Source organism: Phyllostomus discolor, chromosome 13 (genome assembly GCF_004126475.2).
Source record: "Phyllostomus discolor isolate MPI-MPIP mPhyDis1 chromosome 13, mPhyDis1.pri.v3, whole genome shotgun sequence".
Lineage (NCBI taxonomy): Eukaryota > Metazoa > Chordata > Mammalia > Chiroptera > Phyllostomidae > Phyllostomus > Phyllostomus discolor.
Window position 1 is genome coordinate 44,421,675 of NC_040915.2, and position 138,008 is coordinate 44,559,682.

The following is a 138,008-nucleotide window of genomic DNA, read 5'->3' on the forward strand; positions in this document are numbered from 1 at the left end:
CCAAGGCTGTGTGTTCGATCCCCGGTCAGGGCACCTACAAGAATCAGCCAATGAATGCATCAGTAAGAGGAACAACAAATTGATGTTTCTCTCTCTCCCCAAATTCAATAAATTAAAAAAAAATAGCAGTGATCTATTAAAAAATTTTTAAATAAAATTTACAAGGTACAGCCATTTTGAAAGAGTTTGTCAGTTTCTCATCAAGCTCAACAGACACTCACATGAGACCCAGCATCCACCCGAAAGCGAAAGCGCATGCCTGCACGGAGACTGGCACACGAGCACTCACAGCGGCTCCGAACAGCCATCTGCACCCAGGACGCGTGGGCATCGCCCGGCGAGCCGACAGAGCAAACTGTGGCCGCCGCGGGCAGCAGGAGAGAGCACTAGCCCCTGGTCCGGGCAGCACCACCGACGAGGCTCAAACACGGGCCGGGCAGCAGCAGCTGGACAAAGAGCGCCCGGCGCACGACGCCATCAACACAAAGGAGAAGCCATGCAGACGCGCCCGCAGTGAGAGAGGGCAGGCAGGGCGGCTCCGGGGGACCCTGCCGAGGCGCCGAAAACATCCCGTCTCCTGACGGCCGAGGTCACGTGCAAAACTGCCTTACCCACGCAGAGGTGTCAAACCTCTACAGCTGCACATTCTACAAGGGGAATTCTGCTGTTTACACATTAAACCCCAGCAGCACGGACTTAGACTTCAGCAGGGCGGCAGCGAGCGCCAGAGCTGGGGAGGCCGTGGGGGAGCGGCTCCCTTATCTGCTGCTGGCGGGAACAGTTTTTTTTTTTGGTGGCAGCGCGGCTGGCATGCGGCTCACACACCACACCACCGCCCACTGCGAGTGTACAGCTCAAGGTCACAGGGCGCGCCGGCGTCACCACGGTCCATCCGAGAACATTCCACCACCTCACAGAGACAGGCGGCGCCCCTCAGGCCCCACCTCCGGCCGCTGAGCGGCTACCGGGCCACTGTCTGTCCGTGCGTGTGTGTGTGTGTGTGTGTGTGTGCGCGCCCGGGCAGGGCGCCTCGTGTCACTGGAATCACAGAACATCGGGGGCTTTCCCACTTGGCGTGCCCCAGGTTCACCCACGTTGTAGCGAGCGTCCCACCCTTCCTGAGGCTGAATCACTGGTTCGTCCCACGGACGCATCGCGTTTTGTTTGGTTCTCCAGCCGCGGACGGGCGTTCGGGCCGCTCCCCCTTTGGCCCCCGTGAACGACGCTGCCGCGAACCCTCGCGCACAAGATTTCGTGCGGACTCGAGCGTTCGTCTCTCCCGGGGAAACACCTGGAGGTGCAGCCGCCGGCCGCGTGGCCCCTCCGTCTCACCCTTTAAGGACCTGCCGGCCGGTGGCCCACACGCCGGCGGCCCCGGCTCCCACCCGCGACGCAGGGGGGCCCGTCTCCCCACGCCCTCGCCTGCACTCGCCACACGCAGGCTGGCGTGAGGCAGTACCTCCGTGCTTTCTTCTCTCCTTTTTAAAGGTCTGACTCACTCATTCTTAGAGAGAGGGAAGGGGGAGAGGAGGAGGGAGAAGCACGGATAAGCATCGGGACGGCTCACTGCCTTCGGGCCGGCCCCCACGGCTCTGGTGTTCGCCTCCCTGGCCACTCGTGGCGCGCAACATCCAGTCTCGAGTTCGTGGCCGCCTTGTGTCTCTGGAGAAGCGTCTGCTCAAGACCTTTGCCAGTGTGATTGGGTTGTTTGCCTTTTCGCTTTGAGTTGTACGGTTCTTTCCACGTTCCAGATACTCATCATTAGATACACGATTTGCAAGTGTTTCTCTCCCATTCTGGGGGCTGTCTTTTCTAATTGGCACAATTTCTGAAAACCAGCCTGGCAACACACATCAAAGATTTCAGTGTAAATACCCCTTGATCTTCCAGTTCTTACAGGTTGACTTTAAGAACTCATCCTCAGAAAATAGCTGAAGTAGAATGAGAAGCGCTATAGACAAGAACGCTCATTAAAGCACTATTTAAACGGAACCGCGAGCCTCGCCTTATCCCATATATGACAATGAACTCCACGTGGATCACAGTCCTGCCCGTAACAGCCAGAATTATAAAACTTCTTGGAAAAAAAAAATAGGAAAAAGTCTTAGAGACCTTGGGTAAAGACTTCTTAAATAAGACACAAGTTTTATGGCTATAAAAACCCCACAGATACAATGTATTTCCTCAAAATTAAAAACTTTTGCCTTGGCTGGCATAGCTCAGTGGATTCAGCATGGGCCTGTGAATCAGAGAGGGTCGCTGGTTCAATTCCCAGTCAGGGCCCATGCCTGGGTTGCAGGCCAGGCCCCCAGTGTGGGGCACGTGAGAGGCAACCCGCACACTGATGTTTCTATCCCTCTCTTTCTCCTTCCCTTCCCCCTCTCTAAAAATAAATTCTTTAAAAGAATAAACAACAACAACAAAGACTGTCTTAAAAAAAATAAAACAACTTTTGCTCTTTGCCCTGGCTGGTGTGGCTCAGTGGATTGAGTGCCCAATTGGGAATCGAACCAAAGGGTTGTCAGTTCGATTCCCAGTCGTGCACATGCCTGGGTTGCAGGCCAGGTCCCCAGTTGGGGGTGTGTGAGAGGCAACCACACACTGATGTTTCTCTCCCTCTCTTTCTCCCTTCCTTCCTCTCTCTTTAAAATAATTAAAATCTTAAAAAATATAAAAATAAACATTTTTGCTCTTCAAAAGACAACTGAAAATGATAGCGCAGGCCTATTTTTACCTAAACAGGCACAGAAAACAGTAAAAGGGACACAGCAACAAAACTATCGGGTATATAATTCCACAAACAGCATTCCAGATGACTTGCTCTTCCCTCTCTTTCGATCTTTCTGCAACGACCGACCCCCCATTTCTATACAATGGGGAGGAGGGTGGTCGGGGACCTGCGAGAAACTATGCCCATTTTGAGAAAGGGAAAGTGAATTTCCCTTTTTAATTAAAAGTAGCGTTAGTTACCCATACTTAAAAGTAATATTCGGTCACCCAGGGGACACCCTTTACCATGTTGATTTGGAGTTACTTTTTTATTTGCCACATTCCGGAAATAAGAACACCCTATAATTTTAAGGGTTTAGTGTCTTTGCCCATTCATGTGATTCACAGACAATTTCCATCATACATACAAGTTAATCTCACCAACAAACTTCAGTAATGCAATCAGACGAGTAACAGCTTAAGATTATTGTGTGAGCAGCTTGTACATACGGCATTATCTCACTACTACATGGAGCTTAACTTGGTTTTATAGCAGCAAATAAAAACGAATCAAGACAGATAACAGAGGTCTGTGCACTTGATTCGGAGGGGAGCCTCTAAGCCCTCACTAAGTGAATTACTCTCATTTCACACTCAATTGAACAAGTTACGCAAACTGCCAGAAACTGAGAGGCACCGGACAAGAACGGGGGGAGAGAGGCAAACACTGGGGTGGGGGGGGGGGGGGGCGGCGGCCAACCCCAGGGTGGGGGACACTCGGCAAAGACTCGGAGACCCGGCTCATCAGGCAGCCCGAGACCACTGCTCCGAAGAGCAGGCGCGGCCCAACGGTGGGAGACGGCCCAGAGGCTGCCGTGCTGACACGACGCGCCAATGTTCAGAAACAGGGAAACGGGTGTCCAAATCACCAGCAGTTCTACTCCCGCCAGCGTGTTCGAGAGGCGGTGAAGGGTGGTGAGGGAGAGTCCCCTTCCCGCCAGCGACGGCCAAGTCCAGAAGAGATGTGCCCAACAAAACGAGCACGGGCGACGTGGGAAACTGGCTGAGGGCGAAAGACGCTGTGTTCCTGAAGAGGGGGGCAAACAAATAGGGCACTTTGGCAAACACGTTTTAATTGCTCCACAACCTCCACGCCACAGAACTGCCTGAGGAGCATCGCGAGGTCCTTGTGGACCCCTCGGACCACACGCTGCGCCATGTGGGCGGTTCCCACGGCGGACGGACTCTGAGTAAGGACTCCCTGCGGTTAAGGTCACGTTGCACCGCCAGCCCGCCATCCGCCACGTGCCTACGCTCTCCTCCTGCCTTTACAGCTCCATCTTTGAGAAAAAGCGCTTCGCCTTGGCTGTCAGGGGCCAGGGTCTCTAAAAAAAAATTTTTCTTTTTCCATTTCATGTCTCCTGAGCGCTGCAAATGCCCTTCGGTCACCACACCTGCACCCGCAGCGCCGTCCGCCCGGGTCTGCCCTCAGCCCCCTGAGCTGCCTCCGCGGCCACGGGAGTCCCTGCGGTCCTCCCCCGGGGGCTGGGTTCCCACGAGGGCAGCCGGCGGGACAGGTGCGACCACACGAACGTGAAACTGAGCAGGGGCAGAGGCGAGATGCTGCGGCCCGGGTCGCACCGGAAAGAACCCGCTCGCGAGTTCCCGTCCCCGTCTGCCGTCCGGCCGGGGGCGCTCCCCGCTCTAAGGGTGAACTCTGCAGCGTGAGAGCCTCACACACACACACACACACACACACACACACGACAGGGGCAGACGCCAGGCCAGGAGGCCAGCAGGCACGTCGGCCCGACAGCAGGTGGGGCACCTGGCCAGAGCAGGTGGTCTCCTGTACTGGGCGGGCGGGCGGGCGCCAAGTAAGGCTGAGGGCACGGGCGCGCAGCTTGACTCCGGCGGGCTCCGCGCCAGGAGGCCACGATGGCCGCCGCCCAGCTGGGGGCCAGCAGTGGCCTGGGATGCCCACTGACCTGGGGACAGCTGTCTATTCTGGAGCGGTTAACTCATGGCCGCAGAAGCTGCTGAGCTCGGAGGACAAAGGAAAGCAGGCTCTCCCCTCCGGCCTCCCCCGGGAACACGGCTGCGGTGCAAGAGGAACGGCCAGTTTCGGAGCCCAGAGCGGCTCAAACCAACCACTGGTGCGCCACCCGAAACAATGACAGCTTTGTGAGGAGGCCGCGCCAGCCCCAGAGCGCCAGCTGAGAAACCTGCCCCCCTCCCCCCACTCCTAACCCCCGGCCCCCGTGACTTTGAGACATCACACTAAACATAGAGGGTTACCCACACGAGAACTACCATCAGCCAACCCCGGCGGGGCCAGCTGCCCTCCAGACACGACGCACCGTGGGGCCAGCTGCTCTGCGGACCCGAAGCTCCTTCCCAGGGGCCGGGCTGCAGGACACACCTGAGCCTCACTGGTCGATTCCCAGTGATCTGAGCCAACAAGAACAAGGGCTGAAACTCGAAGTTCTTCTGCGGCGCTGCTGGGTCCACTTTCTCGTCACTTTGGGAAGGCAGCTCACCCAAGGCCTCAGCTAGAGCCACCACGCCGGGGGGAGGGGGGGCGCTCCCAGCTTTACAGACGCCTCGAGGCTGTTCCCCAGGGCCCTCTGGGGCGAGAAATAGAGACACTCTCTCCGTGGGAAGAACTGGGTGGGTGGGCGCCAGCAGACAGCAGCATCTCACATACACCCCGCCCTGCTCGCTCCACCCCCGTTTTAGAAATCAGGGCGATCGCCTCAAAGCAAACACGCCCACAGCTCCCAGAAGCTGTCGGCAAGAGCAGAAACAGAGATGAGCAAATGCAGTTATCCGGCAAAAGGCAGCCAGCTGCACAGGGGCCAGGCGGCCGGGCCGTGCTCAGCAGGTCCCGGGATGCTGCTGGGAGCAACATCTGGAGGGGCCTGGGAGGCGCAGGTGAGTTCCAGCACCACCTGCCTGCCGGCTCCCAGGAGCTGCGCAAGGACAGTGCCAAGGACGAGCCAGAGGGTAAGCTGATGGCTGGGCTCCTTGCTTCCCATGAGAAGGCCTGCTTCCCACGGAACGACACCTTCAGCCAAGGTTTCCCGTGGGGGAAAAAAACCCATGAATTCCAAGGCTAACAGGAAGTGGAGTCTAGTCTGATGAAGGGGTGGCCAGCCTGAGAGACAGCCAGGAGGCCAGGGCGGGCTGGGCGGGGCTCGGACAGGGGGCCCTCGGTAAGGTTATCCCGGGAGGCAGCCACACCTCTCCGCAGGGCCGGGGAGGCAGGCGACCCGACCCAGCCTTTACAGCCTAACCACACCCCCCACAGCCAAGCCAGCTGATGCGCGGGACGCTTGATGAAGCCGGAGACCAGCATCTCCCTCCGGGCTCCATGGGACAGAAGTATTTCAACTGGTTTCCAGAGCGCTGGGCTAGCTCTTCCCTCCCGGAACCGAGGCAACCTACGGGAACTCCCACCTGCACGCTGCCCCTCATCACGCGCGAGCTCGCCACGGCTGTGCACGCCCACGGCCGGGGAATCTCCGTGCGGCCCCACCCCCAGAACAACAAAAAGCTGAGGGAGCCCACCTGCGCACAGCCCTGCCAAGCCCCGGCCTCCCAGGTGCGTGTGTCGCAAGCTTGGAGCTCAGTCTGGGCGTGTCCCCTGCCCCTCTGCAGGCCACAGGGACACACCAGCCCCTGCAGGGAGCTGTCCCATCAGCAGCCTGGGGCACACAGCTGTGGACCTGCCCCCTGCCTTCCCCGCACACACCCTGTGAAGGGGAGTGGGGGGCTGTGACAAGGCAGGTGGGGCCTGGCGTGGCCAACTGCCCCCCCCACCCTTTCAAGAGTCCTGCTGGAAGGCTCCTGGGGCCAAGGGTGATTTCTGCCAGGAAGAAGGAAGAGGCACAGGGACGTTTTCCGAGAAAGTAGCCAACCTAGGGCGTGAGAACAGAGGTGAATGGAACGGCGCCCCAGAAACACCTTCAAGTTACCCCCAAATACCGCGAGATATCCTCAGCAACCAGCAGGGCGGGATTAAATAAGTAGCAATACATCCACTCGATGAAATACTGTTCGGTCCCTAAAAATATTGCTGACAAATACTTGGGAGCTTGGAAAGGTGTTCACAATCTATTAAATGGGGAAAGAAAACACTCATCGTGCCAGGGGGAAAAAAAAAGAAAGAAAAGAAAAACAAACAACCCACAAGGTCTGGAAGGATAAACACGAGGGAGTTGACGGTGGTTATCGCTGGGTGTTAGAATTTTTACTTTTTCCTGGAAGGAGGCCTGGAAACACAGTCGAATTCCAAAGAGTCAGCCCCGCGCTCAGGAGAAGAACTCCCCAGCTTCCCAGGGAGCACGTCCCGGCAGAGAAACACGGCCGGCGGCTCCGACGCACCCCCACGCCCCGCAGTCGGGCCTGGCGGGAGTGCCGGCGGTGAGGGCAGCGCCCTCGCAGGTCGGATCGGCGCGGACGCACTCCCGGGAGCGCTGCAGAAAGGGCAGGAACCGTGCGAAGGCGGCGGCAGAAGCCACACACCTGTGCCAGCGCGTGTTGGGGGCGGGTTCTCCAGCCAGCCCGCCCCACCTTCCTTCGCCTCCGCAGGCGCATGCGCGCGTGCACACCTGTGCTGGGGCAGCGAGGACCGAGGCCCGCGACCTGAGGCCCGACGCGCAGGTTAGGAGCCTCCGGCCAGAGCCAGGGGAGAGGCCTCCGCGGTCGAACTTACGGTCAGAATTTTGTTTCAGTTGTAACCCAATCAACCGTCTGAGGTCAAATGACCATCCCTTCCCTTCACCCCACAGTCGCTCCACGGGGCAGCCCCGCCCCGGCCAAGCGAGGGGTGAGGTTATAAGGGCCGCCAGTCCAAAATGGGGTGCAGCGCTGAGAGTAACCTGCAGTCCGAGAATTTCACAAAAGGGATAACCAACCCTCCACTTCCAAGACAAGATGATTTATTTCTTCACTTAACACGGACTGGTTGCCTCCCACCCGCACCCGACCCTCCGGTGTACGGGGCGACACGCCGCTCAACTGAACCACCCGCCAGGGCAGGGCAAGACGACTCAAACAACCGCCAGGTTCCGCATAGCTCGGAGCACCTGTCCACTAGGAGCTTGCCTGCTTCTGGGGTTTACAGGGCAGACAGTCTTGGGTTTTATATCTAGGAAATCACGGTCCTGTGGCTTTAAACAGAGCCCGGGGCAGAGGGTGGACACAGGAGCGAGAGCACCTGGAAAGACCTTCCTTGCACCCGCGGCAGAGCGCGCCCCGTGCTCCTTTATCTCTTCGGCTAAGACTCACCGCTGAACTAAACCCGACCTAGATTAAACTCGTTTCCCCAGGACACCTAATGCCTGAACTCAGACAGTAAATTAGAGACTGAACCAAAACTTAAGAGTTCACACACAAATTCAGATTTCTTCCAATTTTTCAAACATGCCAGATCGTGTAAGAAGCTGGGCCCACAATCCCAAGTACAAGAATCACCTGGAGCCGAGTGGCGGCCGGTCACTGTAGGCCAGGAAAACACAAACACTCTCTAGTTTGCCACAGACCCCACTGCTCCCTACTGCCCTTCCTTCACGGAGACCAAGTCAGTTTCAGTTTAGGCTTGCCTAGTTTTCATAACAAAGAAACCTTTCTCTGTAACCCTGACTTTATCAAAAGGCAGAAAATAAAAGGGAGCAAAGGTCCTCTTAGCCTTATACACAGACAGCCCACTTCATCTCCTGGCCCCGGTGGGCATTTGAGTTTGTGACCCCCTGACAATGTGGAGAAGGAGAAAGGCCTTAAGAAGATCACCTTGCAGAGGGCAATTCAGCGACCCAGGGGGCAGGCTGGCAAAGCAACTCCTGAGCTGATGTTAATCTAGGGACATGCTCGGGGCAGGTCACTGTGCCAACCTCTCTCATGTACTGTGCACGGCGGAGATGGCGGATAGGAAATCACGGCATTTCCAGGCACTGATGTACTTAAGATTTTTAAGATCACGTGGTCCTGTGCTTCTCAGGTCGGATTCCCCAAAATTAATGCTGAAAACCTGAACCGCTTTTGAATGCTTTTTAAAATAACTGCTTTACTGAAACGTAATTTACACACCATGAAATTCACCCTTTAAAAGTTGGTTGTTCATTGGTTGTCCTGGCCGGTATAGGCTCAGTTGGTTGGAGTGTCAACCCATAAACCAAAGGGTCGCAGGTTCGATCCCGGGTCAGGGCACAAGCCTAGGTTGTGGGTTCAGTCCCTGGAAGGAGCACACACGGGGGGCAACCAATGGGTGTTTCTCTCCCTCCCTTCTCCTCTCTCTAAATCAGGGAGCATGTCGTTGGGTGAGGACTGAGAAAGAGGCAGGGGGAATGAGGGAATGAATGAATACGTGAATGCCTGCATAAGTACATGAATAATACGAGTGTCCACTGGTTTTGGTATATTCGGGGCCATGCTGCTACCACCACTCCCCAGCCTCAGAGCACTGCTATCGCTCCCTCGAACCCCACGGCCACCGGCAGGGCCGGCCGCTCCCCTTCCCCTGGCAGCCACCGCTCCGCCTTCTGCTCCGTGGGTTTGCCGATCCGGACACTCCACACGGGCGGGCGGGGAACCCTGGCTCCCCGGCTGCTCTCGCTGGGCAGCACCGCGCTGTCACGGTTGCACCGTCCCTGCTGTGGCGCGGGCCAGCCCTTCATCCAGGGGCGGTTTCCAGTATGTTCTTCAAGTGTCCCCCTGCCCACGATAAGGCCACAGTGGCCATCCTTCAGACAAAGCCGACCCCCCCTCCCCATTTTCCGGACGCGAGATCACAGCGGGGATGCGAGAGCAGAGAGGGGCGCCCCGCCGTCTTCCAACTAAACATCAGCCCGGGGGCTCGTCAACAGTAAAACAATGTCACTCCTCTCATTTTTTTTGAAGATTATTTTCTATGAAAATATGTTGTCTATTTTTTTTTAAATGCTTTCACAAATATTTTAAATTTCCCTCTGTTGTCAGTTCTAACACAGCAAATATCAACAGATGCCACGCACAGAACGGGAGCCGCCAGGGGCTCTGGGTACCCAGGTGTGTGAAGGGGTCCCGAGGCCCCGAGGTGCGAGCGCTGCCGGTTCAAAGCCGGACGCAGACACCAGCGCTCTCCGGAACAGAACAACCCTCTTTCCAGACCTTGGACACCTTTCCGGAGCCACCAGAAGAGCCCCTGTCCACTGCCTCCTTCTAGAAGATGGTCCGATGACGCAGCAGGACAGCCGGGTCTGGAGGAGCCTCTCCCGGGCGTTCAAGACCCAGCAACGCTCCCCCACCACAACCAGCCTGAGCCGAGTAAAAATACCACCCGGGACATCCGACACTGTCTATTTCCCCAGGAAAAAACACTACTTTCCGAGAGCCAGCCCCTCGGGAGGCACAGCCGAGGCTGGGGAGGCCAGACGGGGCAGCAGGGGCAGGGGAGTCCAGGCGCCTGGGTCAGCCAGGGCCCAGTGGAGGGCTGCTCTGGGAGCAGGGAGGGCAGACTGGGTCACCATGGCGTACCCCTCCCCCCACTGACCGCCCCCTCGCAGGGGAGCTGCCCCGCCCACAGCTCCAGCCCTGGGGGCAACCCCTCCGCCAACCCCCGCAGCCAAGTTCAGTGTGCGCCCTTCATCATCTGCACCCTTCCTGCCGCTGGCAGTAACCCCACCCCACGGGCTCACGCAAGAGGGTCCCTGCTCCACGCGGCCGAGAGGGCTGTGCCCGAAACGCCTGTCTGCGGTCTGAACTCTGAGTACGGACGGAAGGCGGCCTGCACCTCCCGAGCTGCTCGCTGCCTGGGCTGCGCGCGCTGCGCCCAAGGAGTCCGGCGGTTCCGGGGGTGGGAGCTCTCGCTGAATGGCCCCCCAGCCCTTGTGTGAGTTCTCGCAGTATTTCCCCAATGTGAACGCAAACTACATCTACCAGTCAGGTAAGCTACATCCGGACTATAAGACGCACCCCCTTCCCCCCAAATTTGGGAGGTGTGCCTTATAGTCCAGAAAACTCGGCAGTTCTGGATCACCCACCCTGCGCCCGGCACCCCAGGCTCCGGGGCGGCTGCCGGAACCCCTGTCGGCCAGGTCGACCCCATGACATGAGGCAGGGTCAGCGAGGTCGTGGGTTCACCGGGGACCCTCGTGTTCACTCCCTTCGGGTTTACCGGGGCGACTGGCAGTCAGGCTGAGCCTCGAAGGAAGAGGGGTGGGGGTCACCAGTGGGGCCGGCAGCCCTGAAGGGCACGGAGCCGCCCCAAAGGCCCTCGTTCCCCGTCTCGGACCCGTGCCTGCGGCGAGGGGCAGAAGGGGCACCCCCACGCCCCTCCTAACAAAGCTGCAACTTCGGGGAGCAGGTCAGGGAGACGACGCTTCTGCTCTGGTCGCTGCCGTGGGCAGGCTGCCGGCCTCTCGGTGACAGGGCACACTCACCTGTGAGCGCGGGTCTGCTCCGCTTTTCTATAAACGTGAAGGACAGGAACACCGCCGTCACCCGCCCGAGAGCGGGGCTGGAGAAGTGCACGCGGGGACGCGCAGAGAACCGAGCGCAAGGCAGAGGCTCCGCTAGTCCACAGGCGCCCGGCAAGTGAGCTCCCGCCAGCCCCGCCCCTGGCCTCCTTCCCAGGCTCTGCCCAAGCTCACCGCCCTTCCTCGCCCATCCTCACCTGGTCCTCAGGACGCCCACTAGCCAGCCGGCCTCTACGTGAGAGGAAATTTGGTCCCGGACCACTGAAGGGGAGAGGATGGGTGACGAGGGGCTTCCTGCAGGGGAACCTGCTTCGTGACTTTCGGCAGGTGACACGGGGAGGGGAGCTGCAGGTGCAGTCCCGCTGTCAGGGACACTGTCCACACCGACACCTGCTGTGCCCGCCCTGGGCGCTGCCGCACACCTGGTTCGCCGTCTCCACCACAGCCCTCGTGGACCGTCCCGCACGGGCAGCTGGTCCGTCCCCAGGTCTGTGAGCCCCCTGGGGGCTGAGCCTCTGTCCCCGCCCCGGCAGCCCTCACGCGGGCCCAACCCTGAGCCTGCACGCTGCTCGATGACCACTGACCACAGACTGCAGACAGCCCAGGAGGGGCAGAGCTGCCAGGCTCCAGCACGGTCGCCGAGGACGGACTCAGTCATCGGTGTGACCGGTGCACACCAGCCACCAGGCCCAGCGTCGGAAAGTCGCTCCCTGCAGAGCTTACAGTGTGACGGGCACGGCACACTGACCCATAATCCCCGCCACGCCCTGCGTCCGGCAGGGACCCCACCTCGGGCCAAGAACAGACGGTGACCACACAGGCCATGCTCACTCGAGGTCACAGTCTAGACACTTGTATCCCAAGGCCCACACTGAAAGGTCTCCTCAGATCTCCACTCGGCAGCAGTCCCTGTGCAGAAAGCTACCGCTCCTCTCTGGGGACACACAGGGACCCCACCCCCCTCGCCAGGCGTCCACACCGAGGCTCCCCAAGGAGGAGCTGCGTGGAAAGGTAGAGAAACGAAAGCAAAACCGACCACAAAAAGCCATGCACCAGAGGCGCTCCAAGTCCGTGTGCGTGATTTGTGTGCATGGCACTCCTCACGATGCCAAGAGGGCCAGAACCATGAGTTACGTCTCGGAGCACACGGCTCCTCTGTGGAGCCGCAGAGAGCACAGGCAGCCCACCCTAAGCACCACACGCAGGGCAGCTACTGGAAGGCCCCACTCGAAGACCCCGGTCGGATCCACTGTTTCCTTCGGGTCCCACGGGGGAAACTTGGGCTCCTACCCAACGTCGGCTGAAGGAGGACGCGGCATCAGATTCCACCTGTAAAGCCTCCTCCGGCCTCCAATGTGCCGGGTACCCGACACATTCCAAGCCAGTCCCGGTCCGTCCCGATGCTCACCCTGCCGGCCAGCGCACCCCCCCCATCTGCAGCGGCCGACAGGAAGGCCGAGACGGGCAGCTTCCGTCCCCTCGGGGAGAAGCAGCTTTCCCTGCAAAACGTCCCAACCGCTGAGCACTACGATGTCCGACATAGTCAAGGTGTCTCACTCCAGGGCTGTCTGCCATCAGGGTGGGGGCACACGGGTTTCAGGGAAGCTACGGGAAGCCGGGGTCCCATCAGCAATGTCATTTACCCACGTGGGCACTGGGCACTCGCAGAGTCCCCGTTCCTCACAACCCCCCGTGTCCCCACCCAAGGTCGGCCTCGCCAAAGACCCTGGAGGACGCCGGGACTTTGCAAGTTCAGGGACAGAGCATAATCCCTGGCTCACTTCACGGGACCAGGGGGAAATAACCACAGCACTTAGTTCCTCCCCCAAAGAGCTGTTGAACCTCATCTGGAAACAGCTGGAAGGCAGCAGTTTACAGGAAACCAAATTAAAAAAAAAAAAAAAAAAGCACAGTGTGTACCAAAGAGAGTGAGGCAGCTAGAGCGAGGAGGCCAGGGGACACAGAGGAAGTTGGTCAGAAAGCGCCCAGGCCAGAGACGGCCCGACAGAAGAGCAGGCCCAGCTGGCCCCCCTCCAGGCCAGGGAGGCGGGGAAAACCCAGGATTCGGCTGTGGAGGCTCTGGCCCCGGTGGGGGGGCGGGCGGGAAGTGGGCAGTCTGACCGCCTCTGGGGTCAGGTTGTCTTCCCTGGCCGCCCCCACCTGGACCCGCCTTCTCCTGAAAGCCAGCTAGTGACCACATTGGGGTGGCTGAGGGACCATGCCGGGGTGGCTGCGGCCACAAACTCCCCTCTGCTCTCCTGCTGCTTTGTGTGTGCCAGAGGCTACAGCCCAGGCAGCTGGCTTTGAGTCACTCCTCTGCACCCAGGTTCCACACTGCCAACTCGGCTTGGGGGGCCATCCGAGCCGGCCCCACACCAGACACTGAGGCAGGCAGCCATCAGAGACCTGTGGCAGTAGGACTGCTGTGGGAAAGCTGGGGAACCTGCAAGGTGGGAGGTGTTAAAAGCAAGGTAAGCCTCCAACCAAACTAGGGATGCATTTTGCAATCAAGAAAGTTAATTAAGCAATGGCCTGCTGCCAAATATTTCTGAAAGAAGTGGCGGGGGAGGGGGGGTACCATTACTAAAATTCCTTGGTGTTATTTAACAATAAGCCTGTAGGTCATCCAAACTGAGGGCAAAGGGAAGACTGGCTGATTTTTTCCCCTTTGGCAGAGCTTAGCTGAGAGTTTTCTAGCCCATACCTCCTGCGACTCGGCATCCATCCCCTTCCTATACACAAAGTTTGCATTAGAGCAAGTAAGAGGATTAAGTGCTTTCAGTAAGACACGTTCCTGCCGCTCCTGCCGCTCGCCCCCAGTTGGGTGAGAAAGGGCCACCTCCCCCGGCAGTATTCGCTCCAGTCCACTGGCCCGACCCCAGCGGAGGCGCTCACGACCTGAGCCGGAGGGAGCACTGCAGTCCCTACACCACTGGTCTGAAAAAACCAGAACGTCTTCAGGGCTGGGTGCCAGCTCCAACTGGCAAGACCAGAGGAGCCGAGCCGAGCAGGACCTGCGGCCCGGGAAGGGGGTGGGGAGGCAGCCAGTGGCAAACAAGCCATCGGGGAACGCTCGGGGAGGAAACGGGAGGGCGGGGGCACTTCACGAACACAACAAAGGGACAGACTGATTAATCATTTATTCCAGAGGAGGAAAATGTCACCCGGGGCCCAGGATCCAGTGTTTTAACTTCAGGTAAATGTGTAATGTTTTAACTTGGACGTACTCCAGGCTCACGGTTCTCCCCTGCCACACACAAAAAGGTGTGTGTGTGGGGGGGGGGAGTGTTCCCACTTTCGTCTTGACACTTTTCTGGAGTCTCCCAGGAAGCACCCTGCGCTGCCTGCAGAGCAGACCTGAGACGGCCCCAGCCAGTCCAGGTATAAATCGATAACCCCACTCAGCAGAGGACCCCCCCCACCCCCCGCGCCCTGTGCCCTGTGCGGGCAGGGCTCCCCTGCACTGCAGCCGTGCAAGGAAGGGCTGCCGCCGCCGAGGCAGAAGTTACCTGCGCCAGACGCCTAACACCTGCACTGGGGGCGCAAAGAGTGCCACGGGAGGGCCAGGCGTTTCAGGGGCAGAGGAAAGAGACCTGTGCCCAGAGCCAGGCCCACACGTCAGGATGGTGTCTGGGAAGCCTGCCCTCAACACTGACACCTCCATATAATGTTTCCCGGCCCATCAGAGAGCCCTCCGGCGCGCCAGGAGGACAGGCTGCGCCTCCCACAGCAGGGCTCCGGCAGTCTTGCTCGGAGACGCCCAGGCCCCCTCCCAAGCTGGGGGAGGGCTCCCCAGTAAGGGGGATGTCCCTCTGCTGGGACGACAAGAACAGTAGCTAACATGTCCGAGTGTGTAACCGTGAGCCGGCACTGGGGTAAGCACTGTACCTGTCTCGCTCGGTCTCCATAACAGCCAGTGCAGTGGAGCCTACTGTCAGCCCCCTCTTAGAGAGAGGGGAAGGGTGGGAAAGAGAGAGAGAGAGAGAGAGAAACATCCATCGGCTACCTCTCCTACGACCCCTACAGGGATGGAACCACAACCCAGGCACGTGCCTGACCTGGGACAGAACCAGGACCTTTCGCTCTGCGGGACGCCGTCCAACCCTCGGCGCCACACGGGTCAGGGCTGTCATCCCCTCTTTATAAAGGAGGAAACAATCTCCGAGACTTTGCGCAACCGTTCAAGACTGGAACCTGCACTTAACCACCGCTGGACCGGGAGTCTTAACCCCCTGGCTGCTGGAAACACACAAAGCGTCTTGGGGAAGGGCTGGCTCGAGTCGAGTGACACCAGGTGCAGCCTGTCTTTACACCTCCTTCCAGTGCAAAATCGGTGGCCTGGGGACACTGGAGGGGAGCGCCTGGATGGGGAACTGTAAGGCGGAAGAACCCACGCACTGCTGAGAGGGGAAGAGGCCAGGCCCCCATTAACCCTCCCAAAGGGGCAAGACCCAAAGGGAATGTGTGAAGTCAAGGGCCCCCCCACCCTTGTTTTGTCAAAGGGAGCGCGGCTCCGCAGGTGGGGCCGGCGGGGGTGGGGGTGGGGGGTCTCCAGGTCCTCTACCTATAAGCCAGGGTCATGCACTCGAAGAGCTTGGTGAGCGAGGCGTCGATGGACAGGTGGCAGGAGCTGGTCTTCCCGAAGCTGTAGGTCTGGCACGTCTGCTTGTTGACCGTGTCGAAATCGTAGCCCTTCTTGGGCGGGTGCTCGCGGTGCGGCGACGACACCATGAAGTGGCCGCTGTGGATGATCTGCTGGCGGCGCGGAGGCTCCTCGCGGCCCGGCCCGGCCCAGGGCGGCGGCGGAGCGGCGCTCGCGTGGGCCCGGGCCGGGTTGGCGGCGCCGGAGGCGGGCGGCGGGGACGGCTCATCAGTGTCGGAGTCGTCGTCGTCCTCGGGCACCGGGGGTTTGAGCAGCACCGGGCGGCTCTGGCCGCTAGGCCGACGCGGGGAGCACATGAAGACGTCGGCGGCCATGGGAGCGCCCGGACGGGGGCATCCCCCGGGGTCCGGGGCGACGCGGGCGAGCGAGGCAGAGGGGACGCCGGCCCGGCCCGCGCGGGGACTGCCCGCGAGTGCGCCGCCGGGCGTGAAGGGGAGGGCGCGGGCCGGCGTGACGTCACGGGCGCGTCTCGGCCAATCGGCTGCCCGCGTCGGCCTCTTAAAGGCGCAGGGGAGTCTTTTCGTCTCGAGGCGGACAAAAAGAAAAAAAAAAAAGGGAGCTGGGCCACGCCCCAAGCCCCGCCCCTCGTCGCCCCGACCCCCTCCGGGCTACCCTGGTGCCCTGGGAAGAGGTGGCCTGGTAGTGCCGCTCGTCAGTGACGTGGCCTTAGGAAGGCGTTGGCCGAGCGGGCCGCGCCTCCCAGCCCCGCGCTCGGGAGAATCGCCCGGAGGCCTCGCCGCGGGCGGGGCGGGCCCTCCACGTGGTGGGTGGGGGTGGGGCTCGGGCTCCGTCCCCCAGCGAGGCTCCGCTTTCCCCTGTAGGGCCCGGAACTGTTGTAACAGCTCAACGCGAAGCTGCTGGGCACTGTGGTGGTTCCCATTGTGCTGGTGAGAAGACGGAGTCGCTGAATACCGCAGGAATCCCTCTAACGAGAACATCCCGCTGAGCCCTGGCTCGTGTAGCTCAGTGGATTGGGCGCGGGCTGCAAACCGAAGGGTGACTGGTTCGATTCCCAGTCAGGGCACATGCCTGGGCTGCGGGCGGGCTCCGGTCACATATTGATGTTTTTCTTCCTGTCTCTCTCCTTCCCTTCCCTTCCTCTCTCTCTAAAAATAAATAAATGAAATCTTAAAAAAAATACAGAGGCGGCAAGTGGCTCTGCTAAGTCAAGGCATTTTCCTGGGGTATCACAGCAGTGGCAGAGGCGTCCCTGCGCCTTGTGAAGATCTTAACCTTTGGAGGGCAAGCCAGGCCCTGAACCATTCCAGAAGGGGAAATTCTGAGCCATGGGTTTTTTTTTTTCTATCAATTGGGGAACAATTCCTCTGTCCCAGAGAGCTGTGACTGTTTAAAAATGACCACAGAGTGTTTAGCGCAGCACCCAGCACAGCATGAGTGCAAGTAAGTGTAGCACAGGGTGAATCAGCCAGAGGTTCTTAAACAATGCCAATTACTCAACCACTTCTGACCTACAGAAGCGGCAATTTCCTATGGTTCAACCTAATAATGAACGCTTCTAGGAAGCCGTCATGGTTTCAGGAACTCAAAACCAGCCTGGGATGGGGGCAGAGTGGGGAGGGTCGGGTGGCAAGGCATCAAGGGGTCCAGTGAGGCCCCCAGGCCCAGAGCACCCAGGCCGGTCCCAGCAGGGCCTCGGGAGCCCTCCCCAGAAGCACCCTGAGCTCCATTTGGGAGGCAGTTTCACTTCCAGATTTGGGTGGAGGCTGATCACCCTGCCCCACCCTCCTCCCAAAGGGGCGGGTGTTGGGGGATGGAAGGGAGGAAGGGCTCACCCAATGGGCAGCAGTCGGTCCTTTCCCAGATGGCTCTAGGAGGGGGAGGTCGCCAGGGACCGCCAGCTTCCAGGGTGAGTTTGAGATGCCCCTCCCCCTGGCCCGAACCACCACTTCCACCTCCGGCTGAGAATATCTGGACGTCCAGCCGCTCCATTGCCTTCCTTCAGCTGAATGTTTTTCTTCTTGATAAACTTGAATGCCCAGCTACATTTGACCCAGCAATTCCACTTCTAGAATTTTATTCTAACCATACATGTACAAGGATGATGATTGTAGTACCATCTGTCAAGCACACACAGAAACAATGTAATGTCTAACAAGAGGGAAGTTATTGGGTGTATTCTGGCCTGAAATATAGTGGAACACTACACATTAAATGATGCGAATGTATATTTACTGACATGCAAGGAACTCCATGATGTCTTGTCGGGTGGAAAAACAACTTTTAGAAACTTATCAGTAACTTGGTATCAATTTCAAAAATAAGTAAATTCATATATTAATGGGTATATATCACAAAGTGTACCAGGTTAACTAATGCCAGTTATCTCGTTATCTCTGGATGAGGTGGTTTTCATTTTTCCTCTGTATTTTCTAACTTCCAAAAGAAACAATTGTTACTTGTACACTTTTTTTTTTGGAGTGGATTCTATTTCTGTTTGGTTTCTTAACACAAAAGGCATCCATGAAGGAGGATGTATACTTTTTTTTTAATTAAACAATATAAACATCAGTTTCCCGGAAGGAGATAACCACTTAAGGCTGATGTTACCACTGGAGCTCTACGGGCCGGTTTGGTGTGCGCTCACGCTGTGTGCGATCCTCACTCTTTGTCCGTCCCCAGAGGGTGCATTCCAGAAGCAACGAGACGAGGAAAACCACAGTTAAAAAGGCAGGAAGCAGAGGGTCCCCAAGAGTGAGGTCTAGAGGGGGCTCCAAGCTCACAATAAGGGGCTCCAAGGGGTCTCAGGGTGGTTTTCAGGAAAATGGAAAATGCTTGCAGGGCGTTCAGGCCGAGACCCTCACCTCGCTTCCTGCTGAGTGGTGGGCAGCGCCGGCAGACCCCCAGAGCCCCGGGGAGCTGAGAACTCGGGGAAGGACCCACACCCCGCAAGCCACAAGTACCCAGAGAGCCAGCTCCTTGCCCCAAGTCAGAAGTATTGTAATCGCCCCCTCGTAATGGAATCGGCAGTCAAGCAAGCAGAGATTCCTGAGCACAAAGTATTACAGACCAGCAAGCGTCAGCAAACAGGCAAAGTAAGCCAGGGCTCTGGAAGAAAGCTACCTGGGAGCTGACGAGGACAGGGGGAAAGTTAACAGAACAAACAGAAGACTTTTAAAGTAACAAATAACCTTACAAAGAATACAGAAGGTTCTGCATGCAGTAAGCAAAACCCATTATGGAAAAGAAGCAAGTGGGGGTCTTGGAAAAGAAGCATAGATACACCATTATGAATAGAAAGGAAGAGCCGAGTTGAATAGCAGAATGAATGCGGCCGGAAAACACAGTAGTGAGTGAAAGGATTCATCTGAGTGTTTGTCCCAGAAAACTGCCAACAGGACAAGGGAAGATAAGTGACATGGAGGATGTATTCAAAAGGTCCAACGTTTGCCAAACAGTTCCAGAAAGGAAGAGGAAAGTGAGAGAGACAGAGGAGAAAACAGAGAGAGGAAATAATGAAAGCAGCAATAAAAGAAAACTTCCCAATGCTAAAAACACAAGCCTTTGATAAGCCTCAGTACAGACAGTGCTGTGATAACAAACCACACCCAAATCTCAATGGCTTAAACGCACAAAGGTGTGCTCTGGTTCCAGCTACCTGTCTATTGGCAGTAGACAGCTTGACCTGTCCACGACAGGTTGGCAGTGGAATCTGCTGGTTGTAGTCACTCCAAGACTCAGGCCAACAGAGCAGCCACCTCTGCAAATGTCGCCCGTGGCCGTCGCAGGGGACAGAGAGAGCTCCACAGGACCCTGCCTTGTTAATGAAATGGTTTGGCCCAGAAGGCACATGTACTCACCCATTATTGGCCAGAACTAATCACAAGGCCACTTTCAACCACAAGGGAGCCAGGAAGTACACTCTGATCACAAGACCGGAAAACAGACAGCCACAAATATGTGGTGATCGGCACTGATGGCTGGTGACAACTGTCCCTTTGGATTGCAAAGGTCCCCAGAAATGGAACGCCATGAATGACCCTCAAGAGCATCATGCTACGTAAAAGAAGCCACATATTGTTTGGTGCCATTTATATGACATCTGGAAAAGGCAAAATGATAGGGACAGACACCAGATCAGTGTCTGCCAGGAGCTGGGGGGCGGGGGGCTGACTGCAGGAGAGGGACAAGGGGACCGTTTGTCGTGGTGGTTACCTGACTGTGTCAGCTTCTTCAAATTCATAGAAATAGACACCTGAAAAGGATGACTGTTACTGTATGTAAATTACACCTCAATAAACCTGGGAGGATGCCAGGTAAAATGGCCTTTTCCTCCACAGTCCATCTTTGAAAGAATTACTAGAGGTTTTTCTCCAGCAAAACAAATACTGAATTCAAGTGAGAGAAAGAGAGAGGACACAAGAAACAGTATAGAGCAATACAATAAAATAAAATTTAAAATTGAATTTTAGAATTAGAACTTTACAGGTTTTTACAAAAATAAAGCCCTGGCTGGTGTAGCTCAGTGGATTGAGTGCTGGCCTGTGAATCAAGGGGTCATCGGTTCTATACCCAGTCACAGCACATGTCTGGGTTGCAGGCCAGGTCCCCAGCAGCTGGCGCACAAGATGCAACCACGCATTGATGTTTCTCTCCTTCTCTTTCTCCCTCCCTTCCCCTCTGTCTAAAAATAAATAAATAAAATCTTAATAAATTAATAAATACATAAGTAAGTAAATAAAGCCCTGGCTGGTGTGGCTCAGTGGATTGAGTGCCAGCCTGCAAACCAAAAGGTTGCAGGTTTGATTCCCAGTCAGGGCACATACCCAGGTTGCAGGCCAGGTCCTCAGTAGGGGACCCGTGAGAGGCAACCACACACTGATGTTTCTCTCCCTCTCCCCCTTCCCTTCCTCTAAAAATAAGTGAATAAAATCTTTTTTAAAAAAATAAATAAATAAAATGCAGTTAAACAAATCATGTTAGAAGGTTTATACTTACAAATAGCCATCTCTCTCTGCCCACCCCCCACACCCATGCCCCTTCCTGCCTGTCCAGAACTGGTTATTCAGTCCTATCCACCTCCTCCACGGAAGTAATTGCTTTCAGTTTTTTTAGTTATTCTAGTATTTATCGGCACATTAAAAATGCTCATATATATAATCCAGAATCATCAATTACACACATCATATTTTGACTTACATGAGAATGATTTTATTGTACTTTTTTCTCAATGATTTTAAAAATTCATTTGAGAGAGAGAGAGGGAGGGAGGGAGAAACTGAGATGTGTTGTTCACTCCTTGGTTGTATGTGCCCCGACCAGGGATCAAACCCACAACCTTGGTGTATCGGGAGGACCCTCCAACCAACCAAACTTACCCACCACTTTACTTTCTTACAAACCTCTTTTATCCCCCATTCTACCAAGGTAGTTAAATGAGATTCTGTTCAATTCATATTCAATATTTTTATTACTTTGACCACAAAAATATTCCGTGTTCTTCAGCCGAGCCGTGCACTCGGATTTGTTTTCCTTTATTTTTCAAACTTTTGTTTTTCCTGGAGTTAACAATTGCCTCACTTTCCCATTTGCTTAGCTTCCTTTGAAACTACGCTTTAAGTCTTCCTGCATCATCCAATAACTTGCTAAGTATCTCTCAATACGATTTTCACAGAGTCAACCCCGTCAGGTCCTACCAGCCTCAATTCCCCCCCTGAAGCCCGGGCCTTGACAGTCTGGGCTGGCTGTGCTCTAAGCTTAACACATAGCTATTGTCATCCTGGCAATTTACTTCTTTTTCTTTTCTTCTTTTAATAAAGATTTTATTTATTTATTTTTAGGGAGGGGAAGGGAGGGAGAAAGAGAGGGAGAGAAACATCCATGTGTGGTTGCCTCTTGTGCGCCCCCTACTGGGGACCTAGCCAACAACCCAGGCATGCGCCCTGACTGGGAATCGAACCAGCGACCTTTCCATTCACAAGCTGGCGCTCAATGCACTGAGCCACACCAGCCAGGGCACCATTTGTTTATTCTGAACTCTCTCTTTATGTGGGAAGCTTTCCCCAAAAGGCTGATGTCCGTTAGGATAACTCATAGGATGAGTGTGCCCGGAGCTGGAACATGGCTGGTCCACTTGTGAGTCCGTGGGTGGCCGGGGAGCCGTCAGATGGGAGACTCCTTTCAGGAGCTGGGCGGTTCCGGTGGCACAGACGACCCCCAGTTGCCTTCTGGGGGCGAGGGTATAAAGCCCAGCTCTGGAGCGAGGCCAGGGAAGGGGACAGCAGCCTCGCTGTTCGCTCTGCCCACGCCACTGAGCACCACCCACTGCGTGCAGCCTCTGGCACCTCCTTCCCCGCACTCCTCCTGGCGGGCCGGCCCTGATGGTGGAGCCTCACCGATTTCATTTCTCCAGATGCGAAATCTGCAGTCTCCAGCGGAGGGCTGAGCGGGGCAGTCAGCCGAGACTCTGCAGGACAGGGGCAGGTCGGGGGTGACAGCCTGGCTGCCCGACTGTCTCACAGGCAGACTCTCCACCCAACCCTGGTTCTAATCCTCTGCCTTCTGGGGTCCCCAGTGCCTGCAATGCCCGAGGTTTTCTAGGAGCAGCGCAGGACCGACACGTGTGCAGTGCTTGGGTCTGTTCTTCCTCGGCCCCGTGAAGTTCATTTCCATTCCTCCCTCCTCCCTCCCACGTCCACGTGCAGTGGTCTGGACAACAGACGTCGCCTTGTGTCACTAGCTGTGGAGTTTCCACCCCTGCTTGTTTCCTTGTGCTTTGGGGGTGATTTCGGAGAAAAGGAAAGGGGTGAACATGTCTTTATGATAGTAAAACCCAGTATCTAAACCATTTTTTAAAATGTGGCTTACTGGCTAACATTTTTTTTAAGATTTTAATTTATTTTTAGAGAGGGAAGGGAAGGAGAGAGAGAGAGAGAGAGAGAGAGAGAGAGAGAGAGAGAGAGACAGACATCAATGTGCGGTTGCTGGGGGCTGTGGCCTGCAACCTAGGCATGTACCCTGACTGGGAATCGAACCTGCGATGCTTTGGTTCGCAGCCCTCGCTCAATCCACTGAGCTACGCCCTGGCTAACATTTTTTAAATCACGGCAGAGACATAAGAATGTCAGGGTTCATTGAGCTGTCAGAGGATCGGACGACACGGGGCCCGAGTTGTCTCCACCCGGTGGCAGCTGGAACTAAGGAGGAACTGTCCCCTCCAGACACAGCACGTCCTCCCCAGCTTTCCACCGTCCCCACCAAACCCCTCCTGTCCCAGGGGGCTTTGCTGACCCAGTGATACCCCGCCTGCCTGGTTCCTGTAGGCATCTGAGTTTGAAATCCCTGCTGAGGCTCATTGTCAGCAGTGGGCCCCTCCGTGGAACAAGCTGGTGGCAGCTTTTCCCATGTGGCCGTGGGACAGAGAAGACAGCCACAGGGGAGGAGAGGGTCACAGCAGGAACAGGGCTCTGGGGGTCAGACTGAGAGGGCTCTGGGGACAAAGGTCTCACAGTTTGGGGATAATCGGTACCTACTTCATAGGGTCGTCGTGAGGACTGAGTGAGTCCCCACGTGCCAAGGGCTTCCTACAGTGCCCGGTGCAGAGCACGTGGTGTTACATTGGCTATCATTATTTTCATTTTGGGGTTATTGGGGTATGAACCCCATGCAGTAACATTCTCTTCTTCGTGTGCAGTTCCATGAGTTTGACAAGCAGACAGCCCTGGGCTCACCAGTGCCAGTCCTGACGCAAAATAGTTCCAACGTGCACAAACCACCCGCCCCCCCCACCCCGGCCGCCTCTTTGCAGCCAGCCCCTCCCTCCTTTCCAGCCCCCCACCCCCGGCAACCGCCGATCTGCTTCTGGTCTCTACTGTCCTGCCTTTTCCAGGATTTTATATGAATGGAATCATTCAGTGTAAGTAGCCTCGATCGAGTCTGGCTGCTCTTCACTTGGTGTACCCAGATTCTCGCCCACGATTCATTACTGGGTGTCTCTGAAGTCCACACCTTCCTATTTGCGAGTAGGATTCCATTTTACCAACGTAGCACCCTTTGTGGATCCCCTCACCGGTTCAAGGCCATTTCGGCTGTTCCCAGTCGTGGGTGAGTATGAAGGGGCCCGCCGCAAACACTCACACACAGGTTTCTTCTGTACGTTTTGATTTCCCTTAACGCAGATGCCTAGGTGTGGGACTCGCCGGGTTATGGGGCAAGTTTCTGTTCAGCTTTATGGGGATCTACCAAACGCCTTTCCTAGTGGCTGGACCGTTTTCCCTCTCCACCAGCACAGACGAGAATTTTCTTTGGTCTGCATCCTCACCAGCATTCGGCACGGCCTACCTGTGCAGCGCTTTGAGTGCGAATGCAGGGCATCTCCTTGTGGTTTTTGTTTGCATTTTCCTGGTAACTAATGATGCTCTCATCTTTCAGGGGCTTATTTGCTTTCTGTACTTTTCTTTTTTTTAATGAAGTGCCTATGCAATTATTTTGCTAGGTTTTTTGGGGGAGTGGGGATTCTGGCTTTCTTCTTATTGAGTCGTGAGAGTTCTTTATATAGTCTAGACACAAGTCCTGTATCAGGTGAGTGTCTTGCAAGAATCCATCTGCCTGTCTGTGGTCTGTCTCTTCATTCTCTCAACGGTTCTTCAGCAGAGCTAAAGCTTGGAATGTTGATGAAGCCCAATTTATCACTTTTTTTTTTCTTTTCTAGTTTAGTGCTTTGATGTCTAAAATAGCTTCGCCGAACCACAAGCTCTCAAAGCTTTGCTCCCACAGACAAAGCCTTCCTCCAGAACTTCTGGAGTTATGTTTTGGTCTGTGATCCACGTTGAGTGAGTTTTCTATCAGGAGCAAGGCACAGACCGAGGTCCGTTCGTTTCGCACAGGGACGTCCACCCGTCCCTGTGGCAATGACGTCCACCGTCCCTGTGGCAATGACGTCCACCGTCCCTGCGTCGATGACGTCCACCTGTCCCTGCATCGATGACGTCAACCGTCCCTGTGTCGATGACGTCAAGCCGTCCCTGCGTTGATGATATCTACCTGTCCCAGCGGTGATGACGTCCACCCGTCCCTGCATCGATGACGTCCACCCGTCCCAGCAGTGATGACGTCCACCCGTCCCTGCGGCGATGACGTCCACCCGTCCTGCGTCGATGACGTCCATCCGTCCCTGCGTTGATGACTGACCGTCTGCAATGATCAGTAACGCCACCGGGCTCTCCAGGGCTCTGGGGGCCAGGGGTCAGCGAGGGGACATCCGGGCCGCGCACATTTCCGAAACCCGACAGCTGGGGCCCGCGGCGGGTCTTTGCTGGCAGAAGAACTGGTTTCAGGTGGCTCCCCGCCCGTCTTGCCTCCTGAAGTTTTTTCCATAAAACAAACCATGGAAGGGCAGGGGTGGCCCGGCGGTCTGGCAGCGTCCCTTTGAAAACAAACAAGCGCAGGCCCTGAAAGGCAGCGGCCGTCTCGGGGGAACACTTGGAGAAACAGTGTGGGGCCCGGGCATCCGCCGCGCGTGGCTCTCCTGCCCCCGCAGGTGGCAGGTTGGGCACAGCGAAGCAAACAGGATGTTTCGCGTGTCACCCCTGGACAGGGAGAACCCCCACCCCCCGCCCCAGACCGGCACCTTTGCCGGAGTCCTCACACTGGTGGGAAGCATCTGATCATGGGGGCCACTGGAAAACTGTGGTGGAATGGCCTTTGACAGCTGGCACAGCCCGCCTCATGCCTCTAAGGGAAACTGAGGCACCGGGGGAGAAGACATTGAGGCATGTAGGTTTGGCACTTTTTTAAAATTTAAGGCAAATTTTAAAAAATATTTTAAATTCAAGATTTCTCTAAGTTTTTTAAAAAATTATTTTTATGGAGGGAAGGGAGGGAGATAGAGAAACATCAATGTGCAGTTGCTGGGGGCCGTGGCCTGCAACCCAGGCATGTGCCCTAACTGGGAATCAAACCTGTGACACTTCGGTTCATAGCCTGTGCTCAATCCACTGAGCTACGCCAGCCAGGGCCTTTTTTTTTTTTTTTTTTTTTTAGATTACTGAGCTCTGTTTTATACCCCGAAATGCACCCACTCTCAGTGCACAATTCAAAATCCTTTCCTCCTGCCTCTCTGTGGCCAGCCCTTGCTCCCAGCCTCAGACAAACCGGCTCTGCCTTTTGAGGCCATCGTTTTGCTTATTCTAGAAAGTTCATGTAAACGGGATCCTACAGTCTGTAGTCCCGGTGAGAGATTTCGAGCCAGCACCTGAGCAGGAAGGCAGAGGAGGAGGGCAGCCAGCCCCGCCACCTGCGCCCAGGGCCTTCCCCGCGTGCTGTGTCGCAGCTTCAGGCTTCAAGCTTCGAGCTTCAAGACCGGCTGGTTCTTGACCCAGGGGGCTGGCCGTGCAGGTGTATTTAGGGTGCGAGATTCACTGAGCTACCCCTTACACGTGGGCAAAACATTCAGAAAAGTCGTGCACGGTGCCTGGCACAGAGGAGGCAGTTAAAAGTGATACTAGCAAAGCGCGGTTGAGGGCGGCAGTGGGCAGACTTTTCTGTGGGGGCAGAGGGTGAGCAGTGGGACTCGGCGAGTTACACGGCCTCTGCGGCAGCTACTCGGCTCTGCTGGCGTATCTCAGACGAGTGAGCGTGGCTGGGTTCCACTGCCGAATCCACAAAAACTAGCGGCGGGCTGGATCTGTTTCATCCAGGGGAAGACGGGCTGGATTCTGGAGCCTCGCTCGCCGAGTCCCCGCGGGACCCTGTGCCGTCACTGCCGGCCCCGGTCTCTCTCGTCTGTGCCATAAACACGGATCCCAGCTCGACACAACCCTTCAGGGCCACGCCGCACGAAGTCGGATGAGCTCATCGCCGAGGGAGCCCTCAGGGAGGAAAGAGCAGGAGTTAAGAGCCTCTTGAGATTCTTCAGCACGAAGCAAATGGTTATTTCTGCCAGAGCCTGGGAGAGAAAGGCGTGGAGCCCACGTCACCCAGGGCGGCCATGGGCACCAGTGTCCCGGGGGTATCCCAGAGAGAGAGGCAGGGCCCCCAGGCCTGGCCCCGTATCTTGACCCTTGCCTCCCAGCGGTCTGTCCTCTGAGAGCCTGGGGAGGGACAGCAAAGTGAAGGAGAGACTGGAAAAATGTACCCCCAGTGGGCTGTTCCCCTGAGCTCCTGGCTAGGCCCGGTCTACCAGGCAGCCAGCGCTCGAGGCAGCCATGTGCTAGCAGCAGCCATGTGGGGCTGTCTCATTGATCTCCAGCCCTTTGCTCACACCCTTGGCTTGGCCAGATTTCCATTCTGCCCGTTTCCTGGTGGGCTTCCACTCAAACCTCAAAGCTCGACGCTAGTGTGGGTCGCCTGGGGTGTGCTGGGTGGGTCAGTCCAGCCTCGATCAGTTGGAGAAGAGGTGGGTCTGAAGAGAGCAGGGTGTAACGGGGCAAGCCCAAAGCACTGGGAGGATGGGCAACCCTTGCCTTTCCTTGTGCCGCATTTTCTAGGAGCTGGACTTCCAGAGTCTAAACATGCTTGAGGATGATGACTGTAACGGTAGTAACAATAGCAGCTAACATTGATTGAGATTCACTATGTGTCGGGGCTTGTCCCAAGCATTTGGCGTGCTATTAATTCATTTGATCCTCACAACATCCTGACTGGCCCTGTTATTCTCCCCACTTTCCAGATGAGGGAACCGGGGCCCAGAGTGGTGGAGATACTTACCTGAGGCCACACAGCGCTCAAGTGCTGGAACTCTGAGGATTATAGAAAAGGCTGTCTCAGAAGTCCCAAATGGGCCCATATTATCGTCTGTTTATTTCTTGTCCTAGCTGTGAAATTTCCAAGTCCTTGCCCTATGGGTGCACTGAAAGGGGAGCAGTTTGGAGGAGGCGAGGGGCACCCCCAGGTAGGAGGCAGAGCTGCCATGTTGGTGACCACTCCTGCCGGATGTGCCCGGGAGACACTCCGCACCCTGGGTTGGGCTCACGTGGGAAAGGCCAGCGACAGCGGACCTGAGCAATCGAGGGCATGTACTGGCTCACAGAACGGAAAGTTCTGGAGAAGAGCCAGCTTCAGGGCCAGCTGGGGCCAGGTACTCAGATGCTGCCCTCTGGAAGCTCGCAGCCACCATCTTGCAACTGGCTCCTGTGTTGGCTCCAGCCTCAGGCAGGCTTCTCCCCACCTCGGAGCAGGGGTGGCGCCGGCAGCTCAGCTCCGTTCAACAACGCCAGCCAGCACTCCACCAGAACCCTTTCTCCAGGTTCCCACAAAAAAATCGCCGGGGCTGACTCCCACTGGGCCATTTTGGGTCATGTGACCACCCCTGAACCAATTGCTGTTGCCAGGGGGCGGGGCCTGGGTCCCACGGCCGCCTTTGGGACTGAGAGTGGGTGAGGGGGGCCCCTACTGGAAGAAGAAGGGAATGCAACTGGCCAAGGAGCTGGTGTGTCTCAGCCCCTGGAGGAAAATATGCATCCTCACCCAGGCAGCAAAAGTAGACTCAGTGTTTAGGGGTTGCAGTTCCCCGGGACCAACCAGTGACCTGCATGTCACTTGCTGAGCCAGTCAAGGCGCTGACCTGGGCGAGAACTTTCTCTAACTACCTCCCCCAGCCCACTGTCCCCGCCCTACCTGTCTGTGGTACTCCTGGGCCCACATCGCCTGGGGGTACACAGCCCCTCCTGTTTGGCCTACTGTCCCAGTTCCCTCATCGTCCCGCCCCCACCTCCTGTCTGGCCATTTCCAATCCATGCCACCCGGCAACCCTGTCCTCCGTCCAGCACAGCCCTGGCTCACAAACCTCCGGCCACTCCTTATGGACGAGGAGAAAAATGAGCTTCTTAGCTGCGCGCCGGGCTCCTTCCACCACCCCAAGAGCCTCCCTGACCACACCATCAAAATGCATCTCTCCCAAGTGCACCAGACGGCTCCCTTCCCTGCCCCGAGGGCCAGGGTCAAGTCTGAGTCACGGCTGACCAGGGCTCAGCACTCCTGTGGTGCACAGTGGGCGCCTGGAAGGCCTTGTGTGTGATTGCCCCCCCACACCCCGGCAGGGAGGTGGGGAAGCTGAGAACAGGAAAGGCAGAACGGGGTGGGGGTGGGGGGAGAGGACACCAGCCACAGCCATTCTCGGTTCTCCTTAAGCAAACAGGCCCCGAGGATCTGTTTTCTGTCAAACTGAACTTTCCATTTCAGGCGCTTATTTTTGCTGAGCAAGGAGTCCTGGTAAAAACACTGGAACACGGTGAAAAGGAGAGGGGTGTGGGGGACAGAGGCGCACACACATGGAGAGAGAGAGAGATTTGCCTCCAGGTGGTCAGTGGCGTGAGACGGGAGCCAGCTCAGCAATAACCTCCCCGTTCCTTATCAGCACTCCCCGGGCGGGGCGGGTGTCAGGTGCAAGAGGAAGTGAGACAGACAGAGGGAAAAAGAAGGGACACAAGGACACCTCCCGGAGGGCATCTGAGCTGAGGGGAGGGGCAAGGGCCCTGGGGGGAGGTTCTGGCCCTGGCCTGAACCCAAGTCACCAGATGGGGAATTAAGATAAGTCAAGACAAATTTTCAATCAGCCTGTCCTCGTCCCTGCCTCAGGCCACAGACCTAGGCTGGGGACCAGGCCCGGCTTTTAGACCGGAGTCCTGACTGGCTACGTGACTTTTGCACCAGGCAGTCCCAAAGTTGCCTCACGGGCATAAGGTGGCCCGTGACACCCGCCCACAGCACCCACTGGTGCCTGATGATGGCAGTGGGCAAGCGAGACTGTGGAACAGGGGTGTCCTGTGGAAAGCCAGGGCCTCGCAGCAGAGCTGGGGGCCAGAGCAGCTGCTGACCCGCATGCTCCACACCCATGGGGTCTGACTCTTCGTTCTGCTGCTACAGAGTCACAGGGCAGTGTTCATGATCGGAAAGTTTTTTATTTTCTGCAATGGAACCATTGTACATTGTACAAACCATATCTACTGATGGAATAAATAAGTGAAAAATTATACTGCTGTACAACACACCAAAAAAAAAAAAAAAAACATAAGAGGAAAAAAAATTAGATAATGTGAACAAGTCTTTATACCTCTAACCAGGTCCTTGGCCATAACGAACATTCCAAACCATGACGTCGTCTGTAACAGGAGGTCACCACCCTATGCGTCGGTCAACTGCCGTCCGGGTTATGGGTGTTAAGTGCCAGCACTTCGTGGAATGTGTAGCCGCAGCGTCCCCAACTTCAAGTTTCTCGGGGGGTGAGTTTGCCCTGGGAGCCCTTAAGGCCGTGGGGCCTGGTGTCCGCGGAAGGCATTCGCGTGGGACCCCCACCCTGGCTCGGCCGGCTGCAAGGTTTTGGCTCCTGCGGTGGGACAGGGCGCGGGCGGGCGGGCGCGGGGAGGCTGGGGGACAGCGGCTCCGAGGAGCGGGCTGCGGGGAAGGAAGCACATCTGGATTTTTGCAGTGTCATTGTTCGCCGTGGAAGGCCTTCCCGGCCAGTGTCAAGTGCGGGCCGCGGGCGCTTTGCCTGGCGTGGCCTCGGCGGGGCCCAGTCCGTCCGACCGCCGGGCCCGTCCCTACCTTCAGGCACTTCAGAGAAAAACCAACGACAGCCTCAGCGTCGTGGATGGCGTCGACTCCCCTTGCCTGTCTGGGCAGGCCAGCAGAAGGGGCGCAGGGGACCCCGGCCGACTCGCTGGTTCCGTGGACGCATGCGCACAGGTGCGCGCGCGCCCGTGCGCGCGATGCGCTCTCAGCTGTCCTGGTTGTCACCTCTCGCTTCCCAGAAAAGAGCAGGAAATAAACACCCAAATTCATCTTTCCTCAGAATGGAGTTTTGCTGCAAAGAAAAACGTGACTCGAACCCTACAGGATCTGGAGGTAACGCCGCCTGGGGAGCCGCTGAGAGGTAGGCGCAGCCCGGTTCTCGGAGAGCTGACTGCCCGAGGGGCCAAACTGACAAGGATTTTGTTTTTTTGTTTTTTTAAGACAGAAACTTTTCGGCCACCGCTCACTTCAACGTTGAGATTTCCAAAGTTCGTCTGTTTGTTTTCCCTTATTTCAGGAGACATTTTTGCATGAGGTATTTGAAATTCAGGAACATTTTGATTCTTCTTGAAGTGCAGGAAATAGATCGGCTCTCTTCAAAGAAAAATAAAGCGAGAGCCTCACCCTCAGAAACTCGTAGAAAGTGGAACCTGGCAGACACTTCCGTGGTGGTCAGGGAGAGAGCGCCCCCCCCTCCCCCCCCCCCGCCCCGCATCAAAGGTGGCACCTGAATATGCACCGATTAGCAAAAAACAAACAAACAAAAAAAAGAAACGAACAGAAAACAACCAACAAAACCCCCGCGACGCCCCCTCCCCCCAGCCACACACAACTCGAAGGGAGCTGGAACTCCAGTGCAGTAAAGAAAGCTCGGGGGGAGGGCTCAGGTCTGACAAGTCATAGCAACTAAGGGCCACCAGGCCTCAGAACCAAACACTCAGGCCGCTGGTCCAAGGGGGCAGCTCCGCTTCGGTGAGAGGGAGCTACCCCAGGCAGGCAGGGATGGGGACGGGGGTCCAACTGCCCCTTCCTGGAGGCAGGCAACGCCGTCCAACTCCTCCCTCTGGCCTCCAAGGCTGAACCACCAAGGCCTGCTCCTGGCTGGGGACCCACGATGGGGCGTCCTGGGAATGAGACGGGATCCAACTGTTGGCTCCATGGGGTCAGGAACGTGACGCAGAAGCAGGTGGATTTCCTGGACTGCAATCTTGCACCTGCCCCCCCCCCCACCCCCAGGGTGGGGGTCAGGGGACCTGGAGAGGCAGAGGGTGGCAGGTTCCTTGTGGATTTGAAATCCAAGCAACGTCCTGTCCTGGGAGAGGAAGTTCAGCACCAGCTACTCCTGCCGTCTGCTGGCCGCCTCCTCAACCCTTTGATCACTGTGAGCCCGCCCTGCCGTCGGCCACAGAAGCCATTCCGTCCTCAGCGGTGCTGGGGAAAGCAGAGCGGTGGGGGCAGAGGGTGGAAGCGCCAGAACAGTCTAAGGGTTCTGCACGTCCATTTGGGACGCTTGGAAACGCCAGGCTCAGATGCCCCGAGGAGGTGAGCATATCAAGTGGCTGGCGCTTGGGGACACGGTGCCCTGACATCTGAGACTCCTCGGACCCCGCAGGCTGGGCAGGTGGCCAAGGAGGTCCTACTCGCCAGCAGCCTCAGGCTCTCCTCCTCCCTGCCTGCTCTGTTCCCACTGAAGTCCCAGGGCAGGGAGGAGTGAGATGTGAGGGCTGGGGCAGTGGCAGCCTCAACAAAACCGAGAGGGCACTTTGCAAAGGGAGATGCAAAACAACCAGGAAAACATGCCAGAGGTCACCTCAAGGGCACAAGGCACAAAAAAGAAAGCAGGAGGAATCGGTGGAACAGTGACAAGCCCCGACGAAATGCGAATTCCTGATGGGTACCACCCTCAAATAGCTTATATCATTAGAGAGAGAAGTGGGCGGGGGGGGGGGAAGGGGGGACATACAGCAGCAACGCAAATGTAATCTTGGCTTCAGAGACAGTGTCTGACACTCCTGAGCTGTCAACCCGCCTCCACAAGGACAGTCACTTCAAGATTCGAGTGTTTTGCTTCACAGCAGAAAGTTCTTCAGTGTCTGAGAAGTCGCGCCGTTCTAGGTTTTCTTGGATTTGCACTTGGTAAACTTGGAAAGTTAGTAGTTCCGACCCGAGGGCTCGCTCGGGGAAGCTGGAGAAGTAGGCCGGCTGACGGGTCTCCCGTGAAACTCGGACCGGAGTCTGAGGTGCACGTCTACATCTCTTCGGAGTTTTGTTGCGAAGCCTCCAGTTTCATCTTTTTGGAGGGCGGCCCTCCTTCCAAATCCTTGGGGGAGGAGAGAGAGAAGAGAACGGCAGGTTACCAGGTCGGGAGATCGATGAGGGCAGCCGTGAGGTTCAAGGTCAGTCCAGGAGGGAACTGAGGGCAGGACCCTTGGCCAGCCCAGCGAGCGTGGGCTTTCGGAGGCTCACGGAGCAGCGGGGAGCCTCCGGCCCACACTCCCCCCGTGTCTCCCAGGCCTCCAGCCACCCCGGCCCTGCCTGTCCCCATCCTCCCTCCAGGTGCCCCCCCACCTCCACCTCTAAGCTCTCCCTCCCTGCAACCCGCCTGGAGCAGATGCCCCCACTGCCCACCCCCCAACCTGTAATTCACAGCCACAGCAATTATTTACACACGAGTTTCAAGTTCACTTTTCCGAGTGCCCTAGGCCAGCCTGGCCAGCGTGCAGCTGCTGCCCGAGGCCCAGCACAGGCCTGGCCCTGGCGGACGCCCAGCCTTGGTCACAAGTGCACAGGGATGTCGCTCTGGGGAGAGGCACCGGGAACCGCTCAGCACAGTGGACACAGTTTGTTGTCGACGCTGGGACACCGCTGAGTCCCCGCTCCTCTTCCAGGAGCACAGAGGGTGACAGTGGGGGCCGGGCGGTGGCCGAGGCCACACTGAGGCATATCCCGTGGGCAGCTTCATCGAGAGTCACCCGTATTCTGTCACTGCATTGCACCCTGTCCCCAGGGCGGCTCTGGGTTCTCATTCTGGCAGCTGCAGACTCTGAGGCTCAGGGTGTGCTATGCGACAGAGCTGGGATTCGAACCCAGGATATCTGCTCCTGTCCACCGGGCCACCTGCTTCTGCACTGTCTGCCTCAGACCAGATTCGGACAGTGAGGACCCAGAAAGTGGTCCAGGCAGGAGGCAGTGTGGTCTGTTGCAAAGTGTTTCCAAAGAATGCTTTCTCCAGCCTCGAGGATTCTGAAGATGTATCTCCCCAGCTCTGAAGGCAGTTGGCTCTGGGTCACTGAGAGCAGGCAAGGCCTTTGTGGGTGCAAATAAAGGGACCCTCCTCTGGCTACACCCTCCCGGGTCCCACCCTGCACTGCAGCCCCGGCACCCGGAGGGCGACACAGGATGCTCACGCGTCCTGCTCGGTGGGTACATGGAACTTCCGGTCGTCCCACGAGAAAGCAACAAAGCGAAATAACAAAACACCTTTCGACGTACCCCCGGCGCCCCAGCGGGCGCCCGGCCCCTCTGGCTGCCCCTCGGAGGCCTCCATCGAGGTACCTGAGAGATTGAGGACGTCTCTGCAGCCAGACCCGCCTCGGCCGACGGCTGCCTCTCCACCTTCTCCGAGCTGTTCATCGAGTTTTCCGCTGAAGACTGGGAGTTCGGCTCGTCAGAAGCATCTGAAGGAAAAAGCAAGACGACAGAAGCTGTTTTCAGGCACGTGATTCGGGCGGCCAGATGGGCCAGTTACTAAAAATACCGGGAAACTGAGCGTCCTGGCAGTTTGTCAGGCCTGCAGTACGCTGGGGTGGGGTGGGGCGGGGTGGGGCGGGGGGAGGAAGCTGGGAAGCCTCTTGCTTATTTTTTAGAGGTATTGTTTTAAGCAGCAAGGCCACGTGCTGGCCCCTGCGGCCTCTGACCCTTTCCTGCACAGGCAGCTGCCAGGTGGCCCTGGAGGCGGCCTAAATGATGCACCAGACTCATGCCGCGTGCACGTGGCGCCCTCTGGTGGACACAGCGCGCTCCAACCACAAACCAGAAAAAAAAAATCTAGGTAAAAATCTCCGATCACCTCACACCAACCACAGCCACCGCCCCAGTCACATTTTAGAAGATTTAGTCCCATTTTTCCGGATGTCGTCCCCTACCTGTGCCTAAGTCTCCTCTCTCCCCACGTGGGGATTGTGGAGTATTCTGGGAGAATGTTTCATGTCTTTAAAAATCCTCTAAACACAAGATGGCTGACCAGCATTCTCACCAATTCCTTGTTTAACGACTCCTGTTCTGTCAGTTACTGGGGCTCTTTCTCATGCACTGGTCCCCCCCCCCCCCCCCCCCCCCTTGCCCAGGGGCCCGTTCTGCAGGCCCCCAGGAACACAGGTCACCCTGATTTGTTAAGTCCAGTGCAATACTTAAGAATGCGTCACTTTCTAGGGTTTCCGAGACGCCCCGCCAGGGCCTGGGCTGCGGCTTCCTGCCGCGGCGGGTCAGGTCAGGGGTCAGCCCTCTCCGGGGCTGGCCTCCGCCTACGAGCTGGTGTCTGTTTATAGACGCGCCTGGGTTCCGGCGCGGCCTCTGCCACCTGTGTCCTGTGGGGGCCCGGCCTCTCCGCCTCGGTTCCCCTCCCCCCACCCTGGTGCAACCACGGCGGGCAGCAGCCACCCTGGTGAGTCACTGAGGATTAACTGGAAGGACGGGAAAGGTACCCACGCGGCGGAATGACCCCCCGGTAGGAGTGGCTCAGGGGTGATCCAGGGCACAGAACCCAACTCCCCTTGAACCGGACATTTCTTTGGTATTTTCAGTTCTGCCTTTCAGGTTGCGCACAGCGTTACCGTAGGACCCAGCCACGCCCCTCCTGGGCGCAGACGTAGAGGAACTGAAGACGGGGACATGCACGCACGCACGCACGCACGCCGCCACGCAAGCGTCCGCAGCAGCCCTGTGCGGAGCAGCCGGGAGAAGGGAACGGCCCAAATGCGGACGAACCGCGGCGGGGATGGGCGACGTGGGGTCTGTCCGTACAGTGGCACGTGACTCGCCATGAAAGGGAATGGAGCACCCACGCAGGCTACCGTGTGAGCGAGCCTCGAACACGGGATGTCGCGTTCCGACGGCGGACGGGAAACGCCACGTGCCATGCGACTCCGAGGGCAGGACCTGTGTGGAACAGGTAAGTCCTCGGGGACAGAGAGCGGAGCGCTGGGTGCCAGGGCCGGGGGGCGGGGAGATGGGCTGTGACTGCCCACGGGGACGGGTTTCCACGTGGGGAGGGAAAAAAGACTTTGAGCTAGAGGCGACGGCTGCTCCACACGGTGGAGGGGCTGGATGCCGCTGACGGGCGCACCTCCCCGTGGTTCTGTGAAGTTCATCTCCATTAGAAAAACCCACATTAATGTTATACTCTGTTTCATGAAATGTGTTTGATTTAACGAACACTTTCCATTGTAACTGTCCTGCCCTCTGACCGTTGCTCCCTTTCTACCTGCCGAGTGGGCCTCACGGAGCAGGGGGTGGGACCCCCGATGCAGGCGCAGACAGCAGGAAGGCGGCTGGCCAGCGGAGAGTCTCGCTGAGCCCCCGCCGGGCCGGCCGAGCGCCCGGTGGGAACCGGCCGTGGAGCTCGTGGAGGGTGCGGGGCTCAGCGCAGCGGCCTCTCTTCGCAGAACGGTACTGGAACTCGCCCAGGGGAAATTATTTTCCTGGGGCCTAAATTTAGTCCAGGGAGTTTGAACATTATGTCATTCCCTGAACTCAGTCAGCAGTAAACAAGTTCAAAGCAAGGTCAACAGCTGGTGACCAACACACTCTGTCCCACAGGCGGCCGGCACCCACCTGGGAAGTGGGGAGCTCAGGCAGCCCCTGGCAGGGGGCAGGGGGCCCCGCCTGGGCAACGCTGGGCAGGAGTGCAGGACCAGAGGCCTGGCGTGGCCCGGAGGGGACCCTGCTGTGGCTCCCACCTGGACCTGGAAGGCTCGTGGGCTGGGAGTTACCAAAACGTGGCAGTTATTATGGAAGGAAGCCCTAACCTAGGGCATGATTCCTGTAACTGGCCCTTTAAAAGGAGACACAACCCCCAAACGTGGGCGAGACAAGGCCATGGCCAGAGGGAAAGCAGGACAGGAAAGCAGCCAGGATGTGTCCCACACCTGGTCCTCACGGCCCCGCCCCTGGCGCCCCGGGTCCCCCCTCCCTTTGGCTCACCAGGCCCTTCCTCGCGCCGGGCTCAGCGGAGCATTTCACACTCTCGCACACTTTCCTGCAGCGACCTGGCCAGAGAGGCAACTTTGATTTGCCTCTCGTTTCATAAACAAGGACACAGGAAGGTGTGCAGGAGGGGTCACGGCCAGGCCAAGGCCACACAGCTGGCAGGTGTCGCCCAGATGTGACCGGTCCGTCCTGTGTCCGAGGCCCCCTGGCTCACGATCGCGTGGCGGCCTGGGCATTATGACTCACAGCCCGGCCTCACGAGAGAGGAGCTACCGCACATGCTGGCCTGGGGAAGTTCAAGTTCAAACAAGTGCGGTTTCTACCCAATGTGTACAGCTTTCCTATCCCCCTAAAGTCAAACCATTGTAAGTCAGGGACCCTTGAAATGGAAAGTTTCATTTCCAGGGGTCCAGAGACCTCAAAATAAACACGAATACCCGTACACACGCTGGCACAGCCACACCCCTTCCTCCCACCTCCACCACCCCGCCCTCTCCTCCCACCTGGTCCCCTTCCCCTGCTCCCAACCACAGCAACCGAAGTGACCCTTCAGGTCACAGCTCTGAGACTCCCAGTGGCTCCGGTCTCATGGGCACGAGAGGCAGGTCTGCCCAGGGGCCTGTGGAACCCCACGCACTCCGGGTCCTGCTTCCTCTCTGGTCCCGTCTCGAGTCTGGGCCCCTCGCCTGCCCAGTCTCCCCGGGGACACACGGAGCGTGCTCCGGCCGCAGGGCCTTTGCACGGCAGCACCCTCTACTCCCGGCATTCCCCCAGTCAGCCCGGGGCTTGCATCCTCCCCTCATTTGCTCGGAGAGGCTTTCCCTGACTCCCCGACTTAAAATAGCCACACGCTCCCACATTGGGGCAAGACACCTCATTCCCCCTTCTTACTTTATACTTCTCCAGAGCACTTATTTTCCACATGCTAGATTTGTGCGGTTTTTAAATTGCACCCCTAGGAACACGAGCCCAGGCATTGCTTTTCTGCTGGTGGCCGCCTGGGGCCGCGCATGGCCGGACCTCCTTAGAGACCCGTTGGCACCTGTCTGAAGGGAAGGTTGGACAGAGAGAGACCCCCGGTCCCCACCCCCAGCGCACATACCTTCTGTCCCAGGGAGCTCCTTCCCCTCGGCCTGGGCCTCGTCGGCCTTGGCGCCGGTGCCGTCGCCGGGCGCGGACGAGTTGGGCTCCGGAGCGGGGCTGGAGTTGCTGCTGTTCTCCTGCTTGATGGGCGAGGCGTCGGCGATGGAGCTCTGGTTGCTGTTGTCGTCTGTGGGGGGAGCAGAACCCCAGTGAAACCCCACAGCAGTGGAGGGGAGGCAGGTTAGGGGGCTCAGCCTCCCCACAACACTTCGCTGCCTGCAGCAGGATGCTGCCCGCTGCCCGGGGGAGGGGGCCCCTCTGAGCGGGTGCAACCAGGGCTGCAGGCTCCCTGAGAACCCTGCGGTTGGAGGCGGCCAGCCACACACAGTGGGGGCACATGGTAAGTCTTTGGGGGACCCCTGAGGCCTGGGGTCCTGGGTGAGGAACCCAGACATCCTCCAGCGCACCTGGCCCTGCAGCCGGGGGGCGGTGGAGCCAGAACACGTCCGGCGACCCGACCAGACCTCCGGACCGGCTTCCACTGCAGCCGGAACGAAAGGGAGAGAAGGACAAGCTAACACCCCGAGGTGGACATTCCGCAGGACAGCTGGCCCAGGCTCTGCAGGTCAAGGCTCAGAAAGAACCAGAATCAGGGAAGACTGTCACAGATGAAAGGAATTTAAAAGACCTAACAGCTACCCACGTTGCGAGGAAATTATTTGGATCCTGTGTTTTAAACATGCCAGGTCACGTTTTGGGGCAGTTCGGGAATATGAACAGTCTCTGGAGTTGAAAGATATTACGGAATTGTTGTTTCTTCGGCCAGGGTGACAACGGCACAGAGAATGAGATGTCATTCATTAGGGACGCGTGCTCACGTGTCTCGGTGCAGGCTGACACCTCGCAGCGAGGGGACACTCACTCTGAGATGCTCGGGCACGGGCCACACGCCCCTCCAGAATTCTCTGGACTTTATGCCCAAGAGCTGTGCGTTTTGTCTACCTACGTGGTGTTTCCATTAGGAAAAAAAGTTAAATCACACTAGTCTCTCTATGATGAAATTCTTTTTTTAAAAAGATTTTATTTATTTATTTCTTGGAGCGGAAGGGAAGGACAAAGAGAGGGAGAAAAACATCCATGTGTGGTTTCTCCTCACATGCCCTCAACTGGGGACCTGGTCTGCAACCCAGGCATGTGCCTTGACTGGGAATCAAACCGGCGACCCTTTGGTTTGCAGGCCCGCACTCAATCCACTGAGCCACACCAGCCTGGGCTATGATGAAATCCTTCACAATAAAAGTAAAAGCTGGAGGCAAGTCCATCCAGTCATGACGTTGGTAGGGGAGCTGGTGGTGGGGCTGGGGGTCCCGGGGGTACACATAGCCTTGCTCCGGACCCCCTGTCTTGGGCACAGAGAGGCATCTTAAACTGTAGATATCCAAGTATTGACTTTATTTTTTTAATAAATATTTTAAAATTTATTTTTAGAGATGCTAAGAGAGGGAGAAAGAGAGAAAGAAACATCAATGTGTGGTTGCCCCTCATGTGGCCCCCACTGTGAACCTGGCCTGCAACCCAGGCATGTGCCCTGACTGGGAATCGAACCTGCGATGCTTTGGTTCGCAGCCCGCACTCAATCCACTGAGCTACACCAGCCAGAGCCAAGTATGGACTTTAAATACCACTACAATCCAATGCTGCTTTTCTGGGCCACGGCACACACCTGGGCCCAAGGCCACCTTTGTAAAGATGGGGGGAGGGGAGGAGAGGCAGATCACAGTCGGGGCACCTACTACAGGTCGAGCACCGGGCAAGAGCCACCTTGTTTAATCCTCTAGACAACCTGCCAGGTAGGCGCTGTCACCGCCTTCACTTTACAGAGAGGGAAACCCAGGCCCCGAGCGGCAGAGCCCCTGGCTCAGGCCAGTCCGCCCGCCCCCTGCCCCGTCTCTCTTCTACCACCGGCGCCGCGGAGCCGGCGGGTGCCAGGCAGTCCCGCAGCCCTCACCCGGGAAACTGCGTCTGATTTTAAGTGGCCTGTGCAGCGCTTGAAACACAGAACATTCTCTTGTGCATTCTGGGGCTTAAAAAGAAAAAAAAAAAGATGTACGCTCTTCTGATTTACCTTTTGAGAAAATCTATACTTCCTTCCTACGCCCAGATCCATGTGCACCTGAGTGAAAGGTGCAGACGCCCGGTGGGCGTGTGCGCGGTGGGCAAGTGAGCGACATCAGCTCTCACGGTTAGCGGGTTCGCCCCCGGAGTCTGGCCTGGTCTCCTGGTAACAGCGGGACCTTCCCTCTCTGCTTACTGCGCTTAAGCGGGATGGAGCAGGATGGAGGTGCCCCCTCCCTTCACTCCTGCTACCCCATCCCCCACCTGGATGGAGCCTGCGGAGAAACCCAGCCAGGCCCGCGTCTTTCCGGGCACCTTCCCACTCACGCACTCTCCCCGCACAGGCGCTGAAATGGACACATGCCCCGGCCGGTGGTGCAGTCGGTGGGAGGGTCGCCCCAATACGCCGAGGGGGCGGGTTCCATCCCCGGTCGGGGCGCACACAGGCAGCAACCAGTGGATACAACGACAAACTGACGTCTCTCTCTCAAATTAATCAATTAAAAAATTTTTTTAATAAAATAAAATGGAAATGATACCGGGAAGGTGCGCATGGCTCTTGGTCTGTTCGCCATTCTAGCGTTTTTCTGGAGCGTTACTCTAGATGTTTCTAGTAGCCGCACACTTGGATCCAAAGGACCGCGCATGCCAGCACCGGCATTCAGGAACTTCCCGCCACCTGGCCAGCGGCTGCACCTTCCGTGGGGCCTCTCTTTGCTCATCTGTGTAGTGGGTTTGTTTTCAGGGTGAAATGAGGTGATGAAATGGCCTTACTAGCAGACACTTGGCACCTTATGATGGCTTCTTAAATGTTAGTTACTAACATGCCAAGGCTTTAAGAAATTATCTATTTAGCCCTGGCTGGTGTGGCTCAGTTGATTGAGCACCAGCCTGCAAACCAAAGAATCCCTGGTTCGATTCCCAGTCAGGGCACGTGCCTGGATTGTGGGTTAGATCCCTGGTTGGGGGGCACGCAAGAGGTAACGGATCGATGTTGATCTCCCTGTCTTCTCCCTCCCTTCCCCTCTTTCTAAAAAAATAAATAAAATCTAAAGAAAAGAAAGAGAAAAGAAAGAACAGTGGTGTCAACACAACCACAGACTGGCTAAAGCAGGTCCCCAGCCTGGACTTGCTCCGTCGGACACTGGCGACAGCTTTTGAAATAAGACAACAAAAGGAAGGCAGGCTGTCGATGTGCTCTGACGTGAAGTCAGAAACCCAGGTGGGAGCTTCCCAGCAGCCAAAGCAAAAGAGTAAATGAGGCCTACAGTCATCCGTGCGGTATGTCGGGCCTAGGAGGGAAAAAGAACAGGGTTGTGCCCCAGAACACCGCCGGTGATAGATGTTTTCTGTAATCCTCACCTGAGGACACTTTGCCACGGCCTTTAGAAAGAGAAGAAGGGAGGGAGAGAAACATCAACTGGCTGCCTACTGCGCACACCCGAACCGAGGATTGTACACACTCAGATTGGGGGTTAAAGCTACAACCGAGGCACATGCCCTGCCCGGGAATCGAACCTGCAGTATTTTGGGTATGAGACGATGCTCCAACCAACTGAGCCACACCAGCCAGGGCTCCTGTGAGAGTTTGTGACCCTGGGTGAGAAGAGGCTCTTACTTTACGTTTCCCGGCGTGTGGGGCTGGGGAAGGAACTTTCTTCCCCGTCCCTGAGCCTTCTCCTGGCACCCAGGCCCAGTCCTGCCCGGCCCTCCTACCCCTGGCCTGGAATGTGGACGGACCTGCTGGGGAGACAACACGGCCGGCCGAGGGCAGCGCCTGAGCCGGGGCCCGGCAGGCGCGGGCCGGGCGGCAGGGGAGCTCACCGTGCATGTCCATCATCCCCGGGGAGGAGCTGTTCTCCGGCGTGGTCACCTCGGAGCCACACTTCTCATCTTTGCCCTTCTTCTTGTTCTTGTTTTTCTGGAGGAGAGAACGGAGCAGAAGCCGAGTCACCCCCCGGCGTGCCCGCAGGAGCGGGACCCGGGAGGGTGGCGTGAATACTGTGTTCCGCTGACTCATCTCGGAGCCCGCAAGTCCCCGGGGGGCTCCCGGTGGCCTATACCGGACGTGTCCCTTTAGGGGGCCCCACCTGCTTCGGCATCGGGGCCCCGCAGAGGTGGGGACTGCTGGGGCTAGGGGCGCGGCTAAACCCTCCCGGCTGGTGGGAGGCCCCTCCTCCTTCAGGGGGAGGATCTGGGGAAAAGGCCACCACGGCCACCGGCCCAGGGCAGGCACGGCAAAGCCCGGGGAGCCAAGGAGAAGTGCAGAGCCTGCCTGTCCCCGCTGCACCCCGGGGCAAGACCAGGGGAGGCAGGAGGGGGAGGGCATGCTTTTTACGCGTGGTTCCGTGTCTTACAACTGGAACAGAACCGCGTGAGAAGCAACCTGGGTCTATGGGTAAGAGACTCGCTAGACAAATCACGGAGCATTCATTCAGCACAGGGTGATGTCACAATTACAGAGGATAAGGCAGCGCTTCGTGTAATGATGGGGAGCGATCTGCAAAAATGTCAACGTTAAACACATCTCCAGTGTCTCCGAGACATCTCTGCATAACAGGCGTGGAGGTGAGCGCCGCCGTTACTGGGCCAGGGGGGAACTGGCAAACGCGTGTGTTCGCGTGTCTGTGGGCCGCTGGGAAGGGTGAACCCTGGGCGCCTCCTCCCAGGAAGGAGCTGAGCGGGGTGTAGGGGGACCTGGGGGAATGGGGATCGAGTTATAGAAAGACACACAGCATAAAAAGGCACGTCTGAAGACTACGCTAACCTACGAAGGCAGAAAGGAGACGGTGGTTTCCAGGCTCTTGGGTCAGGGGGGCAGTGGCGGCCAAGGTCTTTTTGGGGCGATGACCCTGTTCTGGAACCACAGCGGTGACAGAGACGCAACTGCGTCTCAGAGCCCTAGCACTTGAAGAGAGTGACTCGTATGGCAGACGAACGGGCTCGGGTGATAAACGTTCTTTTTCAGGGTGACGATTGAATTTTGTGACGCTGTTTGTCTATTTAAAAGGAAGTTCTCATGTTCTGAAGAAAAGGAGGGTGTGGCCATGTTGCAGCTGGGTGTCCCCCACAGTGCAGACTCCAGGCCGCAGCGGTCAGAGACGCGGAGTCAGCCGACTGGGGCGGGGCCCGGGAACCTGCATTTCTCCAGGATCCCCAGGGGATCCCATGCTCAGCCAGGCGTGGGACCCACCGCCCTCCAGGGAGTGGGGGTGGGGAGATGGCGGACTGTTCGTCCTGGCTCCCAAATGACAGCGAATGAGTCTTTGTTGAGTGTCCTCTGAGCAGCCACTGGGGTGATGAGGCCTCTCGTGCGACACGTCACCTCGGCTCCGCTGCAGACACCCCAGCACCTGGGGGTCACTGCCCAGCATCACAGGGTCGCCGGGGACGGGTCTGTCCAACCCCAAACCCCGCTCTCTGCGCTGTCTGCCCAGCCTGGGGCGGCCCGGTCCCTCCCGACCACGACGGCCCATATATTATGTTTCCTCCTGGATCACAATCCATTTGGCGCTCGCTCCCCTGCTGTCTGTTTCGTGCTATTCTATAATTATCTTCCCCCAACGAGATTATAAATTCCTTGAGAGCAGGGACCGCGTCTTCTCCAACGCAGCGGCGCTCACCCAGCACCTGATGGTGCGCGCGGCACACACGGCGGCCGCGCCGCAGCTGCCCGCGGGGAGCCTGGCGGCACGCTGCTCCCCATCCACCGCGGCCGGCAGCAAAGGCCGTGGCGGCCCGGGTCTCGGGGCCTCTGGGGCAGGCGGCTCTGGGGCTCCATGGGCCCAGACCAGAACCAGAAGGGGCAACAGAAGACGGTGGATGGGGAGGGGGGGGGGCTTTAACCCCGCCTTTAAAGCCCCCTGGAAACCTGCCAATCAAGACTGTGTGAGCCCCGGGGCAGATGAGACCGCGTGGCTTGGCGTGAGCCACCTTCCCGGAGGAGAGGGCTGTTCGCGTGCACAGGACCGGCACCCCCAAGCGGGAGGAGGAGCCCAGGCAAAGGCCTGGAGGTGGACTGGCCATGACAGGAGCTGGCCTGGGCGCCACTAAGGGGCCCCGAGGGACTGCCACGGATCCCTCCCCGAGATGGAGCGCAGCCGCCAGGGCTCCCTCTAGTGGCCACAGCCGCCGCCGCCCCTCCCCGAGCCGCCCAGGCCTCCCTGCACAGGACTCGCTCTGGGTGAGGGAGAAGCGCAGGCTCTCCGGGAGCCCAGAGAGAGCACGTGCTCTGAGTCAGACTCGCCGACACCGGCTGGGCGGCCCTGGGGACGTGGCTCCGCCTCTCTGAGCCTGCGCCCTCGCTTGTGCAAGGGGACAGTGGTCAGCTCCGTAGACGCAGTGTGAGGAGGTAGGGAGGTGACCCCTGGTGCACACACACACACAGCCCGCTGCGACGACGACAGGGCGCCCTTGCCTGTCTGCAGGTGCCACCTCGGCCCCCCCCCCCACCACGGCGCCCAGGGCCCCGGGGAGGGACACGTCTGCACGCAGGCCAACCAGGGGGCACTCAGCCCCAGAGAGGACACGCAGGGGGCACTCCAGGGTACGGGCCCCTTGTACTCACATCGTCAACCTTTGGCTCCGTCACAGGGACCCACTTGTAGATTCGCAGGGACGTGTCGCCCACGGTCACCCACTTCTTCTCCCTGTGGGGGAGGGGGAGGAGGAAAAGCCTGTTACCGGGGCCTCATCGGCAGCGCCCCGCCCCTCCCCTCTGTGGGGGCCCTGGCCGCACTCCCTCGGGGCAGCTGTGATACAAATAAGAGAACAAGTTCGAGGTCCCGGTTCGAATCCCAGCTCTGCTGCTCACTGGACCCCTGGGCGAGTCCCTGCCACCGGAGCCTCCGTGTCTCCATCTGCGGGACCCCGTGTGGCTGTCAGTCCCTCCAGGCTGCCATGAGGCTCCCCTAAGACAATGCCTGGTCAAGTCTCCCTGGTGCCTGGTGGGGGGGGGGGGGGGGGGATGGGGGAGGCTGCCATCGGGATGGCGGCTCTGGATGAGGGGGACCGGGCCCCGCAGAGCCAACAAACGGGGGGGGGGGGGGGGCCCAAGCCCTCAGGGCGGCAGAGAGGGCTTCAGGCCAGCCAGGTGTTTCCCCCTGGGGGTGGGGCGGGGGGCTGGGGTGCGGGGGAGGGGAGCTGGGCCACACATGGGGACTAACCACCCCGCCCCTGCCTCCGCCATCAGGAGGGGCGGAGCAGGCGGCAGCGCAGGGCGTGGCCAGTGGCCCCAGGGCGGCCCCCAGGCGCTGACTCCGAGGGGCTGGGGCTGCGGCCCGTGTTCCAGGGTCTGGAGGCCCAGGTCAGCGCAGCTGCCTCGCCTCCCTGCTGGCTGCACCCCGATCTCCTGGGGGCCGTGTGCAGGGTGCCCGCTGCTCCCGGCAGGTTTACGGGTGAAGAGGAGGGAACCTCGGACCACGAGGAGGCAAAGGGGTGAGTGTTTTCTTCAAGATTTTACTTATTTATTTATTTTCAGAGAGAGGGAGAGAAACCATGATGTGAGAGATACACCGATCGGTTGCCTCTCGTTTGCACCCCAACCCGGGACGGAACCCACAACCCAGGCCCGTGCCCCAACTGGGATCCGATGACCTTTCGCTTTGCTGGAGCACACCCAACCCACTGAGGCACGGCGGCCAGGGTGTGACTGGTTTTTGTGGAGGACGGCAGTGACCACCCTTCTCCTCCCCACCCCTCTGCTCCAAGCCACTGCCATTCTCTACCAGGGGGTCCCACCCGAGGCCCGAGGGCCACATGCAGCCCAGGATGGCTGCCAACGCGGCCCAACACAAAATCGTACATTTACTTAAAACACCAATATTTTTTTGTGATTACTTGTCACAGTGTATTTAATGTGTGGCCCAAAACAACTCTTCCTCTCTTCCAGTGTGGCTCAGAGGCGCCAAAAGGTTGGACACCCCCACTAGATTATTGTCACAGCCCCTGAACTTCTGTCCTTGACCCCCTGCAGTCCCTAAACCAGGTCGTATCACTTCCTGCCCCAAACACAGAGAGGGACACCGAGAGGCCACACACCAGAGGACACCTAGGCTCAGGGAGAACCCGCCAGAGGGGTCGCTGGGATTCGAACCCAGGCAGTTCTGCCTTCAGGGTCTGCCATCCTGGGAGAAGCGGGTCATGAAGGACCTGCCGTCTGCTCGATGAGGAAGTCAGCTGACACGAGGGACCCGCAGTGGGAGGTGGGGGCCAGACACCACCCCCCCTGCACGGGCGGTGCAGCTGCCGGGAGCCCTCGGCAGTTTCAGCAACAAGGTTCCACCCGAACCAAGGACCACGCGTGGCCTGAGCGCCTGTGCAGGTGAGCCACCCGGCGCCTTCCACAGCTTCCCCACCCAGATCTCAGCCTTGGGTCCTCCCCTCCATGTTGTGTGTGTGTGTGGGGGGGAGGGTGCCTTGTGCACTGCTTGTGAGACCTGCTACAGCCACTGGGCACCCCTTCCCCACAGGGGGCTCTGGGTCCCTGAGCCCGCTCAACACCAGCCCACCGCACCCTGCACACCTCCACTCCCAGCACCGCCTGCGCGGGGCCCACCTGTTCACTCCGGGGGAAGCCAAGGCCCTCGCTCTTATTATTGTACCAGTGGCTGTCTCCGTGTGTCAAATGCACTAAGCGCCGTACACCCTGGCTCTAATCTTCCCACAATCTCGGGCGGCAGGAACTGTCACTGTCCCCCCTCAACAGATAAAGAGAGGGAGGCCCGGGGAGGGGACGTCATCCTCCCAGAGCCAGCACTCAGATGCCTCTCCGCCCTGTCCCTGCCCCTTGCAGCCCAGACAGGAGAACGGACAGGCAGACGGACAGGAGGACCTAAGGGCAGGTCTGTAAGTCACTGCCTCCCCGCCTCCCGGGGGCGGGATGGACAATCCTCTATCCCAGTCTTTCCCCACCTCCACTCTGAATGGTCAGAAGGTGCCAGGAAGGGACAGGGACGTTGCAAGAAACAGTCTCAGTGACAAAGCAACAATCACAACAGCCATTGTGCGCCAAGGCTTCGTGCCAAGCATTTTATTCGCACGCTCTCTCTCCCAGAGATGACCCACGGGCCCGTGAAAGGTGGGGGGGGGGCACGATCACACCACTTCACAGATGGAGGCCCAGAGAGGTCAGACCACTGGTCCATGGTCACACAGTGAGACAGGGCAGAATCAGGCCTGGACACAGGCTCTGACTCCAGGGCCCACCCTCCGCTGCTCCGTCTCCCGTGGAAGCTAGGAACCCACTCCCAACGTGCCCACCGCTGGCACCCCACGCAAGTGACCACAGGCGCGCTTAGACTCACAAGCCCTCAACTGGCGTTCTGGGCGGGGCCCCAGAAGCTCAGCAAATCCAGGGCTCCATTGTGGTTTAAAAAAAAAAAAAAAGTAATTGACTTGTAACACACAAGGCCCCTTCCCAGGCAGTAGGAATGTTCCTAGTGGCAGGCCTCCTCGGAGAGGTTCCCAGCCTCCAGGTCAGGAGGGAGTCTTGTTGCTCCAGCTGGCGACCCCTGGCCCGAGTCCCCGGCCCACCAGGCTTCAGCTGCGTTTCTGGGTGTGGCCACCGAGGGCTGCGGGACGGACGGTAGAGAGTGGAGAACCCGACCTGGGCCTGCGGTTAGGCCTGCAGCCACCTGGGCAGAGGGAGTGCCGGAGCTCAGGTGTACGTCACTGAGCAAGCACCAGGGAGGGCGGGAAGGGGCTTCACAGCTGTGAGCTCCGGGGGGGCTCGTCACGCAGGTGGCTTGGCGGTGCCGTGGGACATGCCACATGGGCTCAGAGGAGCAGCTGAGTTCCCACTCCTGCCCCCAGCCCCCCACCCAGGTCACACGGCCCCCACCCCAGTGAGGGTATTAAGCTGTAGCTATGACCTCACATCGCGGGTGGCAAACAAGTAGCCAACAGGCGTGTTTTCTCCAGCCTACTTACTGCTTTTAAAAAATCTGAATCAGCCCTTGCTGGCGTAGCTCAGTGGATTGAGCTCGGGCTGCGAACCAAAGTGTCGCAGGTTCAATCCCCAGCCAGGGCACATGCCTGGGTTGCAGGCCATGGCCCCCAGCAACCACACATTTTGTGTGTTTGTTTCTCTCTCTCTCTCTCCCCCTTCCCTCTCTAAAAATAAATAAATAAAATCTTTAAAAAAATCAATCAGCTGGCTCTGGCTGGTGTGGCTCAGTGGATTGAGTTCTGGCTTTTGAACCCAATGGTCGCTGGTTCAACTCCCAGCCAAGGCACATGCCTGGGTTGAGAGCCAGATTCCCCAGTAGGGGGCGCTCGAGAGACAACTCCACATGTATGTTCCTGTCTCTTTCTCCCTCCCTTCCCATCTCCAAACATAAATAAAACAAAAATAAAATCTTTTAAAAAGTCTAAATCAATTGCTAAACTTGACCAAAAACATAAATTAGCAACCTTGCGTGAAGCCAGCCCTGGACGCACCCCGGGCCCTCCTGCCCGCACGGCCCCTGCCACCAGCCATGCTTACGTCTCTCTCTGTTCCCGTCAGACTGGGGCTCCTGGCTGAAAAGACTAAGGGGGTCCTGGCTACAGGAACGGAGCCTACAGCGCCCCTCCCCAGCACAGGCTCCTATGTAAACTGCAAGCACCCAGTCTGGGTTCCCCAGGCCAAGGCCAATTTCCAATGTCGTCCCAGGTCCAGGTCCAGGTCCAAGGGCAAGGCCATCTTAGGGTCACCTGGCTCCTTCAAAGGGAGCTCTAACTCCCTCACTTTGTAGTCACCCCCCAGGGCTAGTCCTTGACACCTCAGGAGGCCTTTCCCTTGCCTGCCCTGCCCTGTGCCTGGCGGGGAGGGCACCCCCGGGGGAGGCACTGAGGCCAGGCCCTAGGCACACACCACTCCTCCCCCAGGGACAGGTGGGGAGTCCTCTCTTTGTACCCACAAGTCACTGGGGGACCCTTCAGACCAAAGGCCCAGGGGGTCCCCAGCCTAAGCCTAGTTCTCAGCTCAAACCCTTGCTTCCTGCCCAGGGCCTCCCCCTCCCCTGCCCTCCCCTACCCACCCTGGGCCTCCCAGCCCTGGCCCAGTTTCCCTGAAAAGGGGCCACCATTTTGTCCTCCCTTCAGCCATCTTCCGGCGGCTTCACACTCCGCCACCCTGCCCCGCTGGGACCCCAGACAGAGAGGAGCGGGGGATCGGCCGCCGCCGTGGGTGGGGTGGTCACGGCTGGCTGCTGGCTTCTTCCGGGGGGGGCGGGGCGGGCTGGCACAGGGGTTGGTTGGGGGTCACGGGGGCTGGGGCAGAAGTACTGCCCAAGGCTTCCAGGCTAAACAGTATGCCAGACACCTCCACCGTCCTCTGGGTAAAACAGAGAATGCTGACTTAACTCTGAATTTCACATAAACAATGAACCTTTTTCTTTTCTTCTTTTTTTTTTTTTTTTAATGTAAGCAAGTCCCCTATAGTGCATGAGGCATCCTTAGGATTTTTTTTAAAGTATTTTAAAAAATTATTTTGTTGTTTACTTGAAATTCAAATTTAACTTGGCATCCTGTGTTTTATTTATTTATTTATGTATTTCTTGCTAAATCTGGCAGCCCAGCCTCCAGCCAGCGGTGAGGTGCATGGTTGGTGGCCACACAGTTAATAAACAACCTAAAGTCTGGAGGGCCGGCTGGGGCACCGTCCTAGAGCCTTCTGGAAGGTGAGATTTGGTTTCTCCGGGCTGGGGAAACCCAAGAAATAAGGCAAAGTTTTTTTGTGTTTTTTTTTTTTTGCTTGGAAGGGGCAGGGGGGAAAGAAGAAAAAACCATCAGCGAAATGTGGGTTTGTGTTTACAGAGTCGACCTTACAATAAAGACGACATTTAACGATGCCCCCCGTGTGCCGGGGTCCGGGATCTTGTTCTGGGGTGGGGGCGGGGGTAGGAAGCAGCGCAGGACCCCCTGGCGGCCAGGGTTAGAGAAGTTACAGGGTTTGCCCAAGGTCACGGCGAGGAAGTGACTCGGATGCTCCGCCCTGAGGTCCCAAAGCCTGAGGTCGTTAGAGGACCGGAGAAGTACTTTCCCAAAGCACGCGGAGGGAGGAGATCCATTCTCTCCCCCTCCCCTCCGCCAAACGCTGCCGGGCCTACTACGGCGGGGCTCGGGGTGGAAACCCCCCTCGCTCCATCGGCCCTCCCTGCAAAGCAGCTGGCAGGCGGGCGCTAGGGAGCAGCTGGCAGGGTGCAGGGCGACCTGGGGCAGAAGGTCCCACCACGCCTCCTGGAGCAGAGAATGGGTGGCAGCTTGCCCCTCGTGCCCTTCTCACCTCCGGGCGGTGACAGAAGGGACTCAGGCCCAGACTCGAGCTCTTTCTTTACACAGGCGGGAAGGCGACAACTCTAGGCTCCCCCTCGAGGGGGGGGGGCCCACGGGAGAAGGGGCTGCGGGCTTGTTTTCCTGTGTGTGTTTTGGCCTGCAGCTGTTTCTGCCATTTTTAAATGGCTCCAGTCGGCCGGGGGGTGCCCTGCCCGCGAGGGGAGCTCCCGCGGCCCCCGAGGACTTGGATCTCAACTTTGGAAGGCCTCCCCTTCTCACGGTTCTGAAAATTCTTTGTCCCATTGGAGCCAAACCCAGCCCTCCGCCGGGCATCCGGCCATCTGCAGGCAGCCCTTGCCATAGGAGGCCCGGGAGCACGTGGACTTTATTGATTTTCCTCTCGCCTTTTTTGTTGGGTTGGACTCAGAAAGGACAGCTAACTTGCGACCCGGCTAGACCGGATCCTCGCCCCCTGTGGTTTTTAGAGACCAAGGCGTTACTCAAGAAATGACACCCCTAAACATAAACACAGCCCGCCACGGGGGGCCTGACCAATTTTCAGGCGTTTTAAATAAAGGGTCGGGGCGAGCCCGCTGGCGCTGACACTCCAGAGCGTCGCTCCTCTCCCTCCCTGACCCCGGTGAAGCCGTGGGAAAAAAAATAATAAAGTTGAAACCAGGGAGCTGGGAGTTTCCAACAAGTCCGCCCCAACCTGGCGATCCGCTGCGCCTCGGGCCTGGCCCTCCGGCCGACTCGGAGTCAGACCCCGCGGAGGCCGAGCAAGCGGTCGGTCCTATTAATTACCGTGAGGCCACGCCGGACACTCGAGCGCGAGCTGGAAGCCAACCCCGAGTCCCCCTGTCCCCCGACTCAGAGAACAAAACAACGGCTCCCTCCGCAAAACAAACACGAGCAGCTGGCTTGGGAAAGGCAGACGCGGCCCAGGACCGGTTTCTGGCCAAAAACAGCCGCTCGCCCGAGCCTCGCGCCCGGGTGCCGGGCGGAGACGGCGCAGGGGGTGCCCGGCGCCCCGGGCCCCGCGGCGTCCCCTCCTCGCGCTCGCCCCCATCTTGCTTCCCCGCCTAGAGCCCTCGCTCCAGGCAGCCCAAAGCGCTAAATTTAAACGGCTCGCGCTCTGCAAACTCCGCAGACTCGAGGGCGCCGGGCCTGGGAGGCGGGGAGCGAGCGAGCGAACGAGCGAGGGAGCCAGCCGGGGAGGGAGCGAGGGAGGGAGGCCCGGCGCGGGCAAGGGCGCGGGGGCCGGCACACTGCGCCGCCCGGGGCGCGCGGGGAGGAGACGGAGACGGCGGCGGCCCGCTCGGCGCTGCACAATGGAGCTCGCGCTCTCCCCTCCGCCGCCAGCATCGCGGCCCCGGCGCGCGGGAAGCCGCTTTCATGTGACTTGCACAAAACGAAATGGCTTCTGGGGCCGGCCCCGAGCCCCCCTCCCGGGAGCCGAGCGCCGCGGCGGGGACTGCCCGCCGCTCGGCCACCCGGCCCGGGGCGCCCCCGCCTCCGGGCTGCCGCCGCCACCGCCGCGCCAGGTGGGCGACAGGCGCGAGCGCACCTGGGCAGCGGCCGTGGCCCCGGCCCCCGCCTCGCGCAGGTGACCCGGCTGGCGCGCCGCCCGCCCTCTCCAACTCCCGGGCCCGCGGGCGACCGGGCGCTGCGCCCGCCGGCTTTTTGTATGTGATCCGGGGTCGGGCGGCCGCGGCGCCCAGCGGCGCCTCCGCTTACCATTTGCGCACTTTCTCGATAGCCGCCATGACCCTCTTGATATCATCTTTGGCCCGGCTCCTGGTCTCGGCTCGAACCGACCTGCCCGACATGGTTCTGGCGGGGAGAGAGAGGCTGCGAGCGCGCCGCCGGGTCCTGCTCGCGCTCCGCGGCGGCCACACTCGCGCCCGCCCGCCCGCCGCTCACTCACTCACACACAGACTCACACACACTCACACGCTCACACACATACACACACACAAAGCCGGGGCCGCCGCGCGCCCGGGCCCAGTGCGCAAGCGCCGGGCGGCAGCTGCACCGAGCAGGGGGCGCAGCGCCGCCACGGCCGCCAGCAGTGCGGCCTCCGGGCGCCGCCGCCGCGGGGCCACCAGCTTCCCGCCCACCCTGGGGAGGCGGCGAGGGGCGTCTGGCGACCCGGACCCCGGGCCCCGGCACGCGGCGGGGGCGGCGGGCTCGCGGGCGCGCGGAAACTCACCCGGAGGCCGCAGGTGCCGCGGGGTGCCCCGGGGAGGGCGGGCTGGTCGCCGAGGGGACGCCTTCCGCGGGAGCCAGCTCGGCGGCGGGTCCACCGCCCCGGGTTTGCGGCAGCGGGTGCAGTAACGCAAGTTTCCTGCGGGGCTGTTGACTTCGCGGAGTTGAAGGCGGCGATCCAGGACGCGAGGTTCTCTTGGAGAGTTGAGAAACACTCTGCCGCGTGTTAACACGCAAGCTGGGACGTCGCTTCCCTTCCCTGCGTCCTTTTGGAAAACGGGGGTCGGAGGAAAGCCGTCCGGGGCGGGGCAGATCCCGAGAGACACTTGCCTACTAAATGGCTTTCAGCAGGGCAAGTTCAATGGGGACCCCCATTTTGGAGGAGTCGGGAGGCTGTTTCTTCCCCACCCCGCCCCAGGACAGGTCTGTGGAGGAATCTCCGGTTATCAGGACAACCCAGGTGCCACACCTTTGGGTTCAGGTGCCGCTAGACCGAGTTGACCAGAGCTAATTCACGCCCAGATGGGTGCTGGGGAAGGTGGGAGTGACCCTGTCAGCAAGCTCAGGCCTCGGGGAGAGGCTCTTCCGGCACACATGGGGAAACTGAGTCACGGGGAAGTTCAAGGTCACAGCCATAAGCTAGCTCTTTGACTCCCACTCACTCCAGAACCAAGCAGTTTGCCCTGATGTGGGTGGAAAAGCCACCGGGGGAGTGGACTCAGGGGCTGCCCTGCAGGCCTCTTCCTAGGCACGTCTTCCCACGGCTCTGAGCCCTGAGTTCCTCCTAGTGGGGAGGATGAGGAGAACACCGCCTCCCAGGCCGGTTCTGAGGGGCCGCGCAGCAGCAAGCCCCACTGCGGCAGCCTTAAGCTGTCCGCCTTCTGACCCCGTCAGGCCAGCGGGTATGCGCTTAGGGCCACACAGAACTGTCACCCATGCATTTAAAATAGGACGATGGCGTGTCAGAAGTCCACATATTCAACTGATGCATGCACATGTCTATCCGGCCGTTGAAAAAGGGGTGAAGCGCTGACACGCACCGCAGCATGGGCGCACCCTGGAAGCGTGCTCCGTGGAAGAAGGCAGCCGGCCGCAAGGGGACAGGTGTTGTATGATCCTGCTGACAGGAGATGTGTCCGCTAGACACAGCCACAGGGACAGACGGCAGAGCGGTGGCTGCCAGGGGCCACAGGAGTGGGAAGTGACTTCCCATGCACTGGGGTTTCCTTTTGGGGTGCTGCCGAAGTTCTAGGGGTGACGATGGCCCAGCACTGAGGATGTACTTAATGCCACTAAACTGTACACTTTAAAATGCTTATGGCGGTCACGTTTACGTTTTGTGAATTTTATTGCAATAAAAAGAAATCCAAATATCCGGCCTTGCTAGAAAGAGCAGGACACCTACCCACGGGGTCCCCGGTGGTGCCACATGGCAACCAGCAGCTGGAGCCGAGGGGCCTGGTGCCCCTCAGACAAAGCTCTCTGGGTCCCCAGTCCCTTTGCTCATGTGTCTTACCAGATGGCCCCTGAAGGAATTTGGTTTTGATCTCTGATTAAGCCGTACGGCTTTCTACAAATGTTCTTTATAAATCTAGTATGTCGCTTTTTATAGTTTCCTGCCCCCCCTGCAGATACTTTAAAACATCTTTCTTTCATCAAAGCACAGTTGTTTTATAGGCTGGGTCTGATGATTCTAGAGTTTGAAGTGTCTGAGGTTCTGTTTCTGCTCGTTCTTGCTCATGGTGTCTTATTTCCTTGTGGTCTGCCTGGTTTTCTTTGACTGTGCTCTAAAGTATACTAATAGGGCCCTGGCTGGTGTGGCTCAGTGGATTGAGCACCAGCCTTCGAACCAAAGGGTCACAGGTTTGGTTCCCAGTCAGGGCACATGCCTGGGTTGCGGGCCAGGCCCTCAGGGAGGGGTGCTCGAGAGGCAACCACACACTGATGTTTCTCTCCCTTTCTTCTTTCCCCTTTCTAAAATAAATAAATAAAACTTAAAATAAAATAAAATGTATTAATAGAGACAGCCCTAACTGGTGTGGCTCAGTGGGTCAGGCGTCGTCCTGCCAACCAACCGTGGGTTCGATTCCCAGTCACGGCAAGTGCCTGATTTGCAGACCAGGTCCCCAGCCGGGGATGTGTGAGAGGCAGCCAATCGCTGTTTCTCTCACACATCAGTGTTTCTCTCCCTCTCTTTCCCTCTCCCTCCCCCTCTCTCTAAAAGTAAATAAAAATAAGTTCTTTAAAAAAATTAAATCTTTTTAAAAATAGGGATAATTTGTGGCTCGGGGTGAAGGTACCTTCCTTGAGAGATGCTTTACATGGGTTCCGCCAGGCTCCCGAGGACACCGCTAGTCCAGGACGACCCGCACCCAAGTTCAGGGCGCGTGGGTCCCTGGACCACCCAGGTGATGCCAGTATAGTCTGCCCCTTTGAGCAAGACCAGTTTGCTTCTCATGCCCCGAGGGTGGGGTCAGTGGTGCGGGCCAGCTGACTGACAGGCCCACATTTCCCGATTCTGTGCTCAGTGACCTCCTGTCACGGGTTGTCATTCGCGTGGCGGGAGCACGTACACTGTGGGAATTGCCGAATGCTACACGCACGACGTCACCCTGTCTCCGCTCCACCCAGAGCTGGTTGGCAACATTTACCAGCATCCCACTCACCGGGAGTGCCTGCTGGGCACCCAAATTACTGTGGGGAAGGTCTCCCCCAAAGCATGAGCCTCGGGGTGAGTTTCAAATGGACCGGGGAGGCCTTGATAAAAAAATAGCTTTTGATAAACCAAACTCTGCAACCTGCCTCTCGGTACCTTTTCTTGCCTCTAACCACAGCTATAGAAACCGTCACCAGCTCCGAGACTAGTGGGTTGGCAACTGGCGGCTGCCTGGATGCAGCTGGGCCACCTGAAGTCACGCAGAAACAGAGGGATGGTGGATCCAGAGTGCTGTGTGGGGGCCTCCAGAGTTCCCAGGGGGGCCGGTGGAATCAGGACAGTCTTCTAACGATGAGTGATTAAATGCAGACCGACCGGTCGTGACCCAGTGACCTGGGGTGAGGCTGGAACATGTCCAGGGACAGACTTGGCAAACTCTCAGCTTAGCAACCCAGGAGGCTGCCCAGGTGTCGGCCGCTCCCCTCGCGTGGGTGCTACTGCTTGGGCTGCCCAGCACCCGCGTGCCCCTCTGAGTTCTGGTGGAGCCTTTTGGGGGTGAAGTCAGCCCCCCACGACAGAACCTAGAGGGGGTCTCTCTCTCTCTCTCTCTCTCTCTCTGTCTTCTCCCAGGGAATTAGGTCCCAGGCACTAGCCAGCCGGTGAATAGTCGCGCCAGTTGATGTTCTTTTTTAATAATAGCTTTGTTAAAATATAATGAACCTACCATAAAGCACACCCCTTTTCAAGTGGTTTTTACTCTGCTCACTGAGTTGTGAAACCGTCACCACGATCCATTTTAGGACATTTTTGTCGTCCGAAAAAGAAACCTTCCTCCCCGTCGCCGTGCGTCTTCCTCTCCCCTCCCCCAGCCCCAGCGCGTACTTCCTGTCGCCGTGGAGTCGCCTCTACCGGGCACTTCGCGTAAAAGAAGTCCCGTGTCCCTCTGCGTCTGCCTCCTTTCACTGGGCACGTGTGCGAGGCTCGCCCACGCTGTGGGATGCGTCCCTCTTCGGGGCTGCGTGGTATTCCACGGTGCGGGCGTGTCCCGTCCTGCTCCGCTCGCCCGTGCGCGGGCGCTGGGTTGCTTCCGCTCCTCGGCCGCTACGGACCACGTTGCTAAGGACATTCGTGCGCAGGTTTTTACGCAGACGTGTGTCTTCCTCCCTCTGACCTGGGCACCTGGTTGTGGAACTGCCGGGTCCCGGGGTGACTCTGGGTTTGACATTTTGAGGACCCGCGCACCTGCTTTTCCACGGTGGCTGCGCCGCTGCGCGTTCCCACCAGCAAGCAAGGGGGCTCCCGGCCTCTCCGCAGCCTCGCCAGCACGTGTTGCTGCCTGTCTGTTCCGGGTCCCCCGTCCTGGTGGAGGTGCGCCTGGTGGAGGGGCAGTGGTGTCGCGCCGTGGCTTTGATTTTGATTTTGATTCCTCGAGGGAGGGAGGAGGGGCAGGGGAGACGTGGCTCACTGCCGAGCGGCCACAGGGGAGCCCACCCAGGGGTGTCCGACCCGTGGGCGTCTCTGGGTTCGGCCGCATTCACGCGGATTGGGTGCCCCAGGGGTAGCCATGCCGTCGGCATCCCGGCAGCCTTTGGTCCCTGACCACTTTCCAAATGAGCTTCTCCAGCCCCCTCATTGATTCTGAGTTGCCCGACAGTCTCCCAGTAAAACCCCGCTCCCCTTACGCCAACCAGAGCCAGTTTCTTTCGCTGCAAACCCGGGACCCAGGCAGAGACTGCTGGCAGACGGCCCGCAGGCACTGCACTGCCCTTCGGCTGCCCCCAGACTGCGGTCACCGTCTCCCCACGGCTGCCCCTGTCCCCGGACACCCCTCCCGCCCAGTGCCGCGTCCTGGGCCTCTCGGGCTCGAATCAGATCCACGTCTCCCCCTTCCCTTTCACCGTCAGGTTCGATGGCCTGGACTCAGCACACAAGGCCGTCTGTAACAGGGCCCCTGCCTGGCCGTCGCCCCGGGCCCCCCTGCCCCCGGGTGGGCTTGGAGCACCCCGTTTGTGTACCCTCCCCTCTGCCTTCCCCGACTTCCTCCCCCTCCTCCGCACGCACCCGCTCTGGGTGCCTCCAGACCGTGTCACAAGAGACTGTCATCGCTGGTGTTTCCCTCACGACGATGTGACCTTCTGAAGGGCTAGAGCCAGGCCTCGGGCCTCACACACCCCGGCTCAGCGCTCCGAGTTGACACGGAGGTCCCCCCGAGTCAGAGGATCTGCAGGCCACACGGTCCTGCTGTTTAGAGAAGCAGGAAGGGCAGAGGTGACCCACAGGATGCCGAGGAAGGGGCGGGTGGCCAGCGTTCGCTGAGGCTCTGCTGCCCGGCAGGCTGCCTCCTGGCCGCCTTCCTGGCCATCACCAGGGACCCTGGCACGTGCGCAGTTGAACGAGATCGTGTGTGAAGGGACGAGAGATCATGGGGAAAACTGTGGTTACATTTTTTAAAAAGCACTGGAATCCCTAAGAAGGAGGAGGAGGAGGAGAGGAAGGAGGAGGAGAAGAAGACAGGCCAAGGTTTGCGGGGCTGGAACCCCCTGGGAGCGGTTCCACCTCGGACTGTCGTCTCGAGAAAGAATGCAGCCACTTCAGGGCTGGCTGGCTCCGCACGTGACTTACGTACAGCTTCTGGCTTTGAGGCACACTGCCCCCTCTTTCTGGAACGTTCTCCCACTTTGGTGTTGAACTTCCCCACTGCACCATTAGCGACTTCGGCTGTCAGGAGAGGCAGTGCAGCCCTAGCCCGGTCACTCAGTTGGTTAGAGCATTGCCCCGATTCGCCAAGGTTGCGGGTTCAATCCCCGGTCAGGGCACATGCAAGAATCAACCGATGAATGCATGAATAAGTGGAAGAACCGATCGGTGTTCCCCTCTCTCTGTCAAATAAATCAATAGGAGCCAGCAGTGGGCAGCAACCTCTCCCTGGGCCCAATGTCTCTCACATGGGCACGGGTAAATACCCTCGGTTACCTAGAAAGGCAAGACGCCTTCCAGCAGCTCAGGAAAGCACAAGCTAAAGGGCACAGGGACCCCACCATTCACGGTCCCCGGAGGTCGGCTCCTACTCGCAGTATTGCGCTGCCATGGAAGAATGTTGCATCAACCTGGGTTGTTTTCAATATTCCCTGAAGCCGTGCTGGGGGGGGGGGGGCTATGTGACGGACCAGGTGGGTGGCAACCCGCTGCAGGTCCCCAGAGCCCTGTCCCTATTTGTTGCCGTCAGTTCTGAAGCGGCCGCCTGTAGGGAAACGCGGGCCGAGTCCCCGAAGGCCACACTCGGGACGAAAACACCAGTCTCCCGCGAAGCCACGGTGTAAGGACGCCGATCTTTAAATAGAGACCCGTCAGCCTGCCTCCGGGTGTTTGCAGAGGGCAGACGGGTGGACAGCAGGTGCGGCGGCCCCGGAGCGGCCGGGCCTGCCTGGCGTCCACGGCATTCGCTTGAGAACAGACTTGGTGGGGGGGAGGGTCCCAGGGAAACCCAGGGGTGCCTGAATCTGAAAGGGGGTGCAGATGTCACTGTTTCTCAAATTTTGAAACCGTTTAAGGAGGCGCACAGGACAGGACAGTTGCAAAGGCAGAACTGTGAGCTCCTACAGACCTGACCCCCAGCCTCCCTCCCTCTCTCTCTCCCTCTCTCTCTCTCTCTCTCTCTCTCTCGTGCGCAGGTCTGATGGAACCTCGACTCGGCGATCGAAACGGAGGACTCAGCTCCACTCCAGACTTCAGGGTGACTCCGCCGGCCCCTCCAGGACCCCGGGCTCCATCAGTGCGTCTCCTTGGTCTCCTGCCACCTGCGGCCGTGTCTCAGTCTCTTCTAGTCGGTCGTGACCTTGGCAGCTTTGGAGCACCTGTCCGCGTTTCGCACCCATTCACCGGATTTGTCAAAATCGTTTGGAAGGAGCCACGGTGGCCCGGAAGGCCCAAGAAGCTCCGGCCCGCGGGGCGAGTCAGGGCGCTGTTCCTGCGCGGCCCGCATGCGAGCCGAGAATGGTGTTCGCGTTGTTTGACGGTGGAAATAATTGCAAGAAGGTGGTTCCGTGATACGTGGATATTATCGTGAAATGCATGGTGCAGGGTCCACAGCTGAGCCTGATTGGAAGGAGGCCACTGTCATTCTCTTCCGGACCCCATCGGTGGCCGCCCGGCCCCTGGCCCCGCCCAGGAGCAGAGACAGAGCCCGCCCACCTCCACCCCCCACCCCACCCCACCCCCTCAGTGTTTGCTCTCTGGCCCCTCTGGGGAGAGTCTGCCACCCCCCGCCCCCGATGGAGAGCCGGTGAGGACTGCCACGCACTTGCGTTCGACAGCTAAGTCAGCTACAGAAAGGGCACCGAAGCTCAAGTTCATTCACTCACTCATCCCACAAATATTTATCGAGGGCCCATTGTCAAAACCAGCGGGGAGTGCTGACGGGCGCGAACGCCGCGCGTGAGCACAGGTTCGCTGGGGCCCAACGTCTCCCCGAGTCCCGGGCGCGGCGTCTGCCTGTAGCAATAATAGCTGCTGTCCTATTTTGAGCGCTCCCTCCTGCCAGTAACTAACTCCTCACTCTCGCGGTCTCCTTTCATCCTCACAGCCACCCCAGGAGTCGTTCCAGGAGGAAACTGTGGCTTGCGAAGAGGAGCCACCCCCAAGGGCACCCAGGAGCTATCACAGAGGAGAAGCAGAAAGGCCGCCGCGCCCGGCCGGTGGGCTCGCAGAGCTGACGCACTGGAGGGAGGGGCACGGGGGTCCCTGGAGTGGAGAGGGGGGCATGTGGAGGAGGCTCCTGGCGGTTCTGGCTGCTGTCTGCAGGCCCCTGAAACCCGCCAGCCACACACCGGGATGGGCCGGCCGGTAGCCCGAGGCCCCATCTGAAATAGTGTTCTTTCTTCAGAGGGGCATCGCCCTGTGCTACTTGGTGGTCAGTGTTTCGTCCCCAAGACGTGATGCACGACCCCCAGGACCCCGGCTCCAGTCTCTGCTGCCTCCCTTTCTGGCGTCGCTGCTCGGCTGGAGACCCAGCCTGGGTCCTCTGCTCACTTGGCAGGAAGGTCGCCCTTGGGTGGACGTCCTTCCTCCCCCGAGACCTGTGTGGCCAGCAGGCTGGGCCTGCCCGGATGGGGGGCGGAGGCGCCCTCCTGGGGCTGAAAGGGGCACAGAGCGGCTCTCGGTCAAAGTCACTGAGTGACGCCGAGACACAAGCACCTGCAGGAAGGGGCCCCACAGGCCGGGCGGGGCTGGGGGCAGAGTGGGAAGTCACGGACGAGGATGTGGCTGTCCCTTGCTGTGTTGGCCTTCCGGGACGAAGGGCACAACCAGGACCTCACGCTGACACGGAGACTGGGGAAGCCGGCTCAGCGCAGAGGGTACATCTCTGCCTGGGTGTGACAGGGTCCGGCCACCGTGGGTGCACCGGGCCCCTGGCCAGCTCTGCTGTGGACAGTTATTCCAATACACATGGTCGGCCAGCGTGAAATCAGAGTGGGCCGGATGCTGCCCACGAGAGAAGCTGCTGGTTGCTGTCCAGACTGCATCCAACTCTGAGTTATTACTTTTTTTTGAAGAGAACAAGTCATTTGAGGGATTCCTGTCCCTAAAACATCCCCAGGAACTTTTTAACTGGCTTGAAAGTATGTCTCCGAAGCCCTCTGCAGCTGCAGGATTGATTCAGAGAGCTTGTTTTTCTTTTGGTGTGTTTTTTTTTGTTTTGTTTTGTTTTTAAAGAACAAAATGTAAACCAGCTCTGGAGACACAGTGTGTTCGGTGGCGCCTGCAGTGGCTCGGCCCACGCCGTCTGTCCCGAGGCCGCAGCGACACAGTCTGGCTCAGAGTTGCCAGTCCGCCCCACGTGTGGGTGTTCCAGAGCCCCCCTGTGCCGGCGGCAGGGCGGTGGAGGAGGGGAGGAGGTAGGACTCTGCACCCATGAGGCCACTGCTGTCCTCTCTCTCTCACACACCTGGCTCCTGAGCACAGCGCACCTGCGTGGGGACCAGAAATGGCCCTGAAAGGCTGGTTCCTCGGGCAGGACCCGGTGCGGGTGGGAGGGGGTGCTGGACTGAGCGCCTGCGGGGACAGAACCTCCGGCACGTTCGCCTGAATAAGGAGACCTCGCACCTGAGGACAGAACTCGGACATCAGACCGAAACTTTCGCCCATAGATGCGACGATGGTACTTTATTTTTAAGTTCAAAGCAGCCCTGAAAACTTAGGGAGGTTCCCTGGACGACCCCGGAGCTGGGGGGCCGGCCCCATTTTTGCCTACTGCGGGGCTTTCTGAAGCCCAGGGGCTCGGGAGGCAGAGGATCCAGCCGGATGGGGTCTGCTGTGTGGGGGAAGGGGGGGCGGGGGCGGGGGCGGGCGGTGGGGGGGGCTCAGGGAATCTGCCTGGTGATCTCTGCCCCGTGGCAGCCCTGTGGTTTCTGGGCCAGGTGCAGCGCCCAGGGCTCCGGGCGCTCGGTGCGTTCTCTCCGACAGCTGCCACCCGGGTCAAGCATGACCGGCGATGCTGCTCATAACGGCCACACACAACCGCTCGGGTGTTTTGCTGAGCGGAAGCCGTAAGCAAGAGACGCTCAGGGGCCCAGAGACGCCTGAGAGCCGGCAGGGGCAATCCGCTCTGCACGAGGCCACACTAGGCCCAGGGGCCAGGGTTCACCCCAGGGGAAGGGCATAAGGTCACACGTGTCATTAGCAGGGCCTGCAGCTGGCCGAGGCCCTCCCGGCCCCCAGGGGCCATGCCACCTCTGGGTCCTGTTCAACCCCCCCCTCCTGGCAGCCTGGCCTCGCTCCGCTGGCCTCTGCCCACTCGCCTGTTTTGCAAACAGCGGATCGTTGGACTGTGTGAATTCCACTGCTTTTAATGCCTACATGTTCTGGATATCGGAGTGGGGGAGGGGAGGCACTGCCTGGGGGAGGTGGGGGGAGGGGGGAGGGAAAGCCACACACAGAGTTCCTTTGTGCCTCAGACATGCCCGGCGGCCTCGCCGGCTGTGGGAAGGTCGGGTCTGAAATTGGGGGACACCGTAAAGCCGAGAATCTCGGTCGCAAATATTTCTGCGGTGATTTCGTCCGGAAGTTCTTCTTCGAAGCGTATTTCTGAACCTGGCCGAACAAGAGAACAAACGTCTTCGTGACCACCACTAGGTTTTCCACTCGGAAGCATTTTTCAAAAATACAAGGAGATGATACCAATAGGTGGGAGGGGCTTCGGGCTGTGGTTTGGGTTCGACTCCTGGGAACCCGCCCCCTGCCCGGAACCGGTGAACATCCTTCCCTTAGCAGTTCGGACCACTCGCCACCCGGATCTCTGCGAGCCTCCCTGGACAGCCTCCATGGCGTGGTGTGGCGGGTGTTTTGCTTGGAGACACTTGGGAGCACGGCGTAAACACGGACGACCGGGAAAGGTGCGCCCAGAGACCCCACAGGGAACCAGAAATGGGTGGGGCGGGGCGTGCGGGTTGGACCCGGCTCAGTCGGACCCCACAGTCCAGACGGGATGGAGGAGCTCTGGGTCATTTGAAACTGGGGACAGAGGATGCGAGGGGAGGGAGAGGGCTGCCCGGTGAGCAGACGTGGCTCCTGGCCGCAGCTGCAGTGACCGGGCCGGCCCTGACCACTGCGGGGCCGTCGGCACGGCAGCCCGGGCCTGTCCCTGGACCCCGCCGTACCCGGGCCCGCCCGGGGACGGGTCTGCACCGCCTCCTCCAGAGCTCACGTTGCTGCCCAAACCTCGGGGCCACTTTCTCCCTCCGGGGGGACGAGAGGGAGGTGGGGGGTCCTCGGGAAAAGAGAGACGGGGGAGCGTGGGAAGCTGGGAAGACGGGCGGCCGGGGGTCGGCCCCTCTGGACACACCTCCTTCTGCTGCAGCGGCTTCCGAGCTGCGTTTGCCGCCCGTGGCCAGCGCGCGCCCACCGGAGCCGGACAGACAAGGACCGGTCAGCGCACGGGAGGCAAAAGCAAGGCCGGAGGCACAGAGGAGACACAGACGTGGGCACCGCTCACGTGCCCGTCAGCGGAAATCAACCCGCCCGCGGGAGAGAGCCGCCGCGCCCGCACCTCCGGAGGCCGCCGGCTCCGAGTTCCAGCCCTCGGGCTGCAGGCCCAGCAGCGCCGCGAAGCAGTCGGACATCTCCTGCTCCGTCATGTGCTCGCCTGCGGGCCGCAAAGGGAAAAGGGGCCGGTCAGCTCTCGGCACCGGCACCGCGCAGGGCGTGGAGCGCAGCGGCACCGTGCGGGGGTCCGAGAGGGATGCTTCCTCCAGGCCCTTCCCCCCCCCCAGACACAAAAGCCCCCGAGGGGGGGAGTCCCGAGTCGCAGTCACACACACTTCCCTGCGCGGCGTTAAGCGCGGGACTGCCCTGGGACGTGCTCCGGGGCGGGGAGGGTGGAGGGGGAGAGACATGGGCCAGAATTCTGATGCAGGCTCTCACACCGGCTCCCCCCCCGCCCGCCCCCCCTCCCCACTGCCTGACCACCAACTTGATCGCCTCCCATAACACACTGAGGGTGACAGCAGGGGAAAAGGCAGTGTCACTCTGGTGGGGTGGCGTGTCCCAGCCGCATCTCATCTTTGACCAGCGAGGACGCTGGGTCGCGAGGCCTCGGGGGCTGCGAACATGACCTGCAGGTCCCCGGGCTGGCCTCCTTCCCATTGCCCCCTCCACCCCCTCCCCCCGCCAGTCTGCCAGTTGGGTGGGTCCCCAGGTGCATCCCTCGGGCCGAAGTCCTCTCAAGTCCAAGACACCAGGGGTGCGCCCCCCCACCTCCGCCCGGTGGGAAGGGCCCAGAAGGTCAGGAGACACCCCCGCGTGCGCGCACCTTTGGTGAGGAGCAGCCTCAGGAAGTCCTCTTTCCGGATGACCTTCTGGCCCTCGGAGTTGGTGTGGCCCAGGATGTCGAAGCTCCTCCGCACGGCGTCCATGGTGTTGCCGAAGGGCGGCCGGTGGTTCAGGTAGATTTTGAGGAAGTTGGGTAAGTTGATTTTGTCGATCATCCGGCCGGAGTCCACGTACTCACTGAACTTGATTTCATTAAAGATGTCTTCGATCTGAGGGGGAGGGGTTTTTGAAAAGAAGAAAAGAAAGAAACGCCGTGATAAGCAGAGAGGTGCGTTGGAAGCCCTTCTGGCCACTGGGGGGGCGGGGGGGGACAGACAAGTGACCTCGGTCAGCACGGGGCACAGGTTGCCCGTCTCCCCCGAGAACAAACACCCCCCCCAGTTCCTCCGACGGTGAGGTTGTTTAGAAACAGGGTCACGGCAGGGGTCGTTGAGATGGGGTCACACCGGAGCCCGGAGGGCCTCCAACCCACCGTAACCGGTGTCTTTGCAAGAAGAGGAGGGAGACGCAGGGAGAAAAGGGTCCTGGGGTGATGGGCAACAGGGAGCGAGCGACAGTGTCAGTGAAGCAATGCCGGGGACCCACTGCTGGTGACGGCCAGAAGCTGGAAAACGTGAGGAAGGGTCTCCCCTGAGGACTTCACAGAGCGCACGGCCCTCGGGCCCCTGGACCCCGGACCTGCGTGACAGGGGGAGCTGCTTCTGTGTCAGGCCGCCCGGTCTGCGGGGCTTTTCACCACGGTCCAGCCCGAAGGCTGTGCCCACCGGTTTGTCCATGGTGTGAGCACCAGCCTTCCGTGGTGAACACTGTTTCATTTTATCGCTTTTCACCGGAGTGTGCCACACATTGTAGCAACTACCCCCTTGCTTCCTGCGTCTGCACGTTTGTTTTATTGAAAAGACAATAAATCCTGGAGATGTCAGCCATTAGTGTGTATGAACAAGGGGATCATTGAGTGCGGGATGCACCTGCAGGACCTGCGGCCCTCGTCGGTTTCTTAGGACCATTAACTGCACCACGGTTCCTTTTCCCTTTCTTTCCTTTTCACTTTGATTCTGCAGTATTTCATAAAGATACAACATTGTACCTAAGGCATGTATCCCTTATGTGGTACGATTTTTAAAATGAACACTTGAGAAGCTACCATTCATGGAAAAGACTGATGAAACTCACCAATCTCTAGCCAGACGCACCAAGGAAAAAAAAAGGGGAAAGACTAAATTACTGAAATCAGGAACGAAAGAGGGGGTATTTGCCAGACCCACGTCACAGAAATAAAAAGGCGGATGCCAGCCAATCAAGTCACTCAGAGACAAAATGGACAGATGTCCAGAAAGACCCTCGTGGCCAAAACTGACCCAAGAAGAAACAGAAAACCTGAATAGACCTGTAACACATAAAGAGATCGAACTAGTCGCTCTGAGACTTCCGCCGGTAAATTCTACCAAGTATTTCAAGAGGAATACAATCCCCCAGAAGCTCTCCCCAGAACAGAAGAAAACAGAACATTCCCTGATTCATTCTGTGAGGGCTGCTTCCTGCTTTGGAAAAAGTCATTCTTTTGCGTATTTTTCCAAATTTTCTAGAACTGAGCCAAGGGTGCTGACATGCCAGTGGATTCGGATGGGAACGTGTGCTGGTGAGTAAAGGTGTCCACACGGGGCTCTCGATGGGACCAGCAGACGCAAGAAAGAGAAAGGTTTACAAAAACGAACACACACAACACCCCTTCTCGCTGCCGTCGGCCTGTGTGGTATTTCTGCGCCGTGCACGCCGCGCCCGGCTGAAATTCACCAACCTGAATTACCCCGGGCCAAGGGCTAGGCATGAGGAATCTATTTTAGTGTCTACCTTTTAAACTAATACGTCTCCCAATAAACTGTGGGCGTCAGAAATTCACGGAGAGAGAGGATGAGAGTCACAGAGAAGTGGGAGATGATATTTCCCCCAGAACATGAACTCTACTTTGGCCTGTGGAATGAATTAGGAAGTGAATCTGTATTTGTACACAAAACTGATCAATTATTTATTGCCAGTTTCTCCCTGGCGCCCCCATAAATGCAGAACAAAAGCTGAAAGAGCACCCGTGTGAAGCATTGCCGAACCTCAGCCTGCCCGGGACGCCCCAGGATCTTGGTCTGGTCCCAGACATCAAGTAAAAAAATAAAAACCTGCCCTGGCTGGCGTAGCTTAGTGGATTGAGCGTGGGCTGGGAACCAAAGTGTCCCAGGTTTGATTCCCAGCCAGGGCACATGCCTGGGTTGCAGGCCATAACCCCCAGCAACCGCACATTGATGTTTCTTTCTATCTCTCTGCCTCTATCTCTATCTCCCTCCCTTCCCTCTCTAAAAATAAATAAATAAAATCTTAAAAATAAAAATAAAAACCTCTTACAATCCAATCACAAGTTCTGTGAAAAATTTGGGGCATCTTCTTTCCATTTTTTCCATGCATATAAGATATATATGTTGTGGGGATTTTTGCGAAATTTGTATCATATACACACACACACACACACATTCCCTCACATGTATACTTTTATATCCTTTTGTTTTCCTTTAACACTGTGTCTTAGTCATCACCCAGTATCTTCAAAGAAGCCACATGTTCTCAATGCAACATTCCGGGAACGGTCTTTTGAAATAACATCCTTGGTTAGAATACACATGAACTATCCTTGATAGTATAAAAGCAGCTTTAAATGGAAACACTGTTTCATATATAGCATTTATTGAGTTTATATTATATACAATTGCATGTTAAATTACATACAATTTTATCTATAAATAAAACACTATCCAGGAGCGCATTCTTTACATAGTGCGCTGTGTCATTTCAATAGCGTTAGTATATACATGTGCTACTTGCTCCTCCTTGCAAGCCCGTGGAGAGCGGAGCTGAAAGTAGAGTCTTTGACGACAGACCTGGGTTCCAGCCCTGGGTCTGCTGCTGTCTGGTGTGACTTTGGATGAGTAACTTAATATTCCTCTTCCTCAGTTTCCTCATCTTGAAAAAGGGTGTTATATGGTAAAACATGCATTGGACTATTTTTTTTTTAAAGATTTTAGTTACTTTTAGAGAGAGGGGAAGGGGGGGAAAAAGAGGAGAGAAACATCAGTGTGTGGCTGCCTGGCGTGCGCCCCCTACTGGGGGCCTGACCTGGCCCCACAACCTAGGCATGCGCCCTGACTGGGAATCGAACCGGTGACTTCTTGATTCCTAGGCCAGCACTCAGTCCACTGGGCCACACCAGCCAGGGCCGCATTGGACTATTATTTTGAAGAGAATCGCAACAACGGCTGTCAAGTGCTGAACACAATGCCTAACACATACTAAGCACTCCACTGGCAGAAACTATTGGTGCGGTCATACATCGCATGCCCTTGCCAATTACAAGTAATTATAATATAATATAATATAAACTATGCTTTATAATTGCATAAATTATCATCTCAATGATCGTGTGTGCACATTATAAATGCAATCCCTGTTTGGCTCCTTCCAGAAACAGCCGGCTGGCCTGAAGACGACAAAGGGGCCCCCCCAGGAGGCCCGGCCTTGCTCGCGCCCAGAGCCGCAGCCGGCCAGCCAGAGTTCCTGCGCACCCACTGCGTGCCGGGCCCTGGCCAGGGACCCAGGAAACACCACCAGGGAGGCTCCATCGGGGCTGCTCCCAGCCCTGGGCACCCTTGAAAAGCACCTGGGGAGACTTTTAAATAAAGGATCCCTACCCAGGCTCCTCCCCCAGGTTTGATTGACAGGAGTGGGGCTCAGGCCTCAATAGTTTTCTTTTTTTTTTTTAGGAGCCCTCCAGTGATTTTAACAGGGCTGGAAACCAGGGCTCTGACGCTGGAGAGCAGCATCGGGGGCTGGTGGGGCTCTCAGCGAGGTGGGCCTGGAAGGCTTCCTGCAGGAGGTGGGCCTGAAAGGCGGCCGCGAAGGACCCAGGCACTAGGAGAGAGGGAGCACACCCCAGGCTGGGAAGTCAGTGTGAGGAGCGGGGTGCGAGGTGGGGGCCCCCGTGACACTCTTCCAAAGCGCCTTCCGCACGGCCCGTCGCTGCCGGGACAAATGGCTGCACACGTCATGGCGCAAAGCACGCTAACGGACCTCACGGTTTCCAAGGCCAGAGGCCCGGGAGGGGTCTTGAGGGTTCAGATCAAGGTGTCGGTAGGGCCACGTTCCCTCTGGAAGCCCTCGTACAGAATCGCGTCCTCTCCTGTCCAGGCTCCCGGAGCCAGGCCCCATGGGGTGGGCTGGAGCCCCCTCCCCACGCAGGGTGCCTTCACTTCCGCCCCTGTCGTCCGCCCCAGGGGTTTCGGGCTTGTGACCCGCTGCCAACCACAGGGAGCCGTCAGAACTAAGGGAGCTCTATAACTAAGTTTTACAGCCCCCCTGTTAAAAGGAGGGGAACACGATACATCTGAACCGAGGCCGTCCCCTTGTTTTTGTCAACGGGCGCCTGGCGCGGGCCGGGGTGTGTTGTCACACCGCCGGCCCCACAGTCGTGCGGGCTGGGAGGACTCTCCCTCCTCCCCACGCCCACGTCCCGACACACAGAGTCTCTGGAACACGCTCCATGAACGAGGTGACAGTCGCCTGTCACAGCCCCTCAGCTCCCACAGCTCCCTGCACAGGCTGGGGGGGGTCTCTCTGTGGGGCGGTGGGAGGGCTGGGGTCCGACGGTGGGGAGGCGTGCACGGCTCTGCGGACAAGCTGCCAGCCGCCCGAGTGGGCACTGTCAACGGAGGAAGGTTAGGTGCCGGCAAAGCCCAACAGACGTTCTCAGGGAGAGAGGAAGAGCCCGTGGAGGCGAAGCCGGGGCAAAGGCGAGCAGCAAAGCGAATAGTATCCGTGTTCTTCAGAGTGTTTTCCCACCGTCACTGCGATCTACCCTTTCACAGCCATAAAACCAGCAAAGACTAACACACGGTTTCTACTAAAAACTTCAAACCGAGCCCTGGCTGGCGTAGCTCAGTGGATTGAGCACAGGCTGCGAACCAAAGTGTCGCAGGTTCGATTCCCAGTCAGGGTACATGCCTGGGTTGCAGGCCATGACCCCCAGCAACCGCACATGTTTCTCTCTCTCTCTCTCTCTATCTCCCTCCCTTCCCTCTCTAAAAATAAATAAAATAAAATCTTAAAAAAAAAACAAAACCTTCAAACGGGGCGGCAGAAACAGGAGACACAAAGGCCCTGTATTTCCCCATCCCTCAGCAGCGGCCAGTGCCTGCTGCTCGGACGTGTGACTTCCTTGCTTGTCTGCATGAAAGCACCAGCAGAAATGGGACACAGGGACCTGGGGCCACCTGCCTGGCTGCCCACCCCGGCCCTGCCCTGGAGGCAGAGGGACGTGCGAGCCTCCGTTCTCCCTGAGCCCCACTCTCCCGTCTGTGAGGCGGAGACAGTGAGAGCACCCCCACCGTGTGTGGGAACAGTGACAGTGGGGCCAGCCCAGGCCATGGCCCACGGCGAGAGCTCAGGAGAGAGGGCCCTGGTGCTGCTGCTGGCGGTGGTGCTCCGGGATCACCGCCCCCCACACCGCTTTCTGGTGGCTGCACGGCCTTGCAGGAGCTCCTTCTTCAAATGCTTTAAGTGTGCCCTGGCTGCTGTGGCTCAGGGGACTGAGCACCGGCCTGTGAACCAAAAGGTCACAGGTTCGATTCTCAGTCAGGGCACATGTCTGGGTTGCAGGCCAGGTTCCCCGGTGGGAGGCGTACAAGAGTCAGCCACACATTGATGTTCCTCTCCCTCCCACCCCCTCTTTCTAAAAAGTGAATAAAATGGTTTTTTTTAATGTTTAGTTTATATTTTTTTTTAGATTTTATTTATTTATTTTTAGAGAGTGAAGGGAGGGAGAAAGAGAGAGAGAGAGAAACATCAATGCGCGGTTGCTGGGGGTCATGGCCTGCAACCCAGGCATGTGCCCTGACTGGGAATCGAACCTGCGATGCTTTGGTTTGCAGCCTGTGCTCAGTCCACTGAGCTACGCCAGCCAGGGCCAATAAAATGTTTTTTAAAAAATGCTTTAAGTGTGAAAAACAGAAACTGGCCTGTCTTGCCCCGACCTCTGAGCCCAGGTCACGGTGCAGGGACTCTAGGGTGACCGGGAAGGCCTCTCGGAACGGGAGGTCACGGCCATTCTCTCCCCTTCAGGACGGAAACACCTCCTGACATTTATGTTTCGGAGCAAATACAACGGACAGAGTGCAACTCCCCGGGTGCCCACTGGTCTCCATTGCAGGGGCAACCGTGTGCCCCACCCTTGGCTCAGACCCCTCCTGCTTGCCTGGGGGAGGCCGTGCCTCTGGGCCGAGGGCCCCACCCCCACCCCTGCTGGGACCTCGGTGCGGCCACAGAGGGTAGCACACAGGGATCGGGGAGGGTTTGCTAGTTTATCTTCCTGGGTTTTGTTCTGAGTACAAAAGCAACGCAAGCTCCATACTTGCAGTTGAGGAAAGCTAAATGTTACAGAAATGCGTGCACGAGAACCCCCCCATCCAAAACCACAGCCAACCACGCCCCCCGCCCCACAGCTGGGGGTGTTTTTCAAGGTCATGAGGAGGGTCCCCTGAGCCCCATGGCAACGAGCACCCACCCCCCAGAGGCACCCCACCCACACGGGCCAGGTGAGCAGCAACGAGGAACAACCCTACGAGCCAGCACTCACTCGGCCCTTCCTGCGCCCCCCCCCTTCTTCGTGGGCGCCACGTGCTTGCCTCCTCACGCGGCGCGGGGCAGCCCTTCCGGTGCCCAAGCCCGTGCCCTTCCCCAGCCCCGGCTTTGGTAAGGAGCCTGCCCTTTAGAGACGTCTTTACGGGGGGAGTCTGTTCCTGGGGGGGCGCATCGGCTCGCCCCAGAACCTCCCTTCGGATCCATTCATGCAGCACGAAGGTTCAGGTCGCACACTGACCCGTGCCGACTGCTCTCAGAGGCCGTTTCCATGCGTGACCCGCCGCCCCGCGGCCGCGCTGGGGTCCGCCCCGCCTACCTTCTCCTCCGACGGGTAGAAGCCGACTGCCCTCATGACGAAGGGCACCTCGGACAGGCGGATGTGCTCCGACACCTTCCGGGTCTCCATCGTGTCGATGCTCTGGCTGCGGAGCTGCGAGTAGTAGAAGTAGTCTTCCAGGTCCTGCGTGGAAACAAAACAGGGACACCGCGTGCAGTCCGGCTTAAGTCTGAAGCCTCCGCTAAGGCGTCAAGGGCATCTCTTGGAGCGCGCCCTTGGGGCCCGGGGGGGGGGGGGGGAGAGCTTCGGGACGAAGCAAGGGGGCGCAGCAAAGGACGAAGCTGACCCCTGACACGTGGGCTTTGCCCGCTTCGCAAGGCGCTGCCCGGCAGCGGCGGCTCCGAGGACAGTTACCCTGTAGAACTTTCCTTCCCGGCCTCCGGCCACCAGACTGTAGAACGGCGTCAGGTCTTCTCCGCCGAGGGACACGGCGGCCTCCAGGGCCCTGGGACAGTAGCAGAAACAGGGCTGTCAGAAAGCTCTGGGCGCCGGCAGCCTCAGCCCCGGGGTGGGGGCCGTGGGGTGCTGCGGCCTCCGCAGCCACGACGTTGGGGGGGGGGGGTCTCTGGAAACTGGTGAAGAACCTGCCCTCCAAGACAAAACTGAAAATGAAAACTTCAACTGTGGGGGCGGCACCCTGAGGAACAGGGCCCCCGAGTAACGATGGGGACATTTGCTCGCAGATGACAGGGCAGGCCAGGGGCCGTCCGCCTGGGGTCTGGGGCCTTTGGGGAGGGGGCCGCCACTGAGGGAGGGCGCCTGCGTGCCGGAGCCCCGGCCCTCCACCGCAGAGGGCCTCGGCGTGTGGCTCCGGAGCCCCGCGTGGCCGGGGCCGGAGGCCGGGGTGCTCGGCGTGAGCTGCCAGCACTAATTGCTCCCGTGAGCACGCGGGAGGCCGCAGGGGACCCACGCCAGTCAGACAAAAATAACCCTCTGCTCTCCGACTCAGGCCAGGGTTTCCCAAAATAGGCCCGTAGGTACGGAAACCTACTTCTTGTGTAAGACCGGCCTCACCTGGCACCAAACACTAATAATAATAATATAGACCATCGTAATAATCCGGGAGCTGGAGGTCTGCTCGTCAGGCCGTCAGCCTCCTTGTGGGAGACGAAAGGGCACTTAGGTGTGGGCCGCAGCCAGGAAGGGGCTCGGTCTCCAGACCCCCGGCCCCTGGCTCCGCTGCGCGCAAGGGGCATGGCCACAGGCAAGGAATTACCCTCCTCGGGCCTTGGTTTCCTCCTCGGAAAAGCAGGGCCTGCCCCACGGGCTCCTCGAGAATTAAAAAGTGACCACGGCAGAGGGGTGGGCACGAAGCCCCTCGTTTCTGTCCTGCGAAGGATGTTTGCAGAGGTGTGGGCCTGAATCGGGGAACGGCGCGACGCCCCGCCCCACCCCTTACCCCACCCATGGCGTGGGGTGGTCTGCAGCCCCTTGGCAGAGCGGTTTCCAGGCCTGTACGGGGGGCGTGGCCAGAGCCAGGGGGGCTGTGAGGGTGAGACCGGACCGGACAGCGTGCGGGAAGCACGTGGACAGGGCCTGGACCAGAGAAGACCTGGTGCAGGCGGCTGCAGCCGTTCCCGCCGCAGACGGGGTGCGGGCGCACCCCCACACCTCTCCCGGGAGGCGAACACAGACTGTGCCCGGTCCCCCTTGCTGTCCCTGCCCCGCCCTGCAGGGGGCGCTGCTCTAAGGTCTGGAGTCAGCCCGTTCTCCAGCTGGGACCAGGGGCCTGCTGGCCAGTCTTCAGCCGGCTCTTGGCTCCGATATTAGCCATCAAGGCAGGGGTCCAGCTGGGGGGGTTCCCTCTCCGTGGCCCCCCAGGCCAGGCTCAAGCCCAGTCTGAAAGGCTCGACGGGCAGCGAGGCTGCGTCTGGCCATGCGGTTCTGGGGGAGGGCCAGGCAAAGGCCGGAAGGCACAGGGAGGAGTCTGTCTGCCCCAGCGGGACCCAAGGGGACAGGGTCACGAGGGCCCCGGGAATCCTTGGGAACGGCCCTCCGGTGGTCAGAGCGGTCCCATGGCCCCTGCGTCCCGGCCACTACCAAGTGACGCTGGAGGGGTGGGGGCGGGGCCTGTCACCCTCTCTGGGGAGGGCAGCGGTGGCTGGTATCTGTGGTCAGTCTGTGGCCGTGCTTCAGCCAAGTGACAAAACCAGCCCCCCAGAGGAGGAAGCCGACGGCACCGCTGAGCACGGAGTACACGCCGAGGGCAGGTTCCCTGCACCTCCTGCAGGCCGGCCACCCGAGGCCCCGACGGCCTTCCCAGGGAGCCCCTCTTTCCGCCCGAGCTGGGATTCTCACACTTGCAACAAAGAAAAGGGGTCACTTGGGCACGGAAGAGAAATACATTTACTGAAGACCTACTGTGTGCTGGAAGTACACACAGTCATTCTGGGAAATGAGCTAAAGCTGGAGAACTCACCACCACCGAACTGGGAGACAACACTCTCATTCCACAGACAGAGGAACTGAGGCTCAGAGAAGTTAAGGGGCTTGCCTGAGGTCACACAGCAAGGAGGCAGGAAAGGTGGGGTTTGAACCTGGGTCTTTCTGCTCCTGCTTGAACAGGGCAGCAGGACTGCAGGTGGGTGTGAGGTTGGACATAGACAAGCGATGAGGAATTCCAAGGCAGGGGCCGGACACGGGGAGGAAAGGGCGGCAGGCTAGCACAGCTGGGGAGGAGGGGGAGGATGTGTGGGAGGAACTGGGCGGGGGAGAGGGAGGGGACCTCCAGGGGAAGGTTTGGTGTGCTGCACGAGGAGGGTATGGGGCCCCGGAGAGCACTGATTAAAACGACTGGAACAGGAGAGGATTTCTCATCTTTATTTCCCCTACCACTCGCCCTCGGACCTAGTGGCGAATCTATCTGTGTGTTTACTCTGGGGTTTTTACATTTCTTCCCATTAGTGAGGCGCCGAGCATATTAAGACCCCAGAAGCAGCAATGAAGTGCTAATTAGTTTATAATGATCCTTTGTCCCCGCAACAGATTAAATCGAAATTCTCAGAAGCCTGGACTCCGGCCAGGCCCAGGAAAGCCACTGGAAAGCGCCGACACCCCCTTCCCTCCCCCCACCCCCACCCCGATCTCTACCATTCCAGATCCCCGGAGGACTGAGAAGTGGCCAGAAATGAAAAGGGAAGACCCTGGTCTCCCACCAGCCCCGGGGAACAGGCTAGGTGTCAAGGAGCTGCTGGGCTCGCCAGTGGGAGAGCTCACCTCCGGCTTCTGCACCCCGCCCCCCGGGTCCCCGAGCGGGGCTCTCTGGGAGGAAGGTCTAAGCAGCAGCAGCACGACCTGAAAGCATCCCGGCCCAGAACAGGCTGGACTGCCGGCGTCCACTCACGTTCAGGGTAGGAGGACATGCCGCCGCAATGTCCGCCGTGAGAGGGGCGCACACCTGGCAGGGGGCAGGCGGACGCTTTTCCCGGGGGCCACGAATCAAGTCTGTCCTCCCAGGAAGGGCAGGGCCTCTGGGCTGCATCTCCCCGACGCCTCCACGGGACACCGCCAGGCAGGGGCCGTCCGAGGGGCGGGGCTTAAAGCAGGTGGTTCGGGACAGGCACCCCCTGAATGTAGGGGCTGACGGGATCGTCAGCAAGAAAGATCCTGAGCTCGGAAGCAAAGGGCTTCTTCACGAGGAAGGAGAAGGGAACCCGTCTACTCACTGCTTCGGCCTCAGCGTTGCGCGGGGCGCTTCCCAGACGTGACCCTGCGGGGCGTTCCGAGGACCCTGTCAAGTCCCCATGGTCGCCCCCTCGTCACAGACAGGGAACCTCAAAACCAGAGACGGTGGGACAGCTGCCCGGGACCCACAGCCGGCAGAGAGGGGGACCCACGGGCCCAGATTTGAACCCGAGTCTCTCTGACCTCGCTGTCACAGCCTCTCCAGTGCCCCAACCGTGGAATTCTCCAGACTCATCCCAGGTGGAGGTTCTCGACTCAGGGCAGGGGGGTGAGAGGAGGAGGCTGGAAAATACGTATTTCCAACAGCCGCTCCCTATTTCTGTACCACACACTTCGGAGGTCTGGGCTTGGCCTGTCTGGCTGGCGTGGGTTTGCAGACCACAGAGGGAGAGGCCTTCCAGGGGCCACGGGGGGACTCGGTGGAGTCACACCAACTCAACCGCAAACACCGCCGGTCCCCGAGGCAGAGGAGCAGGCTTCCGTCTCCTCGCTCGCAGGACGGGGACAGTGGCCTGCAGGCAGGGCCCGGCGCCTGGCACGTGGCCGGGGTTCAGAGCCTGCCTGCCGCTGCCGAGCGGAAAGAAGGGGCCTGCCCCTGCCCCCGACACAGGCGTCCTCACGGGCCGCGCCTCCCGCCGCACCACGCACCTGAGGTTGATCTCCCACTGTGCCACCGATCGGTCCCATCCTCCGGCCGTGAAGGCGTGGCGCCCGTCATAGGACAGGGCCAGTCCAGCCACCCCGCTCGGGTGGCAGACAATGGCGAACGTCTTGTGCGGGTTGCCGTCAACAGGCAAAATCTGAAGTCCGACCTGGGAGGGAAGGGGTGACAGGGTGTCAGGCTCGGATGATGGCACCCCGGGCGTGGTCGCACGTCCTAAGGTGCTCCCGGAGGGCCCCGTGGGCTGGGAACCTCCTGGGGGTGGGAGCACCGCGTTTCGTGTGGTGGGGGGTCGCACACGCTGACCCCTGCAGGGGGGGTGTCCCTTAGGAGAGAGACACCAGGTGCCAGCGGGGACGCAGGAGGGAAGCTCGCCTCCTTTCTCCCTAATCAGATGCCCACGGTTTTCCCAGAACGACCCTGCCACCCTCCGGTTTTACGCTTTCCAACGCAGGTCAGTCATTAAACCTACAACCAAGTGTCACTAATTTGTACGTCTTTATTTTTTTCCACGAAAGTCAGTCGGGAACTAAAAGCCCTTTGGTGGGCCATGTGTCCGCTTGGAAATGCCTTCTAAGAGCCATCCTCACGCATCTACGGTGGTTTTCACACCGCTGTGGACCCGGATGGAAGGGGCTGCGCTGGGCCAAGAGACTGAGCATCCTTTTTTTTTTAGTTTATTCTTTAAGATTCTATTTATTTATTTTTAGCGAGAGGGGGAGGGAGGGAGAGAAACATCAATGTGTGGTTGCCTCTTGCTCGCCCCCTACTGGGGACCTGGCCTGCAACCCAGGGATATGCCCTGATTGGGAATCGAACCCGCGACCCTTTGGTTTGCAGGTCGGCACTCAACCCACTGAGCCACACCAGCCAGGGCCCAAGCATCCTGGGTACAATACTTGGGACCGACTGCCACTCAAAGTGCGCGGAGCTGAGAAAAGTACCTTGTCTCTGTTGATGAACACCAAGTGGCGCTTTTGCAGCTCGATGGCCCTTCTCACGGGGATGAGCTGTATCTGCTCCAAGGGGGAGCCGAAGACCGGCCCCAGCAGCGTCTTCCTGCGGGGAGGGGCGGGGGAGAAGAAGCCCGTCTTCAACTCCACGGATCCGGACGCACACAGGTTTTACAACCGGCTACCTTTCGTGATCCCCAAGCACACTGAGAGTCTGAGTCTCCCGTCCTGTCACTCAGCGGAGCCGGTGCGTCAGAACCCCGCCCCGCCGCCGCGCACGGCTGCCGTCAACTGCGGGCAGCGGCTGCAAGCTGCCAGCGCCCCCGGGAGGCTGTGTGTGAAGAATGCGTGCAGCCTCGGAGGCTCCGCCCGGCCCCCCTGACGCCTGAGCGGGGCGAACGTCGTGCCTCGGGAATGTGTGCACGGATGAGGGACGGGAACGCCGCGGTGGCCGGGAAGTGACGGCTGGCCGGGCGCCAGCAGACACCCCTTCCCCGGGGGCAGGCTGGCGGCAGGCTGGGAGCTCAGATTAGAACGAGGCACCCACATGTCCGGAACGCAGTCTGTGCGTCCTGGGGCACGGACCGTACTCCCGCCACGGGCAGACTCCTTTGATCCCGTCTCTCTCGCTAAGTTAGGAGTCAGGCAGGACCAGGCCCAGAGCCGGGCGTTCCTGGCGCTGGCCAAGCCTGAGCTGCAGGCCCCCTCACTTGCACCTGCTGAGGCTCTGGAAGAGGCCCTAGCCATTTTCCATTTTTTTTTAAAAGATGTTATTTATTTATTTTTAGAGAGGGAAGGGAGGGAGAAAGAGAGAAAGAGAGGGAAACATCAATGTGCGGTTGCTGGGGGCTGTGGCCTGCAACCCAGGCATGTGCCCTGACTGGGAATCGAACCTGTGACACTTTGGTTTGCAGCCTGCACTCAGTCCACTGAGCTACGCCAGCCAGGGCTCATTTTCCATTCTTAATTATGTACCTTTAAAAAAAAAAAGGAGGGCCCACAAAGTCGAGCACGCTTCACAGCCTGCTACACGTGGAGGCGCCCTGGGTGCGGCCGGCAGCGAGTTCTCCTTCTCGGGTTCTGAGCGCCTCGCTGTCTGGTTGGGGTGCATTTTCTCCCCGGGCCCCTGCGCCCAGCTGGCGGCTGGCGGGGCCGTGCACGCTCCTGACGTAAGGGCCGAGTACGTGAACGTCAGGGCCCATCCGAGGGCCCTTTCATGCACGTGTTACTTTAAATCAAACACAAACAATCAGGGGAGACCCAGCCAGGCAGCCTGTGCTTCCAGGCCCCTCGCCGGTACAACAGGGGCCGGGGACGGCACCGACCCCGTGAGCCTGGGGAGCGCTCGCTCGGTGAACACACGTAAGGCTCTCAGAACCGCTGCTGGCGCGCCGCAGAGGCCCTAGAAGGATGCCCCAGCGCTGTCAAGAGATCTAACAACCGCATAACATTAACATTTCTCTTCTGGTGGAAAAAGCAGGACGCGCCGATAGCGAAGAATTTTGGAGACATCATCGTTGTCATCAGGTAGGAAATCCGGTCGGAGCTCTCTCACCGTGCCCTTTCCCCTCCCCCGGGTCGACCTCGGGAACACTTCGGCCTGTCGGACTCAAGAGTCGTAAATATATATATTCTAACCCACGTGATGATGATTTTATATGTAAAAAATATAAATTACGTAAATGTAATTTTACATGAAACTATTTGCACGCGGATTTGGCGGCTGGCTGTGTTTCACGTTCTATCCTGGAGATATAGTCCGTGTTTCTCTGCAGACAGCTTATCTTTTCCTTTTTCTTTCTTTTCTAAATGTTGCATCGTGTCTCCACATACGAGCCACCGTTTAACTAATCCCCTGTTAATGGGCATCTGGGTTGTTTCCATTCTTAAAAATATTTTCCAACGAGACATCCTTTGACTGACGCTGTGAGCACGTCCGTGGGCAGCGATCCTAGAAGGCAGAGACACGGTCGGCGCACCGGAGGGGGACGAATCGCTCTCCCAAAGGTCGCCCCGATCACCACCCCAGTGGCTGCCGCGGAGCAGCGCCCGCGCCTCGTCCCCGGTCCCCCGGCCAGCCCCAGGTGCGATCGATCACGTTTATCTTTGCTAATCTGGTTTGCGGAGACCGCCGTCTGGCCCTCATTTGCATCTGAGGCAGCAGCCGGCATCTGCTGCTGGTAGGCTTACTGGCCTTTTCCCGTGAACTGCCTTTTCCAGTTCCTTCAAGTATTTTCAGATGCATTTTTCAATGGCTTTGGATTTATCTGAAAGACAATTCCTTTCCAATTAAGGTGCGGTCACGAGGCTTGGTTATTCCTGCGAATCACGAGGTGCCTTTCTCCAGGGGCTTCCCTCGGAAGGGTGGGGACCCCGGGGAGCCAGACAGAGGTGGCGGCCGCCCAACCCTGCGGACAGACCGACTGAGTGCCACCGGCTCATCCGCTTCAGAATGGCCAGCTCTCTGGTACGTGACTTTCTCCTCGATGCATCATTTCTTAAGAGAGATGCTTTCTGCCAAGTTCAGGTTGATTCCCAAGGGCAGCAACTCCTGGGTGTGCGGCTCCCCATCCCTGGCAACGGTCAGTGGAGGTGCGTCCTCCGGCCCCGCCCCCCTGCTCAGCAAACCCGGGTTTTCCTCAGGATTGGGCACGTCTATAGGACATTCTTTGTCCAAAAAGTCTGTGTCCACTAATGGCGGTGCGTGGAGATTCTGAAACCTTCCTAAAGCTCCTTTTCACGTATTTCCTTCAACTGTCTCCTTCCTGTGTTTTAATAGGTTTGTTGTTGTTTTTTTAATTCTGCAGGATTTCTCTCCAGCCCCTGCCACAGGGCAGCACACTCCTCAGCCATCTTTCCTGGTACTCTTCAGCAAAGGACTTTAAAAAAAAAGACTCTGGGTGATCGTGGCCTTTTGAGGACCTGTCTTACTGAGACACTTTTATAAAACTCGACCTTCCTCAAGTCTGTGGCCAGCTGCTGTCGGCCAGCTGCTGTCGACCAGCTTTGTGAGTCCCCTCTCCGGGAGCCGCTGGGGGTCACCTAAGTGGTCTCGCTCTGTCCCACCCACCTCAGCGCCCTGCCCTTTCCGGCCACAGCCGCGAGGCAGCCACACCACCAGCGGGAAGCGGCTGCCTTTGGGGCTGACAGGTAGGACCGCGGAGCCAGGCGGCACCAGGGCCATCGTGCCGGGTGGGCGACAGGCAGAGCTGCGTTCAAGGGTCAAGCTCTGTGACTCGACATTTGACCTCCTGCCACCCCCTCCCTGACCCTCCATGGGATAACCCCTGCAGGGCTCGGGAGCTGGGACGAGGAGGCTCGTGCGGGGCCTGGGCACAGGGACGGCTCGGAGCACGCCGGGACCGCTGGGCGCAGCCACACAGAGGCCGACCCCAGACGCCGACCTGTTGCGGGATGCAGGAACCGCTGCTCCAAGCCGCCAAACTTTGCAGACCCTGGGCTCGGTCCTCTGGCCTCTCCTTTCCCTTCTAGGACCTTCTGTTGGCTCATGGCTTTAAAGTCCCACAGACTCCTGGCCTCCGTGTGGACGTCCAGCCCAGCCGTCCCCATGGACGCCGCTCCCCCGTTAGACGCAAACCCCATGAGTCTGTTTCTGTCCTCGCCGCCGGCGCCTGGAACAGCCCCCGGCTCATGCAGGGGCTCAGGAAGGGCTGTGGGAGCCGAAGGACTCCTCTCAGAACCAGGAGTAAGAAAAGTCGGACAGCTGGCAGTGTCCAAGTGGAAATGTGTGTGTTCTTCCCCGCAGGAAGAACGGGGGATTTTAGGGAGCCTCCGTGGAGGTCTGGTCCCTTCACTGAGTCTCAGGCTCCGAGCTCAGAGGCCTCGTCCCAAGGCGGTTCTGGGCTGGGCCTCGACCCCTCCTCCGGCACCTCCCAGCCTGCCACCAGGAGTGAAAAGGGCTCCGTTCCCTCCTCTGTGCAATCAGAGCTGCTCGCAGGCCCCTGGGCTGGGACTTGGAACGGGCCGGGGAGGAGACCCTGACGGGCGGGCATGCCCACCCTGGGTGTGGGAAGCCCCGGGCGTACCTGCACATCTTGGTGGTCGTACCTGCACATCTTGGTGGTGGCGTTGAAGAGCTTCACTTTGTAGCCGCTGGTGCAGATGAGCAGGAAGCGCTCCTTGGTGAGGGGCGGGTACCAGATCATGCAGGTCGGGTAGTTCTCCTGGTCGGTTTTGTGGATGTCCAGGACTTCCAGGTGGTCTCTGTAGCTCTTGACAAGGTTATACTCGATCTGCAGGGGAGCCCGAGAGACCCGCGTGAAGACGAAGCTGACCGGAATGAGCCCCCGGTCCCATTCGGACGGGACACAGCATCAGGCCTCTGGAGGGAGGACCGGCCGGACCCTGAGCCGAAGGGGCCGCTGGGAGGGAGCGCTCACTGTGAGCCGAGGGAGGCGCTCTGGACACCACACCAGCTCCTGATCCCCCTGCCCCGGGGCACCGCCACGCCCATTTCACAGACGGGAAAACTGGTGTTCAGAGAGGTCCCAGGGGCTTGCCCAGGGTCACACAGCAAGGAAGTGGTAGGGTAAGAATTCAAATTTAGGTCCGACTGACCCCCAAACCTGAACTCTCACAGTTAGGTTACGCTGCTTCACTTCCCATGCTCCAGGGGACTCCAGGGGGTAGGAGCTAATTCACATCTAACTCTCAGCACTGGACAGTCACAGACTAGCAGCCCGCTGAAGTCCACCCAGAGGGAGGTTTTGGTGGCCAGACCAGGATAGAAGGATGGACGGGTGGGTGGGTGGGTGGATAGATGGGTACATGGGTGGGTGGGTGGGTGGGTGGATAGGTGGATGGGTGAATGGATGGATATAATAAAGGAAGGAAGGGGAGGGAAGTAAGAAGGTTAAGACAGATGGACAGATCCATAGACTGACTGACTGACTGATTTTGAATGCCACCCAACAACTGCCTCCCTGCCCCCAGAAGCCTCTGCACTCAGGACACGAGGCCTTGGTGGCGTCACAGCCGTGTTAACGCCAAGCGCAGCTCGGAGAGGGTCACGCTGCTTTGTGGTTCGTCCCTTTTCCCCGACAAACACACACACCGTGGCCCGGTGCTGCGCCAGACGCCGGGGACGTCACAGGGACGGGATGAGTCCCGGCGGCCAGGGCAACGACAACCGAGCCGCTCACCAAGAGCAGGTCCCTGCCGAGGCTCAGCAGCCTGGGCTCGTTGGTGTCCAGATGGACCCCGAACAGGAGGCTCCGGATGCTTTTGCGATGAGAGCGGAGTCTCGCCAGGTACTCCCAGACCCTGTGCCCATCTTTGACCTTGCGCATGTAAATGGCCACGGTGAAATTTGTATCCTGAAGGTGAGCGCAAGAACAGAAGTTATTCCTTTGCCCCTTTCGCAACTTAAAAATCATCACGGTTTCCACAACCAATTTCGCCGTTAAAATATTCTATCCAAAAAGAGATCTTAATCCGCTGGAGCAAGTGGTGAAATAACGCCCAGTGTACAGAAGGGGAAAACCAAGGTTCGAAGCAGGCAAGTGGCAAAGGCCGTGGGGGGAGGAGTCCCTTTGACACCACAGTCCCCGCCTCCTTCTCTGGGGAAGCCCTGACCTTTTGCCTTTGTCTCCCACCTCTTCACCCAGCTCCTCACGTTCAAAGGCATGATTTTTTTTTAAGTGTGTGGCTGAGAGTGAAACAGTCAGAGACTGGGCGGGACCAGCGGGGAGGAGGCCACCTCAGTGTGTGGGTGGGAAGGTGCCAGGCGGCTTTGGCCTCTGTATGTGTGTATAATTCACACCCAGCATGATTCATTTAAAGGGCCCAGTCCAGCCCTGGCTGGTGTGGTGCAGCTGGAACATCACCCCACAGACCGAAACGGTGTAGGTTCGATTCCCAGTCACGGCACATGCCTGGGTTGTGGGTTTGGTCCCCCTGGCTCTGTTGGGGCACGTGTAAGAGGCAACTAATCAATGTTTCTCTCCCTCTCTTCCCCGCTCACTCACATAATAATGATAATAACAGTAACAATGACGACAAAGCAGGCACTTCAACGGGCTTTAGTATGTTCAGAGCTGGACATCCATCATCACAATTACAGAGTATTTTCATCACCCCAGAAAAAAACCCTGAACCCTTTAGCAGCCGTTCCCTACCTCCCAGCTCCCCTTTCTTTTTAAAAAAGAATTTATGGATGGATTCGAGAGACAGAGAGAAACATCGATTTGTTGTTCCACTCATTTATGTATTCACTGCTTGATTCTTGTAAGCGCCCTAACCAGGGATTGAACTCGCAACCCTGGGGTATCAGGAGGACGCTCTAGCCAACTGAGCTACCCGGCCGGGGCCCCTGTGTGGTTTTAAATGAGGCTGCCGAAGCCCAGGACAGCTCCGAGCGGGAACACTTACAGCGGTTGCCATGTACTTGGAGTCGTGGGAGAAGCTTATGTGGGTCACGCAGGTTCTGGAGTATTTGAAAGGCTGTGGGGTTTCGTTTTGCAAGGACATCGCGTCAAGGATGTAGACCGTCCCCTCTGTGAAGCCGGCGCCCAGAACGGCCCCTGCGAGCACAAGCCAGAGAACAAGGGTCGGACAGGACTCTGGCCGTTTGAGAAACACAAGCTCGCCTTGGCTGGCGTAGCTCAGTGGATTGAGTGTGGGATGCAAACCAAAGCATCGCAGGTTCGATTCCCAGTCAGGGCACATGCCTGGGTTGCAGGCCACGGACCCCAGCAACTGCACATTGATGTTTCTCTCTCTCTTTCTCCCTCCCTTCCCTCTCTAATAAATAAGATCTTAAAAAAAGAAAAAAGAAAAGAAACACGAGCTCATGCTAGGCCGTGTTCAAGGAGCTGAGGAGACAGTGGTGACTGTGACAGGCAAAGTCCCTTGAAGGAGAAAAAAACGGAGAAGTCTGGCACCCTGGGGTGAGCGCTCAGATGCTACTAAGCTCAGAGGGCTGCAGGAGCCAGAGGGAGCAGGCGTCTCATCGAGCTTGGTGGGGGGTGGGGGGGTGGAGTCAAGGTGAACTTCCAGGGCCAGTGACAACCAAGGCCACGGCCACGGCCCCTTGGGTCTGTTCCAGCTTGGCCCCTGAGACGAGAAATGGAAATACCTTCCGGGTTGTAGGTCAGACTCTGGACGCCGAGCCCCTTCTCAAAGACCCTGCTGAAAAGGTATATCTTCTTCTCGTAGTCCCACACTTTGATCATCCCACAGAAGCTCCCGATGGCGAGGAGGGGCTGGTACGGGTGGCAGGCGATGGCACAGATGGCGCCCTTGGGCTCCGTGAACAGCTTCTCCAGCCTGGTCTCGTCTGCCTTCAAGTGGTACACGGTCGCGTCCGACGTCCCGATGATGAAGTTCCTGTTTGCCAAGCGGAGAGCAGGCGGCCTCAGCGGCGGCGGCGGGGGCCGGGCCCGCCGGCTCCGCTGCGGCTCCTAATGGCACGCGAGCTGCCTCTGTCGTCTGTAATTTAGTGACATTATTAACCCGACGTCTCCAAAAATACACCGCTAATACCCAGCAGCCTCCGCTGGCAAGTGAAACAGCCCACATTTCCACATGTAAATTGAGTCGTTAAGCATGCAGATGGACAGTCGGTTGTACAATTAGCTAATCTGCACATGCAAATATTCATTTGTGTATGCAAATACGGAGTTGGGTGCCCGCAGACACTGCAAGGGTAATTAAGCAGACTCACGGATAATTCCGTCTCGAAACGTTATGGCTATTAATTATCGAACGCCTTTGACCGTGCAGCTAGGACAAGCTGGGCTTCGAGAAGAGACCCAGGGACTCCGGCCGGAGCAGAGATTACAGCTCAGGGACGAGCCCTTTCCAGCTTCCAGCCACCAAAGCGTCTTAGTATGAGAATGGTGTTTCATTGTGAAAAATGGTTAGTGACGACAAGCAGCCAAAGGGACCCATCTCCAAGCCAGGGACGGGGATGCCGAGGACGGCCAGGCCCCCCCATGTCGCATCCCAGGCACTGGGAGAACATTCTGGGGGGGGGGGGGGCGTGCACACCGGGAGGAGACAGCAACTGTGTTCCGACCACTCAGGTGGCCGGACTCATGGGTTCGTGAACCACCTACCTGATGACGAAGAGACCGCTTTTCAACATGCAGTTGGTAGGGTAGTTGGACTTCTCGGTGGCCGGGGTGGCCGGGGTCTTGGAGAAGGACAGGGACCTGATGGCGCTGAGCTGGACGTGGCTCTGCCAGCTGACGAGGGACAGGGTGTGGTCGTAGAACTTGATGTTTCCCTTCACGTCCCCCGTGACGATGTAGCTGTGGCGGGAGAGCACCACCAGCTCGTCAGTGGTTAGTGAACGGGAAGGAGGACCACCCGCCCAGCACTCGGGTGTGTGTGTGTGTCGGGCCAGGGACTCCGGGGGCTGTCAGCACGTCACTTCACGCTCTGCCCTCCAAGGCTGGTGCTGCTGCTGGCGCCCCCTTGCCCTCCAGGAGACGAAGACTCGAAGGAGCGGAGGGATTGGCGCGAGGCCAGGGGGTTGCTGGATTTCGCAAATAGGAACGCAGGGTGCCCAGTTAAATCTGACTTTCAAATCAACAATGAGCAATCATTTAGTCTAAGCATGTCCCCAATATTGCATGGGACATACTTACGCTGGGAACCGCCACCCCCCGGGGCCCCCCGTGGCGGCGAGACCACGCAGGGATCCCGCTGGGCCTCACGCCAAGTCCCCCCCCCCAGAGTCGCCCTGCCAGCCCTCCGAAATTGCACAGCTGCCGAGGGGGCGCCCGTCCCTGGCCGGGCCCGTGCGGCCGCTGGAGCGGTCGTAAAACCCTGCCCGGCTGTCTCCGCCGGAGGCAGAGCCGCCCGACAACACGGCTTTTATTTCCCGTTTTTTATGGATCCTCAGATCCATCCCAAACGGGCTGGCTTATTTTAAGCCTCTGACACAATTCTAATCACGGGGAAGCAGCGGTGGGAGGGTGAGTTTCCTCTTATACACACGCAAAGCGATCGCACGAGATTTCTGATTAATAAGAAGCGAGGCAGGTGGGCCGAGTCGTTGGCTAAACCATCTTCCACTGCCCTCTGCTGGACAGAGAGGGCAAGCACAGGCCCCGTGTTCTCGGAGCCCTTTCCCCTAGGGGCTCCTGGTCCCGGCTGGGTTTCGCTGAGCGTGGACAGGAGTAGCCGAGGCCTGGACCTCGCTGGGCCCTAACCCCCGCTGATTCCCGGTTGACTGCATGGTCCGCTGCGGTTCTACTACTGTCTTTCCACGCTGCGGAGTGAGGGTGCCAGGCCCTCGCTGCCCCCGGACTAAGAAGGAAGGAGAAAACAAGCAAAGGGGCTTTGGGGGAGCAGGGGCGCAGGGACTCCAGCCATAGGCGCGGGGTCCCCGGTCGTCAGGGAATTCTCCCCATCGTCTGCGGGGACTTCTCCAGCACACTACCGGCTCACGGACCCCGAGGTCCGCTGTGCCAGGCGGGGCGCCTGCCTGGTCTCCCTGCACCCTCGCTCACGCACTCTGACTCGGACACTGTGGCTGTGCCCATTTCACAGACAGGAAAATGGAGGCTCGACGAAGCTCGGGGCCTCGCCCACTCAGCAAGACGGGTGTGACAGGGACGTGAACCCTCTCTCTCTGAGGCGAGGCCTTTAAGGGTCACCTTTGAACCCCCAGAGAGCCTCTCAAAATCAAAGAGGCCGCGAGCTTTGTAAAGCTCTGCCGTATTTCCCCTTCTCATAACAGGTAGTTTTGTAAGCAGAATAAACACTATAGCTATCCATGTTATTTTCTTAAAGTATGTAAAATTTAGGGTACAGAATAAGTCTGTTTAGTGCAGGAGGAAAAAAAGTTACTTTTTGTTTCACCAAACACAAAGGGATTTTTCAAAAATAACCCGTGCGTATGATGATAAAGAAGCAAGCAAATCATTGAGCACAAATGAGACCATAAAAAGCAGCCAGTCCACCGCCCCCCCCACCGCCCCTCCTGACCCTGGTTCTCAGTCCTCTCCCTCAGAGGCGGCCACGTGCCCAGCTAACTTCCCCGGAAACATTCTTTGTGCAACAAAATACGGATGTACGGTCAAAGGGCTTTCAAATGCTTTTGGGGTCGTCCCCAGCTACTTTCCAGCTGAGCTAACCACCTGTCGACCGTGGTGAGCACAGTGATCCCCTCCTTCTGCACGTGAACCAGTTTGCAAGGCTTGATGTAGGGGAGGCCCAGAGAGGCGGAGGCCGCGGGCGGCGGGCGGCACACGTCCCACACGACCAGCTTCCCCTCCATGGTTGCCGAGAGCATCTGCGTGGAGTTCAGGTGGAACACGGACTGGCTGAACTTCCCCACCAGCTTGTTGAACGTCTGCATTGCAAAAGGCAGATCATGTGTTACTGTTGGTAGCAAATATAGAACACAGCGTTCTCTAATACTGCACCGAAATACAGTAGAAAAAGATGAAAAAGTTAAAAATAAAAAGCCATCGCTAAAAATGAACACTCCCCATGGACTGCCCGGGGTCCAGGCAATGCTCCGAGCCTCGCTCGCTAAGAACGAGGGAAAGGTTGTGAACTCGGGTCACGGACCTGTTCGCTTAAAGCAAACGCCAGAGCGGCCAGCCCCTATTTAGACCCATTCACCTCCTCTCACTGAGGGCGCAGGGAACCTGATGTGCAGGGAACCTGATGTCCACCATGCTCGAAAGCGTGTGCCCCGCCGCGAGGTGTCACAAGATCATTCTCCCAGTCTCCCTGTGGTCATCCAGTGTTTTCCCGACAGTAGAAAGTGAGCACCGTACACAGAAGTGCCCCTCAAGCACCTTATTGAATCTGTGCTACGTAAAACGAGGCCGCAGGCCGCATTCCTTGGACAACATCTCGGAGCGGAAGATCCCAGGCAGTGAGGGAGGCCCCTTGGGGGTGTTCAGCAAGGGAGCAGAAGAAAGACACTCCCAGTTCAAGGTCAGACACAGCGAGTCTGCCACCCGGCTGTCTCACCAGGCGGAGGAGAGCCCGAGGCCCGCCCCGTCTGGCTGGAGCACGGAGGCCAGTGCAGGACCGGCACTGGCACCGGCACAGCGAGGGCGCCCAGATTCCCCCAAGAGCAGCCCCGTTCCAACAGGAGGCATTTCTGCTGTTCCGGACTGCGGAGACTTCACGGGGTGTCACTGCCACAGACACCCAGAGGTGACCGCACTCACTGGTTGGAACTTTGATTGACGAAAAACAGGGTTCGCAGACAGGGTCATGCTTCCCAGGTCTGTCTGTCTCGTCTCTCTCTTTTCTTTCGGCAGCCCCCACCCCACCCCCAAACATGGACTTTCTGGAAGTCGGGCCCAGAGAGAAGACAGGAAGCGGGAAAACTGTCACACGGCCCTCGCTGGGAGCAGACAGACGATGAGGGTCTCCAGCGAGGAGACGCCGCCGGAGACGGGGCTCAGCTCCGCGCCACAGGCCCCTGCTCTGGTGAGCAGGCAGGGAGGGCGTGTCTCTGCGTCTCGACGGGCCCTTAGGAATCCGAACACCCAGTATCATTTTGTGTTACTCTGAACACTGAGAGGCTTACACGGTATCTGCCCACGTTCAACGGCTCCACGTACAGGAAGCTATACTCGCATATAGACTTGTCTTGGGCACGCCCACCTTATGGAAGCCATTACTGTTTTTTGTGGGGTTTTTGATATTTTCTCATGGGAGTACTTCCATTATTTATAACCGACAAATTCAATGTGGCAAAGGACCCACCTAAAATTTTCCAATTATTTCCCCAGAATAAGACATATCGAGAGTAGCCAAAAATGACTAAGCTCACACGTGCATGCTTTTTCTCCACGCAATCAAATGTACGAAAAAGCTACCGGCAAACTCACTTTTTCGGTCAAAAGCGGGGCACTGTGAATAAGTGTATCTGTCTCTTCATGCTGGCAAGTACAGAAAAAAAACATCATCATTACTAAAACAAGACCCGGTTTCCAAAGGAAGAACTACATGTAACGACAAGATGGAAACAACTGCTTCCAAACAGGATCAGAGCTTTGCAGTTTCCACAGGTGAGAACCTGCCGCATCCACAAACACCTGAAAACATTCAGAGAGAAAAGCAAATACATTTTTAAAAGGCCACAGATGATTGTGACTTTCAACGAATTTTACATTTATAAGGCTTTCAAGCTATCATACATGCCTGAAATAATGACTACCACTCGGAATCAGCCAATCAGTGTGTTTTTGTTATTGACTGGCATCTCTTATTGAGGCAAGATTCATGAAACATAAAATTAACCATTAACCATTTAAAAGTGTACAAGTCAGCCCTGGCTGGTGTGGCTCAGTGAGTTGAGTGCTGGTCTGTGAACCGAGGGGTTGAGGGTTCGATTCCCAGTCAGGGCACGTGCCTGGGTTGCGGGCCAAGTCCCCAGAGAGCCCGCCCCAGGCCCTCCTGCAGCCCCTGACAAGCACCGTTCTGCACGCTGTCTCGCTGGGTCTCCCCACTCCGCACATGTCACATTCCTGGGCCTCCCCCACCACGTGACTGTTTGTTTCTGGCCTCTTTCACTCATGCCGTGTTTTCAAGGTCCGCCCGTGTGGTGGGAGGAGTCGGTGGTGGGAGGAGTCAGCACATGTTTGTCTTAAATGCTGAATCGCAGTCTACCACGTGGCCAGACCACGCCCCGCCCACCCGCGCATCCGCTGACCCGCACTGGGTCTGGCTCAACCTTCTGCTCACGGCGAACGCGGCTGCCGCGAGCGTTCGTGTGTGTGTTTATCTGCGTGGTTCCGGCTCTTCTCAGGCTGCGCCTGGGAACTGCGAGTCTCGTGAGAATCTGACGTTTAGCTTTTGATGCAGTTTTAACCCCACGGTTTTGCCCTGTGTCCGGTGTACACATCGCTGATCTGTTCACTCACTCCTGTCTACAAGGAAATAAGGTCTGTGGTCTCAGGGAAAAAAAAAATACCCTATTTCTTAGAACCGTTAAGTATATTCACATAAATATTTGCCTCGTTACTTTAAAAAACTAGATAATATTTAAATTATCTACTTCTGATTTAATATGGTGATTTTCAATGTGACTAAAATAAACACTGTAATTAAATCAAAACATTTTAATACGTATCCATTGCTTCTTAAGTACATGCAATACTGTTACATTACGAAGACTCAAAGAATGAACACGTACTTCTCTATACATTTGAAACGAATCAAAATATTTCCACTTACCCACAGGTAATATATGACTTGTGTCTTACTGTTGCTCACCAGTTCTTTATTGTTTGTTGGATTAAAGGTAAGGTAATTCTGAAATATAAAGAATGAAGACACATTACAGTACAATACATTTCCTGTTTCTCTCTGGCTATGCTCGATGCTAAAATTAAGTGATATTTTTATTAAAATAAATAACTGGGTAGGCATATAAAACAGGAAAGACATGGCGTTTTATGAGCAATAGGAATATAATTTAAATACTGAGCATTACAATTAATGGTCTCCATGTATTCCCTTTCTTATTTAGTCTCATTTATTATAATCCCTCATCCAGAACGTGGAACAAACAAATGCAAACCAGTATTCACCAGGAACCTTGACTCTGTGCCCTCTGGCAGAAAGGCTGCCGCATACCCATGTCTAAATCGGACAGGGCCGCCGGGCAGCTAGGAATGAACGCAACACATCGGAAGGGGAAGGGGGTTCCGCTTCCCGCCATGGCAGCAAATGGCAGGGGTGCCTGGCCCCCGTCCCCAGAATGCACCTGCAGAAACTGTGGAAGTGCGGGAAACACGAGATGCAGACGCTAATTGGTAACACAACAGCCAGCGAGAAGGCCCTGGGGAGACGGTCAGCATGCACCTTGGCTCGGCTGGGCCCAGGCGGCGGATGGCCTCGGCCTGGGACTCGGGGCAGCCGAGGCGGCTTTGGGAAGCAGGGTGGGGGACATGCTGCTGAAGCCCCGCTCCTGCGGCTGCTGCCCCATCTCCCACCTCTCCGGGCTCCTGCCTGCTGCCTCACTTGGGGAGTGGAAGCCACGGGGCCTGGCTGAGAGTTTGTGTCAGGGCAGCACAAAGGCCTGGGCGGGGTGGGGGAGGAGCCGAGGAGGCCAAGGGCAGGGGGCGAGCCCTCGCACAGACCAGACCTAACGTCAGCCTCCTGTCCCCTCACTCTCCAGCCAGACCAGGGTGGCCACAGTCAGAAACGCCTGCCAGGAGCAAAAGTCTTGCACGTCCTCCTCGGAGGAAGCGACCCTGAGCCGCAGATGGTCCCTACAGACTTCAAAGCACAGCACTGGGCAGCCAGCGGAAAGCGACCAGGCGTGAAGGAGACACCCCTGATGACCGGAAACTGGGGAGGAAAGCCACCCGCAGAGAAAGATGCACAGAAGACCCAGGGACTGCCGTCAGCACGCTTGGGAAATGGAGGGCGAGACAGGTGACCCCGGCACACAGCTGTTCTGAAAAAGGACCCAACAAATCTAGATCAAAAATACTTTTGAAACTCAAAACATGGTTTAATAGAAAATTAACGATAGCCAAAAAAAGTGATTATTAGTAAAAAAAGGAAAATAAATTATGGGTGGGGGGAATATCTGGACAGAAGCGTAAAGATGAAAAGTACAGAAAGTACAGAAAAGAGGATAAAAGACCCAAGGGCAGGACGAACAGGCCCAACTCACATGTAGCTGGAGCCCCAAAAGGAGAGGAAGGGAAGGACGGGGCAGAAGTGACGTTTGAAAAGACGATTTTCAAAACTGAGGAATGGCCTGGCATCCCAACTTCAAAAAACCCAAAGGGTAAGTTTTATTGTATTTTTTACATGGACAACATATTCATAGGCACATAGACATGTTACCAAAAAACTGCTGAAAACCAAGAGAAAAATCGTAAAAGCACCCAAGGAGGGGGAAAGATGTAAATTAAAAAAAAAAACAAAACAAAAAAGCAGGAGTAACGAGACTTCGGTTGACTTCTCAGCAGGGACGATGTGAGGGAGAGGACGATGGAACGGGTCCCTCCAGATACGGCACGCACACGATGGAAAACGTCGGCAGTGGGAGTGAGTGGGTCGCCGCCCACAACCAGGCAGCTCTTCCCAGGCCTGGGCTGAACTCACCTGAAAACCGTACTCTTCGGGAAGGTCCAGAGAACACGCCGGCGTTTCTGCCGCCAGAGTCCACCTCCAGATGCAGACTCTCTGTAAGGGGCAGCAGACGGGAGGAGGAGGTGTCTGAAAGCTGCCCCCGACACCACGACACCATGGCGGCAGCCCCATCACTGCCATAACCGAGCACGGCACCGAGAGCAAACCCTCGAGCATGGAGCCCCTGGCAGTGGGCGGGGGGTCCGGTCGGCCCACGCGGCCCGAGCTGCCTGCTCCCAGGAACACGCTGGACGGGCCGGCCAGCCCGCGGAGGCCACCCCACAGGTCCCTGTACCTGGATTTCAGCATCAGAGATGGTGGCCAGATACTTGGCATCGTGGGTCATGGCGATGGCCCTGATGCCGTGATCTTTGGGGCAGCTGTCGAATATCGTGTGCACAGGGATCCTGCAAGACAGGGCGGGGGGCAAGCATTTGCTGGGCGTGCTTTGGTTCCCTGGGGGGGCGACCCACTCCGAAAACATGCCAACTGTGGGTAAATAAAGGTGGCCGCCCATCCGGTGGAGTGTGGCTTGGCCTGGAAGAGGGACGGGGCTCTGACGCCGGCTGCAACCTGGGTGAACCGCGAGAACGTGATGCTGCGTGAGGGATGCCAGGCACGGAAGGCCACACGCCGTGTGGGTCCACTGATGGGGAAGGCCCAGCACAGGCTGATCCAGAGAGACGCAGAGCGGGCTGCTGTTTCCCGGGGGGGGGTTGGGGGTGGGGCCGGGAGTGACCCTTTAATGGGAAGGGGGTCTCCTTTTCGGGGGGCGAGACTGTTTTGGAACCAGATAGAGGTGGTGGTGGCACGAGCCGGTGAAAGTGCTCGGTGCCGCCAGCCTGCTCACTGGTCAGTGTTCCGTATCTTGTTATGGGAATGTCACCTCAATAAGGATGCCGTCTCGGTGTCCTTAGTTGGAAAACAGATCTTACCCCCGGGGGCTAGTTAGGATTAAATACAGAGAAGACGAAACCAGTCAGACCCGCACTATTAACATAGTTGTGATCAGGGAATTGGTTTGTTTTTCTTAGGGATGGGTGGAATTTAAGAGACTCTAACTATCAGAGTCTCTAACAGATTACATCTGTGATTCTAATTTAAAGTGCACAGCTGATTTAGACTTGTAATTTTAAATGCAAATCATATTAGGCTTCTAAACAATACTAGAATGCTTAAGAGAACTTAGGATTTGCCATATTTATGTCTAATTTATCAGATTTACAAGAATTGCTTAAGTGCCGGTGAAGGATTTATTTGTTAATGAGACTACTAAAGAACTTAAAGATGAAACCAAATGTATTCCATTTCTACACGCAGCTTAAAAATGTTTAAAAGGAGTTAATAATCAAATTTGTAAGTGGAGCCAAACATTAATCAAAGCCCCCTTAAAGGAGAGTGCAAAAAGATGCGAGGCTTATAAATAGAGTGAGATTCATAAGTTCAACAAAGAGCTTAAAGAGCTCTGGTCTTTAATTTGTCACTTTAATAAAGTGAATATTAACTCTACACCCAAATCATCTTTTCTGGGTCACTTGGAAGGTCACGGAACGCACGTGGACACTGGTTGAACTGTTAGCCACCGACATGCATCATTTAAAAAAAAAAGCCACGCCCTCAAGTGGCTCCCCGCCTAGTGGGGGAGGAGGCAGCTTTACCAACCAGCAACCAGTGGAAGGGTGGACAGGGCCAGGGGCTGGCTGGCCTGGGGCGGGGGACCGGCACCCGAGGGGGCCACTGGCCCTGCCTGCAGACGACTCCCTGTTGCAGGGGAGCACCCGCTCTTGTGTGGCCGCTGGATGTCCCACAGCTTGCCACTGGAAGCGGGTGACGGCTGCGGGGCGGCCGGGCGTGCACACGGGGAATAAACGCCACGCTCGGGGAGAGTGTCGGCGCCGCTGTGATGCGAGGGGCGAACGGGCTGGTGGGCGTGTCTTACGGCCGCTGGAGAAAGCTCGAACTAGAGGTGCGGACGGGTGGGGACAGCCGCTGGACTTCTCCGATGATTATGGGTTGGCTTCCCTCGGCCCAGGCGGCTCTGGGACCCGAACACACCCAGCCTCTGGGCCGCAAGAGCCAAGAACCTCCGGGAGGTTCACCGAGGTCACATCGCTGCGTCAGGCCCCGCGGCGACTGGACCACCAGGCTTCCCGGCAGCCGCGCCCCCCATGCTGCGTCCAGCGCCGGCTGCCGCCTCCGTAGCCCCAGATCGGCGCTGTGCGTTTTTGCCGGTCACGGTGGCGGCCACCCCCCCAAACCCAGGGGGGGAGCGACCCCGCCGCGCCTACCCGGTGAAGGAGTCCCAGATGATGATCAGGCAGTTGGGGCCCTGGTCGGCCGTGGCGATCCACCGCCTGTCCTCGCTGACGCAGAGACAGGAGATCACGTTGGGGTGGCCCTGCAGACACGGGGGAAGGCGCTTTGAAAGACCGGGGGTGCAGCCCGGCCATGGTATCGGCAGGACGGGTGGGGGGTGGGGGGCCCACAGGGAGAACCGAGCCCCTCCCGGGTTCATCTGGCTGGACATTCTGCCCCCGCCGGCCACCCCGCCCCCCCACCCGGGGGCTTCCCCAGAGCCAGTGGTTTCCAAACGCTCTCTCCCACACGATTCCTGCAGCACAAGCTGCGCTCCCCACAAGAATAGGCTTGGGGGGGGGCCTGGGTGTGCACCCGCCTGTGAGCGCAGGTGGAGAATGAGGGTCCCCGTTGGCCCCCAGCCCCAGCCCCGGAGGCCCCCTGCCGGCCTCACCCCTCTGCCCAAACCATGTTCACTTCAGGGCTCTGAGCGGCTCTGGAGAGAAAGCCTCCTCCCTGGCCTCTCCGCTTTCACTCTGATCCTTCCCCTACGTCACGGAGGAATCTTCTAGAAACATGGACAAGATGGCAGCGCTCCTTGCCAGAGGCAGCCCATTTCCTCCTTCCTCACCGCCCGCTCGCTCACTCTGCCCAGCAGCCTGCCGCCTGGGCCTCAAGAGCTGCTGGCCTGAGACCCGGGGCCCGTCCGCCTGTCTGCCCCTGCGCCTCACACTGCCCCTGTCCCCCCACGCTGCCCCTGTGTGGCTCCTTCTCCCTCTCGGTCCGGGCACAGCCGGCTCTGTTCTGTTCCCCGCCCACCCGACCGAACCCGGTCTCCCCTCGGCCTCGACTCTCCCGCAGCAGTTCACGTTTCTCCCGAGCACGGGCCACGGTTCACAGTCATCCATCCGCGTGTCCCCTTGTTTAACGTCTGTCTGTCCGCTGGACTGCGAGCCCCGTGAGGGCGATGAGGCCTGTTTGGTTCGTGGCTGCGGGCCCGCCGTCTGAGACACGGTGGTCGTGGTGTGTGGGGGACGGACAGGTGGGCGGCCGGGGCGGCCATCCGCGGCCATCTGGCCCAGGGAGCTGGACCCCTGCCTGTGTCCGCCCCGCTGCCGGCCGCCGGCCCTGCCCGGCCCTGCCCGCCTGCCGCACAGCCTCTCCCTTGTCCCCCTGGGCGGCACTGCCGTGCCCAGCGCTGTCCGCTCGCCTCGGCCCCAGGACCGGCCGCCCACTGGTGTTCCCGTGTGTGCGCATTTCTGAGCTTCCCCAAGGCCCACGCCTTCAGCTGGACACACACGCCTGGGATCCCCGGCCCAACACCGAGTGCTGACTTGACCCTGGAAAACTCTTTGTGACGCTTTTGTTCTGGGTGTTGACTAAGGAAGCACTTACTAACACGTATGTTAGTCGGAGGGCAGCACACGTGTCTGCCAGGTTAACTGTGAGTCCGACACCGGGGAGATCAGCCGCCTGGGAGGCCGACGTTGGAAAGGAAAGGGGTCGGCGATGCCAGGGTCGGAGGAAGCGGAGCGGCGTGGGCAGGGCGTGCAGGGCACAGAGGGGCGACCGTGAGGAGGGATGCCGAGGGGTGGAGCTCAGGACGACAGATCTACGCAACACTTTCCAGCCAGGAGACCTGGGGCTCAGACCTGGCTTCCCCATGTGCCCGTGCAGTCCCGGGCAAGTCGGCAAAGTCGCTCTGAGCCTCAGTGTCTTCTTCTAAAGTGGGGATATCAGCCCTGGCTGCTGTGGCTCAGGGGACTGAGCACTGGCCCGTGAACCAAAGGGTCACTGGTTCGATCCCCAGTCAGGGCACATGCTTGAGTTTCAGGCCAGATTCCCCAGTAGGGGGCGCACCAGAGGCAACTGCACACTGACGTTTCTCTCCCTCTCTTCTTCCCTCCCTTCCCTTCTCTAAAAATAAATAAATAAAATCTTTTAAAAAGTAAGTAAAATGGGGATACTAACCCCCACTTTTTAGCATGACTCAGAAGATCAAAGCCCTTTGGAACCTGGAAAGGAGCCCAGTGTGAGCGAGGCCAGACGTCCCCCGCGCCTCCCCACAGCTCTGTGGGGACCTGGTGCAGCCTGGGCACGGTCTCGGGGAAATGCAGGAAGCACAGATGTTTCAAATTCTTGTTACGATAAGATTAAAATCAACTGCTGTTTTCTAAATTGATTCTAATTAGCATCAGAGAGAACATGAACAATAAAATATGTTTCTAAAGGCAGGGTTCACTACAGTTCAGAAGAGAGGCCGAAAACATGAGCGTGATAGAGTGAAGCCAGCTCTTGGAATGAAAAAACAGAAGTGCACCCTGACTGGTGCGGTTCAGTGGGCTGGGTGTCGTCCCGCAAAGCGAAAGGTCGCTGGTTCGGTTCCCAGTCAGGGCACATGCCTGGGGTGCAGGTTTGGTCCCTGGTTGGGGCGCGTATGAGAGGCCACTGATTGGTGTTTCTCTCTTGCATTAATCTTTCCCTCCCTCTCTTTCTCCCGCCCTTCCCCTCTCTCTAAAAATAAATAAATAAATACATACATGCATACATACTATATTTTGCTATGTATAATGTGCACTTTTTTTGCCCAAGTTTTTTAGGGAAAATAAGGATGAGCATTACACATGGATAGTACCAATTCTGAATCTATATAAATATTTTTAATTCTTCTCTTTATGCTTATGTGTTAAAAGTATAAGTCTAGAAAGCAGTAACAATAGCCATACGCAAAACAACACCCTGGAATACGAGAATCAGTTTTGTTGAACTCATGACGAACTTGCAACAAAAGCAGTATCTAAATACAAATAAATAATGGAATTTGAAAATTAAAATGAAAGATTTTTTTTTCCTGAAAATTTAGGCCAGAAAACGTGGGAGCACATTATACGTGGCAAAACACGGCAAATAAAACGAAATGCTGGGCGCAAGCTAAAGGCGACCCCTCTGACGGCCAGTCAGGAAACCCTGCGCACCTGAAGGTGATGCTGGTCGTTCTTGGAGACGCTGTAGATGACCGCGGTGTGGGCGCTGGCGTACAGGAGGACCTGCTGGTTCTCGTCTCGGATGTAGTACACGGGAAGGGAACTGTTCCACCCGAATTTCCAGGTCATGGTCTGGAAGACAAAGGTGAGACCAGCAGGACACCACAGAGTGTCCAGCCCGGAGCTGCGACACCGGGCGCTCTGGACGCGAGTTACAGTGAAGCCACTAAAAGTAACTTTATAAGGCCCTGGCTGGCATAGCTCAGTGGACTGAGCACGGGCTGCAGACCAAAGCATCGCAGGTTCGATTCCCAGTCAGGGCACATGCCTGGGTTGCAGGCCACAGACCCCAGCAACCACACATTGATGTTTCTCTCTCTCTCTCTCTCTCTCTCTCTCCCTCCCTCCTTCCCTCTCTAAAAATAAATAAATAAAATCTTTAATAAAAAGTAACTTTATAAGAAAGGCAATTGTCCAGTCTGCGTATCTGGTCCTTATGCACCTAGAAGGAGACAGGATAGAGAGACAAAGTTCCCTTGGCAGGATTAAAAACTCCATACTGCCAGGAATAAATGCAAAATAAAAATTTTATGAAATGAAAATTATAGGCACTATATATCTTACCACCTCTTTTAATGCACTAGTACTTCATTTATGTATATTTTTGTGTTCAAAGTCTTTTTTTAATGCTCACCAGAGGATATGTTTATTGCTTTTAGACAGAGAGAGCAGGGGGCGGGGTGTGTGTGTGGAGAGAAACATTGATGGGATGTCCCCCATACACGCCCAGACCTGGGATCACACCTGCAACCTAGGTAGGTGCCCTGACCGGGGGTCGGTCCCACAACCTTTCGGTGTACGGGACAATGCTCCAACCAAATGAGCCACTTGGCCAGGACATCAGTTCATACTCTTTTGCAAAAATGACTGATAAACTGTGGCAGGTGTATACACTGGAATATTACTCAGCGGTAAAAAGAAGCGAGCTAGCGAGTCCCGAAAAGGTACGGGAAAACCTCCGACGCACACTGCGGAGTGGAAGAAGCTAACCTAAAAAGGCCACGCCCTGCAGGATTCCGACGACAGGACCTTCCGGAAAACACAAAACCGGAGACAATGACAAGAGCGGCGGTTGCCAGGGGCTGGGCTGGGGGAGAGACAAAAACAGGGCACCCAGGGGATTTTTAGGCAGTGAAACTACTCTGTGTGACACTGTGATGATGGACACGTGTCATCAATCATCTGTCAAAACCCATGAAATGCACAACACAAAGAATGAACCCAAGATAAACTATGGGCTTTACTTCATGGTGACGTATCAATATGGGCCTGTCAACTGCGACAGGTGTGCTGCAGTGATGCAAGATACTACTAATGAAAGGGAATAAGGAGCATAAATGGCCAGTACAAAATAGACGGGGGGAAGTCAGGAATAGTATAGGAAATGGGGAAGCCAAAGAACTTACGTGTGTGACCCGGGGACATGAACTAAGTAAGGGTGGGGGGAATGATGGTGGGAGGGGGGTGCAGGGCGGAGGGGCATAAAGGGAGAAAAAAAATTAGACAACTGTAATAGCATAATCAATAAGATATACTTTAAAAAAAAAGGAGATTAAGAAAAGGGAAAGCAGGGTGGAGGAGGCACCACGGAGGAGTCAGTACTTTTTGCTCAACTTTTCTGTAAACCCAAGGCGGCTGAAAACAATGAAGGTTGCTTAAAAAATGAACAAGGCCGGTTAGCCACAGGTGGTGGCGCTGACAGCAATGGCTAAGGGATCGGTTGCTAAAAGCCAGTGAATTCAACGGGAGTATGGAACCGACCTGGTGGCTCCCTCTCCTCTTGGATCAATACTGGGAAGGCTGGAGCGAGGCAGACACATTCCCGCCCCGACCGGGACAGAGTGGGCGTGGCCAGTGCTTCTCCCCTTACGGCCCTCCTCCAGGGGCCTCCTCCCCGGTCCTCTCGGCTCCATCCGCCCACGCCCGCGGCCCACACTGAGTGTTAGGTCTTTCACCGCGTGGGTGCCGGCGGTAGAGTGACACCCTCACGACTGTCTCGAGCTGCAACTTCCAGGAACAGCGCTATTGAGTATCTGGCTGGTTCTTAAAAGCCAATTTCTTCCAGCGAGATTGTTCTTTTTGGAAGCTCGCTCAAAGGCATTTGATTCATCTCGGAAATTTATTCTGCCGTTTAACCAATCAGTTATAAAATCATAACCACGCGGTCATAAAAAGCAGCGCGGCCCCAACCAGACGGCCGTCTCCGGGCAAAGGAGCCTGGCTAGCTTCGGGACGAGGCCGACTTCCCCGGGCCGCGGCTGACCCTCCTCGCTCAGGCAGCAGTCGCGGGGGCTGGACTCCCGTGGCGTGAGTCGCACCGCTCCCTGCGCAAGTTGTAACGCTCGTGGCAAATGAGCATGGTGCTCTGACGTCAACCGCTTTCTAAAACGGGGTGCTTTGGAAAACAGAACTTTGTCAAAATCGGATTTCACTGTAGTTGATTGTGGTAAGGTTCCCTCTCCTAGATTGACGATACTTGGTGTCTTCGCTGAAAACAGCGTCCGTGGATATGCCCGTTTACCACGAGCTCTGTGAGTCACTGCGCACCTTGGGGAGAAGGCAGGGGGCCCCCAAAGGAAAAGGCAGATGCTGCGGATGTAGAGAGAGAGGGAGGAGCACACTTGTTGATTGACAAAGCATCTTTGGGGGAAGCGAGAAGGTACAAGAGACGTAACTGCCCATCCATGGAACAGCTGAATTGGAAACAATGAAGTGGGTCAACAGGCAATGACACACAAAAAAAATTCTCCAAAGCATATTAAGTGGGGAAGTATTTTTTAAGAAATGTATAGTATCTCACTGGTTAAAAAAAATAAAAAATAAAACCCCACAGCCCTGGCCAGGTGGCTGGCTCAGCTGGTTGGAGCATCACCCCGATACATCAAGGTTGCGGGGTACAATCCCCAGCCAGGGCACATACAAGAAGAAACTAAGGAATGAAAAACTGGAACAACAAATCGATGTTTCTCCCTCCCTCTCTCAAATCGATAAATTAAAAAACGCACAGAAACTAAACGTGTGGTGTGTGCGCACACTCACACACACAAGCGCACAGGTAACACACCTGTATGTGCACAGGAAAAGGTCTGGGGAGACGGTTACACCAACCTGTAACAGAAGTGGCCTCAGGCAAAAGGGACTGAGGTGGGAGGGGTGTGCAAGAAGTGGAATCTTTACCTTTAAGGGTTTTTTTTTTCCATAAAGAGCAACTAAACATTTTAACAGAAAGAAAAGACAATAAAGGCAAAAGGAAAAAGAAGAGAAAGAAGGAAAAAGGAGCTAAACAAATTTGCAGAGGGGAACAGTCCCAGCAAGCCTTGGTTCTGTGGTGAACCCAGACAAAGCTAAGGCACCCAAACGTGGGCAGTGGCTTTGACAAGTCCAGATGGCGGGGCCCGGAAACAAAGACCCTTGCTCTCGCTAGTGACAGCCTCTGATTTCCTGGTAGCTGGCTAATCGAGACAAGTAGTCTAGCCCTGGCTGGTGTGGCTCAGTGGACTGAGCACAGGCCTGCAAACCAAAGGGCTGCTGGTTCGATTCCCAGTCAGGGCCCATGCCTGCGCTGCAGGCCAGGTCCCCAGCTGGGGGCTCATGAGAGGCAACCACACACTGATGTTTCTCTCCCTCTCTTTCTCCTTCCCTTCTCCTCTCTCAAAAAATAAATAACTAAAGTCTTAAAAAAAAAAGACAAAAGTCTTCACCGGCTCCAAAACTCAACTGTTCTTTCTTCCAGGCTGAGCAATGGCCAACTTCAACCTTCAACCCCACCGCTCGGAGCAGCCAGACGGACAGAAAGGAGGCTGTGAGCCGCCCGCAGCTCCCACCAGGCACGTTCCCATCATCATCGTCTCCCCGTTAGCACTTGCCACACGGGCTCCCTGCGCGCTAGGAACTACATTAAGTACTTCATGTACATTCAATCTCTTACAAATCTCCCAAAGGCATGGATCTACAGGGAAAAGGAGAAAAAAAGGGAGACGAATCCTAGGGAACGATTTTCAGAAAACAGCAGATGGGGGAAGAAGGAGGGGAGAAAAAAAACCCTTGTCTTCCTACTCTCGGGAAGCGCTAACGCTTTCACTCCCGGCAGATGGTGCCTCCCGCGGCACCGGGGGCGCGCGGCTGCGCAGGCAGCTCCCCTCGGGCTGCCTGGTGCTCTTCCCGGCGCCTTTCAGTCTCCACCCCTTTTACTGGGCGATCTGTCTGGGAAAGGATATTTTTAGGGGCGCGGAACAAGTTTTAGGAGCCTGTGAATGTACTGAACCCGTCCAGTGAAGGCAGAAGAGAGAGGAGGAGAGGAAAGGAAGGAACTGACGGAACGGAGGAGGAGCTGTCTAATGAGAGTGAGGGGGGAGAAGGGAAGGGGAGGGGAGGGGGGAGGAGCGAGAGAGAAAAGGAGGAGAAGGATGGGGAGGAGAGAGGAGGGGGAGAGAGGAGGGGGAAGAAAGGGGAAAGGGGGAGATGAATTTTGAATATCCCACAAAGAAAACAGTGTCCTAAGCCCTGGCTGGTGTAGCTCAGTGAATTGGGAACCAAAGCATCGCAGGTTCAATTCCCAGTCAGGGCACATGCCTGGGTTGCAGGCCGTGACCCCCAGCAACTGCACGTTGATGTTTCTTTCTCTCTCTCTCTCTCTCTCTCTTTCCCTCCCTTCCTTCTTTAGAAATAAATAAATAAAAACTTAATTTAAAAATATTAAAAAAAGAAAAAAGAAAAGTGTGCCCTGTGCAACAGACTGTCAGAATATCCTGCCTGCTGAGCAACGCCGTTGAACCTGGACGCCGGGCTCACGTCCACATTCGGTCACCCGTGTCCTGTCACCCGTGTCCAGCTGGAGCTCTGAATTTTATTTTCTTTTATTGATGAATTTGAGAAAGGGAGGGACGACGGAGAGAGAGGACGAGAGAGAGAGAGAGAGGAACATCGATTTCTTGTTCCACTCATGTAGGCATTCATTGGAGGAGTCTTTTATGTGCCCTGCCTGGGGATCGAACCTGCAACCTTGGTGTATTGGAGACAATGCTCTAACCAATGGAGCTACCGGCCAAGGCTGAACTGAATGTTGAAAGACGCAAGTCTAGCGTGAGTTTTCAAAGGACCTTCCACAACACTCCCAAAGCACCTGGGGCAACACGGGACCACGTCACACTCACCAGGGGATACACGCTGGAGGTGTCCTTCTTTTCAAACAGAATGTCCTTGGTGGTGGTGGCCACCAGCGAGTCCTTCGGGATGCTGGCCTCGGGCTGGAATTCTTTTTCTTCTTCCTCAGTGGAGTAGGATGCTGTTTCTTCCAGCCTCATTTCCTCTGTTTCTGGTTCCAAATCGCTCCTTCCCTGCCCCAGTTCATCTTGGGGGATCCAGTCGCTTTCCTCCCCAAGCTCGCCCGAGGGCTGCCTTTCGAGGGGACCCGTCAGTCGATCCTCAGAACTGGGGACGTCCAAACCCAGAGGCTCTGCTGGACTTTCTGATGGCAATGAATGCTCCGACTTGCTGTCACTACGGGTTTCCTTTAAAAAATAAACAAACAAACAAAAGGAGATTGTCGTTCCAAATACGGTACGTTCTTCCTTATTTTCCTTTCGTTTCCTAATCGGCCAGGCTCCGTGTTAGCCTCACGCTGGAATGATGTTTTGAAAAGCAGCCCGGACATTTCTGTGCTCAAATCACACGAATCACGGGGGTGCCATGTGCATCCCCGGCCCACCGGCAGACCCACAAGAGCAGAACTGTCCTTCTGCTGGCCCTCCGACAGTGGACGGGGCACAGAGAGTCCGTTCCCCTCGAGTCAGGGCTGAGTTCTCCCACGGGGAGGGCCTCCGGGAAGCTTCCACGGCCAGCATCACGCTGGCTGTTCCAAGACAAGCGTGCTCCAGCCAGCCCCCACCAGCTGCCCCTGGAGGAGTCAGCCCCTCCTCCAGCAAGCTTCCCCTGACCACCTTCCAAGCTGGGGTGTGTGGTCCTGTTCCGAAAAACAGCTCCACCACGTCTCCCCATCTCTGCACTTAGCGTATCGGTTTATACCGTTTGGTAATGGGTCTGCCTCCCTACTACTCGCCCTAGAACTCAAGAACACGGACTGTGTCTTACTTGGTTTTGTAACCCCATGGCCTGGGATACAGTAAGCACTCAATTAATGGTTGTGAATGAATGAATGAGTGAATGAGTAAATGGCAATGACTACTCACTGGAAGAGTTCCTGACGTGATCAACTGGGAATCAGTCAATGTCAGTCCCTCCAAAGCGGTCACGGGTGTGGTGCTTTCTTGGGGCTTCACTGCGGCTTCTTCCAGGACCCCTGCAGCCGCCTCCTCCTGTGCTGCTCCAGCCTCTCCCTCTGTCTCTTCTCTGATGGTCTCCTCCTCCTCCCCTTCCTCCTCCTCCTCCCCTTCCTCCTCCTCCTCCTCCTCCCCTTCCTCCTCCCCTTCCTCCTCCTCTTCCTGCTCCTCCTGGGAGTCTCTCCATGCTAATGGGTCATCTTCTTTGGATTCCTCTTGCCTATTTTCTTCCTCTGTATAATAACTTGGATAATATTCTTCTTCTTCTCCTTCTTCTTCTTCTTCCTCCTTTTCTGTTTCTCCGTCTTCTGTTTTTTCCAGTGGGTTTGGCTCTGTATCCGCCATTCTTCTCTGTGGGGTTTCCTCTAGAAAAATTTGACCATAACAATCAGCAGGACCCGACTCCCATTTCAACCCCTTGCTGCACTAACCTACCGATAAAATGTGCAAGCCCAACTCTGGCTCCTTTCCAGGGGGAGGAACAGGATGACACACGCCTGGGAAAGCCTGTCCCAAATCTTGAAAATATGGATCCCAGGGCCTCTCAGCTTTCTAGGAGTAACTTTAGAGCTAACTCACTTTAAATATATTTATTTAAATATATACAGGCAACAGGCAGCAACATGCATAACCCAGGCATTAGCGACAACTCTAGTGCTGAGTAGGAAGCAATGTGGCTTCGTGGGGAGAAGCCCGGCTTTGCAGCCAGCCTCTCCCGGCACCCCGGTCCTGCAGCTCACTTGCTCTGTGACCTCGGGCGAGTCATTTTATGCCTCCGAGTCTAACGTTGCTCACAAGCAAAATAAAAATAACAACCCTAAATTCTGGGGTTATTGTGAAGATTACATGACATACGTAATGTGTTCAGCACAGTTGCAGCACATGAGGCTTGAGAAATGGTAGCAACTGTTCAAAAAGTTTAAAGGCCTTTAATCTCTCATTTACTCCTCACAATAAACTTAAGACTTCGGCGCCCTGAGAGTTGAAGTGACGTGTTCCAGATCACACAGCTGGTGAGCCGCGGACCTCTGCCGCTCCGTACCTCCGCCTGAAAAGGAACTGATTTCAGGTCTCAGGCCCTCGGCACAGAGCCTCTCCCGATGCCAAACTCTGCCAGTGAATCTGGATGCGGGGGGGCTTGGGGGTGGCGGCAGGTGTGTGCGTCTGTGGGGCGCTCGCGCGGCCCCTTGCCTCTCAGCTCAGGTCTCCCAGGGGCCGCCCAGACCCGGCTCTGCCCGGCTAGGGTGAGCGGCCCCCGGCGAGGCACCAGGTCCCGCTTTGCTGCCGCCCCAGACTCACAGAGCGCGCCCACCCAGGTCCTCAAAAGGCCGGCGTCGTCCCTGGCCTGGACCCGTCGGCCGCTGGCCTCTAACAGTCCGGCTTTCTCCAACACACGCTCCTTAGTTACGGTTGCCACCCAAGCCCTGTCTCCATGGTAACCGCCGCCTTCCTGGCCCCGGAGGCCGTAATATGGGCTGGGCGGTGGTCACGTGCCCAGAAAGCAGCCGGGAGCGGGCTAGAGCACCCCCTACTGGGTGCCACCGGAGGTGCGCCTCTGCTGCTGGGACAACAAGCTGAAGTTGGCTTTCCTGGTCCCACCCCCTTTCCTCCCACCCCCTTTTCCTCGTGGCGCCACTCCCGGGGGAGCTGCAGCGGTTCGCACCAGCAGCTCTGACTTTCCGGAGGCTTAACAAGATTAACGGAAGTACGAATGGTTGGATAAAATTCTCTTTGCCAAAAGCAAACTAAAGTCCCCAGTCTCGTGGATGCTGCGCCCCTCTGTTCTCCGTACCTCCCCACCGGGGCGAAAAGTGTTGTGTGCAGTTTCAGCTGGCTGGGATTCAATATTGTATCGGTTACATCATCTTGCTGTTCTTATCACAAAACGTTTCTGCAAAGCCAGTTCGGTTAAATCTATTAGGGTCCCTCTACCCCAAAGGGACCATTGCCTGCAGCCTCACAGAAGGGCACACACGCGGCCATCTGGAGCTTTCTGAAGGGAGACCCGCAGGACGCCGGCCAATGGCCTGGAAGCAGAGATTCTTGCTGCTCTCATTTTAGAAGAATGTGAGTGACCCCCTCCATCCCACCCCCACGCCCCAAAGCTGGTTGGTTCATATACATACGTCTCAAAAAGAAAAAAGGGAGAAACTGGATGGAACAAGCTGTGTTTATTACAGTCTGAGGCTTATAAAAAGAGACCGGAACACACTGGGAACTGGAACACACAATATAAACAGCAAAGACTGGTCAACACTGTGGCTACAGGGGACACGTGAGCGTGTACGGCACAAGTAACAGCCTGGGGAAGATGCTCCACAGCAAGGCCCCCCGTGGCTGGAAGCACCCCCCATGCTGAGCCCTGTCAGGGCAGGCTGGCACCTGGGTGCACCCCAGGCCCATCCAGGCCCAGGGACCGCCAGCACGCCTCGGCCGTGTGCCAGGTCTCGGAAGGTGAGGCTGGTTGGTGGGAAGTGAGGAAATCAACACGGTGACACAGAGATGAGAGAAAGACCAGAGTCACTGGGAATCACTGAAACCCGTTTCCCGTGTTAGAGAGAAAATAAAAGGAGGAATCGGCATTTTCAAGAAACTGTGGCCCTGCGCACGCCACGTGGTCCCATCAGACGCGCAAGTCCCACCTGGGCAGGTTATAAAACAGCGCTGATCGGAGGGCAGGACAAAGAGGTTCAATGATAAAAAGTGAAATTAGAAGCCAGTTTGCAGGTGTTTTTATTCCAGGAGGGAAGGGAGCTTGCTGCCCTCTGGTGGCTCATGGGCCAGGACGCACACACCTCGCGGGGCTGCCTGGGAGCCCCTGCTCTCTCTGGTTTTTTTTTTAAAGATTTTATTTATTTATTTTTAGAGAAGGAAGGGAGGGAGATAGACAGAGAGAGAGAGAAACATCAATGTGCAGTTGCTGGGGGTTATAGCCTGCAACCCAGGCATGTACCCTGGCTGGGAATCAAACCTGGGACACTTTGGATCCCAGCCTGCGCTCAATCCACTGAGCTACGCCAGCCAGGCTTTCTCTGTTCTTAAAGGGAGCAGCTGGGGCCCTGGAGGCCCAACGCTGAAGATGCAACCTCTGTGTTTGGAGCAGAGGGGTGGCCGAGTGGCTGCGACACCATCATTTACGATGGGGACACCGTAAAGCATGTCGGTCCTGAGACGTGGGGACGTCAGACACAATGATGGCCCCGAAACGCTGCAGGTCAGATGTGACTTTGGCACAACTGTTGTTGTTCTATGCAACTTCCTATGACGATGCTCGAACTCCCGTCTACACTGTGGTCTGGGAGGTTCGTAAGAAACTCAGTTGGGGACGATCACTCGGTCTTATCAGTAGTGTACAACTGTGTTTATTGGGGGGGGGGGTCCTGAAAGGATAGAGTTGTGCCAGCGCCTGCCAAAATAACTCCCCCGCTCTTGTCCGAAACCAGAGGACTCCCATTTAGGGCTGTGGCCTAATTTGCAAAAGATACTAAATACAGGTCAAGTGTTTAACAATTCCTTAATTCCCAGGGGTCACATATACTAGGGGGGGTGTCACATGCCCACCACCTAGAAGTCCAGGCTTCCGGCCTCTTCCAGATCCTTAAACTTCAGGGAGAGAAGAGAAGGAAGAAATCCCCCCTGGACCCAAGTCCAGGGCAGCCAAAGACGCTTTTCTGTGACTGTTCCCCAGCGACGGTCATCTCTGCAAAGGGATAATGTTGCAGCTGGAAGGCAAAAAGAAAAGAATCAGCGTAAATCTGGCGGCTCCGTTCAGGCAGATCAGGAGGTGAGCCCCCCTGGGCTTTCCGCGCCACGGACACTCCTTAGCTCTGCCGAGCAGATGCCCCATTAATGAAAGGACCGGAGAGGCCGGCGCTCCCTCCGCCTCCGCGCCTGCAGCCTCATTCCCGCCGCCGCAGTGCTCCGCGCGAGTCCCGCAGGCCACTGGGGGATTCCCGCCGTTTCCCAACACCCCACCCCCACCCCCGCCAGCTTCCCGTCTAACAAACAGCCAGCGTGTGAGCGATCAGCAGCAGACACCTCACCCCAGCAGTCCTTTCCCCGCCCAGCGCGTTGGGACAAGCCTGAGCTGGTGTCTCTCCCCTCTGCGGATCACGGTCACGTTCAGGGGCCTCTGAAAGGAAAAGAAGCGCATTTTCAGTGCAGCCTCCTCAGCACTCGGAGGGGTTCGGGCTGAAGCGCTGGCACTGGTTTTCGCCCATCACATCAGCAAGGGCGCTTATTTCAGGCATTAGCCCGCAGCCGGCGAGTGGGGCGTGCGGCCCTCTTGGGGCAGCCAGGGGGGCTGCAAATCGGCCCCACACCCTCGCAGAAACATGTCTCCATCCCCCCAAAAACTTAGAAGTGCATATAAAATACAGTTTGCCAAAGTACAAGATGATATATGAACAGAGTGTTCATCCCAGGGCTGTTCATAAATTCAAACACTGAAAGCACCCAGAATACCCCTTAATAAGGTATTGTTCGGATCTAGTACAGCGCACGAGGCAGTTTTAGAATACAAAACGAAACGAAACGAAACCAGTGAGGCGTGAACCCACTGGAATATGCGCGTATTTCTAAAAGAACGTAAGCGTTGCTTGCCGCGTGCAGCTTTCTGGAAGATACACCGGGAAGCTGTTGACAGTGCCTGCTTCCCGGAGAGAACGGAGCAGGAGAAGACGTTTGCTTCTTTATCTTTATCTGCCATTTGTTTCTTAAAAGATGGCGTTCAGTTATTTTTGGAGAGGAGAAGGGAGCTGCAGGAGGAGGGCCCTCCGCCCCGCTGGTCTCGCCGGCTCGGTCAACGTCTCCACACTTACGGTCACACCCTCGAGCATTCTCCTCCGACCCCACCTAGATCGGCGCCCCACTGTTTGCTCTCCTTGCTCCCCGGACCTGCCCACAGTGTGTGATGAGTGCCCCTGACGATGTGGTGAATGCCTGTCCCCCAGCGAAGCGCTCCCGAGGCCCGGACCCGCTGACCCGCTGGTCCTCTGCTCCCCGCGAGAGAGCCGGCACCCCGCCCTGGACTCAGACCCAGCAGGGGAGGGACTCCGGGAGGGGGAGGGCCAGGACTTGTATTCTTATTTTGAAAGATTTTTTCATCGTATGATTTTTTTTTACACTAAGCATACATTGAGATACAATTCACATACAATAAAATTCACCACCTAAAAGTATACGATTCAGCTCAGGGGACTGAGCACTGGCCTGTCAACCAAAGGGTTGCTGGTTCGATTCCCAGTCAGTGTACATACCTGGGTTGTGGGCCAGGTCCCCAGTAGGGGGCGTGTGAGAAGCAACCACACATGGTTGTTTCTCTCCCTCTCTTCCTTCCTCCCTTCCCCTCTAAAAAAATTAAATAAAATACTTTTTTAAAAAGTATACAATTCAGGGAGGTTTAATACACTCAGATCTGTACAACCATCACCACTATCTGATTCCAGAACTCTTGTCCCCCCAAAATAACGCCCCTCCCCGCCCCCTCTGCCCCTAGAACACGGCCCCCACCGGTCTGCCTGCGTCTCTGTGGCTTCGCCTGCTCTGAACATCTCACGTGAACGGGTCCCACACTGTGTGGCCCTGCGTGTCCGACTTCTCGCACTCGGCACAAATCCTTTGGAAGTTCGTCCACATCGGCTGAATAAAACACGCATTACTCTTAAAATGGACACTTTGGGGGTGGCAGGGGAGGATAAGGGGACTAAATGGTAGTGGGAAAAAATACAATACGGATTGAATGAAAAATAAAAATAAGACACTTTTTAAAATTTTAAGATTTTTTTTCCTTTGAAAACATATGCATTTGACCCAGAGACTCACCTTCAGGAAGTTCGCTAAGGAAACAGATCTGCCTACCAGAGCGCTGGTTGGCAGGTTTCTGCAAACCTGGAAACCACCTAAAAGTCTAACAAGGTGGTGCTGTGGGGGTTTGGGTTTTATTATTCTCCTAATGAACAGAACAGACTGTGAAAACCCAAACACTTGACTCTCAAGCTGAGCTCTGGCTCCCGGACGCCCCGGGGCCCGGAGGGGGTGAGGCCCCCCCAGCCCTGCAGCCATCCCAGTAACTCAGCGCTTCTCTGTGCAATACACTGGAACTCCCCGGAAATTTCATTTGAAGAAAAGGTTCTATTGCTAAAAAATATATATATATATGTATAATACATTTATATATGTTTATATAAATATATATTCAACAACTACTTTCGTGAAGGAGGATCTCTACAGCGGTTCCACCGGCGGTCACCGGCCTGCCCGTCACCGTACGTAATGCTGTTTGCCTACTTGAAAGCTGCTGAAAAGTTCTCACCACCAGAAAAAACTGTTACTACATCTAGTGATGGAGGTTCACTGGACTCACTTGGGTGAGCATTTTGAAATACATATAAATATCGAGTCATTTTTGTTGTACGTCTGAAACTAATGTTATATGTCCATGACAGCTAATGTTTTTAAAAAGGGGCCGAAACCTATGAAGAGCCTCAGGTTATTTTTCATCACAAGAGATAGATCAGAAACCAGGAGCTGTTATCAGTAACCGGCAAAAACTCGGCACAACCTAGGAGACCCTCGGTGGCAGATGGGTGGACAACCTGGGGTCGCCCACACAGCAGAGCATCACGCGGCCATGAAGAAGGACAGACCTGGGGACACACCGCAGCACGAGACAGCCTGTCGCACGACGCAGAGTGAAAGGAGCCGAGCTTAAAAGGCTCTGCACACTGCGAGGTCCCGTGTACACGGCTCTGGAAAAGGCAACACGGTAGGGATGGCGTGCAGACCTGTGCTGGGTGGGGCTGGGGGGAGGGGTGCCCACCGAAAGATACGAGGCCATTTGCGGGGATGATGGAGCCGCTCTGTGTCTCATTACAGCGGCAGCTCGTCTAAAGCGCACCGCGCTGTCCCCTGAGAAGGGCGCTCCGCTGCGGTGGTGCGCACCTTACTGAAAACGACCCTGCTCCACACAACGGCGCGTGCGCAGACCGTCCGCTGGAAGGACACCCAGCTGGGAAGCGACCACCTCCGGAGGAGAGGACGCGGACTCGGAGGAGAGGGAGACTCTTCACCCGCAGCAGAAACGAACCTACAGCTGCACCACCTCGAGGAATCCCACTAAAATGACGGCAGCGCAGTTCAGGGACCGCAAGGGACAGCGGGGCAAGGACGCGTAAGTCCAGCGAGGAGGAGACGGCAGAGGGGAGCGACGGCCGCGGAACGGAAGGCTCACAGAACTGGGCGGGCAGGAGCCGAGCCCGTGCGGCGGCCGAGGGATGGGTGTGCCCGTCAAGTCTGTGTGACCCCTTCCTGGCGTCTCAGTAACTTCAACAAAACGGGTACTTAGTGAATTTTATAAAAAAACCTTTCGAGTAATCCAAGTCACACAAACAAAGTTGAAAGACAAGGAGCTCACCAGGAGACATACACTCAATACATAAACGGGCAAGGTCTGATACCTGGAATACATGAAGAATTCCTACCAGTCAATTGTTTAAAAGGACAAGTAACCCCACAGAAAAAAATGGGGACAAAATACTAACAGACAGTTCATAGAAATAAAAATATGAATATGAATGAACATATATAATATACTCAACCTCACGGGTAATCAGGAAAATACAAAATAAGATGCCCTATTATTAAAAATAGTAGAAGATCAGCCCTGACTGGTGTGGCTCAGTGGACTGTGTGAGGGCCTGCGAACCAAAGGGTCACTGGTTCAATTCCCAGTCAGGGCACAGGCCTGCGTTGTGGGCTAGGTCCCCAGTAGGGGGCACTGGAGACACAACCACACATTGATGTTTCCCTCTCTCCTTCCCTTACCCTCTCTAAAAAATAAATAAATAAAATATTTTTTAAAATAGTAAAAGGTCAACAAGTAATAGAGTCTTGATTAGCGATACGATATACTGAGAGTTTAAATTAGTGAAAACTTTTCCAATGACCTATTAAGCTTTCATGTGCATCTACACTGGTGGCCTCTAGTCTACTTCCTGGTGTCTACTGTGAGAGTGCACGTGTGTGCACAGTTGTGAACAAGTACGCACGGCTGTTTATACCAGCGTAAAACTGGAAAATGCCCGGATGTTCTCTGGGAAGGCAGTGAGTGGACACACCGCCTTCCTGCAGTGCAGGACTATGAGCGGTAAAACAGGGAGAGGTGGCTCTGGCCAGCGTGGCTCAGTTGGTTGGAGCGCCGTCCCGTTCACCAGGAGGCTGGGGGTTCAATTCCGGGTCAGGGCACAGAACCTAGGTTGTAGGTTCACTCCCCAGTCAGGGTGCATGCAAGAGGAACTAATCGATGTTTCTCACATCAATATTTCTCTCCCCACCCCTCGCTCTCTCCCTTCCTCTCTAAAACCAACAGACGTATTTTTTTTTAATTAAAAACAAAAAAAAAACAAGCGAGGTGTGTGCCAAGTGGAAAGTTCTCTAAGGGACACTGTTAAACGGAAACAGGGACAGAAAGCCGGAGAAGGATGCTGCAGACACTGCAGACGGGGTGGCGGGAAAGGCCTCGCTGAGGTGTTACTCGCACAAGAGGAGGGAGGGAAGGGCGTGAGATGCGGGGGGGGGGGGGGGGGGGGGGGGGGAGCATTCCGGGCAGAGGGAACAGCCCGTGCAAGGGCCCCGAGTGCGGGCTGTGCCCGAGGAGCAGCCCTGCGAAGTGAAGGCAGCAGACGCCCAGCAGTGTTTCCCGGCCTCGGCGGGTCCAGGGTCACGGACCGAGCGCCGCGTGACCCCCACTCACCCCCTCGCTGTGCTGCACCACGCTGCTGATGTTCTGCAGCGCCTGGAAGTTCTGGGTGTTCACGGAGCCAAACTCCACGATCTCGTCATCCACTTGCAGGCCCTGGAGAAAGACGAGACATGGAGAGCCAGGCTAGAGGTTAGATGTGCTTCTGGAGCTCTTGACCCCTCCGCGCCCAGTTTAATGTCCAGGGCGAGAGCCCCCAGGGGACAATGGCAAGCCCAAAGCACAGCGGTCAGGGACTCAGGCAGCTTGTGCAGAAGGTGGGTGACTGGGCTGCCTCCTCAAGGAGGCTCCTTCTAAGACAGATGGAGTAGCAGGCAGCCGGGTCTGCCCAACGTCTCATAAAAGCTGGCGGCTGTAGAGGCCTTGAGGCACATGGGGGAAAGCCCGGTGCTGCTCTCTGGGGTCCTGACCCAGGTTCAAGGGCAAAGAGACGCAGGCCGGTCTGGGCCTATCTTGTTCCAGGGTCAGAATCCAGACAAGCTTGCCCCAGATAAGCAGCCACAGGCTGCCTTTCATTCCGAGCACACAGACAGTGAGTGACTCATTGATGCCTCCGACAAGTTACCTGCCACGGGCCCACTACAGGTCGGGCTGCATGCTGCGGGCAGAGCCGTGAATAGAACAGAGCTTAAGTGCAACTCGCTGTCTCGTGATCGTCAGAGGACTGGCGGGACCCAGAGCCAGGGCCCCGCGCCGTCTCTCAGGAGCTGGGTGTCCTGGCACCGGTCACTGCAGGTCCTGGAGGCTCTTCCTCACGGGTATGACATGGGGTTATAGAGGTTAGCGCCTGTCTCAGAAGGCGGCTGCGGGCTCAGACGCTGCACACAGGCTCACGTGAAACCTGCACGTGACCTTCGCAGAGCCCTGTACGTGATGTTCATGGTGGCATCATTCATAATTCACAAAAGACGGAAGTCAGAATGCCAACGGACTGACGGCCAACAACACGGGAGCCGTCTGTGCAATGGAACGCCAATGCGCCGTGAAAAGGAATGCGGGACAGACACACGCCCAGACTCGGGCGAGCCCGAGGACACAACGTGGAGAGGGAGGGGCCGGCCACAAAGGAGCACACACTGCGTGACACTGTGTCTGTCACATGCCCAGAACAGGCAGGTCCATGGGGACAGAAGCAGACCAGTAGCTGCCAGGGGCCGGGGAGATGGGGGCTGGGGGCTGGGGGCATGAGTAACGGGTAATTTCTTTTTTAGGATGATGAAAACGCTCTGAAATGGGCGTGCAGCCCTGTGAATACACTGAAAGCCACACGATTGTATGCTTTTTATGGTATGTGAAATATCACAATAAAGCCGTTTCAAACGTTTCCAAACACACCCGGCGAGATGCAGCTCATCTGGCAGGACACCTGGCGCGCAGCAAGGGCCGGGCGAACGGCAGCTGGCGCCTTCTTGGGTCTGTGAGTCAGTGCCCGGCCACGAGGAGCTCGGGGGGGAGGGCCTCTGTCCCTTTCTCGGGACATCTGCCACCTTCTACTTCGTGTCTGTCCCAAGCCCCTCCCTGGCCAGTTTAGCGGGCAGCAGGGCCCCCTCTCCGAACCCCCAGCAGGCCTCAGCCGGTGTCTGCTGAACGAGTGCGTGAAGCCTCGTGGCATGGCAAGAGCGTGGGTCTGTCTTCCCATGGTCTTCCCCACCGCTCCCAGCCCCAAGGCCACCTGACCCACAGCGCCCACTGGGGACAGAGCCGGGTGGCCAGGCCCTGGCTTACTGCGATGCTGGCGGGGGAGCCGGGGCTGATGCTGTTCACTTTGGCAAAGGCCTGAGCGGGGCTGACGCCCTCGCTCTGGCTCAGGCTGCGGCTCATGGCCTCCTGGTGGGCCTCGGCCATGTCCCGGGCCTGCTTCTCCTTGTCCCGAGCGTGCAGCTGGTGCAGCGCCTCCTCCACCTGCTTCATCACCGCCTTGTGGTCGTTCTGCAAGCCTGGGAGGGGAGAGCCGTGTCAGGGGCCGAGGACACAAGACTCCCACGATCATTCACTGAGCATTACACAAGCGCTTCCTACATGCTTGGCTCATCCCAAAACAGGCCCGGATGGGGTCACGACTCATACAGGTAACGGGAGTCAGCGAGCGGAAAACGGAGGTAATAATAATTCCCTCTAACGGGGCCTGGTGGGAGATTCCGGGTTGCCCAGCAGAAGCAGGGTAAATAACAGCCCTGCAAAGAGGTCCGTGCCCTGACCCCGGCACCTGTGACCACGCCACTGTATGTGCAAAAGGGACTCTGCAGACGCGATAGGTTATCGCCCCGAGTCGCAGCGTGTCCTGGACGATGCAGGCGGCGGGCCCCAGTGCAATGACGGGGTCTGTGGAAGCGAAAGGGGGCAGGCGACAGTGACTGTGGCGGAACTGGAGGTGGAGAGATGCGGTTCTGGACTCTGAAGACGGGAGCGGCCCCGAAACAAGGAGTGTGGGTGGCCTCGAGATGCCGGAAAAGACAAGAAAATGGGCTCTCCCTGGGGCCCCCAGAAGGGACGTGGCCCTGCCCGACACCGGGATCTTGGCTCACTGAGCTGGACCTGGATGCCTAGCCTCAGGACTGTCCCGTGGCAGGTTTGTGACATTTCGGGGCATGAGGCCTGTGGTGGTTTGTCAGATCGGAAGCAGAAAACCGACACCCTACGCAGCCTCTGCTCGCCCCCTGTTCCTCAGTCGCTGTCATCAACTGCTAAACACAATTCCTGGCCCAGAAGTGATTCCACTAGCGTTGTGAGCGATATCTGACTTGGGTTGCTACTGTTATTTCAATAGCTTCCACAGGGAAATGCAAGTCGTAAAAAACAAAACGAGGCCCTGGCTGGCGTAGCTCAGTGGATTGAGCTCGGGCTGCGAACCAAGTGTCGCAGGTTCGATTCCCAGTCAGGGCACATGCCTGGGTTGCAGGCCATGACCCCCAGCAACCTCACATTGATGCTTCTCTCTGTCTCTCTTTCTCCCTCCCTTCCCTCTCTATAAATAAATAAATAAAATCTTAAAACAAAACAAAACTACAAATACAGAACCCTGCATTTAACCCATCCGTGAGTTCTTAGGCCCCTCCACAGGGACACGGCGACGGTCTTGTCAAGGCAGAAGCAAGAGAAGCAGATAACACAGAATACTGGTGATTTCACGCGTGTGCCTCCACCGTCCCCTTCTGCCAGGGGGTGGGGTGGGCCCCGCCCAGGGTCACTCACAGACGATGTTGTGCCTGGCGGTTCGAACTTGGTACACGTCCACATCCGAGCGGGGGTAGCCTTCGCAGTCCACCAGCGGCTCGTGCATGCCCACGCCCTTTTGCTGGAAGGAAGACACGTGGATTTAAAAAACGCTGCTGGGGCCTGATGTCCTGAAGACCTCTCCCCCAGCCTCTTCCCCTCCGCAGTCCCGGCAAAGGCAACGCTAACGAAGAAAGCTGCCGCCTGCCGACCGCTCTGCACAGGGCAGGTGTTACACCCACACCCTCTCCCGAGTTCCCCTGACGGGGCGCACCGTCTGTCAAACAAATTTTCGGCAACACAAATAATGCATGAATCATTCTCCTCTTCTGAAGTTAGAACTGCGCAGACGGAGCTAATGACTCCTTTCAGCGTGCACCCCAAGGCCAGCCTGCTTCGACTCCTCCAAACCCGCCTTCCTACGGGCAGCTGACACCTGGCCCACGGCCTTGGAAGCCAGAGGGGAGTGACAAGCCCTAAAGGCACCCCGCTGTGGCGGCACTTTGGTTCTGCTAAATATAAAAACAGATCTAAAAGGGCTTTCAAAGAGGGTTTTCAAAGAGGGCTTCCTCCCTGGAAGGACACGCTGGTATCACCAGCTGCCTCCGAGGGAGAGGGAGAGGAACCATGGGTGGGGTGGGGGGAGGTGGGGGTCGGGGATCGGGAGGCAGGCTTCTCACTGCATACCCTTTAGGGGACTTTGAATTCTGACCTTGGAAGTGTGTTTCCTATTTGAAACAAGACCTTCGTTTTAACGCTTTCAAGTCTTTCCCTACATAAGTCAGGGCACGGCGTACAAGGAAAATGAGGTGTGTTCTGCACTGACGGTGGTGTGGGGCAGGGGTTTTGCCTTCCATTAGCCTGTGATACGAGCTCAGTTCTGCCCCCTACAATCTGGGTGCCCTTGGCTGAGACCTTCACCTCCTTAATGCTCAGCTCTGTCCATTACAAAAGGGGAATAATGGTGCCCACTCCCTTCCCACCTACTGTGGGAATTAATGGGTTGGCTTGTGTACAGTTAGCACAGTGCCAAGAACAAGCAAAGTGGGGTGAACAGTGGCCCCCAAAAGATACATCCAAATCCTAACCCCCAGAACCTGAGAATGTGAACTTTTTGCGAAAAGCAATCTCTGCAGGTGTAATTAAGTTAAGGATCTCTGAGATCATCCTGGATTCAGGGTGGGCCCCAAATCCAATGACGGGTGTCCTCATAAGAAAAACTAGAGGGACATTTGGGACACCGAGAGGCGTGAAGACAGAGGGCAAGCCACCAGAACTAGGAGGGCGGCACGGAACAGATTCCCCTTCCGAGCCAGGAAGGAACTGACCCTGCCTTCCTCTTGACTGCAGGCTTAACTTCTGCCTCCATAGCAGTGAGAGAACAGCTTTCTCTTGTTTTAAGCCGCCCGGCCTGCGGGCATTTGCTCTGGCGGCCCTAGGAACTTAATACACTTGGTGAGAGCGATGGCCGTAACCACTAGTCAGCAATGGAGACGCCGCCCAGGGCACACAGGTGATTCCACTTAAATGCCGGGACTCCATCCACTTCTCTCCCTTTCTCTCTGGAAGCCTCTGGGTTATACCGGTTGTTTCCTGTGGGAGGAAGGGAGGTCCCCTGCGGTCCCTGAAGACGAGACTGTCTGTAGCTACAGCATAAACGCGCCAAGGGCCACATACATGCGCCAGCCTCCTTGCCTTTCCACAACGACCGGGCTGACCGGCATTCCTGACTCAATCCCACACTGAGACACTGATTTCCAAAGTTGGGGCCCCCAACACTGGCGGCCCCCACCAGAATCTGAATGTTAACATATGCATTAAAGTTTAAGAAGCTCTGACGTAGTTAGCAAAGCACAGAACATTCTATAAACGTTCAACAACGACTGATGATGGTGATTATCAATTGCCCGGCCTCTACAAATTTTTTAGCTTTGTGACCACAGGTGCTCATCCCCAAAATGGGGAGATGATAGAGCTTTTCTCCAAGGGCTGCCGCGAGGCTGAAGTGAGCTCACTAATGCAAAGCACGTGAAACAGCGCCCAGCACACAGGGTGGGCTCCCTGGACGCTTGCTACAATACCAACACTGTTCTTAGTTCTCCAGGTTATCTGTCTCACTGACGGCTGCCGGCAGAGGCCGCCGGTGCGGCGCCTTGGGAGCCCAGGGAGACACAGGCCCACAGCTGAGACCTCCCGCGGAGGCCGCCCCGGTCTCCCACTCTTCCCACGTCCGCAGGCCTTGGGGCGCCCCCCGCGTTGTCTGGGAGCCCCGGAGCCCACACTCACGCTCTCCAGCACGTCATAGTTGGCTTTGATCTGCGCTTCGATTTCCTCCTTGCGCCTTATCAGCTCCTGGACGTCGCTGACAGTCACCGAGCTGGCCTGGGGGGAGCCCCCGCTCGACCCAGCTCCCTTCTCCGACATCGCGGACCTCGGCAGGGTATTCTGGACGCTCGATTTCCGGGATGCGGACCCCGCAGGACACTGTAGCTACGGCTCCGCCCGTGGGCCAAAATACCTCGACCATCCGCGAGCGCGGGTAGAAACAAGGGGTGTGGCTTCGTTTGGTGGGCGGGGCCTCCGGAAGCCACACCCTGCTGAAAGACGTGATCCTGTGGTGACTCCGCTTGGAGCCGAATGATTCCCCAGTACACCGGACCAGGGCAAGTCGATCTCTCCCCAGCTGGCTCATTTTCTGCCCTCGTTCATTCAACTAACATTATTGAGCGCCTACTGTATGTATGTGCGAGAGCTCGGTGCGTGGCGCTCCAATCCAGCCCTTCCCATCTACACAGCGCTGAAGGGTTTACAAAATACAACCCTATTCCTATCCCTAGTTTTTACAGTCCCTATAAGCTTGGGTTCAAATCCAGGGCCCTTGCCACTTACTGCAATGTAGTGACGGTGGGTAAATTACTTTGCTTCTCTGAGCCTCAGTTGCTCATCTGTGTATTGGGTCAGCACAGAAATACGCAGAGAGCTGACATTTCGCCAACAAATGTGTATTGAATGCCTCCTTTGTGCCTTACACCGTCCAGAGTGCTGGAGTGGTTAAGAACTGAGGGCATGGCTCAGTTCCTGTCGCCTATTAAGGTCTCGATAAATTTTGGTCAAAATAGTATGGATGATCACAATAATAGTAATACTAATAATTTATCTAATCGTGACAATGGGTCAGACACTGTTGTTAAGTGCCTCACATGTGAACAACCTCTGAAAGCCAGGATTATTATTTCCCTCATCGACAGCGGGGAAAACCATCTCAACAATAGACTTGCCCAACTAGCAAAACGAGCAGCCCAAATCTCAACCCAGCTAAAAGCCAAAGGAGGAAACTTAGGCTCTCCACACGTGGCCCCTAATACCGTACACTGAACAAGGACACGCCATCACTCACGGAGTATTCAAACATGTTTTCCCTGGACCCAATCATGGCAAACAAACAGGCGAGTCCTAACTGCAGGACATTCGTCAAAACAGCTGACCCGGACTCTTCCAGAAGGTCAGCGTTGTGAAATGTGCCCCCGTGCCAGGCAAGCACCTACGTTAGAGAAGACTAAAGAGACACAACAATGAAATGCAATGTGTGGTCCTCTGAAAATAAATAAATAAATAAATAAATAAGCAAAAGCTATAAAGGACGTTCTTGAGATAATTGGAGGAAATGAATAGGGACTTCATATTAGACTATAGTGTATCGACGTGCAATTCCCTAAATAAGACAATGGTATTATGGTCACAGAAGAGAATCTCCTTACTCCAAGGAGATGAATGCTGAAGTGTTTAGAAGTATGATGCCATGATTTCTGCAACAAATTTGCAAAACGTTCAGGAAAAACAGCTATATATATACACACACACACACACACACGTAACGAGAAATAGAGAGGGGGGGAGAGAAGGGGGAGAGAGAGGTGGGGGGCAATGTATAACAACAGGTAATTCTTAGGGGAAGGGTATATGGATATTCACGGAAACTATCTTGCAACTCTTCTGAGGTTTGGAATTCTCCCCAATAAACAGGGTGGGGAGAAGAGTCTCCCCACTGCAATCTGAAACCAAAGCTATTGTTTAAGTCACCGTATCAGGCTGTTACTGTCAATATTGTTGTTGTTATAATAAACCTAGATCCTGCCCCTTCTCCAGCCTTTATAGCTGTCAAAGCCATGCGTCGCCTGCCTCCGCCTCTGCTGTCATCCCACCCCCATACTTCTTCAGACTGCAGCGACCTCGGCTTCTAGGCCGCCCCTTTCACCCGCCCTCCACACAGCAGCCGGAATGACCCACCCAAAGGGTGACACGGTCACTCTTCGGGTTAGAAGGGTTCGATGCCTTTCCAGCGCCCTCCTGCCGTCTTTCCAGACCCTTCGGATCCCTGCTCACCTTCTGGATCCCACCCACACACAGCCCTCCACACACACACACACCCTAGGTTCCAGCCACAATGAGCTTCCAGCAGTTCCTGGCACGTGTTTGGCTTGGCCTGTCTTAGACGGGGTCTTGGCGCCTGCTCGAGCCTTCTCTAGGATGTTGTCTCAGGACTGGCTGATTTCAGCTCCTCCGTCAAGGTCCAGCCCGAACATTACCCCCCCTGGCAATGATTTCTCCAACCCGCCCCCCAAACTGGGCTCCTTGCTGCACTCTTCACCGGGTATTATAAGTGACCAACTGCATGTTCCCCCACGGAGGGCCCACAGGATGCTGGCTGAGGCTCGTCTTCAGGTGTCTGACTGAGTCGATGTTTAACCCAATTCTAGGGAAAGGAGCTAAGAGAAGAGTCCTTGCTTGCTCCCCATTCCAGTTGTTCTGGTTCATCTCACCTGCAGGGGCCACGGAGAGCCAGCAAAGGCTTTGTTTTAGAAAGCTGCCAAGATTCGGAGAATGTAAATCATTTGCGCCCATGTCTTGCTCATTTCCACTCGAGGGCATGAGGCTGGCCGAGATTCGGGGACAGAACCAAGAAGCCAGCACTCCCCCAAGTCGGTCAGAGTTCACACCGCCTGTCGCCTGTTCCCAGGGCTCAGCCGACCCCTCGTCTCCCCTCCCCGCCGGCCCAGCAGCCTGGAGCACTGGCAAGGCGAGTACCTGCGTCTGCAAACCAAGGGGCTGGACTTCGAAGCCCAAGCTGGCGGCAGGCTTGTGGGAGCTGGCTCACTGAGAATGTTTTAGAAGTTTGAATCAGTGACTGAATCAGTTCAGCGCCCCATGGCCAAACAGTGGGATGTTTGAGGGGCATCTAACAAAAGGGTCACGCACAGAGTCATGGGCAAGCCTAAGGGGGCAAATAAGGGATGATTAAACCGCCTGGGGCTGGCAACGGTGGGGGTCAGAGCCCACCCCCAGACCTACAGGGCCAAGGGGCAGGAGTAGTTTCAGAACCGAGAGAGGTTCCGCAACCCAGCGGGTGTGTGGCCTTCAGCAGAGGGGCACAGCAGGCCCAGCGTCACCTGGCAGAGAGGGAGCTGGGCGGGGCTCCCTCTTCTCCCTTCTCCCTCCCACTGCCTGAGCTCTGGCTGGCCGAGGGCAAGGGCGCCTGGGGCACAGAGTGGGGCGGCGGGAGAAGTGCGAGGGGCAGGCAGAACCACAGCACAGCTACCAAAAGGCAGACACTTGGGAAAGTACCATGTGAGACCCACACGGCGTAGGTCCTGTTTTTAAACAAGTTGGCTCTTCCGAGTGTGTGTCTATCTGAGGGGGGACCCAAAACTATGCCTGAATTTGTTTATAAAAAATTGTGTGTCCCTGGCTGGCATAGCTCAGTGGATTGAGCGCGGGCTGCGAACCAAAGTGTCACAGGTTCAATTCCCAGTCAGAGTACATGTCTGGGTTGCAGGCCATGACCCCCAGCAACCGCACATTGATGTTTCTCTCTCTCTCTCTTTCTCTCTCCCTTCCCTCTCTAAAAATAAATAAATAAAATCTTTTTAAAAATTGTGTGTCTGTTCTTATGTGTTTAAACTTCAGTCACCTTCAAAGTACTCTTCTTTTGATGCCACACACCTGTCGGGACATTTTTCCCACTGCTCGGAACAGTCCTTGAACTCATCGATGTTGATGCCTTTTAGTGCTTCTGCTATTTTTGTTTCACTTCCTCTATATCGGCAAAATGTTTCCCTTTGAGGATTTTTTTTAATCTGGGGAAACAAAAAATAAAGTTGTTCAGGGCTAGGTCGGGTGAGTAGGGAGGGTGGGGCCCAGGAGTCATGACGCTTTTGGTCAGAAACTGCTGAACACTCAGCGGGGTGTGGGCAGGTGCGCTCAGAAATCACCCATGATGAAATGGAAAAAAACGTGCTGAAAGTGTCTTCAAAAAAATTCACTGAAGCCGAATGCAGCCTCTCACAACAACGCCAGCTGGTGCACTGATACAGATGGGTTCCTAGAACACACACCTAGTAGGGGAAGCCTGGACTACTAGGGGCTTGCTCTTGGGAAAATAATTCTGGAGTTTTTGGGTCCCCCTTCGTATGTGCCTGTATATGACCTCATGAGAATGGAGAAAGTTGGGATTGTATGTGTGAGATGGTTAATATTTTGTGCCTGGGCAGAGTGTGGGGCAGAGGAGAAAGCAATTGAAAGTATAGAACATTTATTAATACTAATTCAGAGTAATTAACAAAGAAAATCTATGTCAAAGAGCATGAAGCTATACACTTGAGTGAGACAGATCATCACAGATGCTGCTTCTAATTGTTCGGCTAAAGTGATTATGATGCAACCTTTCATGAAGAGCACCCACAAGAACAATGAACACAGGCGTTTCTTACCACGACAAGTGTTTACAAAGCATACATAAAAAATGTTACTGTATCATGCCTGCGCATGTTTATATGTTTTTAGAAGGTAGTCTGGGTGGGTATGAACAAAACGTTCATGGTGGTGCCTGTCGAGGAAGAATTACAGATGGGTTGGTTTTCTGTATTTTTGCCCTCCCCCTTTCATTTTTTTAATTTAAGATTTAGCGAGACAGAGAGGGAGAGAAACATCGTTGTGCCAGAGAAACATCAGTGGGTCGCCTCTCGCACGCCCCACCCTGGGACCTGGCCCACAACCCGGCGTGCGCCCTGACCGGGAATCGAACCGGCGCTCTTTCGGTTTGCAGGCTGGTGCTCAATCCACGGAGCCACACCAGCTAGGGCTTTTAATTTATTTTTATTTTTTACTTTTAATGACGTGTATTCTCCCCTTTTTGTCCCCAACTTAACTTTTATTAATTCTGTTACGAAGAATAAAATCAAACGCCTGTCTGAGCTGGTTAGACAGGAGTCCTCGGTGTGTGGAAACTCAGAGCTGGATCCGTTTTGCACTTTCTCTCGAACATCCACCTTCAGTAGATAAACTATTTCTCAATTTCCAAAAAACACACTCAATCACAAAGAACATTTTAGACCCAACGCAGCTTTGAAAACGGAGAGATTTAGGCAACATAAAATTACCCATTGTGAAGTGTGCAAGCAGTGGCATTTAGCGTATTTACAGAGTTGGGCAACCGCCGCCCCTGTCCAGCCCCAGGATACTTGCATCACCCAAAGGAAGCCCTGGGCCTGTCAGCAGCCTCTCCCCTCCGCCCCCCCCAGCCCCTGGCCACCGCCAGTCCGCCAGCTATCTCTAACGACTTGCCTGTCCCGCATAGTTCCCATAAATAGAATTTAAAACAATCCCATTCTTCATTCCATGGATTTCACATAAAAATTCCAATTTCAGCCCTGGCTGGCGTAGCTCAGTGGATTGAGCGTGGGCGGGCTGCGAACCAAAGTGTTGCAGGTTCGATTCCCAGTCAGGGTACATGCCTGGGTTGCAGGCCACAGCCCCCAGCAACCGCACATTGATGTTTCTCTCTCTCTCTCTCTTTCTCCCTCCCTTCCTGCTCTAAAAAATAAGTAAATAAAATCTTTTAAAAAAAAGAAAGGTGAAAAAAAGAAGTTAAAAAATTTCCAATTTCCAGCTTCTTTTAATCAAAATCTGACCAAATGAGGCCCCTGGCCCCACGGGCCACAGCTGGCTGAGGCAAAGCAGCCGTCGCCCGTGTGGCCAAGGCACGGCTTTGAACGCCACAGCCCCAGCCAGCTCGCTCTCCCTCTGCGTCACTCTCCTGGCTCCCACGGCATCTGGGAGGCAAGTCCCTAGGTGGTGGCCTCTCAGGCCCTTCTTATCTGTTAAAGTCCTGAGGGTGTCCAGGGACCGTGAGACACACCATGGAATGTGAGATGCTTGGACGGGGAATAAAGGGGGACTGCCTGCCAATGCCACCCCTTACTCGTGTGGACCACTTAGCTTCTCTGAGCCTGCTTCCCGGACTGCAAAATAGGTATTGTCACAATTATAGTCCCTACTTCCTGGGGTCGTGTTAAAGGCAGAGTGTTGGACACAGTCACTCCTGTCCCTGCAGACAGCAGGGACTCCGCTACTACAGCTCGCCCTAATATTCAGAAGTGGGACAAGGAGGATCGGAGAGGTTCAGCAATCTATTGAAGCCAACTCAGCACATGGGACGCCCAAGCGAATTCCCCCATTGCCCCGTGAAGAGTGAAAGTCAGGGCTCCGAGGCAAACGGTGGCGGCTGTTTGAAAGCTTGGGGACTTTACCTGGGGAGGACACGGGTTCATTCTGGAAGCGATCGATGATGCACCTTGAGTAACTTCATCCTCGGCTTGTGCAAGGGACAAAGGTACTCATGGAACAGTGGTGTGGCCTGAGAGGAAAGGAAAAGCCCCCGTTGATGTGCCCTGGGCCCTGATGTCACAGCAGCTGCTCGGCCTCCATGCCCACGCCCACCGCTGGCCTCTGCCCCGTACCCCCCCCCCCCCCGCCGTCACCAAATGGGTTCTCCCGAAGCGCAGGCTGAGACAGAGCTCGGGGTGCGAGGTGTTTTCAGGGACCCACATCAGTGAAGGAAGGGGGAGCCCGATGGGGGAGAAGCAGCCATCGTGGTGGGCCTCAGCAAGGCCTGGGTCAACCCCACTGGGAGTGGGGAGGGGGGGCGGTTCTGCAGGCAAAACCGCCACTCAGGTTGTCCCCATTGGGCTGAGGTGGCCGGGCCGGTCTACCCTGCCGGGCTCCGTCCCCAGGTGTGGGCTACCTTGAGCAGAGGCGGCCTGGGGCAAAATTCTGCAGCCACCCAGGTCCTGGGGGAGCCCGCAGCCAGCGCCCCTCCGGGCACCTGGGCAGCCAGTCCCTCTGGGGGGGTCGGGAGAGCACGTCTCCTGCCCACACAGCAGGGCGCTGTCTACGGAGAATTTACAGTAATGAACGCTGTCAACGGTGCTTTATCATTTGGTGGCAGCACACCTGAACAATGTCAAGGCCAGTTGCTGAACAGACAACGGCCACTGCCCCCCACCTGGTGCCTGGAGGTAAGTGCTCACAGACGCCATCGTGGCTGCCACTATTATTGTTGTTGTTGTGATTTTGTCCTCACCCAAGGGCATTTTTATTGTTTTTAGAGGAGGAAGGGAGAGAGACAGGCAGGCAGGCAGACATCAGTGTGAGGGAGAAACACCAATCGGTTGCCCTCGTGTAGGCACACTGACCGGATTGAACCTGCAACCGTCGGTCCACAGGCTCCAACCAACTGAGCCACCCCGATCAGAGCATCATCACCATCATCATCACCATCACCATCATCATCATCATCATCATCATCATTCTCCTCTTGACGTTAGTCAGGATTAGTGGCTGTAAATACCAGAAACTCATCTTCACCAGCACAAGCCAAAGGGGGCCCACGGTGGCTCACCCAGAAGCAGGCCCGGCACGCAGCGTGCACACAGCAGGGACCCGCCTGCCTGTCCCGTCTCCTTCCGCTGTCTCCGTGCTGGCCTCACGCCCAGGCACGGCCTCCCTCGGAGGAGGCAGACGTGGCCTGCGTGGCGCCACTCGATCCGCTGAGCAAATCGCGAATCGCGAACCCCGAGCTCAGAGAGAGATTCTTATCTCGCCATGTTCCCGGGCAAACCGGCCCCGACCGGCTCTGGCCAGGCGCCCTTGCCGGAACCCATCCCTGGGATTGTCGTGGGCCAGTCGTGGCTCACGTTCCCCAACCACGGGGACGGCGAAGGGGAAGGGCAGTTCTCCAAAGTGGGTTGCTGTTGTCAGGGTAGGAATTGACGCCGGAGACGCAAAAGCAGTAAGGACACCTCTCCGGGCCGCCCCCCGCCAGACAAGCACCGCGATCCAGGGCGCCCGCTTGCACGGTCTGGAGCATGGAGACTCAGAGAGGGCCTGGGCGTGGCCGGGGTCAGGCTCCAGAGCGCGGGGGTCCCCTATCCCCTGCCATCGGCTGCCTGGGCGCTCGGGCTGTGACTGATGCCTGTTGATACAGCTGCCTGTCACTCCAAAGCTCAGGCACCTGTGCGCTGGGCCCCAAGAGATAAAGTTCAGCCTCATCCAGCTGGCCCTGCCCTGCTGCTCCAGTCCTGATAACAGCCCACATGCAGACCAGCCCTCACCGCTTCAGGTCCCCAACTGATGTCTCGGCCCTCGGTGGCAGGGCTGTGGGGCCTGGCGGGGGACAGGGAAGTCCTATGCGTGGGCTCGTGCCTCTGAACCCTCCCTAGTCCTGTCTGGAGTCTGGAGTCACAGATCCTAGCAAGCAGAGCCCAGGGCTGTCTGACTGTGTTCAGGTCCAATTTGCGGATGTAACTAAAGCCTCTTGGTTTCTTCATGGCCCCCAGATGTACTAACGAATCACAGGTAGGCCCCTGGGCTGCTCCTGTCCAACCACAGCCGCTGTAGACAGGCGGGTCCCGGCTCAGCTCTCTTCCCTGTGTGGACCCGGAGCTGACAAGCTTTTCAGGTCAGGTCCTGGTGCTGCCACAGCTCTGCTATAAAACCCTCCATAGCTCCCCAGTGCCTCGAAGTGCAGCCCACACCCCCAGCCTGACACTCGAGACCCTCCAAGGAGCTGGGAACGGCTGTGTCGGGGTCCCCAAGCCCACCCCCAGGCCTGATGGTGCGCTGGGAGAACCCACAGGAGCCGGCAGAGAGCCCCACTCGTGGCTGAGATGCATTACAGCAAAAAACAAAAACAAACAAACACACAGCACAATCGGCCCAGGGGACAGGCGCATGGAGGTCGCCCAGGGGAAACCAGGGGCCAGCTGCCCAGGGTCTCCCCCCAGTGGGGGTGCAAAGGACACTCCTCATTCCTCCAGCAAGGGGCTGGGAACCGCTCTCTACCAGGGACTCACGCCTGAGCCTGAGGGTTTGGGGGTTTTACTGGACGCTGGGCGCATAGGCACCCGCTGCACAGCATGCACCGGATCCCGGAGTCCCAGCAGGGAAAATCCCAGCAGGGAAGCAGGTGCTCAGCATGAAGCACGCCGCTTGCGGGCCCAGTGAGCCACAGACCTCCCGTAATGCCAGCCCCCCGGTGCCCTCTCCCTCGGTGGACCTCCTGGCCTGTGAGCTCCTTCGGCCGTGGGTTTCTCAGTGGGAGACCTCGGCCTGGGGGCGTGCGGCGGGCACAGGCTGGTTGGTGAGGCTTGTTGGGTGGGGGGCGGGGCAGAAGAAGGAGGAGGCGCTGCCTCACCTGCCTCCAGAGCTGCCCAGAAAACAAAGGAGAGGAAGAGGTGCCTGGCCTGGTGGGTGGCTTCCTGCTGCAGGAGCACAGGGGCTGGACGTGGGTCTCTGCCCTCAGCAGGCCCCCACCTCAGGGGTAGGGGCCCCAGGCAGCCTCTTGCCGTTTGTCAGGTTTTCTCCTCTGGAAAAGCAGAATGCTGGGCTCTCTGATCCCTGAGGTCGTTACTAGCCACAAAGGTCTGCTTTTCTGTATGTTTTCTAACGGGCCAATATGGGCCCTGTCTGGGTGCCTCAGTTGGTTGGAGCGTCGTCCTATACACCAGAAAGGTTGTGTGTTCAATTCCCTGTCCAGGCACATACCTAGGTTGTGGGTTCGATCCCCAGGCAGGGCGTGTACAGGGGCCAACTGATTGATGTTTCTCTCTCACATTGATGTTCCTCTCTCTCTCTCTCTCTCTCTCCCCCTCCCCCTCTCTCTAAAACCAATAAACGTATCCTTCAGTGAGGATTGAAAAAAAAAGGCTGATGAAGGACATTGTGGGAACCAAAATGCAAGAGGGTAGAGGGTCACAGCCCAGTCAGGGGCCCAGATGGTCAACGTCAGGGCCGCTAAGCGTTTCCAGGCAACGAGGACATTTGATAAAGCCGGTTCCCTGCGAGGAGGGCTCAGCCACAGAGCCTTCGGGGACTGGGGCTATCCCGGGACCCTCCGTAAGTGCCACGGCTGGCTGGCAGTCACCGCTCCATCTTCCAGGGCAGGGGGACCTGAAGACTGGGTGCTGGGGTGCTGGGGAGAGCCCCAGCCTCCCTGCTCCCAGAGCCGTCAACTCCCCCCGCCCGCCACCCTGGAGAGACCGGGACCTGGGCCCCCAATCCCAAAGAAACATCATGAATCATAACCAACATGAACAGAGACCCCACTGGCACCAGGTCGGCTGCAAAGACCTAGGTGTTATCTCGTGGAACCCCTACCACACTGTTCTCGCTCTCGTCTTACAGATGGAGAGACCGAGGCCCGGGGCTTCGGCGACTTGCCCCCGTCACAGGGGAGGTAGCAGCTCCAGGACTCCGACCCCACACCTGAGCCTCTCCCCACTGTGGAACACCACGGAATGCAGCCCTTTTACCCAAATACAAACCACACACTCGCCGTGGAAACGGGGCCCCCAGACCAGCCCCCAGGCCCCCCTGGAACCCTCCCTGGTTACGAATTCTGGAGGCACCGCTGCACACTCGGCCTGGCCTTGACTTCCGAGCTTTGGATCCTGGGGGGCAGAGTTCAGAGTCCAAGCCCAGGGTCCCAGAAAGAATGCGCCCCTTGGCTTCCCGCCACGGGCCCTGGGCAGGCCACTCCCTTTCTCTACGCCTGACTGCTCAGCCGCGTCCAACGGGGCCGGCCCAGAGGCTCCCGGGCCCAGGAGCTTCCAGGGCAGGTGCCAGCACCCACCCCCAGGACGGAGGCGGAAGCCAGAGGTGGAGCCCGCCGGGGGTTAAAAACCCCTGCCCAGGGCTCCTCCGGCCTTTTGTCCCAGTGTCCCCCGAGGGAAGCGCGACCCAGATCCGTCATGGTAAGTGCCTGCCTAGAGCCGTGGCAGCCTCGCTGGGGTGGCTTCCAGCAGCACCTGTGGCTGGCCGTCCAAACCTTACCGCCCTGTTCTTTCTCCTTAGACGTCCTACAGCGACAAAGGACAGAAGGTGAGCAGGAGGGGACGGGTGGGGTCAGGGCCCCGGGGCACGGGGGCCTCCGCAAACATCAGAAGGGGAATGTGTACAGTGGGTTTGTGACGCCCAGCACGTGCGCCCAAGGCCGTCTCCGCCCGCCCCCCCTTCCCCGACACTGAGCTGCCCTCCTGAGAAAAATGTCGACCTCACGTCCCTGCCCACCTCTCCATCCCGTCTGGAAGTTCTTCCTAAGATCCAACTGAAATCCGTGTTGCTGTGTCAACAGGCTGTAGCCCTCTGTGAAACCTGGGCAGGCCTCCCAAGCCTGGCCCCCCCAAGCCTGGCCCCCTCCAGGAGCTCAAATTCTCCATGAGAACCCCGTTTTGCGGCTTGGCAGCTGGGGCAGGGGGTGGGGGGACAAGGGCAGTGACCCGTGTCCAGGGACTCAGCCCGCCCCCTCTCTCCTCAGCCTGAGAGAGGCCGATTCCTCCACTTCCACTCCGTGACCTTCTGGGTGGGCAATGCCAAGCAGGTGAGGCCAGGGCGAGGCATTGGAGGAGGCAGAGGGTGGGCAAGAAGGCCTCCAGACGAGCCTGTGATTGGCCCCCGGGAGGGGCGGGTCTGGGCCAGGGCCGGGGCGTCAGTGGAAGGCCGGACACTCTGGGCCCTGCTTGCACAATCGGGGCGGACCCCAGCAGGAACCTCGCTGGAGGCCCGCGGGGGTCAGAGAGCAGCCGTGCTGCCAGCAGGGGCCGGCCCGATGGGGCAGCCGAGCTGGGGGGCAGCTCTCCCCGGGGGCCCCAGGCGGGCACCTCGGCCTGTGTGAACCCAACGCGCTCACCCCTCTGCTCCAGGCCGCGTCCTTCTACTGCAGCAAGGTGGGCTTTGAGCCGCTGGCCTACAAGGGCCTGGAGACGGGCTCCAGGGAGGTGGTCAGCCATGTGGTCAAGCAAGGGCAGGTGAGTCCCCAGCCAGGACAGCCACTCGCCCAGGAGGCCTGTCCCTCTCTCCCCGCGGGTCCCTGAGATCCCGGAGACTCTCGTGCCTTTGGGGAAACCCAAAGGGATTTCCCGGAGACCAGGGGCCCTTTGTCCAGGCAGGCCTGGGGCCCCCTCCAGGAAACCTGGCAGGGCGAGCAGAGTGTGTGTGTGGGGGGGGGGGCTCACCAGCCCCTCTGCCACACACAACAGGGGACTTCTTAGTTTCGTCTCCTCCTCCAACGCTGGCCTCCCACATGTCCGGGAAAAGTGACCAGAGGCCCCGGGGTCAGAGCCAGAAGCCCGAGTAGAGCCCTGGCCCCGGGTCCCAGAGCTGTCGGTCCCCGAGGGAGGCCTGACTCAGGCCCCTGGGGCACAGGAGAGGTCCCCAGTCCCTCAGGACTGGGGGGGGGCACTGAGGCAGAGCAGGGGCTGCAACCCGGGGCCGGGGACCCTGCCTGCCTGGAAAGCTAACCTGGTTCCTTTTGCCGCAGGAGAGGTGGCAGGGAGAAGGGGGTGGGGTGCACCTGCCCACACTCAGGGGAGCCCCAGCTCACTGCCCCCCTTCTTCTCTGTGTCCCAGATCGTGTTTGTTTTCTCCTCTGCTCTGAACCCCTGGAACAAAGGTGCGGGGGGCCCCAGAGGGGTTGGCGGTGCCAGGGGTGAAGACCCGGTATTGTGGGTGTGGTCAGGGATGGGGGCACTGCAGGGTGCTGGGAGGGGGCCTCAGCCCCGGAGGGGACGGAGCCCAGCAGCCTGGGAGCACAGGTGAGGATCCTGACTCCAGTGCTGCCCACCCCACCCCCCGGCCACAGAGATGGGCGACCACCTGGTGAAACACGGGGACGGAGTGAAGGACATCGCGTTCGAGGTGGAAGATTGCGACTACATCGTGCAGGTGAGCCCGCACCTGGGCTGCCGCGGGGACGAAGCGAGAAGGCTCGGCCTGCCCTCTGTCTGCATCGAGTCCCGCCTCTCTTGGGGCCGGGGGACACCGCCCTGCTGAGTGACACACACCTGAGGTCCAGGGACACCCGGCCTGACCGAGTGTCCTCTCTCTGAGCCTCCGTTTCCACAACCATGACATGGGCCTAAGCCCAGCACCCAGCCCACCGGGCTCTCGCAGCAAGGCAATGGGAGCGTAATGGCCGCTCGCGGAGCAGGACCCTGAACCCGACGCTGTCCTCGAGGGGCCGTGCGGGCGGAGGCTCAGGGCTCAGGTTCCGGAGGCAGGCGGCCTGGGCCTGAACCTCATCAGCTGTGCGACCTTGGGCAAGTGACTTAGCTTCTCTGTGCCTCCGTGTCCCCACCTACAAAGTGGAGACGATAACGGCACCTTGCACAGAACGCGGCTGTGAGGACTGGAGGCTAACACCCACGGCGGTGCCTCCCGTGTGATAGGAACAGGCACGCGCTAAGTAAGGCGTACCGTGTGCACGCGTGAAGTACGCGTGTAAGGCACTTGGCAGAGGGTCTGACACAAAGTGGGTGCTCAATTAATGCAGCTCATATTCTTATCGAACCGCCCTTTTTACAGATGGGCAAACTGAGGACCGGGGAGGGAAACGGGCCACAGAGTGAGTTAGGAGAGGCAGGACAGACCTCCCGCTCCGACCCCTACCTGGTTTGTCGCCCACAGCCTCCACTCTGGGCCCGGGCCTCGGTTTCTCAATCTGCCAAACGGGCACCGGGCATGGGTGTCGGGGGCAACCGCAGAAGCCGGCCGGGGTCCCTGCCTGGGGCCGGAGCGCGCAGCGGCCGTCCGGCGGGAGCAGCGGGCCGGGGCTCCGGGAAGGCCCAGGCCTGACCGCCCCGCTCCCTGTTCTCCCGCAGAAAGCCCGGGAACGGGGTGCCAAAATCATCCGCGAGCCCTGGGTGGAGCAAGACAAGTTCGGGAAGGTGAAGCTTGCTGTGCTGCAGACGGTGAGTTACCTTCGGTGGTGCCCGCCCCCGCCCCCCCCACGCTGTTAGTGCCCACTAAGATGCCAGGACCCCCTCCCCCACCCCGACTCCTTGTGTCCGGCCACCCTCGGGCTTCAGAGCACAGACTGCCCCCTCCTGGCCGATCGCCTGTGATGCCTGGCCAGCGCACTCAGGCCGATGGAGAGGGCTACCAGCCACCCTCCTCGGGCCTCCCTTCCCCCCCCAGCGGGAGTCGCAGCGTGGGGACGGAAGCTGCAGGCAGGGACTCTGAAGAAGGCAGAGGGACTGGATTGGGGGTGGGGCTCCACCCTGCACTCGCTGAGTGACTTTGGGCAAATCGCTGCCCCTCTCTGACCACGTGGAAATGAGCGAGGACTGGGGTTGGACTCCCTCATGCGGTCTGAGACGGCGCACCACCTAACCCTTCCGTGCCTCGGTTTCTCTAGCTGTAGCCCTCCGAGAGTTATTGTAAGGTCGAATGAGGTCACCCGTGTACTTAGCTCCCAGCACAACGGTGCCCGGATAGTGCAGACACCAGCAAAGATCACCAAGTGGGTGTAGCACCTGTGCTGTCGTCCTACAGGGACAGCCACGGGCCCTATCTTCTCAAGGTTCAATATACTTTAGAGATGGTTAAGGCTAAAAGCGCCCTTTGGTATGATTTGACGCAACATCCTCGTCATTCTGCATCAGGTCCGAGTGTTTTTACCACACCGGGCACTGACCCGGGTGTGGGAGACACAGCGGCGGACCAGAAAGCGTCCTCGCGCCCTCTTAGAACCTCGGGGTCTGTGGGGTGGAGAGACTGTCAGAGAAGTTCCCAAGTGGCAGGCTGCCTGCAGCTCCTTCCCGGAGGGGGAGGTGACGTGCCGGAGCTGACACCGAGAGTCAGGGTCCGCCCCGGGGCAGGCTCGGAGGGGATTTGAACCAGCCAGGCTGTCTTCCACCTGCAGTACGGTGACACAACGCACACGCTGGTGGAGAAGATGAACTACACCGGCTGCTTCCTGCCCGGGTTCGAGGCCGTGGACTGCAAGGACCCCCTGCTCTCCAAGCTGTGAGTGCTGCTCAGGGTGGGGTGGGGGTGGGGCGTGAGGCCTCTCTCCTGCACTCCTCTGCAGGGGTGAAGCGTTGCGAACCTGCTGGGGCGCTCCTGCGGGTCCCCCAGGGTGGCTTGGAGACGCAGCGCAGAGGCTAAAAGCGCAGGCTCTGGAAGCAGGCTGCCTGGGTTCAAATCCCAGCTCTGTTACTTCATGGTCACTGAACCTTGGCAAGTGACTTTATTTCTCCACACCTCAGCGTCTCCATCTGCAAAATGGGGCAAGGGAGGGGCGTAGGTGCTGCGTCATAGTGAGAGTTAATGCTATTATTGAGGGGCCAGGGGGGAGAAGGGTGGATTTAGGGAGTGACCTTCTCACCCCTTAACTGAGCCCCTGCCCCAGGCCCCAGTGCGGCCTTGAGGTCGTGGACCACATCGTGGGCAACCAGCCTGACCAGGAGATGCAGTCTGCCTCCGAATGGTGAGCCCCCGCCTGGCCCCCGCCGGGCCCCTCTCGTCTCGGGACCCCGGAGTGGGAATCGGGGCACTGGGCGGTAGGAAGTGAGCCCGAGGCCACCCGTTTGTCTTTCCCTGTAAATTTGTCCCCACGGAGACCAAAGGATAGAAGGTCCGAAGTGGAGAGCCTTGGGGAGCCGGCACGGGGCGGGTGTCCCAGTCCAGGGGGGGCTCAGAGGGAGACCATCACCACCCCGCCAGCGCCCTCGTGCACAGGAGCAGCCAGTGGCCCTTCTCCAGGCACCTGCACCCGCGGGAGCACTTCCTTCCGGGGGGGGGTGTGGTTACACGGCTCTCCGTCCCCCTGGAGGGGGGCTGTCACAACAAAGGTGCACATCCGTGACGTGTGGGATGGGCATGACGGTCCGTTTCGGAGCCCGCATGGGGAACCGATTCTGGGAGGGGGAACCGAGGCCAGGGGCCAGCCCCGGAGCCGACGCGCCCTTCCGGCCGCCCCACAGGTACCTGAAGAACCTGCAGTTCCACCGCTTCTGGTCCGTGGACGACACGCAGGTGCACACGGAGTACAGCTCCCTGCGCTCCATCGTGGTGGCCAATTACGAGGAGTCCATCAAGATGCCCATCAACGAGCCGGCGCCGGGCAGGAAGAAGTCCCAGATCCAGGTGGGGCCGCCCTGGGGCAGGAGGCGGCAGGGAAGGGGGTTGCGGGCTCTCCTGGGGACGGGGCCGATGACGGGGGGGTTCCCTTGTCGCCCTCCCGCAGGAGTATGTGGACTACAACGGGGGCGCCGGGGTGCAGCACATTGCTCTCAAGACCGGAGACATCATCTCGGCGGTGAGAAGCCCGTTCCCAGCCCTAATTCACCCCCCACTCGGCCCCAGAGCCGACCTCTGCAAAGTGGAGTCCAAGCTGCGGAGCAGCCCCGGGCCCCCTGCTGGCCCCGGGGGCTGATGGGGCCGCTGACGGGGCCCCTGCCGGTTCCTGCCACCGGAGTTCAAGCACAGTTCCTCCCCGGAGGGCTCAGTCTCTCCTTAGAAATAGCAGGTGCCAGAGTCGCCACGAAGCCTGGGTTCTCTCCCCGGTTCTGCCAGGGACTTGCTGCGTCTCTCTGGGGGGTTCGTCCCCCTCCGTTGCCTCACCTTGAAAATGAGGACATTAGGCTACAGGATCGATTAGGTCCTTTGAGCCAAATCAAACGTCCTGAGTGTGTGGCTCCAGCCCCTAGGGAGGCTGGGTCCTACCTCGTCCTTAAATGGCAGCTTGGCAGCGTGGGCAAGAGCCTGGACTGTCCCATCAGTCTGGCCCAACCAAAACCTCACTGCACGGCCCAGCAAGTTCATCCATCCATTCGCTCACTCAACAGATGGTCACTGAGCACCGACTGTGTGCCCGGTGCTGTTTTAGGGGCTTGGGAGCCACCAGCCAACAAGACAATAGTCCCCACCCCTGTGGAGGCGGAAGAGAGAGCAAGTAAAATAGGTGTCCAATGGCAGGGAGAGCTCGGGAGGAAAACGAAGAGGGCAGTGGGGGAGGGAGGGGGTGGGCACTGAGGTTTAGGGAGGGTGGCCGAGAAAGGCCTCATGGAGAAGGACACGGTGGAGGGTGCTGAGCAGGAAGGAGCAGGCTTGGAAAGGGAGACGCATGGGGGTGTCTGGGGGAAAGCACCCCAGGCAGAAGGCACAGCCACAGCGGAGGACAGCTGGAGGAACAGCAAGATCACGTGGCTGGAACAGAATGAGCGAAAGAGAGGGGTGTTGGAGACAAGGTTAGAACATCGGAAGGGGGCCGATGGTGAGGACTCAGACTCTGAGATGTGACCCCCCCCCCGGGGGGGTGAGAAGAGGACTGACGTGACTGGTACTTTAATGAAGGCACTCTGGTTAGGATGTCGAGAATAGATGCTTAGTCTCTTAATGCCTCGGTGTCCCCAGCTATAGGGACAAGGTCATCCGAATGCGTCCAAAGGTCGCGGCAAGGACATAATGAGGCAACACACAGGGCTTGAGACAGGCGCACAGTGAGCATTCCATACACATCAGTGGTTGCTGTTCTTCCATTGGGACCCACAAGACCCCGAGGGGGAAGGGGGTGAGGTTACAGCGCACCCTGGCATTTTGGGGAGGCCAGGACAAGGACCCTGCCTCCTCCTGGCCCAGCACCTCTACCCGGCTAGGGGTGTTGAGCGTCGAGAGAGACGGAGGCCAACCTTGACCTTGCCCCGAAACAGATTCGCCACTTGAGAGAGAGAGGCATGGAATTCCTGCACGTCCCATCCACGTACTACAAACAGCTGCGGGAGAAGCTCAAGTCGGCCAAGATCCGGGTGAAGGAGAACTTGGACGTGCTGGAGGTGAGGCCGCAGCGGGCTCTTCGGCCAGCCGGCGGGGCGAGCCGACTTCCATCTCGTCCCCCAAGCTTTGTCCAGACCTCTGACCTGTAGGAGGCACCTGGACCCAGAGGGAAACCAGGCCAGGTCCCGGCAGTCACGGGACTTTCATCCTAGTGGAGAGACAGATGACCAACGAATAAATAACACAAACACCATCAGAGAGGGACAGAGTCATTGCCACCCAGGGCGTTAAAATAGGCTACGGCAGAGAGCGACATGGGACCACTTTGGGCCACTTTGGGCCGAGGCCCCGCCCACCCGCCCTTGCACCTCTGAGGATGCGACATCTCCGTGAAATCCAGATACCGAGAGAGAGCTGGCTGTGTGGAAGGCCGGGGAAAGGGTGGTCCTGGCGGAGGGAACAGCGGGTGCAAATGTCCTGAGGCAGCAGCAAGCTCCCAGGACCCAAGGAACAGAAAGGAGGCTAGCGTGGGTGGAAGAGGGCGTGTGGCATAGGTCGCAGAGGTGAGCGGGGGCTGACTCCTCACGGAGGCTATTCAGGACTTTGGAGTTTGTTTTCCTGTGGCCAGAAACCATTGTGGGTTTTTTTTTCTGTTTGTTTTGCATAACATAAATCACTCCAAGAGCACAGTTCAGTGGTTTCAGCGTACTGCGCGGCCATGATCAAAGTCAATTTCAGAGCGTCTTCATCTCTCTAAAAAGAAGGGGTATGGCCTTAGCCATCGCCTACCAGTCCCACTGTTCCACCGTCCACTGTGACCTAGGCAACGCTGATCTATCTTCTGCTTCTATAAATTTGTCTTTTCTGAGCATGTCATACAAATAGCATGACACAATAGGTGGCCTTCGGTATCTGGCGTCTCTCTCTCAGCATCACGTTCTCAAGGTCCATCCACATTGTAGCTGGTGTCAGCGCCTCGTTCCTTTTCATGGCTCAGTAATATTCCACTGAGTGACTAAACCATGTTTTACTTATCTGTCCATCCATTGATGAATATGTGGGTTGTTTCTATTTTTGGGTTGTTTAAATAACACTATGATAATTTGTGTACAAGTTTTTGTGCTCACATGTTTTTGATTCTCTTGGGGAGCTCCTTAGGAGTGGAATTGCTGGGTCATAAGGTAGCTCTCCGATTAACCTTTCTAGGACCTGCCGGAAGGTTTTGCACAGTGACTGTGCCGTTTTCCCGCCAGCAGCCTAGGAGCGTTCCCATTCCCACTGGATGGTTTTAAACAGGGAATGGCATGATTTGGTTTTTGAAAGATCCTGCTATGTCTGCGGGGAAGATGGATTGTAAAGAGGCGAGAGTGGAAGCAAGGAGACCTCAGTGGAGGCTACGAGGGTGGTCCAGGCCAGCAGTGATGGTGGCTTACCCGGGGAGTGAGTCAGGGGGTGGTGATAGGACAATTGGGGGCTCTATTTTGAGGTGTCTGGAACTGCTGGCGAAAGGGGTCTTTTCTTGGCTTGGGGGGTGCAGGAGCCCCTTCCTATGGACTTTCTAAGAATGCTAAGGTATGAAGCTAGAGGAACGCGTCAGCCTGCCCCCAACCCAGGCCCCTGTCCCCCACGCAGGAGCTGAGAATCCTGGTGGACTACGACGAGAAAGGCTACCTCCTGCAGATCTTCACCAAGCCCATGCAGGACCGGCCCACGCTCTTCCTGGAAGTCATTCAGCGCCACAACCACCAGGTAGATGCCACCTGTCCCCAGCAAGCCCAAGGGGGTCATGCAGGTTAGTTAGCCCGGTTGTCTTTCTGGGCCTGCAACTCACCTCCTCTCTTCTGCGCTAGGGCTTTGGAGCCGGCAACTTCAACGCACTGTTCAAGGCTTTCGAGGAGGAGCAGGCCTTGCGGGGCAACCTCACCGACATGGAGATCAATGGGATAGCGCGGGGCATGTAGGCACCCCCCCCCCACCCCGCCCAGTCTTGCCTGACCAGCCGAGGCCCCGCCCACCCGCCGCTGCACGGCAGGCCACGCCCCCTAGTTCTGGAACACGCCCACCCCACGGGAATCGGAGAGCCAGCCCTTCTTACTGGCCATCCCCTTTAGGCCCCGCCCACCAGCCGGTTTGGGGCCCAAGGTTCCGCCCACCTCCTGGTGTCCCCGGCCTCTGCGGCTCTCCGGAATAAAGAGGGCCGGGATCCCACGCGGTGTCTGGGTGTCTGTGCGGGGCCGGAGCAGTGACGCCATTTGGCGGCCAGGGGGCGGTAACGCCGCAGAGGAGTCTGCGTTAGGGGTTCGGAGCACCGCGGCAGCCGAGGAGCCGGGTGCAGGCGCTTTGCTAATGGGACGGCGCCGGGCAGGGGAACTCTGGAACCAAGGGGGACTGAGGGCTTACACTCTAGCGGGGAAGGCAGGCTATGGATTCGTGGAGTGGTACATGCCATTAAGAAAATAAAGCGGGTGGTGAGATTGCTGGGAGCGGCACTGATTTTCATCAAGGGAAGGTCTCTCCTCTCTGGGGAGGTGACATTTGGTAGCCAGCATGGGAAAATCTGGGAAAAGAGCATCCCAGAACGAGGGAACAGCATGAGCAAAGGCCTTAAGGTGTGACTGCGCTTGGCAGCAATCTGTCTGGTGGCCTTACAGTCTCTGAAGATGAGCCATCCCCGGTTTCGCTGCCCTGAACCCAAACTTCTGGACAGAGAGAGGGGAGAGTGTTAGGGAAGGGTCTTTGGGGAAATGTCCTTGCTCCGCAACCATGGGACACGGTTTCTGGTCTGAGAGGTGGATCGGGTAGGAGGGATCTGATCCCCCAGCACAGCGGTGCAGCTCTGGCCCCCATAGCATTGCTAGTTCATACTCAAGTGTGAGTGAGCCTTGCAAAAGAAGGGCACAGTTGGGAGGTGGGAGGAAACTACTAGTCCTAAAACTCTTGGAAGGAATTTTTTCTTCAAAACCAGACAAGAGGCAGTGGGGGCAAACTGGGTCTCTCCTTCCTTCTGCATCTGACGTTTAATAGCCTCCTTGAAAACAACTCAGAAAAAAGGAAAAAAAAAGACAACTCAGAACTGGGAGTGGGTGGATCTCAGTGTAAGAAAAAATCTAAGTTGGCCCTGGCCAGGTGATTTCGTTGGTTGGAGTGTCGTCCAGTACATAAAAGTTTTCGAATTTCATCCCCAGGCAGGGCATGTGCCCAGGTTGTGGGTTCGATCCCCACAGGGGCATGTATGGTAGGCAACCGATCGATGTTTCTCTCCCACGTCTCTGTTCCTCTCTCCTTCTCTCTCCCTGTCCCACTCTAAAACCAATAAAACATGTCCTTGGGTGAGAAGTTTTCAAGAAAGAAAGAAGAAAGGAATTTAAGTTGACATAAAGGGAGAATAGGGTGTTTTTTTTAAAAGATTTTATTTATTTATTTTTAGAGAGGGAAGGGAGGGAGATAGAAAGAAACATCAATGTGCAGTTGCTGGGGGTCATGG

At 57.4% G+C, this 138,008-nt stretch overlaps 5 protein-coding genes across 12 annotated transcripts in view; 1 reads left to right on the forward strand and 4 right to left on the reverse strand.

The window, feature by feature from the left end:
- LOC114509516 (MLX interacting protein) overlaps nt 1–16,278 on the reverse strand; it is a 51,063-nt gene extending 34,785 nt beyond the window's left edge. For 2 of the 5 annotated variants that reach the window (XM_036013826.1, XM_036013827.1), the window contains exon 1: nt 15,730–16,277. In XM_036013826.1, coding sequence (XP_035869719.1) covers nt 15,730–16,142 — 413 coding nt within the window. In that variant the 5' untranslated portion in view covers nt 16,143–16,277. Of the gene's footprint in view, nt 1–15,729 lie in introns of all 5 variants that reach the window. The other 3 variants (XM_036013825.1, XM_036013824.1, XM_036013829.1) reach the window with 2 other exon arrangements.
- A 13,386-nt stretch (nt 16,279–29,664) lies between these two features.
- Nucleotides 29,665–52,645, reverse strand: BCL7A (BAF chromatin remodeling complex subunit BCL7A). Of its 2 annotated transcripts, XM_028527994.2 has the most exons (7): nt 52,169–52,645; nt 51,694–51,789; nt 44,267–44,348; nt 41,524–41,620; nt 37,604–37,771; nt 33,787–33,971; nt 29,665–32,614 (listed from the first exon to the last, which is right to left on the reverse strand). In XM_028527994.2, the coding sequence occupies exons 2-7, from the start codon at nt 51,783–51,785 to the stop codon at nt 32,543–32,545; spliced, it is 696 nt and encodes a 231-aa protein (XP_028383795.1). In that variant the 5' UTR covers nt 51,786–51,789; nt 52,169–52,645; the 3' UTR covers nt 29,665–32,542. The 2 variants fall into 2 exon arrangements, with proteins under 2 accessions (XP_028383795.1, XP_028383796.1); XM_028527995.2 differs by lacking the exon at nt 52,169–52,645 and having other exon boundaries at nt 33,850–33,971; nt 51,694–52,055.
- Nucleotides 52,646–61,649: 9,004 nt separating this feature from the next.
- Nucleotides 61,650–104,194, reverse strand: CFAP251 (cilia and flagella associated protein 251). 2 transcript variants are annotated; one of them, XM_028527993.2, is made up of 22 exons: nt 103,963–104,194; nt 102,574–103,028; nt 101,539–101,895; nt 96,317–96,457; nt 93,335–93,444; nt 91,342–91,453; nt 91,020–91,100; nt 89,133–89,210; nt 87,785–87,835; nt 86,066–86,280; nt 84,035–84,229; nt 83,053–83,303; nt 82,347–82,498; nt 81,119–81,292; nt 80,025–80,209; nt 75,948–76,062; nt 74,991–75,154; nt 71,013–71,103; nt 70,638–70,781; nt 63,627–63,855; nt 62,865–62,960; nt 61,650–61,909 (listed from the first exon to the last, which is right to left on the reverse strand). In XM_028527993.2, the coding sequence occupies exons 2-22, from the start codon at nt 103,006–103,008 to the stop codon at nt 61,770–61,772; spliced, it is 3,516 nt and encodes a 1,171-aa protein (XP_028383794.1). In that variant the 5' UTR covers nt 103,009–103,028; nt 103,963–104,194; the 3' UTR covers nt 61,650–61,769. The 2 variants fall into 2 exon arrangements, with proteins under 2 accessions (XP_028383794.1, XP_035869716.1); XM_036013823.1 differs by having other exon boundaries at nt 103,706–104,194.
- A 1,806-nt stretch (nt 104,195–106,000) lies between these two features.
- PSMD9 (proteasome 26S subunit, non-ATPase 9) lies at nt 106,001–117,147 on the reverse strand. The gene is made up of 6 exons (XM_028528254.2): nt 116,921–117,147; nt 114,614–114,716; nt 113,147–113,358; nt 111,416–111,517; nt 106,707–106,795; nt 106,001–106,385 (listed from the first exon to the last, which is right to left on the reverse strand). Exons 1-6 carry the CDS (start codon nt 117,056–117,058, stop codon nt 106,358–106,360), a joined length of 672 nt encoding a protein of 223 aa, XP_028384055.1. The 5' UTR covers nt 117,059–117,147; the 3' UTR covers nt 106,001–106,357.
- A 10,491-nt stretch (nt 117,148–127,638) lies between these two features.
- On the forward strand, nt 127,639–136,732 carry HPD (4-hydroxyphenylpyruvate dioxygenase). Of its 2 annotated transcripts, none has more exons than XM_028527699.2 (14): nt 127,639–127,722; nt 127,823–127,849; nt 128,286–128,348; nt 128,671–128,775; nt 129,377–129,419; nt 129,609–129,691; nt 130,627–130,716; nt 131,670–131,773; nt 132,159–132,236; nt 132,733–132,895; nt 132,996–133,067; nt 134,461–134,583; nt 136,157–136,273; nt 136,375–136,732. In XM_028527699.2, exons 1-14 carry the CDS (start codon nt 127,720–127,722, stop codon nt 136,483–136,485), a joined length of 1,182 nt encoding a protein of 393 aa, XP_028383500.2. In that variant the 5' UTR covers nt 127,639–127,719; the 3' UTR covers nt 136,486–136,732. The 2 variants fall into 2 exon arrangements, with proteins under 2 accessions (XP_028383500.2, XP_035869723.1); XM_036013830.1 differs by having other exon boundaries at nt 127,662–127,722; nt 128,691–128,775.
- The last annotated feature ends 1,276 nt before the right edge of the window (nt 136,733–138,008 follow it).

Coding starts and splice junctions, on each gene's coding strand:
- BCL7A (XM_028527994.2), bottom strand. CDS start 51,785: ATGTCGGGCAGGTCGGTTCGAGCCGAGACCAGGAGCCGGGCCAAAGAT. Junction 41,621..44,266: donor CGGAGCCAAAGGTTGACGAT/GTGAGTACAAGG, acceptor TCTCTCCTCCAG/AAAAACAAGAACAAGAAGAA. Junction 32,615..33,786: donor CGCCCGCTGGGGCGCCGGGG/GTACGTCGAAAG, acceptor TCCTCCCCCAAG/GATTTGGAAGGAGGGCCGCC.
- CFAP251 (XM_028527993.2), bottom strand. CDS start 103,008: ATGGCGGATACAGAGCCAAACCCACTGGAAAAAACAGAAGACGGAGAA. Junction 63,856..70,637: donor TCTACCCGTCGGAGGAGAAG/GTAGGCGGGGCG, acceptor CCTCCCCCTCAG/ATCGAAGACATCTTTAATGA. Junction 61,910..62,864: donor GGAGCCGGCGGCCTCCGGAG/GTGCGGGCGCGG, acceptor TTGTTCGGCCAG/GTTCAGAAATACGCTTCGAA.
- PSMD9 (XM_028528254.2), bottom strand. CDS start 117,058: ATGTCGGAGAAGGGAGCTGGGTCGAGCGGGGGCTCCCCCCAGGCCAGC. Junction 106,796..111,415: donor TGGTGCAGCACAGCGAGGGG/GTGAGTGGGGGT, acceptor TTTTCCTTTCAG/AGGCCCCTGAACGTGACCGT. Junction 106,386..106,706: donor GCGGGGAAAGGACTGCTGGG/GTGAGGTGTCTG, acceptor TTTGCCTTCCAG/CTGCAACATTATCCCTTTGC.
- HPD (XM_028527699.2), top strand. Junction 130,717..131,669: donor AGCTTGCTGTGCTGCAGACG/GTGAGTTACCTT, acceptor TTCCACCTGCAG/TACGGTGACACAACGCACAC. Junction 132,237..132,732: donor ATGCAGTCTGCCTCCGAATG/GTGAGCCCCCGC, acceptor GCCGCCCCACAG/GTACCTGAAGAACCTGCAGT.